The 143611-nt window shown below is 40.7% G+C and overlaps 4 protein-coding genes and 1 long non-coding RNA gene across 10 annotated transcripts in view; 2 read left to right on the forward strand and 3 right to left on the reverse strand.

The window, feature by feature from the left end:
* B4GALT7 (beta-1,4-galactosyltransferase 7) overlaps positions 1-8612 on the reverse strand; it is an 8671-nt gene extending 59 nt beyond the window's left edge. Inside the window, exons 1-7 of one of the 2 annotated variants that reach the window (XM_072840578.1) lie at positions 8460-8610; positions 6655-6816; positions 4769-5131; positions 1954-2179; positions 1051-1134; positions 738-842; positions 1-342 (exon numbers count right to left, since the gene is read on the reverse strand). The exon at positions 1-342 is cut by the window's left edge and continues 59 nt beyond it. In XM_072840578.1, coding sequence (XP_072696679.1) covers positions 187-342; positions 738-842; positions 1051-1134; positions 1954-2179; positions 4769-5131; positions 6655-6816; positions 8460-8509 — 1146 coding nt within the window. In that variant the 5' untranslated portion in view covers positions 8510-8610 and the 3' untranslated portion in view covers positions 1-186. Of the gene's footprint in view, positions 343-737; positions 843-1050; positions 1135-1953; positions 2180-4768; positions 5132-6654; positions 6817-8459 lie in introns of both variants that reach the window. The other variant, XM_072840580.1, reaches the window with a different exon arrangement.
* Positions 8613-11831: 3219 nt separating this feature from the next.
* TMED9 (transmembrane p24 trafficking protein 9) lies at positions 11832-15056 on the reverse strand. The gene is made up of 5 exons (XM_072840581.1): positions 14805-15056; positions 14573-14673; positions 13628-13753; positions 13123-13269; positions 11832-12705 (listed from the first exon to the last, which is right to left on the reverse strand). Exons 1-5 carry the CDS (start codon positions 14986-14988, stop codon positions 12556-12558), a joined length of 708 nt encoding a protein of 235 aa, XP_072696682.1. The 5' UTR covers positions 14989-15056; the 3' UTR covers positions 11832-12555.
* A 7646-nt stretch (positions 15057-22702) lies between these two features.
* On the forward strand, positions 22703-25241 carry LOC140641156 (transmembrane emp24 domain-containing protein 9-like). The gene is made up of 5 exons (XM_072840582.1): positions 22703-22973; positions 23365-23465; positions 23792-23917; positions 24461-24607; positions 24746-25241. The coding sequence occupies exons 1-5, from the start codon at positions 22844-22846 to the stop codon at positions 24893-24895; spliced, it is 654 nt and encodes a 217-aa protein (XP_072696683.1). The 5' UTR covers positions 22703-22843; the 3' UTR covers positions 24896-25241.
* Positions 25242-26855: 1614 nt separating this feature from the next.
* Positions 26856-28616, reverse strand: LOC140641157 (uncharacterized). The gene is made up of 2 exons (XR_012037666.1): positions 27554-28616; positions 26856-27422 (listed from the first exon to the last, which is right to left on the reverse strand). It is a non-coding gene; the product is annotated as an uncharacterized lncRNA (long non-coding RNA).
* A 10512-nt stretch (positions 28617-39128) lies between these two features.
* Positions 39129-116268, forward strand: YTHDC2 (YTH N6-methyladenosine RNA binding protein C2). 5 transcript variants are annotated; one of them, XR_012037667.1, is made up of 30 exons: positions 39129-39500; positions 40997-41087; positions 47046-47242; positions 48562-48761; positions 55571-55737; positions 56482-56584; positions 57901-58057; positions 61224-61331; positions 62887-63035; positions 64982-65117; positions 72525-72651; positions 72849-72914; positions 76668-76846; positions 77095-77191; positions 77272-77359; positions 77446-77526; positions 79524-79606; positions 82830-82935; positions 84266-84385; positions 84697-84969; positions 87861-87987; positions 89495-89700; positions 90047-90242; positions 95662-95771; positions 99042-99387; positions 107026-107203; positions 113252-113455; positions 114206-114388; positions 115599-115686; positions 115786-116268. XR_012037667.1 is itself a non-coding variant. In XM_072840583.1 (30 exons), exons 1-29 carry the CDS (start codon positions 39317-39319, stop codon positions 115677-115679), a joined length of 4290 nt encoding a protein of 1429 aa, XP_072696684.1. In that variant the 5' UTR covers positions 39129-39316; the 3' UTR covers positions 115680-115686; positions 115786-116268. The 5 variants fall into 5 exon arrangements, 3 of the variants coding, with proteins under 3 accessions (XP_072696684.1, XP_072696686.1, XP_072696685.1); XM_072840583.1 differs by having other exon boundaries at positions 99095-99387; XM_072840584.1 differs by having other exon boundaries at positions 39425-39483; positions 99095-99387.
* Positions 116269-143611: the final 27343 nt, after the last annotated feature.

The raw sequence follows: 143611 nt of genomic DNA on the forward strand, positions 1-143611 counted from the left end.
ATTGCTAGCAACTCATCTGGGTGCCCATGCGTGTCCTGTCCCGGCTCAGGCCTGCCTCAGGACATTGGGGGCGCTGGGCTGCTGCAAACCTTGGTTGTCCTCCTGGTGTGGGAACCTGGGTCTGATGTCCTGAGCCTGAGGAGCAGTGTGGCCTTGGGGCACAGGCTTCCTTCCTGTCAGGCTGGCTCAGCCAAAGGTGCACCAGGGGGTGGCAGCCTTGTCACAGTCCAACAGGATGTTAAGAACGGTGCAGGGGGCCCCGGCCACTGACAGGGCTGTGCGGGAATCCACGTGGTACTTCACGGTGCTCAGGCCTCCCTCCCGGTCTACCTTGAATTGCTCCTGGGAAGGAAAAGGGGGAGATGGCGCGGCTCAGAGCTTTGTGGCTGCTCTCTGGCCCCAACTGTACCCCCAAGTAAGCAGGAGAGAAGGACCAGTCTGGCTTCTAAAAGAGAAGCCCTTTGCAGGATGGTGGTTCCTGTGTCACAGGTCACCCACAGCGGGGTCCTGCCCCCGCCTGCCTGGACCCCAAAGTGTCTGCTGACCCATGGTGCCCAGAAGCATGTGGAAGCCACCAGAGCGGGGCACAGTGTCCCGGCAGAATGCTCAGGGCCTGACCTGGGCCAAGCGGGGTAGCCCAGGGCCAGCTGGGCCTGAGGACAGTGTGGTAAGAGGCTTGGCTCTGCTTCTTCCCCACATAACACCGATCTGTCCCCAGGCAGGGGACCAGTCAGCACCTGTTTTTGAGCTGCGATGCGTTTCTGGTCCCTCTTCCGCCAGGCGGGGTCATGCAGGTGGCGAAATGTCTTGTACCCGGTTGTGATTCCCGAAGGGCGGAAAAGCTAAGAAGGTCAAAGGAAGTTGGGTCAGGCCGCCCTCCTGGAGCCCTGGCCCTCACCACTAGTCTTCTGGGATCCCCGCTGGCCCCAGCACCAGGCTGCAGGCAGGGAGCAACCTCCAAGCCCAGGGAACTGCATCGGAGGGCAGAGAAGGGAACCTCAGGGCAGCCCCAAATGCTGAGGAGGTGGGGGGCCCTGCAGAGGGCATTACCTGCAGCCCGGCCCCTTTGATGCGCCGGTAGAACTCATCATCTTCACGGCCCCAGCCCCAGAAGCGGTTGGACATCCCGTTGCACTGACACAGAGACAGGGAACATCACTTGCCCCATCCTTGCTGGGGCGCTCTCCGGTCTCCTAGCACTTGGGAGTGGGCCAAAGCCTCCTGCTCGTCCTCTGCTGGAGGCCCTCATGGGCACCTGGGTGCCTTCGGTGCCTGCTGCTGTGGCACTGCAGAATGACCACCACAGCCCAGTCCCTCTGCCTGTTCTGATGGGGTCCTGAACTTGGGTGAGATTGCCGGTTTCTCAAAAATGTCTGACTGGCGGGAGGACACCTCTTGGGGGAGATGGTGACGGGCAGAAGCAGCACCTCTGGCGTGGCCTCTGCATGCCTCATACCCCCATTTCTCCCCGGGGAGGCTCTGCCTTGATGTCCTTCCATGGGGAGAGGGATGCTGGGGCTCTGTGGCAGACAGCTCTGTTTGCCACTAGATTTGGGGCTTTGTTTACATAAAGCTGGCTTCAGTCACAGCCTGGAGAGAGGGACAGGAGGCAGGGGTCTAAGTCATTTGATCACCTTGGATGTCTGGAAGTAAACCCCCTCTGGAGAAAGCCACATGGCAGTTGAAATGGCATCCCGGGGACACTGTCTGAGAGGCTGGGTCAGCCACACCTGAAGCCAGCCCCTGCCCCTGCCCAGACTGGTCCACTTTGAGAGCCTACGAATCCCAAGTCTTGTGAAGCCAGCTTGTACAGAATCCTCCCTGACGGACTCACTCGGCCCTGCTCCTGGGCTCCCGTGATGGGCCTGGGCAGGACTCCTCCATCTGCTGGGTCCCCAAGACTGCTGTGGCTCCTGCCAACGCCCCTGCCCCCCGAGCCGCGTGGGGCCTCACCAGCTGGTAGTGCTGCTTAGAAAGCAGCAGGATCCCGCCCACGTAGGTCTTGTAGTGGTAGAGTGGGTGCAGCTCCGGGGAAGCCACATGGAAGGGCCCGGCCTCAGGGAAGCCATAGTCCAGCTCCTCGTTGAGGGGGAGCAGGTCCACGTCGTGCATGGCGATGTAGTCCGTGCTGTTGCTGCTCTCCAGGAAGCCCACATTGATGAGGGCTGCCCGGTTGAACCTGCACAGGGAGGCCAGGGCTGAGCTGGGGCCGGGGGCAGTGAGCTCGTTCTCCCCACACTGAGTGAGATTCTGCCCTCTGTGGTACTCAGCCCCTGGCACCTGTCGGGCCCCCCTGCCTGATGCTGACTCCCCTGTGGGGCTGCCCTCCACTCGTCTCACAAATGTCTACCGAGCACCTGCTATGTGCCAGAAACCGTCTGGGTCACTGGAGTCACGGCACTGACAAATCAGAGCCCTGCCCTCCAGGAGCTGACATTCTAACGAGAAGAGACACAGATCAGTAAATATGTACCCAGCCAGGCCATTCCTCCATGGAGAAAAGAAGAGTAGGGCGAGGAGGGGAGAGCATGCTGGGGTTGGGGTGGGGCAGGGGGGGTGGTCAGCGAGGGCCTGGGGAATGGGGTAGCATGCGAAGGCCTGAGGGAATGAGCCAGAAGGGCGTAAGTAGAATGGGGCTCTGAGCAGAGGTGAGAGCAGCCACCAAGGTCCGAGGCAGGAACAGATGCCACGATGGTCAAAGCAGAGGGACCCAGGAGGGCTTAAGGGATGCAGTCGGCAGGGGCTGCAACCCAGATTAAGATGCAGGAGCCACTGCAGGCCTTCAAGCAGAGGCAGGACACGCTGTGACCTTGGGTGTCACAGGATTGCTGTAGCTGGGGTGTTGAGGTGGGAGAGTCAGGGGTGGAAGTGGGGAGTCGGGCTGGGAGGCTACCACACTAATATAGTCAGGAGATACTGGTAATTTAGCTCAGGGAGGTGGTGAGAAGTGGGCAGATTCTAGATGTATTCTGAGAGATGGGATGCGTTGTGTGAGGGAAGAGAGGAGCAGCCATCTCCTGAAACGGGGAAGGGGGTGGGTAGGAAATCAGAAATAGTTTTGATCACATGAAGCTTGGGATACCCAAGACCCCCAGATGGAGGTTGACACAGGTGGTTGGTTGCACGCACGGGTCTGGAGGTCAGGAGAGAGGTCTGGGCTGGGAACACAGACTCAGGGGTCAGCAGGGTATGGATGGGGTCTAATGCCAGGAGATGGGATGACATCCCCAGGGAGTGACTGGAGCCAGAGAAGAGGATGCCCAAGCACTGAGCCCCAAGAACACCAGGGCCGAGACGTCAGGGAGGTGAGGCAGAACCAGCAAAGGGCGTGGTGTAGGGCAGTGAGGAAGGACAAGCAGACTGCTCTCAGAAGCCAACCAGAGGTGTTTTAAGAAGGAAGAAGTAACCCAGTTGGCAAATGCAAATGCTGAGGGGGTGAGGAGAGGTGGGGAGATGTGGGGGGCGGTGAGTGGGATGAAGGCTGAGAACAGGGCTTGGGTTAATGCAGTGGGCTCACTGATGATGTGAGCCTTTTTAGTGTCACGATGGGGGTAAAGGTCTGGGTGGAACAGGTTCCGGAGAGACTGAGAGTGGGGAGTTCTGCTATAAAGGGGAGCAGAGAAAAGCAGGTGATGGGAGGTCATGGGGTCTTTTTTCTTTTTTTCTTTGGAAGGGAGCTATTTCAGTGCGTTTGCTAATGCGAATGCTCCAGGAGAGAAGAAAAATGGATTATGTGGGAGATAAAGGAGCCGGGGCTGGGGAGCCACAGTGAGAAGGGGGTCCAGGGCCCGAGCGGAAGAGCTGGCCCTGCAGGCGCTGGGACAGGGCATCCCCAGCATGGCGGGAGCCTCGTCCGCCTGCAAGGAGGCTGGTGGGCACTTGGGCATGCTCTCTTCCAAGCTGGTTGTTTTCTCAAACAGGAAGCAGTCACCAGCCGAGGCGGAGGAAAAGGCGATGCAGAGAAAGGGTGCAAAGCTGCCTCACAGAGGGGCAGGCAGCAGGCCAGGGGAACGCAAGGCTTCCCGGCAGGCCTGCGGGGCTTCCAGGCCAGGGCTCAGGGCTAGGGGGACGAGTGAGCAAAGTCTCCAACTACATCCAGCCACCCAGGTGCAGGTGTGGAGCTGTGCCCGGGGCCGATGCTAATGGTGGACCACGGAATCCAAGCTGGGGGAGGAGGAAGTGAGGACCAGGAGGGTGGGCCATGAAAACTGGGAGAACTGTGGCCTGAAGGGCTGGGGGTGAACCTGTCTCCCAGCAGAGCAAGGTGGAGGGAAAGGAGGTGGAGGTAGGGTGGGAGACATGTGGACGGGCTGGTGGGAGGGAGCAGTGCGGGAAAGGGCAGGGATCTCAGGGTAACACCAGACTGTGAACTACTTCCAGGCGGTGCTCTTGACCTGCTCTTGACCCTCCGTCTCCCTGGCCCTGCAGCCAATCTACTAGAAAGCTCTGTGTGCGCCCTCTCCCCATTACATCTCTCCACCCGTGGGGCCCCAGAGCCAAGACACCGGCCCCTCCCCCACCCAGCGGGTCTCCCCACCCCTTCTGTCTGGGTAAAAGGGATTCCTTTTTCAAAACAGATATCAGATCAGGATCCTCCTTAGCTCTAAACCCTGCTGTCAAATTAACGTCACACCGGTGAGAAGGGTTTACCGCTCCCCGCTCCTGCCACTGCCCAGGGATGGGGAGGGAAGCCCTTTGGGAGGCCAGAGGCCCACTGGGCACTGCCCCCCCGTGGGAAGGGGAGGAATCCGGCGGGGAGAGGCCCTACCGGAAGTGGTCCACCTGGTTGAGCACATAGATGTGGTGCGGGATCTTCTTCCTGCTCAGGAAGCGGTGCAGGTGTGGCACGAAGACCAGGAGCTCCTCGAAGCGCTCGCGGAAGGGCACCAGCACGGCCAGGCGGTGGGGACCCCAGGACGCGTCTTCGGCCCAGCGCTCGGGCGGCGGCTCCGGGGGGCAGGCCCGGGGTGGGCCCGGGGTCTCCTGCCCTTGTCCCCTGGCTACCCGGGTCACGTCCCCGGAGCAGCTGAGCTGCAGCCAGAGCAGGGAGAGGAAGCCCAGGGAGAGACAGGCCACGAAGAGGTGGAAGACGGAGCATTTCCGGGGGAGGCCGCCGGGGACCAGCCTGGACCTGGGACAAGAGCCGGGACAGGGTCAGAAGGGCGGGTGGAGCCGGGGCCCACTGATAGGCCCTCCTCCGGCCTCCCCGGGAGTGGGGCACACAGGACGGGTCTGCCCCAAGCGCCTGTGAGTTAGTGCAGAAGCCGCTCCAGTGATTTTGGTCATGCTGCTACCTACCACGCATCAGAGTCCTGCTCCCTGCTCCTCGCCTAGCCTGCGTCACCCCACTCCCAGGAAGCCATCCCACCCCAGGGAGGAGCTGCCCCAGTTCCTTCACACCCCCTTACTTTCTGTTTGTGGATGCAGGGCAGATGGAGAGCTGCTGGAGGACAGGGATGAGACTCGTCCTTGGCACCTGCCCGTTCCCAGGACAATGGCTGAAGGTCCAGAACCAGAGCCCGTGGCAGGAACAGGAGCCCCCTCCCCCCCTGCAGATCCCACCCACTGCCTTCCAACCCCCTTCCCCTGTCAGTTGGCCCCCAGCTGAAACCTTGGCTTCAGCCCGCTGCTCACGCCAGAAAGGTCCCCATGGCGGCCCCGTGCTGACATCAGTCCCAGGGAAAAGACCTACGTTGACTCTGGGAAGATTGAATCTGCCCTCTAAAACCCGCAAGGCCCAAACTGACAGTGGCAGTTCACTGAACGGGTCTCAAAAAGCTTTGGTCCAAGGTGCAGCCCATGTGATAAGTGATGAGAGCTGGGAGAGGGAAAGGACGAGGGCCGGGTATGGAGCCCAGGGCAGGTGTAGCTCGGACACAGGGAGTGCTGGCAGAGGCTGCCCTCCGGGTCAGGAGGTGGGATTCACCTGATTGCTTTGCAGAGGAGCGTGAAGGAGCCGAACAATCTCAGGAAAAGAAAGAGTTCTCTACCTACACTCCCTGAAATAACCTGCAGAACGCTTGGCTTTCTAGCCTCCAGTGAGGTATAGCAGGTGGTATTGATTCGTCCCCCACCTGCTCCCTACCACTCAGACGGCGTGTACGGGGTAACCCAGGGCTTCCGCCACTCACCATTTTCCCTCCTGTGCCAGCGCTCACTCGGCCTGCCACTTCTGCCTGCAGTGCTCTTCCTCAGCTCATCTTCCTGGAAGCCCCCCTCTCATCTCTCAGGGTCAAACTCCTATGTATGGCCAGCTCGGTCCCTCCGCCTCAACTCCAATGCCAGCACCAGCACTGCCCACCCCTCTGCATGCACACAAATGGATACACGTGCCCCCTCCGTGGCCTCTGGTCCTTTCCTCTTTGAAACACTTAGAGTTCTGAAGTCACTTGTGTCCCTGCTCATCTTCTCTGTGCGTAATCGGTTCCTGCCTGTGGCCCCAGTTTAGACAGCAGAGGGCTTGCTAAGTTGAGTTACAGGAAGGTTCAAGCAGTCAGGGGCATGCTTTGAGTCACACACCACAGCCACACCAACTCCTGACTTCCTCTAGAGCATAACTGCCAACCTGGAAGCCAGCACCCCGGAAGGAAGCCAGGGCCCCCACACAGCAGAGAGGTGGCCAGGTAAGGCACCCTGACAAGGCTGCTGACTTACCCCCCATTGTCCTGTGGTGGGGGTTTCCGCTGGGGAGGAGGGGAGCCCAATCCTGCCAGTGGCCTGGGAAGGCTGGAACCTCTACAGATTCTCTCTCGCCCTCGGGCCTCTTTCTGGGGGTGGGATGGAGACCCGGGATATGGACATGAGGAAACATCCCACCTTCAGGAAAAGAAGCAGTGACCGTTATCCAGGGGTGTGGCACGGACTGGGCATTCTGTGCAGTTTCACATGCTGTTCCTTCAGTCCAGCTTCTCTTTCAGGATCAGGTTCTCATGGGCAATCTTATCCTGGGCTCTAAGGGCCCAAATGGCTGAGCAACTAAATTTGGAGCCAAATCTCAAGTCCTCAGGATAGCAGACACTGAAAACACTCCTGGTGCCACCTGGTGGCAGACTCCAGACCTGCAGTCCCAGGTGCTCCCAGGCCAGGGCACCCTGCTATGATGGGGTAGACCAGATGAGGCTTTGTCTTCATCAACCTGTGCCTGAGGCTAGAGAAGGCAGATTCCAATCCAGGCAGGCTGGCCCCAGAGCCAGCACTCTTAATTGCCACACTGGCCCGTATCTGTTGCATGGACTTTTGCCCTGTGTCCAAAGCAGGAATTGACATGGGTAACTTTTTGGGGGGAACACATGTACATTCCAAAGGTTTATTATAGGAAGGGATCAAAGAATGGAAGTTCTCCTCCATCACCTTCCTTTTCCTCCCTTACACAAATCTTAGTGGTACAAGTTTGAATATCAGCCGCTCTGGTCACAGCACCTCCCAACTGCAAAGGGAACTAGAAGACACCTCCTTCTGTGCCAGGCACAGTGTCAAGAGTTTTACATTCGTGGTCTCTTTTACTCCTCACCCAGCCCTGCAGAGTACATATTATGATCCCTGTTTCAGAGGTGGAAAAGCTGAGGTCAGAAAGACTAAGTGATCTGTTTCTGGTCACATGGCCCATAAAGAGGACTCCCGCCCAGGGCTGACTCCACGGTCCAGGCTTTCCTTCTATTAGATTCCTGTCTTCCTCCTTCCACACTGTCGGAAAAATCCCTCCAAACCAAAGAGTGGTGCCCACTATATTCCAGAATCTTTGGCACCTGGTAAACCCAAGAGTCCTACAGGGAAATGTCATTCGCTGGATAGGTGGAGACCCGCTCTCCTGTTTGGGGTGAGAAGACTTGGGGGGGCACATCTGAAGATTGAAGTGTGGCTGTCCCCCCAAATCTAGGTGGGCAAAGAGCTCCCCTGCCCCCCCCACCCCCCGCCCCATTCTGCTTTGGTGGAAACATCATTGGCTAAGGTCTGGACCAAGCTCGCACCCAACACCGGGAGCGGGACCCGCTCGGGTCCAGCTGCACCGGAAATGAACCAGATTCCGCGTGCCGAGCGCCTAGTCCGTGGCCGCAGGGTTCGGCCGGGGAAGAGGCTGGGGCGGCGCGAGGCCCGCAGGGTCCCGGGTTCGCGCAGGCCAGGGCAAGGGGCCAGCGGCAGACGGAAGGGCAGACCCAGTGGGGAGGTCACTGCGGCCGGAGACCGCGCGGAGACAGACGCCGGTGCAGAAACACGGACACGGAGGCCTCCACCGAGGACAGGGGCTCGCAGGGGGCGGTCACCGGAGAGACGCGGAGACCCGCGCGGGGGGACGGCGCCCCGCAGACACAGACACACAGGGACCCCCGGAGAGAACCACAGACCCTCAGGAAGCCCCGCAGGCGGGGACGCGACGGCCTCGGGCTCCGGGCTCCCGCGGGGCGGCCCGGGAAGGATCGGCGCCCGGGAGGACGGGGCCCGGGCCGGCCGCCGCCGCTCACCTGCCGTCCTCCCAGGGCAAGGGCGCCGCTTTCCTCCGGGAGGGGAACATCGTGGGGGGAGGTGGCGGCGCATGGGACTCGAGCTCCCAGCCCGGCCGGCCGGGCCTCCCGGGCCTACGCGGCGCCTCCGCCTCCCGCCCCGCCCCGCCCCGGCCGGTCCGCCCCGCCCCCCGGTCCGCCGGGTCCGCCGCTCCAGCCGCGCCGTCCGCTCCCCGGAGCCGTCTCCGGAAAGGTTCCGCGTGCGAGGCCCGCCCCGGCGCCCCAGCGCCGCCCGCCAGCCCGAGAGCCCAGAGCGAGCGCAAGGCACCGGGCCGGCGTTGGACCGGCGACACTCCAGCCTTCCACACCAGCGCTCCGGGACGGTGCGCATCCTCCTCCTCCTCCTCTTCCCGGCCCCGCGGGGAGGCGCCTGCTTCCTCCGCTGCACGCGGGGCTGGGGCGAGGCCGGGCTCGGGGCTGAGCCTCCGCCCGGGCAGTGCCCAAGGACTCGCGAGGAGCCAGGCCGCAGAGACACCCTCGCCGCACGGGAAACCCCCCTCCGCCAGTTCAGCTGCGTGCGGGGCCAAGGCACCATCTCCCTGCATCTGCTTCCTCACTTGAGCGTATAAATAGTTTATCTACTTGGTTGCTGCGGTGCGAAAACCGCAAACACTTGGTAGGCTGCTGGGCACATAGCTCTCGGTCACTGGCGGCTGTTAGCCGCTTTGCTGGAGCTGAGGTAAGCACGGAAGAGGGAGTAAGATAAGTTTTTTAAAAAGATTTTATTTATTTATTCATGAGGGACATACAGGCAGAGACATAGGCAGAGGGAGAAGCGGGCTCCCTCCGGGGAGCCGGATGTGAGACTCGATCCCAGGACCCCAGGATCACGTCTGAGCCAAAGGCGTGGGCCACCCAGGTGCCCCTAAGATTTCGTATGTCTGCCCTGGCACAGTGGGAGCTTGCCTGGATGGCCCAGCCTCCCACCTAGGAAAAGACAGTAACAGAGTCCTTCCGCTTAATCTCCCCTGCTCTTCAGGCAAATGTAAAGTTCTCTAATAAATAGCTAACATCTATTGAGTTCTGACTATGTGCCAGTCATTGTTCTAAATTCTTTACTGCTATTTTGTCATTCAGTCCTTATGGGCAATGACCTTACTATGCCCACTTGAAAGACCGGGGCACAGAGACGCAGTTCAGGGTGTAAACCAAAACGCATTGGTTGCACAGTCTGTGGTCTCAACCACTGTGCTTGCAAAAGGACTTTCCTTAGGTGACAAATGTGATCATCCCCAGCAGCTCCCTTTCTCCCTTACACCTGGTGTACAACCCACCAGGGACCTTGCTGAACTCTGCCTCTGCCCTGCACTCTAGAACAGAACCATGGCAAATGCAGCCTAGCTTTGGCTGATGATAAAGGCAAGGCTGATTGACCCCTTGCAGAGACCAGCCAGGTCAGGCCAAAAATGGAAGCAGGAAGGGTGGCATTAGGACCTGAGAGTATAAGCCCATCTAAAGGGGACACCTACCATTTGGTCCAGTTCATTGTCCATCACAATGAAGCCCAACTGGCATCAGATCTGTCTCAAGAAATCAGATTTCAGGGGCGTCTGGGCGGCTCTGTCGGTTAAGTGTCTGTCTTCAGCTCAGGTTGTGATCTCTGAGTCCTGGGATAGAGCTCTCCCTCTCCTGCCCCTCCCTCAGCTCATGCTCAGTCTCTCAAATAAATAAAATCGTTTAAAAAAAAATAAGATTTTGGGCAGCCCGGGTGGCTCAGCGGTTTAGCGCCGCCTTAGGCCCAGGACCTGATCCTGGAGACTGGGGATCGAGTCCCGCGTCCGGCTCCCTGCATGGAGCCTGCTTATCCCTCTGCCTGTGTGCCTCTATCTCTCATGGACAAATAGATAAAAAAAATCTTTAAAAAAAATAAGATTTCACATAAAAATCCTATCTTAAACAGTGACACCCACAATCATGTTGATAAGCATCCTAGATAGGATGGGATGACAATGGCACATTTCTGATCTTTCAAAAAACTCAGGACTCCTGTCTAATCATGAGAAAAACCAACACATCCCAACTGAAGGAAATTCTACAAAAAACCTGAATAGTACTCCTAAAAATTGTCAAGGTAATAAAAAACAAGGAAAGTCTGAGAAAGTCACAGCCAAGAAGGGACTAAATGTGATGTGGTGCCCTGGATAGGATCCTGGAACAGAAAAAGGGCATTAGGTGATGGCTAAGGAAATTTGCATTTGGTATGGACTTTAAAAATAATGTATCGCTAGTGTTTAACAAATGTATCATGCTAATGCAAGGCATTAGTAATGGGGGGGAACTATTATTACAATTTTTCTGTAATTACAAAGCTGTTTTTAGAAAGCGTTTTTATTTATTTTTAATTTTTATTATTTATTTATTTATTTATTATTTATTTATTTATTTTATTTATGATAGTCACAGAGAGAGAGAGAGAGAGGCAGAGACACAGACAGAGGGAGAAGCAGGCTCCATGCACCGGGAGCCCGATGTGGGATTCGATCCTGGGTCTCCAGGATCGCGCCCTGGGCCAAAGGCAGGCGCCAAACCGCTGTGCCACCCAGGGATCCCTATTTTTAATTTTTAAAAAGATTTTATTCATTCATGAGAGACACACAAAGAGAGGGGCAGAGGCACAGGCAGAGGGAGAAGCAGGCTCCATGCAGGGAGCCCGATGTGGGACTCGATCCTGGGTCTCCAGGATCACACCCTGGGCTGAAGGCAGGGGCTCAACTGCTGAGCCACCCAGGCGTCCCCAAATGTCTTCTAATTCTGACCAACCTTCCCTAACATAAGCTTCCTTAAACCCCCTTCCGAAATTCATGGAAAAAATGCCTATTGACCTCCATCTGCTATTGCTTCCCATGCCCCCAGCTCTGCCTTCTTCCATCAGAATCTTTCCTCTCCAAGGTCCTTGCCAATATCCCGTGCTATTGGTTATGACCATCAGCATCCTCATGCCCACCAGCGCAGGGATTTCTGCCCTTCCCAAACCCGCAGCCCTTTTCTGTTCAACACACGCTACCTTCTTGAATGAGGTACTTCCTGGCAGCAGCATGACAGTGCTATCCATTTACTTTGGAAATGCAGGGAGGGCACTTGTGTCACAAGGGAGTGGACACAGAGGAAAATGCTATCAGTTTGAGCACCAAGCCCACAATTCACCTGTTTTATGGTCTTGGGCGAACCCACTATCCCCTGCGACAAGGTGGAGAGAGGACAGAAAGGATAAAGCCCACGCGTGGGTTTTCATCTTGGAATATGAAGTGCTTCACACAGTGGAAGAACTGATGACATTCCCTGAGCTCCTCCATGAGCCACTGACAGTACAGTAACTTTACGCTGGACAAGTCATCAATTTTCTTTTTTTATTGGGAAACCAATGTAACAAACCTAGACTTATTGAAAATGAAATCAGTAACTAAGACTCTGCAGGCCCCATCCCCAACCAGCACCAAGGCCTCTGCTTGGCCTGACCCCAGTTCCTCAAGCTCCCCAAAGGACAACTATGCTGAGAAGCTGAGGTCAACCTCAGAGCTACTTTCCCACACTGCAACCCCCTCCACCCCACCCTCCACTGACACACACACACCCTACCCTGGATCAGCAGTCTGGGCCCAAGGAGGGTATAGTGGTTCCCAGGGTGGCAGGGAATCACAGGCACATCCCAACCTGCTCAAAATCCCAAGTTAGCAAAGGAAGACAGAAAAAAAGACTGGCTTGCCCACCCACTCCCCTCCCCCCAGCCACCCCAGACAACAGTCTCACATCCCTGATCAGTAACACTATGATTCTGAGGTGCCAATGAGGCTCCCAGTGGCTTCACCAGCCCCTGGATGATTACTGCAAAGGGCTCAAAGCCCAGGGAAGGGGGCAGGCATGACCCCACCACCTGCTCAGTAGTAGCCAGCCAAGCAAGCTGCTGCTCTAAGCTTGTGCCTCGGGTGCCTGTAGCCCTGCCCCCTCCAATATATCCACGGGTTGGAACCAGTCCTCCTGCCAGAGAGAAATCAGTTCCAGGAGGCCCTTTCTCCCACAGCCTCGGAGGAGGAGGGATGGTCTGTGAGGCCTGGGATGGCTACACCAGCTTCTTCGCTTCAAAGAAACTTTTGAGGTGTCGCATCTGCCAGACACCAATGGCTACGAGGATGAGGGTCTGCAGAATGGACCACCACAGCACCCGCTGGTTGGTGCTCTCGCTGGTCTGCCGGAAGCGCTCCTCTCGCCACTGTGGGAGGAGAGAAGGGAAGAGGAGCCTAAGTTTGCTGGGCACCACCTGGTGCCACTCTAACTGCTAGATTCATTCATGGCAGCACCCTGGCTCCCAGACCAAAGTGAGTTTGAAATAGCTGGTCTTGGAAACACCTATAGCCATGGAAAAAACACCTAAGGCATTAGTATCAGTTCCTGCTCTTGTCACTGTGCATGTGTCACTGTGATTTAGAAGAATGACAGTCTCCTGAGAGCCTGTCTCCTTGGTTACAAACTGGAGTTAGTAGTACCCACCCCATCTTTTAGACTTGCAAAGCAGCACAGAAGGGTAAGTCCCCTGAGTTTCCTAATGAACCTTGCAGGCATGCAACTTCTGGCTGAGCCTGAAAGCTTCCGGGAAGAAGCCCACCTAGCAGCCCCCGGCCCGACATACCCGTTGGTAGTTCTGCTCTTTCTGGATCTGCTCCACCTGCTCCACCAGCTGTCTCACTCGGAGCTGCAACTCACTCAACTTGTCTTTGGCAGCAATTTCTGCATAGTCGTTGGCATGTTCTCCCACCTGGATGTCCAGGTGAACTCTCTGAGGACAGAGAAGGACGATAAGAAGAAATCAGGCAGCTCTGCTTCATCTTCCTGCCAGGAACTAACAGCTGGTCCCTCACTTTCCTTCATTTGTGCATTTAGCCAATGCTGACTGAGGCATCCTCAGTGTCTAGCCCTGTGGGGTTCTGGGAAAACAGGCAAGAATCAGCTTGGCTAATACTTGGTCCAAGGCATACATGAAGAGCTTGGCAACTGTGCTTGGCTCTTCACTGGAAACCCAGGTGTATTAGGAAACACAAAATCCAACATACCCTCTTACACCCAAAGCACCAAGTCTCCAGTCCTGACCAGGGTATGGAGTTGTAAGCTACAAATCCCACGTGGTTCCAACTCACCAGCATGCCTCCAGCAAAAAGGGAGAACTTAGTGGAATTGGAGTGAAGACAGATCTGGTGTTCACCCGGGGTATGGGAGGTGAAAGTGAACCTTCCTTCAGAGCCATACTGCCGGGCCAGGATGACCTGGAGAGAAAAGCCTTCAAGTGAGTGTTACTGCGGAGGGAGCTACTGGAAGGAAAGAGCTTCAGGCTCTCAGTGCCTCAAAAGTTGGCAAACAGAGCCTTAGGGACCTCACACTAAAAGGTCCAGAGCTGCTCAGTAGCAGTTGCCAAAAGCTTGTCTGAGAACTTTCTGGGGCATGGGTGAAGAGTCTGAGATGAAGCTGACACGTGACTGCTCCTGGGAAGGGCTTTTTATTTAGAGCGGCTACCTGCAGCTCTTTCTGCCCTCGGGTCCTGTCCCCATGCTTTATTCAGAGCTGCTACCATTTCCGCTCTTTTGATGTGGTTTATTTTTTTTTAATGAAAGGTGACAACTAAAGATTTATTTTGCTTTATTTTAATATCCCTATTTATCGAAATTCAAAGCTGCTCGTTCGTTTGGAAAGCACCCTGTTGAACGACCTCCTAAAGCCTATACGTCATAGGTCACAGCGTGAGAGTTACCACAATTCTTTGATGGCCAGCACCACAGTGAAGGTGTGCACCAAGCACACCTACAAGGCAGGTGAGTTTCCACTTCACAGAGCAGGAGAAAAGGCTCCGGGCAGGTAAGGGACTCGACCGAGTCCTGCAGCAGCCGGCAAGAAACCGAGAGGAGCCGCTAGCCCTGCAGCAGCCCAGGTGTGGCCTAGAGCGAAAACCCGGGATCTTCTCACCAACACCCCAAGTCTCTTCAGCAGTTTGGCGGCTGCCGCGAGGAGGAGCGGAAGTACCCGCGGCCGCCGGCTCTGGCGCTCAAGTGCGGAGCGCAGGGCTCGGCGGGGCTGAGGGGCCGGCTCACCTTGTCCTCCGGGTCCTTCACCTCCACGAACATGCCCAGCCCGGGGGTGGCCGGCTGGTACTCCTCCCGCTGCTTGTCATACAGCTGCGTCCGGTAGTTTCCTGGAGGGGAGTGGGGCGGACCCGGGTCAGACTAGCGCCAGGCGGGGTGGAGTCGGCTCCCGGCGGACGCCCCGCGCCCCCGCCCCACGACCGAGGAAGGTCTCGGTCCCGACTCCCCCTTCGGCCCGCACCTATAACCATGGTCTCGTCCGGAATCTCCTCAATAAAGCACTTCTTTTCGGTCTCCCCGATGTGGAAGTAAAGCGCGCCTCCGCGGGCCGCAAAACACAGCAGCAGCAAGAGGGCCCGAATCACCCGCCCCAGTCCAGCTCCAGGCCGGGGCCCGACGACCCTCATGCCCTGCTCCGCGGCCATCTTGCCCCACCTGCCGGCGCAACCGCAGCCGGCGGCGCCACGTAGCCCTGCCGCCGCCGCCGCGGGGTCTGCTGGGACAGCGAGTTCGACCAGCTGGACTACAAGTCCCGAGATGCCCCACGGCCACGGCGAGGCAGTATCTGATTGGAGAGCAGCTTCTGCCTGCAACCTAACTGAGACCTCAGAATTGAAACTTTCTTTTCATAGATCGCAGTGGCGGGCAGGTGACTACTAATGTTTATCAGCTTTTTACAGATGCTGCAAGTAACAGTTTGTTTACGGTCGCTGAATGAATTATGAGCAGATACAGGATTGAAGCCGAGGATCCCTGACTTGACATCTCTGCGTGCGAAACTCTGAGCTTTCTATTTTTAACAACTTGAACTTTGAAAAAGTGACACCAACAGTGCACCAGCTTATCTTCGAAAAAAAATTTTTTAAGGGCAGCCCAGGGCCTGATCTGGAGACCCCGGGATCGAGTCCCACATCAGGCTCCCTGTATGGAGCCTGCTTCTCCCTCTGCCTGTGTCTCTCATGAAAGAATAAATAAAATCTTTAAAAAAAAATTTTTTTTTTTTAAGCCTAGAGACTTCCTTTACTACTTCTTTGCCTTCCAAAACCCAGCCACTCCTACATCCAGTCTGATCTGGTCTGTATAATCCCAGGCATTCCCCTGTACCCTTCAGCATCAGACATCATCCACGTGGACTCTGCTGCCGGAGCTGCGCCCTGGTGGCTCCTCTCCAGAACGTGGTTCTGAGCCCGCAGGTAAAGGCATAATTGTGAAGGTCCTGGGGGCACAGTCGTCCGTGTCGGAGGGCTCGGCACTCAATGTGAGATCCAGAGGTCTGGGTCTGCCCTCCATACCTCTCCTGGATTTTACCCAAATTCCAGTGGATTTTGGCAGCTCTTCGGAGTTAGCAGTTTCTGATTGTGCCACCTTAAGGTTTCATAGAAGTTGGAGGTTTTCTAATTTGGGTTGTCTTTGTTCTTTCATTTGGCCCTGGAGAGGGAAGTTTAAGGATGGTGTTTTTTTTTTGTTTTTTTTTTTGTTTTTTTTTTAAATGATAGTCACAGAGAGAGAGAGAGGCAGAGACACAGGCAGAGGAAGAAGCAGGCTCCATGCACCGGGAGCCCGACGCGGGATTCGATCCCGGGTCTCCAGGATCGCGCCCTGGGCCAAAGGCAGGCGCCAAACCGCTGCGCCACCCAGGGATCCTGTGTTTTTGTTTTTTTAAGATTATATTTATTATTTTATTTATTCATTTATTCAGCCCACCCGGGCTGCCCTAAGGATGATGTTTTGACATTTCTCCCTCATTGGAAGTCTTTATCTCATTTTTCTTAACAGTAACAATATAACATAAGCTTGGTTCGTGCCTTACTTTTAACCATTCCTGTGATGAAAGTGGTTAAGATTTTCCTCTAATCATTTGCTCTTACATATATTGCTGCAATAAAAATTTGTGTTCAGGGGATCCCTGGGTGGCTCAGCGGTTCAGTGCCTGCCTTTGGCCCAGGGCGTGATTCTGGAGTCCTGGGATGGAGTCCCACTCGGGCTCCCAGCACAGAGCCTGCTACTCCCTCTGCCTCTCTCTCTCTCTATGTCTATCATAAATAAATAAAATCTTTAAAAAAATTCGTGTTCAGTTTCTTAAAAAGCATTACTGTAGGACATAGTTTTTTGATAATAGATCACAATTTCTTTTTCAAATTTCATACCAATTTACAGTCTCACCAGCAGTGTGTCCTGGTGCTTACTACCCCACACCCTGGTCAAATGTTCTCAATCTTTTTAATCGTGCAAAATAAGTAAATGAAAACTTGTATTTCGCTATCCTCTTAATTTTTATTTCCTTGGATACTGAGCATTTTTTGTTGGTCATTTGTGAATCACTGCTGATTTTTCTTAGCTATTATAACGACATGCTATGAGTGCTGATGTTACCACCATTCAGAATTAACAAATTACAGAATTAATAAATGATAAAATTTCATAATAAGTTTCTAGAATTTTTAAAATTAAACTTTTTATGTTGACATAATTTAACATGCAGTTGTAAGAAGCAATGCAGAGAGACCCAGTGTACCCAATTATCCAGGTTATCCCATGGTAACATCTTGTCCAAGTATAATGCAATACCACAACCAGGATATTGACATTGATATAGTCAAGACACAGAATATTTCCATTACCAAGATTCCTCGTGTTGTGTATTGGCCACATTTACTTCCCTCTTCTTAACCTCATACAACAAGTAATGTGTGTTCTCCATTTCTACAATTTTGTCATTTCAAGAATGTTATATAAATGGAATCACACAGTATGTAACCTTTTGAGATTGGCTTTTTTCACTCAGTTAATTATCTGGATATTTAATCAGTGTATTACTTATATCAACAATCATTGCAAAAAAGTAACCATTACATAGAATGTATAAAGATACAATTTGTTTGATATCAACCATAGAAATGGGTGAGAACAGAGCTGTTAAAGGAGCAGAGAGGGTTTTTTTTGTTGTTGTTATTTAAGGTAAACTGATAAATTCAAATTAGTGTGTTTTAACTTTATGATATTAAGTATAATCCCCATGATAATCACAAAGAAAATAGCTATAAAATATACACAAAAGGAAATGGGAAGGGAATTCAAATGTTTCACAACTAAAAAAAAAAAAAAGCTAAATACAAAAGAAAATAGTAAATGCAGGAATTGAGGGACCAAAAAGAAGCTATAGGGCAAATAGAAAACAAATAGCAGGGATGCCTGGGTGGCTCAGTGGTTGAGCATCTGCCTTTGGCTCAGGTAGTGATCCTGGGGTCCCGGGATCAAGTCTGGCATCAGGATCCCCACAGGGAGCCTGCTTCTCGCTCTGCCTATGTCTCTGCCTCTCTCTCTCTATGTGTCTCATGAATAAATAAATAAAATCTTTAAAGGAAAAAAAAAGTCGAGACTTCAGTGGGCCGATGTGTGTAGCCTTTGGCCACATTTCCCCTAGAAGTCTTCTGAGTCCTGGGATCAATGGTTTCTTGACTCTCAGTGACCGAGGCACAGCCCAACCACTTTCCTTGCCCTACATATGGGAACCCCCACAGTTTTGGGGGCTGGAGGACAGAAGTTCTTAGTTAGGATTCAGTCAGGCACAGACCTGGGGGACAGACTGCCCAGATCTCCAGGAGGAATGGACTGAAGACACGGTGAGACTTCTGAGAAAACTCACCAGAAGTGGAAGGATCCTGTTAGAGGGACCACTGTAAGCCTAAGGAAGATGGTGAAACACGTTCAGCAGAATATTGTTTGTGATATCCCTGAATTCAGCAGCACCACTCCCATGTCTAGGTGTTCTGGGATTGAGAGCACAAGGAAACAAACTGTCATAGGAATTATCTTTGTAGAGATGGTCACAAGGAATAGAAGTTGTTTTTCCACACACCAGGGGGGAAGATAAATGTAGAAGGACATGGTTCAGAGGAAGGGATAGTGTCATGGTGGGGCTCCAGGGATGGTATGAAAGTCAGCAGCAAACCAAAAGAAGCCACCCAACACTAGAGCAGAAGAATTGCACATGGAATCTCTGGTTTTATGTACAGAACATTCTATCCTTGATGTATGCCCAGGTCAAGATGTCTATGGAAATAATCAGGAGGAAACATTACAGCAAAACCAGGCATAGATTACGAGATTTTGCCTTTTTCCATAATTATGAATCACCATTACCCTTCTTCCTTCTTTCTCTCCTCTCTTTCATCCTTGCTTGCTTCCCTTTGTCTTCCTCCTTCCCTCTTTTTTTTTTAAGATTTTATTTATTTATTCATGAGAGACACAGATATAGAGGCAGAGACAGAGGCAGAGGGAGAAGCAGGCTCCCCACAGGGAGCCCAATGTGGGACTTCACCCCAACCCAAGGATCATGCCCCAAACCAAAGGCAAATCCTCAACCGCTGAGCCACCCAGGCGTCCCCTCTTTTCTCTTCTCTCTCTTTCACTGTCTCCTTCTTCTTCTGTCTTCTCTTTGATTTTCATCCCTCTCCCTCCTTTCTCCTCCATACTCTCTCCTTTTTTTTTCTTCCTCTCTCTTCCCTTTCTCCAAGCAAACATCAACTGCATAGGCATATTCTTGATGTTGCTGGTTTTTTGCTAGCAGACATAAATCGAAGGCAGAAGCCTGCATCTTTATCTCTTACAGCTATCAGCCCCAGGGGGCCTTGCTCATGAATTATCTATTGCAATACAATGGGGTTTACACTGCCATAGAGGTGTTGACAAAGTCCCTAGGAGGAGGGAAAGAAATAAAACAGTGCTTCTGGATTTGAGTCTTGAAAAGATGAATAGAAATTAGGCAAGTGGAGAAAGGGATGGGGATTGAGGCCCAGGGCATTTCCCAGAAAGGGCACAGCATGTAAGAGAGGCCTGGATTTGCCTGGGCTTTGTGATTCTGGATTTTTAAAGTCTTTTTTTTTATTATTATGGATTATATCAAATCTACCAGTGTATGAATAGAAATTAAGTCCTTATGCAGTGTTATATGCTGTAATATTTTTCCAAATAAATCTGTCCTTTAAAAAAAAAATCAGGGACACCTGAGTAGCTTAGTGAGTTAAGCATCTGCCTTCAGCTCAGGTCATGGTCCCAGGGTCCTGGGATGGGCGGCATGGGGGTGAGGTTCACGTTAAGCAGAGAGTCCCCTTGTCCCTTTCCCTCTGTCCCTCATTTCCCCTTGTGTGCTCTCTTTCTCTCTCAAATAAATAATAAATAAAACTTTAAAAAAAATCCATCAAAGTCTGAAATCTTGGGGAACCACAGGTGGAGCAAGTAGATGTAGCCTCTCAGTGTCTTCTTTGAATCTCACAAATGGCACCCAGGTTCAGTAATCTTGACAACCATTGTGGAATTAGATTTTTGCCATGTGGGACGATCCCAGACCGTGTGGGTTCGCTGGTCTTATGTTCCTAGCCTTGTCATAGGTCAGAAACAGGTTGTTTCTCTCTCTTTCTTTTTTTCAGGGAGGGAGAGAGACCATGAGCGGGGGGGGGGGGGGCAGAGGGAGAGGGAGAGGGAGAAGCAGACTCCCCGCTGAATGTAGACCCCACCCCCCATGCTGCCCATCCCAGGACCCTGAGGTCTGGACCTGAGCCAAAGTCAGATGCTTAACTGACTGAGCCACCCAGGCAGCCTCAGGTTGTTCTATTTTTAGCAAAACAGTTTTGCTACTTGGAGAGTTATATTCCCCCTTCAAAATGTCTGGGTTCTGGGCCTTGAAATCTCACCAGTGCACTATCTCCTTACATGTAGGTGGTTGCAAGCATTTTCCACTTTTGACCATTTGGGGGATTCCTGTGGGTAGTCTGGCCAATGGACCACTGCCACTCAAGAGTGGTACTCACAGTGTGGTGTGGGGGCTGGTACTGGTCCATGTTTGTTATAGGTCTGCAATTAGATAAGTACAAAAAATGAATGTTTAGGAGGTTTTACAGAAGTTTAATATTGATGTGATATTCAAGCACATGATTAGTTTATTTTTTTTTTCATTTTATAAGAGTACTGGCTTTAAAAAAAAAAGAATATTGGCTTGTGAGAGATTACAAATTTTATTAACAACAAAACAAAGCCAAAGCTTTACTACAGATGGTGGTGGTACTGGTCTAGAAAGCAACTATTCAGGACCACGGACAGCACCTCTGCTTCCCAAGCCTGAATCCTCACTTTTCTGCCTCTGCTCCCAACTCTGGCTAAATCAACTGATTGACTCCCAAACCCAACAGATGCTTTTCAGCTCTTGTCTTATTTGACCTTTCTAAAGCATGACTTTTGTTAATATATGAATTTGTCATGTTTGTTTAATGATCTTCCTCGTAAATAAAAAACACTCTCTTAGGATTTCCAATGAGCCACACCACTAAAATGAGGGGACAATTCTCATCTCAGTCTTAAAACACCGTATTGACATTGCTTTTTTGCTTTCAGTGGGTTCCTAGAGACCAGGAGATAGGTCTAATTAATTTTAATTAATTAATGTGTCAGATGCCTGGACGTCCAACTTGTGTCAGACGCCTGGACCAAAGTCTGTGTCAGCAAATGCCTGCCACTTATCAGCTGGATGATCTTGGGCAAGATCAACTTTGCCGCTTTTTCCTAGCTATTAAACTGGAATAGCATTACAGTCTACCTAATAATTTTTTTTTAATTTTTTATTTATTTATGATAGTTAGAGAGAGAGAGAGAGAGAGAGAGAGGCAGAGACACAGGCAGAGGGAGAAGCAGGCTCCATGCACCGGGAGCCCGACGTGGGATTCGATCCCGGGTCTCCAGGATCGCGCCCTGGGCCAAAGGCAGGCGCCAAACCGCTGCGCCACCCAGGGATCCCCTACCTAATAATTTTTAAAAGATTAATTCAGTTAGTGAGTTTAACAGTGATGAGAGCAGTGCTTGGCACAAAAGAATAAAAAGGATCATCACAGGGGCACCTGTCTGGCTCAATTGGAAGAGCATGCAACTCTCGATCTTGGGGTCATGAGTTAGAGCCCCATATTGGGTACAGACATTACTTAAATAAGTAAAATCTTATTTAAAAAGGACCATCATCGGGGATCCCTAGGTGGCTCAGCAGTTGAGCACCTGCCTTCAGCCCAGGACATGATCCTGGAGTCCCAGAATAGAGTCCCACATTGGGCTCCCCGCATGGAGCCTGCTTCTCCCTCTGCCTGTGTCTCCCATGAATAAATAAATAAAATCTTAAAAAAAAAAAAAAGGAGCATCATCACAGGTTGCTGAATAAACTGAGCATGTTTATCACCAGGCACTAGGAGGTGGAAGACTTCATCCCACTACTTGGGTTGGGCTACAGCTTTCTATTGATATGTTTAGGTCTACACTGTTCTACTCAGGGCACTGTGTGCTTTGGAATTCTAGAGATTTGCTTTTTCTGGGTCCCCATTTTGTCATGTTGGCTCCACTCTCCCACCCCTTTCAGTTGTGCATCCCTATCCTTTACCAGTGGCTTTCCTGCCATCTTCTCTCCCCTCCAGGCTCACCCACAACCTCTTTTTAGTCTTTAGTGCAGAGAAAAGTACACTAGATGATGTACTCCCCTGTTCAAGCAGGCCTGGCACCTCCTGTGCCCTCAGATTCAGCCCAATTACCTCCACCCTCTAAGTTCCTATAGCTTTTCTTCCCCTAGTTCCTTAACTCGCCTATTGGCTGTTAGGCAATCCTAGGTCCCCCTACCTAAATTATTCTCGTCCCTCACTGCGCAGGGAGATTTTAACCATCCTTCAAGGCTGGGGTCAAATCTACCTCTTCCATGAAAACCGCGACATTTCCCCCCTGCCCTTCCTGAATTACTGCTTCAGATTCAACCCCACGGGGCTTCCCATTCCATTTCTCCAGGTCTCCAGGTCCTCCCCAATCAATTCTAAGGTCTTCTATGTTCAAATCCAGGTCATACATTTCCCATTAATCGCGCATCCTTTCAGCACACATCTTGAGTGGCTGCCCTGCAAGTTGCAGAGGGCAAACCCTCTTCCCCCTCTGAGGCTGTGACCCCAATCAGGAAGATGGGCTTACAACACCTACGCTCCCCAAGTTCCTGCGCGGAATAAGAGCCACGGGCGGAGAGCGCTCTAGAACCTGGCGGCGATTGGGTGGAGGGCTCGCCTGGCCCCTCGGCGGCGAGGGTAGGCGGGAATGCGCCGTGGCTCCTGGGAGTTGTAGTCTACGCGCGAGCTCGCAGTCTCCGCAGCCTACGCGCGGAGACCGGTGGACTCGCCTGGGAAAGTGGCGGGGGCCTGCCGGGCTCGAGGAGCTGGGCCCAGGGCTCGCCCTGGGCGGGAATGGGGCAGAGCTCAGGCAACCGGTATGGCCCTGCCGCTGCTGCTGGGGCAGCTGCTGGCGCTCATGGGCCACGGGGGCGCGTTCTACCTCGAGGTCCGCGAGCTGGAAGAGAAGTGCTTCATCCAGGAGATCCCCGATGGTACCGTGGTCATAGGTGCGCGCACCGGCCACTCCCGGCCTTGCCCTCCCTGCACCCAGAGTCCTGAGAGGGGACGGAATGGGGCGCCGTGGCACCAGCTCAGGCCCGCGCCTTCCCTTCCCTGCTGGGGGGTGGGGAGTGGGCTGGGGCCGGGGAGAAATGAGTGGACAGCAGTCTCGCCAAGGCATCCTCTCTTTTGCGTGTGCCGGGGCTGGGGGAGGGGCGCCGAGGAGGCACGTCTGATTCAGACTCGATTGATGGCAGAGAAGTGGGGCTGGAGAGGGGAGGAGAAGGCAGAGGCCCTTGGTCAGGCCCCTCAGACTCGAGATCCTTCTGTTCCTCCCCCGACCACCACGACTCGGTCATGGGAATGGATGCGAATACACCTCCGTTGCCTCTCCATTAGGTAATTACAAGACGGAGCTTTACGACCCTGCTATGGAAAAGTATCAGCCCTCCCCACAGTGGATCAATTTGTTCGTGTTTGTGAAGGACCCCGAGAACAAGGTGAGGCAGGCCTTTACCCCTTGCAGCCCCCCCCCCCCCAAAGGCCACGGGTCAAAGCATAGCCCTCTCTAATCCTTCATTTCTCACGGAAAGATCAGTCTCCTCACAGGCAGGTAGCTCAAGGAGGGCCATGCTCTTTGCAATCTGTATTCTGTATTCTGTACTGGCAATGCTGGCATTTGAGACTTTATGGCCAAACCCATGCCATTTCCCTCATACTGACCCCTCTAGCCTGTGGGGGTCTGCACCTGGGATACTCTCAGAATTCTCCCAGAAGCAGGTACATGGCTAACTTCTCTGTGCTCACTGGAGGTTGCTTCCTCTAGAATCTTCTGGCCCGGCAGTATGGCCCTCAGGGCAGCTTCACCTTCACCTCCCAGTCTCCAGGAGAGCACCAGATCTGTCTCCACCTTGAGTCCATCCGATTCGCCCTCTTCTATGATGGCAAGCTGGTGAGTGTGGCAGGGGGGTGCTCCACCATCCCCAGGGGCTCAATTTCACAGCCTCTAGAATAAGAAGGGTGCAGGGCATGCTGCCTATTGAGTTGGGCTGGGACTTTACCTGAAGTGAGCATACCAAGAACAGCTCCTGAGGACGAAAGGGGATCTTGGGAGGGAGTCACTTGGACTTAAAGCCCTCCCTTGGCTCCCAGCCATCCCTAGGATAAAGACCAAACTTCATAATGTGAAGTTCAGAGCTATTCTGCATCTGAGTCCTTCAGGGCTCTCCATTGTCACCTTCCAATATAGAACTTCTAGTAAACTGCCTGTTTCAGAGTCATACCTCTATTTCTCTGCACATGTCCCATCCTTTGTGTTTGAATATAGAACTTCACACAAGTAGAGTCCTGATCATCTAGAGCAGGGCCAGTCACTAAGTCGGGGTGTGAGGAATGGAACTGCCAGTGTCAGGCCCAGAGTGGGATGGAGGACTAGATTTCAGGCAGGTTCATGGAGCTAAGCTCTCTGACCCCCATCCTGATTCCCCTGTTCCAGGCCATTCATTTGGATATGCAGTTAGGTGAACACACCAATGATTATGTGGAATTTGCAGCCAAGGACAAGCTGACCCAGCTGCATCTGCGTGTACAGCAGCTTGTGGAGCAGGTGGAATTGATCCAGAAGGAGCAGGAGTACCAGAGGGTGAGGGGCTGGGTTGGGACAGTTGGGACAGGGGATGTGTAATCTCCTGGGAGGTGGCTCTTCCAGCTCTTCCCCCAGAGAGGGTGGGGGTAAAATTCAGTTCTAGACAGGAGTATTCTTCCTTCTCTCCTTCCACAGTGGCGAGAGGAGCGCTTCCGGCAGACCAGCGAGAGCACCAATCAGCGGGTGCTATGGTGGTCCATTCTGCAGACCCTCATCCTTGTAGCCACAGGTGTCTGGCAGATGCAGCACCTCAAGAGTTTCTTTAAAGCCAAGAAGCTGGTGTAGGTGGGCCCTGAAACCTAGCCCCAACTCATTCTCCTTCTCTTAACTGATGGAAAGTGGCCTGCCCTGGTCTGTTTCCTGGCTCCCAGTCCCCCAACCCTGCAGGGGTTCCTGGTACTCTCAGGGGGACAGAGGACTGCTTTGAACTGGTTTCTCAGCCAGCACTTGGGACAGGAGGGGTTTTCCATACACACTTGGTTGGGGAGCTGCAGGATTCTTTGTGGCTCTGTGCTTCGGAGGAGAGTGAGGGTACCCCAACCCTCCCCCGCCCCCACCAAAACTGGATAGATGAACTAACCCAAGATGGAGAATTAAGAGTGAATATAAACTGCAAACTTTCTGACCTAAACATTTATTGCCTCCTGCTCTGCAATTCATTCTGGTGTTTTGTTTCTAACCAGATATTAACATGCTCCTCATGCATTGGGGGGGACTGATCCCAAAATGAATGATGTGAAGAGTTTATACTCTGAAAGCCTTAGCAACCTGTGGAGCCCTTTCCAGAAAAGTCCAATTTGGGCCCACCCTATGGGTAGCCTGAGTGCTGGTGGTGATCCTGTGCCTCTTTCTGGGCTCGGGTTCCTGTGCTATTTTACTCCAGTTACGTGGACTGCTGGGTTCTTCCAGGAAGTCAGATGGGCACCTCTGTCTTCCTAGTATTTTTCAGGCAATCTGTCTCTCTCTTTGTGATGTCATAGGTTAATTTTTCCAGGAGATGCTTCTTTTTCTCTTTTTGAAAATAGGATTCCAAGTAACTGTTTCCATTATAGTCAGCATCTCCTCCTTCACAAGTGCACACAAGTGATGGCCAGACATCCATGTACCTACTGCATCTGCCTGATCTAGCCCACATTTTACTTCTGCTGGTTGCCCTGTTGGAATAGTCATTTCTCACGTGAATCTGACATTTTCTGTTATAAGGAAATTCACTGGTTGGTACCCTCGACAAAATTAAGTCCAAATCACCAAGGCCCAAGATGTCAATAAAGGGAGACTCCCCATGAGGAGAGGGATGTCAGGACAGCTCCAGCACTTGGCCCTGGAGACAGATAGACCCTACCCTAAGATATGCTGGAGGAACACGGCCAAGTCTTGGAGGTTTGCTCATTTGTGGGTGTGGTCATGACTGGCCTCTGGAAAGTATAAATAGACTGACCCGAAGGTTGGGGAGGGGCGGGGGGAACCACTGGAGAGTAACCTCAGACCAGAGTGTGTGATCTTAGCGCCCATTACCCTTACCTGAAGGGGTGTGTGTGGGAGGGTGCTCTGCTCTCTGCCACAGGAGAAGTAGAGTGACCCAGACAGGCACATTCTTGCACATGGAGCCTATGGTCTGATACTAAATGAGGCAGGGCTAGAACAACAGATAAAGGTGAAGCATGCCTCTGAGAAGGGTATGCACTAAGAATGACATGATAAGAGCTCTGGCCTAGTCTAGATGGTCAGAGAAGGCTGCTTTTTAGAACTGCATTCATGATTAGTCGGAATTAGCTGGGGGAAGTGTGTTCTGGCCAGAGGGAGTAGCACATGCAGGACTCCTGAGGCAAAAAAGAATATGGCAATTTGGAGAAGCAAAAGAAGACTACAGTATCATGATCCTGACTCGAAGACCACAGAACAGATCCGGTGTTCGCTGGGAGTATGGGAGGTGAAAGCAAACCTGCCTTCAGAGCCACACTGCCCACCCAGCATGACCTACAGAGAAGGGGCTTCAGCAAGTGTTGGGGGGAGGGGGCGCTGGAAGGAAACAAATTCGGGCTCTCAGTGCCTCAAAAGTTGGCAAACAGAGCCTTAGGCATCTCGCAATACTAAAAGGTCCAGAGCCTGTCTGAGAACTTTCTGGGGCAGGAGTGAAGAGTCAGATGAAGCTGACATGTGACTGCTCTTGGGAGGGCTCTATTCAGAGCTCCTGCCATGTCAATTCTTCTGGTGTGATTTATTTTTTTTAATGAAAGGTGACAACTAAAGATTTATTTTGCTTTATTTTAATATCCCTATTTATCGAAATTCAAAGCTGCTCGTTCGTTTGGAAAGCACCCTGTTGAACGACCTCCTAAAGCCTATACGTCATAGGTCACAGCGTGAGAGTTACCACAATTCTTTGATGGCCAGCACCACAGTGAAGGTGTGCACCAAGCACACCTACAAGGCAGGTGAGTTTCCACTTCACAGAGCAGGAGAAAAGGCTCCGGGCAGGTAAGGGACTCGACCGAGTCCTGCAGCAGCCGGCAAGAAACCGAGAGGAGCCGCTAGCCCTGCAGCAGCCCAGGTGTGGCCTAGAGCGAAAACCCGGGATCTTCTCACCAACACCCCAAGTCTCTTCAGCAGTTTGGCGGCTGCCGCGAGGAGGAGCGGAAGTACCCGCGGCCGCCGGCTCTGGCGCTCAAGTGCGGAGCGCAGGGCTCGGCGGGGCTGAGGGGCCGGCTCACCTTGTCCTCCGGGTCCTTCACCTCCACGAACATGCCCAGCCCGGGGGTGGCCGGCTGGTACTCCTCCCGCTGCTTGTCATACAGCTGCGTCCGGTAGTTTCCTGGAGGGGAGTGGGGCGGACCCGGGTCAGACTAGCGCCAGGCGGGGTGGAGTCGGCTCCCGGCGGACGCCCCGCGCCCCCGCCCCACGACCGAGGAAGGTCTCGGTCCCGACTCCCCCTTCGGCCCGCACCTATAACCATGGTCTCGTCCGGAATCTCCTCAATAAAGCACTTCTTTTCGGTCTCCCCGATGTGGAAGTAAAGCGCGCCTCCGCGGGCCGCAAGCACGTCCTCCCACGCTCGCTCCGCGTCCGCTCGGCTCCGGTCCCCGGGGCTGCGGGCGGCGGCACCACGTCAGGCGGACGCAGCCGCACGGCCTGCTGGGGCGGCGAGTCCCACCGCCCGGACTACGCGGCCGGGGTGCGGCAGCCCAGCGGTCCTGGGTACCGGAGCCGCTTTTGCTCGCAAGGGAGCCGGAACTCCGGAATTAAGACCTTGCTTCTGTTGACTGTCGTGGTGGCCGGAGAATGGTAGTGATGATCAGCTTTTCACAGATGCTGCAAGTAACGCCGTTTGTTTGTGGTCGCAGAGTGAATCACGAACAGATGTAGGATTGAAATAGAGGCTCCCTGACTTCCTCTGCATCTATGCGTCCACGCTCCGGGCTTGCTTCCGTTTTTAAAATTTAGCTTTGAGGGGGCCTGGGTGGCTCCGTGGTTAAGCGCCTGATCTTGATTTCGGCTCCCTCTTGATCTCTGAGGTCCTGAATTTGAGCCCCATGTTGGGCTCTAGTTGGATGTGGAGCCTAATTTAAAAAGCAAAAAATAGGGGTGCCTAGGCGGCTCAGTGGATTAATTAAGCATCCGACTCCTGATTTCTGCTCAGATCATGATCTCAGGGTCCTGGGATTGAGTCCTGCTCCTGCTAGTGGTTCCTAGTGGGGTCGGCTTTAGATTCCATTTGCCACTCCCCTTACCCCTCTCCACCCTCCTCCCCCATTTCTCTCTGGCACACTCTCTCACTCTCTAGGATAAACAAATAATTTTTTTTTTAAGATTTCATTTATTTATTTGAGAGAGAGCGCGCGCGAGAGCATAAGCAGGGGGAACAGCAGGCAGAGGGAGAGGGAGAAGCAGGCTCCTGCTCAGCAGAGAGCCTAAGGAGTCGCTGGAAACCAGGACCTGAGCAGAAGGCAACTACTTAACTGACTGAGCTACCCAGGTACCCCAACAAATAAAAAAAAATTTTAAGCAGATAACAACACCCCCCCCCCACTTGAACTTCAAAAAAATGACACAAATAGTGCACCAACTAATTTTGGAAAACATTTTGAAAAAAAGCCTAGGAGACTCCCTTTACCACTTCTTTGCCTTCCAAAACCCAGCCACTCCTAAATCGGGTCATAGAAGTTGGAGGTTTTCTAATTTGGGTTCTCTTTGTTGTTTTGTTTGGCCCTGGGGAGGGAATGAGGGAATTTAATGAGGATGTTTTGACATTTCCCCCTCATTGGAAGTCTTTATCTCATTTTTCTTAACAGTAGCAATATAATATCAGTTTGGTTCATACAGTACCTTATTTTAAAATTTTTATTTAAGGGACGCCGGGTGGCTCAGGGTGTGATCCCGGGGTCTGGGATTGGGTCCCCGCATCCGGCTCCCTGCAGGGAGCCTGCTTCTCCGTCTGCTTATATCTCTGCCTCTCTCTCTCTCTGTGTCTCATGAATAAATAAATAAAATCTTTAAAATAAAATAAAATTTTTATTTAAATTCAATTAATTAACATATAATGTATTATTGTTTTCAGAGGTGGATGTCAGTGATTCATCATTCTTACATAATAGCCAGTGCTCATTACATCACGTGACCTCCTTAATGCCCATCGCCCAGTTACCCCATCTCTCCACCTAACTCCCCTCCACCAATCCTCAGTTTGTTTCCTATGGTTAAGAGTCTCTTGGGATGCCTTAAATGGCTCAGTGGTTTAGCCCCTGCCTTCCGCCCAGGGCATGATTCTGGAGCCCTGAGATCGAGTCCCGCGTCAGGCTCCTTGCACGGAACCTGCTTCTTCCTCTGCCTGTGTCTCTATGTCTCTCCTGAATATATAGAAATAAAATAAAATTAAAAGAGTCTCTTAATGGTTTGTCTCTGATTTCGTCTTGTTTTATTTTTTCCTCTCTTCCTCTATGATCCCCTTAAATTCCACACGAGTGAGCTCATATGATAGTAGTCTTTCTCTGAGTGACTTATTTTGCTTAGCATAATACCCTCTAGTTCCATCCATGCCATTGCAAATGGCGAGGTTTCGTTTTTTTGATGGCTGAGTACTAGTCTGTTGTATACACATATCACATCTTCTTTATCTATTCATCTGTTGCTGGACCTCTGGGCTCTTTCCATGGTTTGGCTGTTGTGGACATTGCTGCTATGAATGCTGGGGTGCGGGTACCCCTTTGGATCACTACATTTGTATCTCTGGGGTAAATACCCAGTAGTCCAATTGCTGGGTTGTAGGGTAGCTGTATTTTCAACATTTTGAGGAACCTTCATACAGTTTTCCGGAGTGGCTGTACCAGCTTGCATTCTTACCAACAGTGTATGAGGGTTCCCCTTTCTCCATATCCTTGCCAGCATCTGTCGTTTCTTGACTTGTTCATTCTAGCCTTTCTGACTGTGGTTTTGATTTGTGTTTCCCTGGTGCTAAGTGGTGTAGAGCATTTTTTGTGTGTGTGTGTTGGCCATTTGTTTTTTTTTTTTTTTTTTTTGTGTGTGTGTGTGTGTGTGTGTTGGCCATTTGTATGTCTTCTTTGGAGAAATGTCTATTCATGTCTTCCACTCATTTATTGATTGGATTATTTGTTTGTTGGGTATTGAGTTTGATAAGTTCTCTCTTAAAAAAATTATTTGTTTATTTATTCATGAGAGATACATGTAGAGAGAGAGGCAGAGACACAGGCAAAGGGAGAAGCAGGTTCCATGCAGGGAGCCTGACACAGGACTTAATCCTCGGACTCCAGAATCATGCCCTGGGCCGAAGGCAGGTGCCAAACTGCTAAGCCATCTGGGCATCCCTATAGTTTGATAAGTTCTTTATGGATTTTGGATACTAACCCTTTATCAAATATGTCATTTGCAAGTATCTTCTCCTATTCTGTAGGTTGCCTTTTGGTCATATAGTACCTTATTTTTTAATCATTCCTCTGATGAAAGTGGTTAAGATTTTTTTCCACAATTTTTTTTTTTTAGTGATTCATCAGTTTATTTTATTTTTAAATTTTTTTAAAGATTTAAAAAATTTATTTATTCATAAGAGACAGAGAGAGAGAGAGAGAGAGAGAGAGAGGCAGAGACACAGGCAGAGGAAGAAGCAGGCTCCATGCAGGGAGCCTGACATGGGATTCGATCCCCTGTCTCCAGGATCACACCCTGGGTGGAAGGCAGTGCTAAACCGCTGAGCCACCTGGACTGCCCTCCTCAGTTTATTTTAGAGAGAAAGAGCAGTTACATATGAGCACATGAGCGGGAGAAGGGCAGAGGAAGAAGAGAATCTCGGGCAGAGGAAGAAAAGAATCTCAAGCCGACTGTGCTGAGAGCAGAGCTGGTCACGGGGCTCAATTCCCCTATTCTGAGATTACAACCTGAGCCAGTGGTTTAACTGACTACACTACCCAGGCGCCCCCCGCCCCCCAATTATTTGCACTTACATATATTGCTGCGATAAAAATTTGTGTTCATTTTATAAAAAAGCAGTACTGCAGGACATAGTTTTTTGATAAAAGATCATGAAATTGCCCTTTCAAATTTTGTACCAAGTACAGTTTTAGCAACATGTGTCATAGTGCTTAATTTCATGCTCTGGTCAAACACTAAACCTTTTTAATCTTTGCAAAACTAGTGGGTGAAAAGTTGTATTTCCTTTTGTTTTCTGTTTAGTTCCTTTCTTTCTTATCCTTTTAATTTATATTTCCTCAGATACTAAGTGTTTCTTCTTGGTCATTTGATTTCTTCTGTGAATTGATGGTTGTATTTTTCTTAGTGCTATTATAACAACATGCTATGAATGCTGATGTAATTAGCAAATGATTGCATAATTAATGAACGATAATATTTTATAATAATAGTTTGTAGTATTTTTAAAATTAAACTTTTTATGTTGGAGATAAATTATAGGTTCACATCCATTTGTAAGAAACAATGCATAGGGATCCAGTGTACCCATTACTCAGGTAACCCCATGATAACATCTTGCCGAAGTATAATGCAATATCACAACCAGGATACTGACATTGATACAGTCAAGACACAAAACATTTCCATCACCACAGGTTCCTCATGTTGCATATTGAAGCCACACCCACTTCCCCTCTTCCTTCACCCTCTCCTTAACCTCATACAAGTAATCTGTATCCTCCATTTTTGCAATTTTGTCATTTCAGGAATGTTATGTAAGTAGAATTGGACAGTGTGCAACCTTTTGAGATTGGCTTTTTCATTGAATATAATCTTCTGGACATTTATTCAGCTTATTGCATGTTTCGACCACTTTTTTTTTTTAAGATTTTATTTATTTACTCATGAGAGACACACACACAGAGAGGCAGAGACAGACAGAGAGAGAAGAAGGCCCCATGCAGGGAGCCTGACGTGGGATTCAATCCTGGGTCTCCAGGATCACGCCCCGGGCCAAAGGCAGTGCCAAACCGCTGAGCCACAGGGCTGCCCCAACTGCTTCTTTTGATGGTAAAGGGTGACCATTACACATAATGTACAAAGATATAATTCTGTGATATCCATAAATGAAAGGGTAAGAACAGAGCTTTTAAAGGAGCAAAGTTTCTTGTTTTAAAGATTTTATTTATTTATCTATGAGAGACACGCGCACACAAAGAGGCAGAGACACAGGCAGAGGGAGAAGCAGGCTCCATGCAGGGAGCCCGATGTGGGATTCGATCCCCGGACCCCAGGTTCACACCCTGGGCCAAAGGCAGGCGCTAAACCGCTGAGCCACTCAGGGATCCCCAGGAACAAAGTTTTTGAGTGTTGCTGGAGGTAAACTCGGTTAAATTCAAATTAGAATGATAGAGCTGCGATACAAATGCCATTCCCATGGTAACCACAAAGAAAATAGTGAGAGAATATACAAAAGGAAATGAGAAAGCAATTTAAATGTTTCATTACTACTAAAAAAATTAAACACGAAGAAGACATAAAATGCAAGACATGAGGGACCAAAAAAAAAAAAAAAAAAGCTGTAGAGCAAATAGAAAACAAAATAGCAAAATGACAAAAATAAATCCCTCCTTATCAGTAATTGCTTTAAACATTAGTGGATGAATCTCTCCAATGAAAAGATAAAGACTGGTGAAGTGGATGAAAACCAGAACCCAAGTATATATGTTGTCTATAGTAGCTTCCTTTAGATCCAGAGACACAAGGAGGTCTGAAAGTGAAAGAACGGAAAAGGATCTTCCACAAAAACAGTAACGAGAAAAGAACAGGGAGACTCTACTAGGATCAGACAAAACAGACTTTAAATCAGAAAGGATTACAAGCTATGGTAATTACACAAAGAGAGTCACATAGATCTATTGGTCAGGATGGAGATCCCAGAAAGAAACTCACACTTTTTTTTTTTTTTTAAACCCACACTTATATGGTCAACTAATCTGCAGCAAAGGAGGCAAAAATATATGATGGAGAAAAGACAGTCTTTTCAATAAATAATGTTGGGAAAACTGGACAGAGACATGTAAAACAATGAAACTGGACCACTTTCTTATACCATACACAAAATAAACTCCAAATGGATTAAAGACCTAAATATAAGCTCTAAAATCATAAAACATCTAAAGGATAACATAGGCAGTAATCTCTTGGGCATTGGTGTCAGAAACATGTTTATGGAGGGGAAAGGAAGGCAAGACAAGACAAGGGAAACAAAAGCAAAAATAAACTATTGGGACTATGTCAAACTAAAAAGTTTTTTGCACATCAAAGGAGATCATCAACAAAATGCACAGGCAACCTACTGAATGGGAAAAGACATTTGCAAATGTCTTTAATCTGATAAGGGGTTAATATCTAAAATATATGAACTCATACAATTCAACACCAAAAAAAAAAAAAAAAAAAAAGCACAAAAACAAACCAGAACCCCCTAAACAATCTCATTAAAAAATAGATAACCTGAATAGACATTTTTCCAAAGAAGACATATAGACAACAGACACATGAAAAAATGTTCAATGTCACTTAAGATCAGGGAAATGTAAAACAAGATCACCATGAGGTAATCACCTCACAGTAGTCAGAATGGCTAGAATCAAAAAGACCAGAAAAAACAAGTGTTGGTAAGGATGTGGACCAATGTAAGGAGAATTGATATCTTAACATTATTAAGTTTTCTGGTCCCTGAATATCTTTTTGTTTATGTAGATCTTTAACTTTTCTGAGCATGTTCTTTTGTAGTTTTTGGTTATTTGCATCAATCATATTGAATCAAATAATTCAGTTTCTTTCTTGTGCGTGTTTTGCTAGTTATTTGTGGTTAGTTACAGTGAAAAGTGGGGCCAACGTAAAAGTGACATATACCATTCCAACTCACTACCCTTTTGCCAGAGCTAATAATATGTTCCCACCCAACTGTAAGGGGGCCAGGAAATACAATTCTACTACACACCTGTAAAGGAAGAAAATGAGAAATATTTGGTGACAATCACTGATGACTATCATAACACCCTCAGTTGCCTACCCAACAGTCATTTCCCATCCCTTACTACTTGCAAAAAGAGCCCCAATTCTGTTTTCTCTCTTCTGGGTGACATCTACTTTAGGAAAAACTGCATCATTCATGGTAATCCCATTCATTCCTATTTGGTGGTTAATGCATTAACCATGTTCTGGCTAAGAGTCATAAGGATGTCTATTTCTGGCACTTCTGGGAAGATTTCTCTCTCTCTCTCTTAAAAGAGGACATCAGACAGTGGGCAATTATCTTTCTTGCCTTTATCTGGTGGTGTGTTATGATGTGAGTCCTTAGAGCTACAACCAAGAGGGGAGTGGTGGACACTCTAAGGATGGCAGAGCGGTAAACTGGACTGATACTGGATTACTGAGGGCATTGGTGCACCCTGTGGAAATAATCAGCCCTGGAACCACCTACTCCTAGACTTTTTGTTATATAAGGTAAGAAATGTCCTTACTTGGTCCTTTTTTGCTTGGGTTTTCTGTCAGTTAAAGTAAAAAGCATCTAACTATATCAGATTGCTAAGGCTGAGTCAGGAGCCAAGAATTGTGATAAGCACTTCATCTTCAAAAAGATAGTATAATCTAATTTCATCCCCATAATAACACTGTGATATAGGTGTTATCAAATCCATGTTATGAGTAGGCAGGTTAAATCATTGCATGAGGCGACACAACCCTAATTGGTAAAAACAAGGATGACAACTTTAGGTCTCTTCTATGCAAAGGATAACTTTAAATCACTTGTGAATATTCTATACTTTCTCTAATTTCTTGGAAGCATCTGTAAAAGTAGGATTGCAATGTTTCACGCTCAGTACCCGGAAATTTCCAAGGGTATGGAAAAATACCAAAGACTATAGAGCTGATTAACCTTATGATTTACTGCTATGTAACTTTATGCAAGTATTCTTTTTTTATTTGAGTGAACATGTTCCTTACTCTTCACCAGGCACCAGGAATATAAGCATTTAGGCATTCATTTAAAAAGAAAGGAAGGAATGATGGGATGCCTAGCTGACTCAGTCAGTAGATATGACTTTTTTTTAAAGATTTTATTTATTTATTTATTTATTTATTTATTTATTTATTTATTTATTTATGAGATACAAAGAGAGAGAGAGGCAGAGATATAGGCAGAGAGAGAAGCAGGCTCCGTGCAGGGAGCCCAATGTGGGACTTGATCTCCAGACCCCAGGATCACGTCCTGGGCCGAAGGCAGACGCTCAACTGCTGAGCCACCCAGGTGTCCTGATGTGACTCTTGATCTTGGGCTTGTGAGTTCAAGCCCCACGTTGGGAGTAGAGATTACTAATAAAAATACATAAACTTAAAAAAAAAGCTGGGCCTGCTTTCTATCTTAACCTCATTAATTACTAATCATAAAAAATTTACTAATCATAGCCTTGAGCCAGTTATTTTAACTTCATCCAGGCTGCTTCCTTATCCGTATTATTTGTATCATGGGGTAATATTACTTTGTATGGTTTTGTGAGGCTTGGGAAAATAAAGGCAGTGCCCCTGGGCACTGCAAAAATGGCAGGTATTATGGCACAGCTAAGGAACTTAGCATACACAGAGATCAAGGTAGTAGTTCAGTGATATCTATGCCAGGGCCAGAATATAGGACCTATTTTTGCAATGGGCAGAAAATATGATCACACATTTCTCCAAAGAAGACATCCAGGTGGCTAACAGACACATGAAAAGATACTCAAATCATTCATCATTAGGGAACTATAAGTCAAAACCATGATGAGGGGCACCTGCGTGGCTCAGTCGGTTGAGTGTCTGACTCTTGATTTTGACTCAGGTCATGATCTCAGGGTTGTGGGATCAAGCCCTGATTCTGGCTCTGCTCTGGGCATGGAGCCTGCTTGGGACTCCCTTTCTTCTTCTGTCTCCTACCCTCACCCCCTGCACCAGCTCTGGAGTGCATGCTTTCTTTCACAAAAGAGAACAAAATAAAACAAACATAGTGAGATACCACTTCATGCCTGTCAGAATGGCTACAGTTAACAACATAGGAAACAACAGATGTCGGCAAGGATGTGAAGGAAGCAGAGCTCTCTTACACTATTGGTGGGAATGCAAACTGGTGCAGCCACTTTAGAAAACAGTATGGAGGTTCCTTAAAAATTTAAAAGTAGAACTACCATACAACTCCGCTATTGCACTATCAGGTATTTACCCAAAGGATACAAAGATACTGATTTGAAGCTGCACATGTATCCTGATGTTTATAGCAGCATTATGAACAGTGGCCAAATTATGGAAACAGTCCAAATGTATATCAACTGATGAAGGGATAAATAAGATCTATATCTATATCCATATTTATCTATAACTATTGCCACACAATGGAATATTAATCAGCCATCAAAAAGAACAAAATCTTGCCATTTGCAATCATGTGGAAGGAGCTAGAGTGTATTATGCTAAGCAAAATACGTCAGAGGAAAAAAAAATACGTCAGAGGAAGACAAATACCATATGATCTCACTCACATGTGAAATTTAAGAAACAAAACAGATGAACATAGGGGAAAAGAAAAAAAAGAAGAGAGAGGGAAGTAAACAATGAGAGTCTTAACTGTAGAGAACAAACTGAGGGTTAATGGAAGGAGGTGGGTGGGGGATGGGCTTAAAGGGTGACGGGTATTAAGGAGGGCACTTGTTATGATGAACACTGGGTATTATATGCAAGTGATGAATCACTAAATTCTACACCTGAAACAACTTTTATCTAGTTAGCTAACATAGTAACTAGAATTTATTTATTTTAATGATTATTTATTTATTTATTCATGAGAGACACACAGAGAGAGGCAGAGACACAGGCAGAGGGAGAAGCAGGCTCCTCACAGGGAGCCCGATGCGGAATTCTATCCCTGGACCCCAGGATCACACCCTGAGCCAAAGGCAGACGCTCAACCGCTGAGCCACCCAGGCATCCCACTAACTAGAATTTGTTTATTTATTTTTTCCACTAACTAGATTTTAAATAAAAAATTGAAAAAAGGAGAACCTATTTCTGCTTTTTTACAACTCTTTCTAGTAGCCAACCAAATAGATTAGGAGCTCAAGAATTACTAAGCAAGTTTTCATAGGGTAGGGATGATCAATCCTGAGTCCAGATTCTAAAATATGGCCAACCAGGGGATCCCTGTGTGGCTCAGCGGTTTAGCGCCTGCCTTTGGCCCAGGGCGCAATCCTGGAGTCCCGGGATCGAGTCCCGGCATAGAGTCTCACGTCGGGCTCCTGGCATGGAGCCTGCTTCTCCCTCTGCCTGTGTTGGGTCTCTGCCTCTCTATGTCTATCATAAATAAATCTTTAAAAAAATAAAATAAAATATGGCCAACCAAAGAACATTTATTATACATCTTTCAGTTTTAGTTGCTGATGAAGTTCACAAACAAGATAAACAAGGTTCCTGCTCTTGAGCTTATATTCTAGTGAAAAGAGCAAATTATAAATAAATAAACAAAAATAATTTCAAGCAGTGGTAAATGATGTGGGTGAGCCTGTCTAGGTAAGGGATAGAGTCCTGCCTTAAATGATGAGAAAGTACTGGTAGGAAGATTGTCTTGTGCAGGAGGAAACTATGTAAATGTAAAGTTCCTCTGATGGTAATGAACTTGATGTGTTCAAGTGACAGAAAGTAGTGCATTTGAGCCCTGAAAATGAGGATGAGATGGTGAGAGATGAGATTCACGGAAATAGGGCAGAGGCCATTTCAGGCAAGTTTTTTTTTTTTTTTAAAGATATTTTATTTATTTATTCATAGAGACACACAGAGAGAGAGAGAGGCAGAGACAGAAGCAGGCTCCAAGCAGAGAGCCTGACGTGGGACTCGATTTAGGGTCTCCAGGGTCTCCGGGATCACGCCCTGGGCTGCAGGCGGCGCTAAACCGCTGTGCCACCGGGGCTGCCCTCAGGCAGGGTTTTGAGTCATGGTAAAAAATTGTGGGCTTGTAGTAGTTGCAATGGGGGAGCTACAGGAGCGCTTCATGTAGGAGTGTCATCCTACCTGGTTTATATTTTAAATATAAAATTTATATTTTCTTTATAATATAAAATATAAGCCAGGTTCACTCTGGCTGCTCTCTGCAGAATGGACCATGGGAAAACCAGAGTGGAAGCAGTTAGGGTGGCTGGGATCAGGTTTCTCTTAGTGGCGTTGTGTGCAAGCAATTGCACATTCTCACAACCTCCTTTGACCTTCAAAACAGGAGTTCCATTTTCCTTCTTCATCATCTCCTATAGCACTTACGACTATCATTTAAAACAATATTATATATATTCATGAGATAGGCAGAGACACAGGCAGAGGGAGAAGCCGGCCCCCTGCAGGGAGCTCGATGTGGGATTCTATCCCAGGGCCCCAGGATCAAGACCTGAGCCACCAGGTGCCCCTTATAATCATCATTTGACATCATTTAAGCACAATTGTTTATTGTTTGTCATTCTCCTTTAGGGCGGCCACCTAAAACACAGGCGCTCTGTTAAAATTGCATTTCGGGTAGAATAACTTTTTTTTTTTTTTTTAAACTATATGTGTTCCGGAATATTGCATGGGAAATACTAAAAAACGACTCCTCTTTTGAAATTCAAAGAAACGGGGCATCCTGCATTTCTGTGTGCTAAACCTAGCAACTCTACCCCGGCTAGAATGTGAGCTCGGTGAGGGCAGGAGGCACGTCTGTCTGTCCGGTCCCCTCCTGTACCCGGGGTGCAGCCCAGCGCCTGCCGGGCACAGAGCGGAAGCCCGCACCGGCTCACGGCGTGAAGTAACGAAGGATTTAAGGAAAGAATGAGTGACTGAATAAAAGGACGCACGGGATCCCCTCCGTGCGGCGGGGTGTGGGCGGAGGACGCGGAGACCGGAGAGGACCGACAGAATTGGCCCGGCGCGGGGTGAGGGAAGCACGGCAGGGGCCGGCTTCGGCCGGGCGGCGAGGGGCCGCCGACGCGCTGAGGTCACCGGCGCCCGCGGCCCCCGTGACGTCATCACGCCCGCGCTCTCCGCTCCGCCGGGACGAGTGGCGCCGCCGCCTCCTCGGCTGCTGTGACGGGGGCTCTCTGGTGACCCTGGCCCAGAGCAGGCTGCCTGCGGAGCGGAGCGGGCCGGGCCCGGCAGCGGCCCTCTGTCCCTGTCATTGACCGCCAGCGCGCAGGCCTGGCCGCTCCGCCGCGGGGAGAACTCCTCAGGGCCATGTCCAGGCCGAGCAGCGTCTCCCCGCGGCCGCCGGCTCCTGGTGGCGGCGGGGGCGGCCCAGCTCCGTGCGGCCCGGGGGGCGGGGGCCGGGCTAAGGGGCTGAAGGACATTCGTATAGACGAGGAGGTGAAGATCGCGGTCAATATCGCTCTGGAGCGCTTCCGGTACGGGGACCAGAGAGGTGAGGTTCCCGACCGGGCCCGCCGGCTGCTCCGCCTCCCGCGAAGCCGCGACCCGGCGTGTGAAGGGGCTGCCTCAGGGGGTGGGGGAGGGAAGACCTGGGCGCCCCCTGCCCCCCGGCCCACTGCAGCCGGCCTCCGCGGCGGGTGGGCGGGAGGCGCTACGCGGGGGAGCGCTCCCTGGGATGCGCGGCGTCAGGCGGCTCCGCAGGCTTGAGGCGCTTGCCGGGCACTCCTGAGAAGGTGGGAAGCGTCGGGCTGCCCCCTTGCAGGAGGCGGTTCTTTCCCTAGAGAGGGCTGGAGGCAGCTTGGGGCGTCTAAGCCACAGTTTTTAGATATTGGTAAAAACTGGTTTTGGTAGATTAAACGTCTTTCACGCCTCTTAAGGGTCGGCTCCTTGTCTTGCGTCGTGCCGTGCAGAACCCTCAGCCAACCCGCGGGGACCAGTGCCCATTCATTTTCTTGCCTAAGTAGGGGACTCTTCTAGCCCAGAACAGGCAGTGACTTGGACGGAGTGAACTTAGATTAAACAGAGCCTCACTAATATGTAACAACAAATCCAGTCTAAGATAGTGAAATATGAATTCTGTGCAGTTTTGCAAGCAAAGACAGTGTGATGTTGAGCATTCATAATGCTTGAGCATACCTCAGCACGGGAGGAGATGAACCGTTTGTTAATGATGCAAGTTAAGGACTGAATTAAAATAGTAAAACACATTCATCAGTCTGTCATCATACCAAAAGAAGATTTCAGCACAAATAAGAGGAGTAATCTTTGGTGAACATTAGAATCCTCTATCACGTTTAGATTTAATTTTTATTAATATGGTAACTCTGGCAGACATTCAATTTTATTGAAATAATATCTGCTTTTCATACAAAATATAAATTTGATTATATGCTTATATGATTTTCTTTTTTTTAGAGCTTTTTAAAATTTTTATTTAAATTTATTTTTTTTAAAGATTTTATTTATTCATAAGAGACACAGATAGAGAGGCAGAGGCTTAGGCAGAGGGAGAAAGCCTCAGGCTCGGCACAGGAACCCTGATGTGGGACTTGATCCCAGGACCCCAGGATCAGGGCCTGAGCCAAAGGCAGATGCTCAACCACTGAGCCACCCAGGTACCCCATATTTTATTTAAATGTAATTTGCCAACATATAGTATAACACCCAGTGCTCATCCCATCAAGTGCCCTCTTTAGTGCCCTCACCCAGTTACCTATCCCCCAACACCCTCCCCTTCTGCAACCCATTTTTCCCAGAGTGGAGTTTCTCAGGTGGGGGGGAGGGGTAGACAGGGAGAGAGGGAGAGAATCTTAAGCAGGCTCTATGCCCATCAAGAAACCCTACTTGGGGCTGGATCTCACAACCCTAAGATCATGAGGGGAGCAGAAATCAAGATTTTTTTTCATTTTTTATATCTATGTTTGTATATTGAGGCACCTTGAAAGATAATTGTATATTCCCATTTTTTTTTTTTTTTTTTTAATGTAGAAATGGAATTTCCTTCTTCTTTGACCAGCACTGAAAGAGCCTTTATTCATCGATTGAGTCAGTCTCTTGGTTTGGTCTCTAAAAGCAAAGGGTAAGCTGATAGCTTTTCTTATTTAAAAAGAATTATTTACCAAAAAAAGAGAGAAATGTTTCTCACTCCATTTAAGGAGTTATTGTTTTAGATTCATGTCCTTAATTATATTGTTTGTAGATAAATTGATTAGTATCTATACCAAACTCAGCTCTTTCCTTTTCCTGGTATCCTGCCCTTTTTTGTTTTTCCTTAGGGGTAAAAAAAATTTTTAAATGCAAGGAAATAGTTTAAAAGTTGAAATTGCTTGCTTGAGGAAATGTTTTCTTTTTTCATAGAAACTAAATCTCCTTTTTTAAAAAGGATAGATAGACTAAAGATAATAAGTATGATTATCTACAGAAGTATTTCTTTTAATGTTACTGTACTATAGTGGTAACTGTAGAATACATAATCATTGTTTTCTTTCTTACCAGCTCAAGAATCTGATAATTAGAAATGGCTAAATACAATGGACCAGGAAGAAACAGCATATGTTTTTTTGAGGGCCACTGACCCCTAACGGAAAAAAGTCATTTGAACCATCCAAATTGAAGAACTCTAAAATTATGTGGAACAATTTCATTTTGGGAATAAGGGTGCTAGGATTGATACATAGCAAGGTTTCTTAATATTGGCACTATTAACATTTTGAACTGGATAATTATTGTGGAGGGCTGTCTTGTGTATTGTAGCATATCTGACCTTACCCAGTAGTACCTCCACCTGCAAAACCAAAAATGTCTTTAGACATTGCCAAAATGTTCTGTGGGGAGCAGAATTTCCAGTGAGGAGGGAAAGAAAGATAAAATTTCAGCTTAGCAGGGTTTAGGTTAAGAAGAGAGATAATAGGGCAGCCCGGATGGTTCAGAGGTTTAGTGCCGCCTTCAGCCCAGGGCCTGATCCTGGAGACCTGGGATCGAGTCCCGCGTCGGGCTCTCTGTGTGGAATCTGCTTCTCCCTCTGCCGGTGTCTCTGTCCCTCTCTCTGTGTGTGTCCTAAGATGAAAGTATCTGATGTAGGATTGTCTGGCATTTGAATGCCTACAGGGATACATAACTAAGATGAGGTTTAGCTTAGGTGAATGTGGATTTTGAACATCACTAAGGCCAGTGCTGGAAGCAGTGGTAGGTTTTGAGCATGCACATATCATGGTCTTCAGGGTAAGTTAAATACTGTCCTTGCAGATGAAGAGTACAGTGCCATAATCCTTTATCCAAAAACACCTGGAACAAGTACACTTCGAGATTCAGATTTTAGAAAAATTTTAGAGTATATTTTATATAATACCCCTCATAAGGTAGACCTCACCTTTGATTACAATATTTCTGCTGGAAAATGTGAATATTCACAGTAAGAACTGAATACTGGAAATAGTCTCATGTCAATGTAATCAGGCTTTCTTGCCAAATAAAGTTGCTGCCTTTAACCTTAAAAATAAAACTGGCAGTTATTTTACCAGCAAGAGATGGATTTCTTTGGAAATAGTTATAGTCTGCAACAAGTGAGCTACTACAAAACCATTTGCAAGTCCATCACACAAAAGAGAAGAATATTCTTTTTTGAAGAAGGAGGAGGAAGTTGGAGGGGTTGTTTTGAACAAAAGTGCATTGGAGAAAAGCAAGAAGGATGATAATGGTTTCTCATTGACTAGGTTGCTGAAGTGGTTGATTTCTTGTAAAAAATGCAACGTACATCTTTCCTGTTGGGGCCTGTAATTGAAGCTCTTTTCCTTTTCTTTTTTTTTTTTTTAGAGTGAGAGAGTGGGGCTCTCTTGGGGCCAAGGGAGAGGGAGATAGAGAATCTTTTTTTTTTTTTTTTTCTTAAAGATTTTATTTATTTACTCATGAGAGACACAAAGAGAGAGGCAGAGACAGAAGCAGGCTCCATGCAGGGAGCCCGATGTAGGACTTAATCCCGGAACTGCAGGATCACGACCCGAGCTAAAGGCAGAGCTCATCCTCTGAGCCACTGACGCATCCTGGGAGATAGAGAATTTTAAGCAGTCTCCACACTCAGCGTGAAGCCCAACACAGGGCTCTTAGGGCTTGATCTCACAACCCTGAGATCACGACCTGAGCTGAAATCAAGAGTCGGACACTTAACAGAATGAACCACCCAGATGCCCCCAAGCTTCTCTCCTCTTGAGGAGTCTCCAGTTGGGTCTGTAATTGATGTGAGTAGTTTGGCTTTCCATACCAGCCTCCCTTTTTGGCATCCCTGGTCCACTTGAGTGAGGTTTCCCCTTATTAATTTTCACATTCCAAACTGAAAAAATTGTGCAGTTTTCATTGACATTTGGGGTTAAGAGTTACAGATAACAAGTTGTAGGTCCTTGTTAGAAAGCATCTGTTGTAAAGGCCCAGTTCTGTAGCTACATAGTTTCATTTTATTTTGTTTTGTTGTATTTATTTGTTTATTTATTTAAAAAATTTTATTTATTCATGAGAGACACAGAGAGGGAGAGGCAGAGAGACATAGGCAGAGGGAGAAGCAGGCTCCCCTTGGGGAGCCTGTTGTGGGACTCAATCCCAGGACCCCTGTATCACGACCTGAGCCCAAGGTAGACGCTCAACCACTGAGCCGCCCAGGCAGCCCTTTTTTTTTTTTTTTTTTTAAAGATTTTGTTTTGTTTTATTTAAATTCAATTTGCTAACATATAACACCCAGTGCTCATCCCATCAAGTGCCCTCCTTAGTGTCCATCACCCAGTCATCTCATGTAACTACATCATTTCTATGGTTAAATGGATTTTGAATTCTGAAGTGTTAACTTGGAAATGACCATTAGAAATTACCTTAGTGGGGCAGCCTGGGTGGCTCAGCGGGTTAGCGCCACCTTCGGCCCAGGGCGTGATCCTGGAAACTCGGGATCGAGTCCCACATCCGGCTTCGTGCATGGAGCCTGCTTCTCTCTCTTGCCTGTGTCTCTGCCCACCGCCCCCCCCCCCCCCCCCGTGTCTCATGAATAAATAAATAAAATCTTTAAAAAAAAGAAATTACCCTTAGAAAAGCAGTCCATTAGAATGGACTACCTCTTCTTCTGTCCAGTAGCATGATTGTTTCTCCAGAACTTGAAACCTGGGGAAGGAGAGAGGGCAAGATAGAAGTTATCAGGACAAAATAAGGTGGGCAAGGAAACACTGAAGAGACAGAGAAGAATAAATATGTTAAGGAAAGTCCAGGCAACCTTGCATTCTCATCTAGTCCCTAGTACCTATTTCTCATGCTCTACAAACCTTCTTAGGAAATGTCTTAGCACTTTCCCTCTCCTCTTTATCTTTTATTAGAGATAGCACGTTGTTTATCTAGTGGTCTTTGTGATTTTTCAAATCCCTTTCCTTCTTTTCACGTAATTGAAGAACTTGGCTATAGTTGTCACATCCTTTCTTTTCACTTATATGAGAATTTTTACCTGACTTACATTTTCATGGGTTTTTCTGTTCACCATGAATAAAGGATTTTTTTTTCACTGCCTACCATAAATTCATTAACTTAGTGAGTTAGTTATCCTGCTTTTTTCTTTTGTACCTAATATCATGGTTCCTTAATATGTATTTGGGAGAGAGCCTGGTGTGGAGGAAGAGGCAGGAAACTTGGATTTGACTCTCAGTGTCTCCTTGCCTCATTATCTAGCTTTGGTCATGGCCCTTAACTTTTCCACATCATGCAGCTAGTTTCTAGTTAATTTTGCTTTGAAAAGGAGTTTCTTAACATTTTTCTTCAAAGAATAGTTACACTTTGGAAGGAAAATGTAATGAGATCTCAATGTGTTAGTGGCACACATGTCTGCGTATTGGATATTTTTCATGCTCACAACAAGACAAAAATTTTACCAATCCTTTCACTAATCTTTTTATCATTTACCAGTGTCACTGTGGTGCTGAATGTGGTAGGAATGAGCTCTAAGAGGCACAATTAGGATCTTTTACTAAAATGTAAAAACTATCAAGTTTATTATATCTTTCTGCCCCACCATCTGTGTTCAAAATGAATTCAGTAAATTTTAAATGGTAATGGCTAAGTACTCACACATGCTTACTATGAGTTATTTTTGTACATAAATGCTATGTTATTAGTAGGCAGCTTATGTTAGGAAAATTTGAATCTGATCCATTTTAGTTGTGAGCTTGTTTTACTGCTTTGTTATCCCAGCTTCTAGCGTAATGCCTAGCATACAATAGGTGCTTAATATATGATGAATGATTGAATGAATGAGTGAATGAAATAAAATGAGTTAAAGGTGAAATACAGCAAAACTTTCCCAAGATAATTTTCAAGAAAATTAAAGCTTCTTGGAACTGACAGAAATAGTAGAGATTTTTAAATCAACTTGTATACAGTGTCAGAGAAATAAAATGATTCTTGATTACATAGCTGCTTAGTTGAACACAAGCCTCCCGGCTCTTAGCTTTAGTGCTCATTTCAGCACTTCTTGCCTTCTGTAGTTAAGTTTTATGAAGTAAATGGTATAGAAGGGGAGTGAATGATGGAGTCCATAAAGACTGTGCTGAATTTTCAGAAAGATTCATGGGAAAAGAACCTATTGCAGAGATCATGTTTAGAATCCAGTAATTCTTACTTCATGGAAATAACTGAAATTCCTCAGATCAGGATAAATATAGTTATTTCATCTTTATCCCATAAGTTGAAGATCACTAAATACTTGTTAAGGGCTAGATGACAGTACTGAACGCTTATGATCCATTAAAGCATTCCATAAAAAGTTTCCAGAAATTAAAAATCTTGGTAAATCAAAAGCCTCACCACTTAGGAAGGCTCAGCTAAAACTGTATAGGTTAATCTCCAGTTTTACATTGTTTTTACAGTGAAAATATTGTTGAAAAAATTTAAATCTAATGAAAATTAAGAAAAGCGTACATGTACTTTTAATTCTATTTGTGGTTTTGTTCCTCATTTCTGTAATATGATAGTGACATTAACCAATGATAAAATATTTTATGAACTGCTTTAGGTAGCTGTTTAAAAATGAGTGATTTTTTTTCCAGACTGTATAATAATAGCTTTTATTAATACTTACTTTGTAACAGATGTTCCTTATAGGAATAATTCTTTGAGGCAGGTATTATGATTATCTTAGGCTCAGAACTAATAAATACTTTGCTTATAGTCCCAGAGCAAATATGTGATAGAGCTAGGATTCAAACCCAGGTTGGTATGCTTTTAGAGCCTGAGCACTTTGCCAGTAATGTATCGTACTAGATTATAGACGTGCATTATTAAATTAGTCAAAGCACGTTTGAGGACTTTCTGTATGTATAAAATTGTACCTAGTACTCTTAGAGCTACAAAAGTCAGAAAAGACCTTGTCAATCCTGAGCCATTGGAGAAACAAGTATACCTACATCAAATGATTTGAGAACAGTTATAAATCCTTACTACCTTATAACTAAAAGCTAGAGTCCAAAACCTTGAAAATTTTTTTTCCCCAAGATGCATGTGACAATAGTTATCAGTAATGTGGATTTATGCTTTTTTGGTCCAGCCACTAAGCTTGGTTCTCTTAACAGGTTTTCATGGGATGTACATTACTAGCATACTGTGGAAACGTTCAGTGGGTTGTATTAGTGTGGACAGTGAACCAAAGTTTTTTTGTTATGATTTTTAGATTCTGTTATTCAGATTAGTTTTCTCCCTCTGTATGCTTCCATCTGGTGATGTTTCATCCAGCATGAAGTCTGCTAAGACAAACTTTAAGATTTGGTGGGTAAGTAAGCCATTTTTGAGGTTTAAAAACTGGGTTTACAGCATTTTGAAATTTTAATTGCAAATGATCTTGTGGCCACTTCGGCACCAAACCCCTCTTTATTGATCTTTTTTTTGGATTTTCAGCATCTTCTCCCAAAGCATTTTGAATTTTTTCAATGTTTTGCTTGAGACATGTTTTCTAAGTAGGCATACATCATATGTGAACAAATTGACTGTATATAGTAAATAAATGATTTTTATTAATATTCAGAAAGGGAGCAAATAGATACCTAACTGTGAAGAAGAAAGATGGATCAGAAACAGCTCATGCAATGATGACCTGTAATTTGACTCATAATACAAAACATGCTGTTAGGAGCCTAATTCAAAGATTTCCTGTCACCAATAAAGAGCGTACTGAACTTCTGCCTAAAACAGAAAGAGGAAATGTGTTTGCAGTTGAAGCTGGTATGTATTTTCTGGGGAGCTTCCTTGTCTATCTTATTATTTGATGACTGTTCTTTTACCATTTTAAATTTGTTTAAAAAAACTAAGATGCAATAAGATTTCTCATTTTGAATAACCTGTCAGAAATGAGAAAGAACTATGAAAACTTTGGAATGAAATGCAGTGTTTAGGCATGTGATGAAGTTAGACAAGTCTTTCAGTGTCATCAGTGGTATCTTATCATTTATTGAGTACCTATTGTGTGCTAGACGGTATGTTAACCTCATTAAATAGGGCCCCATAGCAGCCCTCCTAAGGTAAGAATTTCCTCTATTTCAGGGGTGAATAAACAGGTTCAGAGCAGTTAAATAATTTGTTCAAGGTGCTCCACCAGCCACTAAGCCTCAGAGCTGGGATTTGACTCCAGGGTTTGGACTTTCCTATATTATTGCTCTAATGAGTGAGCTTTTGAATTGGAGCTTTAGCTTCTGGTAAAGGACAGAAGTACACTAACTTGCTGAAAGGTAGATACATAATATATTTAGGTCATAAAATGAACTTGTAATTTTATTATTTGGAAAAATAACTTCTTAGAAAATTATTAATTCTCTAAAGCGGCAGATATGCATAATTTCCATTGGAGAATATAGAAAATACATGGCCATAGATGGCAGGGAATTTAAGTTTTAAATACATGTATGCAAAAATGTTTTTTTTTTTTTTAAATGTTTTGAGTTATGTGAAGAATATAAAACACATCATGCCTCTTTTTTATTCCATTCTGCTTGTTAATTAAATGTAGATGCTTGCTAAAGCAGGACCTTATTTTTACACATATTATTCTATTTGATCACATAATCTTATGTATTTAACTTTAAACATATAGAATATTTTTTTCACAATGTGTTTTCATATTGTACCTAGCAGACTTTATAATTCATTGTTTCCTTCTTACAAAATTTTAATTTTCTGTGTTATTGGTAGAAGCAAGCATGAAACTGTTTCTTTTTTTTTTTTTTGAAAACTGTTTCAAGATATTAGAATCACATTTTATTTTAGTAGTTACAAAGGTATTGATTTTTGTTCATTTGTAAGCATTGTGCACCAGAAATATTTTTAGAAATTTGCTTTCTAGTTGATGCCAAAATTTATAACTTGTTTTTTAAAGAGTAGTAAGCATAGGAGTACAGCAGTCGCGTATTGCTTGCTAACTTTATGTAAACTGAGTAGAGAAGAAACACTTCAATGGAATTACGTTGGAAATTACTTATCTTTGTTTTTTCACACTTTTTAAACAATGTTGACCATAATTTTTTTTGTTCTTTTATTCATCTTCAAAGAAAACCGAGAAATGAGCAAAACAAGTGGGCGACTCAACAATGGCATACCTCAGATTCCAGTGAAAAGAGGAGAATCTGAATTTGATTCTTTCAGGCAGTCTCTCCCTGTGTTTGAGAAACAAGAAGAAATTGTTAAAATAATTAAAGAAAATAAAGTAGTTTTGATTGTAGGAGAGACTGGGTCTGGAAAGACTACACAGGTTTGTTTCTTCTTTGTTGTTTATGGAAGAAAAATATTTTGTTGCACAAGATAGTTTTCTATAAAATAGTACATGTATTTTAACAAAGAAAAAACCCTTTTGGTTACTTTAATGGCTACTTTAGAAGTATTACTGGGAGTGCATTTTGAGAATTTGTAGAAAGGAAATGTTTTAAAATATTTATTTTTAAGCTAGCATATTGGGTCTTCATTTAAATAGAAGTAGGGAAGCAGTCCGGGTGGCTCAGGGGTTTAGCACAGCCTTCAGCCTAGGGCCTGATCCTGGGGACCTGGGATCGAGTCCTACGTCAGGACCTGTGTCTCTACCTCTCTCTCTCATGAATAAATAAGTAAAATCTTAAAAAAAAAAAGATTTTACTTATTTATTCATGAGAGACACAGAGTGAGAGAGAGAGAGAGAGAGAGAGGCGGAGACACAGGCAGAGGGAGAAGCAGGCTCCATGCAGGGAGCCGGACGTGGGACTTTTTTTTTTTTTTTTTTTTTTTTTTAATTTTTATTTATTTATGATAGTCACAGAGAGAGAAAGAGAGGCAGAGACACAGGCAGAGGGAGAAGCAGGCTCCATGCACCAGGAGCCCGATGTGGGATTCGATCCCGGGTCTCCAGGATCACGCCCTGAGCCAAAGGCAGGCGCCAAACCGCTGCGCCACCCAGGGATCCCTGGACGTGGGACTTGATCCCAGATCCCAGGACCACGCCCCGGACCAAAGACAGGCACTAAACCGCTAAGCCACCCAGGGGTTCCCTTAAAAAAAAAAAAATAGAAGTGGGGCTGTGATTTGGCATCTTATTTTTTTATTTTTTATTTTTTTTTTGATTTGGCATCTTAAAGGAACACGGTAGTCCTAGTGGTTAGTCTTGTAGCCTCCATGAGCCAGAGCCCTTTTTTTAAAAATGGAGCTAGTAATAGCTCCCATTCTCGGTAAAGTTTAGAGATGTCTATAACGTGCCTATTTGTGTTGTATGTAGCAGCTAAATTAACAACAATATTAATAATAACAAATGTTAATATAAAGTCAACTGTAGACATTGAGGCCTGCGCAGGTCCCAACCTGTCTGTGGTTTGGGGATGCTATCCGTCTCATAAAGCAAAGTAGAGGGTTTGTCTTCTGGGAAGACAAAGTCGTCTTCTTCTCTGAGAAAGCCTCCTACATAATTGACTTTGGCATCTTCTGGGAATAGAGAGGCAGGGATTGAGGCCTCCTGAGTCTGGGTTGTCAGCTGAGATAGAGAAGGCAGTGCTTTATAACCAGAAAGTCCAGAGTTGGGTGTAGTTACCTCCAGGACTCATTACTGTTAACCCAGCCAGGGCTTCATGACAGTTGTAAAAGTGGATTCCTTAATATTAAAATAATAATAATACAGTTTCAAAAAAAATAAAGTTGACTGTAGAATGGAATTAATATGACAGGTTTGACTTGGATGTTTAGTATCAAAGTACTTCATTATGAAGTTTCCTTCATTGGGTTTCAGATTGGAAGTAAGTATTGGTAGAGTGATTTGACCTTATTTTTGTTCTTTACATGGTCACATGTTAAAATAGTAAAATTACTTTGATTTTGATAGAGGTTCAGATACAATAGTCGATATGATTTTACATTTTTTCTTTTATGGACACATGAATTTGCTTTTGATGATTGCTTAATATTTCCTATGGTTATATTGGTTGGTGTAATAAACCTAGTCCATACGTAAGGCCTTTGAAGGACTTAGCCAGATTTACAGAAGTAAAACTATCCCTAAAACTTGAAGCTTTAAAATTAAATAATTAAAAACCGAATGAAATTTTTATCTGAGCACAATATGTAAGATTTTTCTTTATTTTTTCATTTGTTTTTAAACATTTTATTCATTTATTCATGAGAGACACAGAAAGAGAGAGAGACAGAGACACAGGCAGAGGGAGAAGCAGGCTCCATGCAGAGAGCCTGACGTGGGACTGGGATCACGCCCTGAGCCGAAGGCAGCGCTAAACCGCTTAGCCACCTGGGCTTCCCTAAGATTTTTCTTTAGTGTGAGTCCTTTTATGATTGAAATTCCATAGAGTCATCCTAGAGAATCTGTTCAGTTGTTGTTTTAGTATTAGAGGAAGTTTTCCTTTTTTTTTTTTTAATTTTTAATTAATTAATTAATTAATTAATTAATTAATGATAGTCACAGAGAGAGAGAGAGGCAGAGACATAGGCAGAGGGAGAAGCAGGCTCCATGCACCAGGAACCCGATGTGGGATTCGATCCCGGGTCTCCAGGATTGCGCCCTGGGCCAAAGGCAGGCGCCAAACCGCTGCGCCATCCAGGGATCCCAAGAGGAAGTTTTGCCAGTAGGTTTTAATTGTATGAGTTTTAATTATATTTATTTATTTTTATTTTAAAATTTATTTTTAAAAAGATTTTATTTATTTATTCATGAGAGACACAGAAAGAGAGAGAGGCAGAGATGGAGGCAGAGGGAGAAGCAGGCTCTCTGGATTCGATCCCGGGTCTCCAGGATCACGACCTGAGCCAAAGGCAGATGCTTTAACCGCTGAGCCACCCAGGCATCCCATATATTTAAGAGATTATAAGCACTTTCTTTGGCGGCATATATGCTGAACAGAGATTATGAAAGTTTTGATAAATATTTTCACAGTTATGTTTATTGTTTTATTAGATATGAAGATATTTGAGAATTTAATTAGAAATGAATTATTTGCTTTTCAAGAAGTAACTATTAATCTAATGGATTTACACTTAAATGATTGCATCTTTTTGAGGAGTTAAAGTACTGATGTGTCTGTTTTATGAAATATAAATGTAACAGAATTTAAAGTTCATATCATTAGCCAGTTTCATCTTGCCCTTAGTAGCATTAGGAAGTTAATTACCTTTTGCATTTTCATGTTCATTGTTTATGTTCATGTAAAGTTCAAACATTATGGAAAATGGTACATAGAGAGTGAAAGATTTCTAATTCTCTCGCTGCTCTTCATGCATTTTTTTTTAGAAACTTGGTAGTATATATTTCTGTTATACAAAAAATTTTTTTTGCACCTTTGTTTTTCGTTCTCTTTAGAGGATTGATACTGTTTTTTTTTTTTTTTAAACAAACATGAAATAATACTGTACATTTTGCATCTTTTTTCGCTTAATAGATACTGGATATTTTTCAGTAGCTAGAGATATAACTCATTTTTAAACAACTTTATAGTATTCCTGAAGATTTTCCAACAACAATAATAAAAAATGACAGTTTACTATGTGCTCAATTTTTGAGTTCTCTTTTTAAACCTCAATGACCTCAAGGCATGTGGGCTTTTTATTATCTTTTTGCAGTTAAGGAATAAAAACTGGAATTTACAGATGTTAATCTGTCCAAATTCTCATAGCTAGGAAATGGCAGAGCAAGGATCTTATTCTTGTATTGTACTTTTTAATATATTTAAAAATATTTTATTTATTTATTCATGAGAGACACAGAGAGAGAGGCAGAGATACAGGGAGAGGGAGAGGCAGGCTCCCCACAGGGGCCCTGATGTGGGACTCGTTCCCAGGACCCCAGGATCACACCCTGCGCTCAACCACTGAGCCACCGAGGTGTTCCTGTACTTTATAACATTGTATTCTACTATTTCTTTGCTAATTTATGGGAGTGTTTTAATTAATTAATTAATTAATTTATTTATTTTACTTTATTTATGATAGGCACACAGTGAGGAAGAGAGAGAGAGAGAGAGAGGCAGAGACACAGACAGAGGGAGAAGCAGGCTCCATGCAGGGAGCCTGACGTGGGACTCGATCCCGGGTGTCCAGGATCGCGCCCTGGGCCAAAGGCAGGCGCTAAACCGCTGCGCCACCCAGGGATCCCTATGGGAGTGTTTTAATAGGATAAATTCCTAGGAGTGGAAATGCTTGGTTAAGAATATGGCAGTTAAATTTTAGCTAGATTAACTAGTTATTGTCTATTAACTCAAAAAAGAGTTGTATTAAAATGGGATTGAAAGTATTAAAAGTGGGATCCCTGGGTGGCGCAGCGGTTTGGCGCCTGCCTTTGGCCCAGGGCGCGATCCTGGAGACCCGGGATCGAATCCCACATCGGGCTCCCGGTGCATGGAGCCTGCTTCTCCCTCTGCCTGTGTCTCTGCCTCTCTCTCTCACTGTGTGCCTATCATTAAAAAAAAAAAAAAAAAAAAGTATTAAAAGTTCCCGTTTCTCTGAAGCTTAGGCAGTAGTGATTTACCTTTACTAATCTGATAAATAATGTTTTAATTTGCATTTCTTTGCTTCTTAGAGAGTTGAAGATCTTTTCATTTTTGTTTATTCTCTATATTCTGTGAGTTGCTTGTTTATATCTCATTTTTCATTTAGCTTAAGCATTTTGGATTTTTTTTCACAGCGCTTTATATATTATAAATGCCTGTTGACTGTTAGATATCCTAAAAATCATTTGTCTTTTGTTTGATTTTTAAAGTTTTGCTTATGATGACTTGTGTATTAGTTTTACATTTTTATTTAGACAAATCTGTCAGTCTTCTTTTCAGGGCTTTGAGCCATGCTACCCCAAGAGTAAGAGCATTTTCCTCTAAATATTTTATTTAGTATTTTTGTATTAAAGTTTTAAAAATCCATCTGGAATTCTAAGATACCATATCAAGTAGGAATTTTACTGTTTCCTCATGTTACTATCTGGTTGTTCCAATGTAATTTTTATTTAATTATCCTTTCCCCCTTCAGTTAGGGTACTGCTTTTGATCAAGTACTAAGTTTCTATAATACCTGGGTCTATTTCTGGAATTTTTGTTATATCTTTACTTACCTATTTTTGCGTCAAGATTCCTCTTTTTGCTTTTTGTAGTTTTACAACGTGTAGCATAGTATTCCTCTTTATTATCTTCTCTTTTTAATTATTTCTTAATTTGTGTTCATGTACACTTCCGGATAAACTAGTTGAGTTAAAAAAAAATCCTAGAGGCTAAGACATACATGAAATGGTGTTCACTCTCACTCATAGTTAAAGAAATGAAATCAAAAAGAACAATTACACTGTTTAGCTATCAGATTGGTAGGAATTAAAAAATTGATGATATCCAGTGTTTGTGTAAGTGTTTGGCAAACAGCATCTTTTTTTTTTTTTTTTTTCCAACATCTTCTTCATTGGTAGAAGTATAAATTGTTTTGGAGGGCAGTTTGATAATATTTCTGTCCAAATTAAATTTATATACTCTTTGATCTGATGTATATATATGATACATATATATATATGTCATATATATTTTTTTTGCAAAAATCTGTGAAGATAGGTATTCATTGTAGCACTTTTAAAAAAAAAGATTTTATTTATTTATTCATGAGAGACAGAGAGAGAGAGGAAGAGACATAGGCAGAGAGAGAAGCAGGCTTCATGCAGGGAGCCCCATGCGAGACTCCAGGATCACGCCCTGGGCTGAGGGAAGCACTCAATCCCTGAGCCACCCAGGCATCCCTTTTGTAGAACTTTTTTTTTGCTAATATAACAACCTTTTTTTCTTAAAAAAAAAGTTTTTTTTATTGGAGTTCAAATTGCCAACATATAGCATAACACCCAGTGCTCATCCCACATGTAGCACTTTTTAAAATAGCAAACAGTAGCATCAAGAATAACCGGAAAAGCTGGAGATTACTTATTTAATGTGATATTTGTTAAATTATAGCACATCTATAGGATGGAATATGCAGCAGAATGGATTAGGTAGATCTGAGTGTTAAGTGAACTCTGCAAATTATCAAAATTAAGTACAGTAATCACTTCATGTGAATAAAAACTGTTTATATATCAAATATTCTAGATTGTGTAAACACTTTTTCCCTGAAAGAGTTAATAAGAAATAGTAGTTACTTTTTTGAAAAGTATTGGTAGTCATAGAGTGGGAAAGATTTACTTTTTCTTTTAAGTCCTCCTGACCTGTTTGAATTGAATATAGAAAGTTTTCTACAGTCCTAATATTAGGCTTTTTGTTTTCTTTATGTTTTTCACTATTTCAAAAATTCCAGTGGAGTTATCATTGTTGTTTCATTGGTTTTATAGACTAATTTGGGAAGAATTGACATTTTTGCATTGTTGATTATTTCCACTCAAGATTTCTTTGTTCAGTTTATATTTTTTAGTTGTAATTTATAGTCTTCTTTGTGTAAGCCTTAACTATTTCTTTTTTTCTTTTTTTTTTAATTTTTATTTATGATAGTCACACAGAGAGAGAGAGAGAGGCAGAGACATAGGCAGAGGGAGAAGCAGGCTCCATGCACCAGGAGCCTGACGTGGGATTCGATCCCGGGTCTCCAGGATCGCGCCCTGGGCCAAAGGCAGGCGCCAAACCACTGTGCCACCCAGGGATCCCGCCTTAACTATTTCTATATGAATTTTTTCCCCTTATTTTATCTTAGAGTAAGAGGGTGGGGGAGGGGCAGAGAGGGAGAGAATTTAAGCAGGTTCCACCCTCACAGTGGAGCCAGACAATGGTGCTTGATCTCATAACCCTGTGATCATGACCTGAGCCAAAATCAAGAGTTGAATGCTTAGCCAACTGAGCCACCCAGGTGCCCTGTATATGAATTTGTTTTTAATATTTTAGTTTCTTTTGTGAATGAGATCTTTTAAAATTGCATTTCCTTGTTGACTGTTAGAAGTTACGTGAAAGTTGTTGATTTTATGATTATTTTGTGGTAGAACATGTCTCAGAACTTTTTTAGTTCCCATAGTTTTTCCATTGTGGTTGACTTGGACCTTCTGGGTGTATAATCATCTCATCTGACAAGACTTTAAAACTTCCATTTCAGATTCCTCAGTTCCTTTTAGATGATTGCTTTAAAAATGGTATCCCCTGCCGTATATTTTGTACCCAGCCAAGACGGTTAGCGGCAATTGCCGTGGCTGAAAGAGTTGCTGCAGAGAGAAGGGAAAGAATTGGTCAAACAATTGGATATCAGATCCGATTAGAAAGCAGGTAATGCTGGTTCTCCTGTAGCCTATCTTTGATTGTTCTTTGAAAAGACTGATGTTTATATTGCACTAAATACGGAGAATATTAGTTGAAAATTTGATGATTATTTTACTCTAGGTAAGTCTTTGATAAGATATTGAGGTCATGATTGAACTTAGTACAGTTTTTGAATACATAGTAGAAAGAGTTGGGCCATAGATAGAAATCCTATTTCATAGTTTTTGATCAAATACAAGTTATTTCACCTTGTTGAACCTCGGTTTTCTCATCTATAAAATGGGGCCAATAAAAGCAGCTAGAGCCCAGGTTTGATGTGATGTTTATAGTAAATAAATGGTAATAACTGAATTGATTATTAGTGGTGGTACTAGTAGTACTTTCTTAATAGTAGTACTGTTTCTTTGCTCTCTATAATTTGCATGTAGTAATTCAAAAAGCTGTTCATTTATGATACACTTTTTTCAAGCAAAAGGTGTTCAGGGTTTTTTAAAAAAAATCTATTTATGATTTCTTAACAAAATAATGACTTAATTATTAAAGGGCTGTTAGTAATAAAAATCTTTTACAAGGTTGTCAGGTATGAAATATATATTTCACATGACTTGGGTCATAAAGCATACATACCAGTTCACCACTATATTAGTAACTTTAACCTTTATTAAAGTATGTATGAGACTAACATTTAATGTGATCATGTTTTCATTACATATAAGAGTTGTAATTGTGTTCTTTAATTTTTTTAAAAAGGGTTTCTCCAAAGACACTTCTGACATTTTGCACTAACGGGGTTTTACTTCGTACATTGATGGCAGGAGATAGTACATTGTCTACTGTGACACATGTTATTGTGGTAAGAATATTGCTGAGTTTACCATATACAATTCAGATTGCTTAAAACTTTGAATATGTAATGAGATTTTTGGGATAGGATGTGCATGAGAACCAATTTTTTTGAACAGCTATTATAATTAAGTTACTTTTTATTGCCTATAATTATTATAAATACTTGTGTTAAGTAGAGATATTTTTACTATGAGGTTTTATAACGGCAAATAAAGAAAGTAAGTAAGTTTTCTAAAAGTGATTTTTATATGGGAAAATGATACATGTACTTAGTGTTCCCCAGAACGGTGAAAGTTTTCTTTTTCCTCTGTGCTTAGTCATCTGATTCCTCCTTTAGCTAATATGTATTTCCCAGTCTTAGGGGTACACTTTATAGTCATTTTTAAATTTTATTTTTATTTTTAGTTTTTTTTTTTTTTTAAGATTTTATTTATTTGAGAGAGAGAGAGAGAGAGAGAGAAAGAGCAGGGGTAGGAAGAGAAGTAGACTCCTTGCTGAGCATGGAACACAGTGTTGGGGCTGGAGCCCGATATGGGGCTGGATCCCAGAACCCTGGGATTATCACCTGAGCCGAAGGCTGACACTGAACCAACTGAGCCACCCAGGCACCTAATATAGTCATTTAACTTCATAGTTACGCTGCTCAATTAGGTAGCTGCTGATGAAGTAGATGAATTACCACCTCATTAAAAAATTCTAAGGTTTTATCCAGTTAGTGTCAGAAAAGAATTAGATTAAGTTGTATAAGCTTGCAATAAGCGGCTTTTGGAAACGTACTACTTCTGTGCATTCAAACCAAAGGGTGCACCTGTACTCTGATGTTAACTGAAACATATGTGTTTTTAAGGATTTTATTTATTTGACAGAGAGAGTGAGTACACAAGCAGGGGGTGCAGCAGGCAGAAGGAGAGGGAGAGGCACAGGCTGATCAAGAAGCCTGATGTGTGGCTCAATTCCAAGACCCTGGGATCATGACCTGAGCTGAAGGCAGACACTTAACTGACTGAGACACCCAGGCGCCCCTAACTGAAGCATATTTAAATAAATTTTATATTTATTAAAAGTACATTAAATTAGACTCCATTAATTCAGAATTGGTTGTAGTTTGTGTGTCTTTTATCTTGTCTAAGAAGCAGTGTTCTGTTACCCACAGTGAGTTGTTAATGTCTGATAGTTTCTGAATTGTCCATAATACAAAATTTTCATGAGTCCTGACTGGCCTTGTTCACATTTAATTAGTAGAAAACCTAGCAGCTCCATAATTTTAAAGACTTAGTCATCCATGTTTTAACCATTCCATCATTTTATTTTTGTTCACTACAGGATGAAGTACATGAAAGGGATCGATTTAGTGACTTTTTACTTACAAAGTTGAGAGATCTGTTGCAAAAGCACCCAACTTTGAAACTTATTCTTTCTAGTGCTGCCTTGGATGTGAATCTTTTTATAAGATATTTTGGAAGTTGTCCAGTGATATATAGTAAGTTAAATGATCAGATTTCTTTTAGGATTTTTATGAAAGTATACTTTTTGGCATGATTATATTTACTGTAATTGGAATTGGGGAATGTTCTGAAGTAGAATGTCTGAAAACTTTGTTTTCTGTGTGGTATGCCTCATCATTCATTTCTCTGTATTTTCATCTTTTCCTTTTCCATCCATACTTTTTGGTATTATGTTGTGAGGACAGTTCTTCAGTTGTAAAAGAAAATGTGCTTTATTTTCATTTCCATAGCCTCCTTTATTTTATTATTTATTTATATATTTTTTAATAGACATGCTGCAATTTTATTTTTAAGATACTACTTATTTTAAAGAGCGAACGAGAGAGAGCACAAGCAGGGCAGAGAGAGGGAAGAAGCAGACTCCCCCCTGAGCAGGGAGCCCCACGGGTTTGATCCCAGGGCTCCGAGATTATGACCTGAGCCAAAGGCAGATGCTTAACCAACTGAGCCACCCAGGTGTCCCTCATGTCTTCCTTTTTTTTTTTTTTTTAAATTTTTTTATTTTTTATTTTTATTTATTTATGATAGTCACACACAGAGAGAAAGAGAGAGGCAGAGACATAGGCAGAGGGAGAAGCAGGCTCCATGCACCGGGAGCCCGACGTGGGATTCGATCCCGAATCTCCAGGATCGCGCCCTGGGCCAAAGGCAGGCGCCGAACCGCTGCGCCACCCAGGGATCCCCATGTCTTCCTTTAATTCTGTCTTACAGCTTCCTTTTTTTTTTTTTTTTTTTAAAGATTTTTAAAATTTATTCATGAGAGACATAGAGAGAGACGCAGAGACATAGGTGGAGGGGGAAGCGGGCTCCCTGCAGGGAACCGGATATAGGATTCCATCCTGGAACTCTGGGATCATGTCCTGAGCCAAAGGCAGACAGACTCTCAACTGCTGAGCCACTCAGGCGTCCCTACAGCTTCCCCTTTGTTGCTAGACTCCTTGAAACAGTAGTCTACACGCCTATGTTTAACTTCCTGTGTACTTTTGAATAGACTGCCACTTAACTTTTGTCCTGACCTTTAATCCAAACTGGTTTTGCCACCAGTGTTTAAAAAAAAATTATTACATTTCTCTTTAAAAATTGAAAAAGTTGTATATGTTTAGCTCAATGATAGAGTATAAATATATATGGAGAGAGGTTCAAAATTGCCCCATCCTCTTTACATTTTATGTTCTACTTTCCTGATAGGATTACTTGATTTTAAAGCCACTTGCATATTCTTTCTCACACCGTCCATGTTCATACTACATATGAAAACACATACTTATACATGAGGTGTACAGAAATTGGTTTTACGGTAATGAGCACATGCCTTATACATTATTTTGCAATTTGCTTTATTTATATAACAGTACATCATGGAAAATTCTGTAGTGTATTAGCTGTAACTATAGTTCATCATCATCATTTTTTTTGATGTAGTTCATTATTTTAGGCAGCTGTTTTAATATTTCATAATATGAATGTACCAAGATTTATTTAACCATTTATATCTTTGGACACTCAGATTGGTTCCAGACTTTCCTTTTCCACCACCATAAACAGTGTTGTAATAAACATCCTTGTGTATATATCCTTATATACTGGCACTCTTATTTCTAGAAAGAGATTTCTGAAAGTAAAATTATTGAGGAAAAAGAGTGTATCTGTTTTTAATTTTTTTTTTTATTTATTTATTTATTTATTTATTTATTTATTTATTTATTTATTTATTTATTTATTTATGATAGTCACAGAGAGAGAGAGAGAGAGAGAGGCAGAGACACAGGCAGAGGGAGAAGCAGGCTCCATGCACCGAGAGCCCGATGTGGGATTCGATCCCGGGTCTCCAGGATCGCGCCCTGGGCCAAAGGCAGGCGCCAAACCGCTGCGCCACCCAGGGATCCCTGTTTTTAATTTTAACAGATTTTGCCACTGTACTTTTTCAAAGAGCTGAAATGATTTATATATATTTCTATAGTGTATGGGGCTGTTCATTTGTGTATTCTTACCAGTATTGTTTGAAGCTGATTTAATTGCCAAGCCTACTATTTAAATTTTACACAAAAATCTGAAATTTTCTCTATATTTCATGGTTGGCCCCCTTTTTGGGTGTGTATGAAATGCTTGCATCCCATAATTTGACAACACTGCCTCCTACTTTTTATGTTCTGCATTAGAGCCTATATTTTAATGGTCTCTTTTATATATATGGCTTATATATTGGTGTTTTATGGTCTTCTCTTGATCCATTTTTTTCCCTCTTCCTTTCTTTCCCTTCTTTTTTTTTTTTCCTCTTTGTTCCTTCTCTGTGTTGTACTCTACTAGGTACTGGAGAGGCACATGTAGTTTCCCTGAAAGCTCTCATTTATGTCCTTGGCTTCTGCTTTCTTTTTTATACTCATGACTCCTGAATCTTTATTTCCAATTCAAACTGTTCTCCAGAGCTTTGGGCTTAGATGTCATATAAGCAGCTCATTTCTGATATGTCCCAAGCTAAATATTTAATCTCTTCTACAAAATCTACTCATGTGTTGCCCATTTTAATTAATCATACCATCAACCTAGTCACCTAAGTCACAAACCTATCTTTCTTTTTATAATGTTCTTGGATGATAAGATACATAAGGCAGCTGTGCTTCTGCTTATGATTCATATTTCTGGTGCCTAGCCTGATGGCAAACACATGATAAGTAAGTACACACTGGAAAAAACAAGCAAATGAACAGTCTGTAACATAAGAGTTGGAATCATATTTATTTATTTATTTATTTATTTATTTATTTATTTATTTATTTATTTTTAATTTTTATTTATTTATGATAGTCACACAGAGAGAGAGAGAGAGAGAGGCAGAGACATAGGCAGAGGGAGAAACAGGCTCCATGCACCGGGAGCCCGACATGGGATTCGATCCTGGGTCTCCAGGATCACACCCTGGGCCAAAGGCAGGCGCTAAACCACTGCGCCACCCAGGGATCCCGAGTTGGAATCATATTTAAAGGACAATATGATGAGGATAATTTGCCTTCTGGAATTGCTTTTGGATTTTATACTCAGGTTCATTAACTCATTCAGATCCATTACGTCATGGTATTTGTTTTATTTTTTTATGTGCATTGTCTCTAAGATGCAAATTGACTCTTTATTCCTATTATTTAGTACAGGGAAGACCATTTGAAGTAAAAGAAATGTTTCTGGAAGACATCTTAAGAACTACTGGGTACACAAACAAAGAAATGTTAAAATACAAAAAGGAAAAACAACGAGGTAAGCTTTTTATCAAACAAATATAAAAGATAACTGAGTTTTTGGAGTCTTATACTATGGAGGTACAAGGACACTTGAAAGTGTTTTTCCTTTGTATATAATTGTATAATATTATATTAGAATTCTGTCTTAAGCATACTCTTTACATTGTGGTTTATGCCCATAAATTATAATCTGTAGCGAGGAATTGAAAGTGGATGCCAGAGTTGAGGAGGAGTGTGTCTGTCTCCAAAGATGCAACAACCACTGTTATAAGGAGGCAGAAGAGTATGTGCTGCTGCATATATAATATGCCACATGTGATAACAGTGTGGTATGCCCCAGCATAGCCCCAGAGTGGGGAGTGAGTGGGGAGAATTGAAAAGGGTAGCATGTAATAACAGGCTCATCTTTGATACAAATGTCAAGTCTTCGGATCTTGATTTTTTTTTTTTTTTTTTTTTTAGAGAGAGTGAAAAGAGTGAATGCAAGTGGTGGGGAGGGGCAGAGGAAGAGGCAGAGAGAGAATCCCAAGCAGTCTCCATGCTAGGTGTGGGGCTAGATCTTGTGACCCTGAGATCATGACCTGAGCCCATAGCAAGAGTTGGACACTTAAACAATTGAACCACCCATGGACCCCTCAAATCTTGATTTGTTAATGACTTATATCTGTACTTAGAATTTAGCATTATTTGCCCATTAATACATCCCTTATCATGACTTACACTATATCTCAGCTTTTGAGTTAGGATGAGATTCTGTTTTGCTGACTTTTCACTACATTATTCATGGTAGAAGATTTGGTGGCTTCAAGCTTTGATTCCTTTGTTTAGTCTGTGTGACCTTGGACGAATATCTTAAGTTCTTTGGATTCTCTACTTGAAGAAAAGCAGTTAGCAATGCCTATTTCACAGTGCAGTGCTGAAGTACAAATAGTATGCACATCGTAAAACTAGTAGATCTCTAAACTTCTGAAGGTGAAAATGGTATATAACTTTTATCTCCAACAACTGGCATGGTGGCAGAAGTTCAATACATGGTTCTCTACAAAGTGCTCTATAAAAATTAGTCATTGATTTAAACATTGTTTATTGTATGGCTAAAATACTATTCTTTGAATTTGGACTTAGAAGAAACTTCTCACTAATAACAAGAAATAGATGACGTTTTTAAGCAGTTTCATGTGTCCTTAAGGTTCAACACAATACATTTTACTGAATGTTTCTCATTAATGTGTTTTGAAAAAGTAACTTCACAATAAGGCCAACTTTTTTTTTTTTTTAAGATTTTATTTATTTATTCATGAGAGACGCAGGGAGAGAGAGAGGCAGAGACAGGCAGAGGGAGAAGCAGGCTCCACTCAGGGAGCCAGTCACGGGACTCGATCCTGGGAACGAGTCCTGAGTCCCCAGGATCATGCCCCAGGTTGAAGGCAGAGGTAAACTGCTGAGCCACCTGGGCTGACAATAAGGCCAACTTTTAAATATTTTCAGATTCACTTAATTTTCTTAAAGGAATATATTCCCTAAAGTGAAGGATTTTCTTACTTTTTTTTTTTTTTTTGTTATTAATTTAGAAGAGAAACAACAAAGCACCCTTACGGAATGGTATTCAGCTCAAGAGAATACTTTCAAGCCTGAATCTCAGAGGCAGAGAACTGTTCCAAATGTGACTGAAGAGTATGATTTATTGGATGATGGCGGTGATGCTGTCTTCAGTCAGTTGGTAAGACCTCATTGGTTTCACAATGATATTTTGAGTGAAAAACGTACTTTTAAAGAACATGTTATGAGATTATAATTGTTACTGTATTATTTACAGTGTAATTCTCTTAGTTTATCTTAGGCTACAACATATTTTTCAGAACAACTTTGTAATGTACCTTTTTTGGGATAGATAATGCAGCATCTTTTACTGTTTTCTTCTCAGTTTAAATTATTTCAATATTTTCTCTAAATTTTTTGGAGAGGATAGTTTATAGATCTTATGCATATTTATTATTATTGCCTGATATTTTCTCATCTCAAAAGTTTAAGAACCTGTGAGCTAAACAATGTAAGATAAACTCAAAGGAAATCAAGAAAATACTGTTGATATTAGAGCACATAACCATGGGATGCCTGGGTGGCTCAGCGGTTGAGCGCCTGCCTTTGGCCCAGGGTGTGATCCTGGAGTCCCGGGATCGAGTTCCATGTCAGGCTCCCCGCATGGAGCCTGCTTCTCCCTCTGCCTATGTCTCTGCCTCTCTCTGTGTCTCTCATGAATAAATAAATAAAATAAAAAAAAATAGAGCACATAATCAATACTGGTGTCATTTCTACCACTAACCAGCTGTGTGACTTGATAAAGTCAGTTCACCATACACCTCAGTCTCTTCTTTGCTCCTTTTCTTTTTTTCTATTTTGTCAGAGAATCTTTTACAAATGAAATGTGCCGTAGAAGCCATGCTTGTTCATCCTCAGTGTCCACCTCCATCCCTAGTTGGGGCCTCTGCTACCTTGGGTTTCATGGAACCCGTTTGAAAAGTGGAACTAGCTGGTTGCCTAGGTTCCTTCTGGTCTTTAATTCTGGTTTATAATTTTTTTTAAAAGATTTTATTTATTTATTCATGAGAGACCAGAGAGAGAGGCAGAGACATAGGCAGAGGGAGAAGCAGGCTCCATGCAGGAAGCCTGATACAGGATTCGATCCTGGGACTCCAGGATCATGCCCTGAGCCAAAGGCAGATGCTCAACTACTGAGCCACCCAGGTATCTCTGGTCTAGAATTCTTTAAAAGGCATCAGTGATTAGTCTGATGCAAAATATTGCTGCGCTTGTGCACTTTTTAGAAAATTTAACAGTTTTGAGCATGAAAAAGTACATAAACAGATATGGTTAGAGTTCTAATGCATCCAAATAAACTATACATGTTTTCAAAAATGCTTTTGAAGAATATTTAAAAGTTGTTTTATAGTATGGGGAACATCATTTGGTTCATTGAACAGCATTTTGACTGTTAGTGTTTCTTATGCCTGGCTGTACATGAGCATCACCTCAGGAACTTTTAAGGCCCTATGGAATCTGGTCTCCATCAGTAGAGGTTCTTTTTTTTTTTTTTTTTTTTTTTTTTAAGATTTTATTTATTTAATCATGAGAGACCCAGAGAGAGAGACATAGGCAGAGGGAGAAGGAGGCTCTCTTGCAAGGAGCTTGATGTGGGACTCGATCCCAGACCCTGGGATCATGCCCTGAGCCGAAGGCAGACATTCAATCACTGAGCCACCTAGGCGTCCCAATCAGCAGAAATTCTAATGAATTTGCTCTGGGGTGGGACCTGGCATAAGTGTTGAAAAACACAAGTGATGGTCCCTCTGATGTGCAGCTAGGAGTGAGAACTACTGCTGTACAGGTATATTTAGCAGCCTTCTGCCAGAGCACATTTGGTTAATATTTTGACCGAATCATACTCCTTTGTTTATAAACGCATTTTCAGATAAGAGATAGATATAACAAGATACCATATTGTAAGTGGAGTGTTCATGTTGAGATGAGAGACTTTTATGTCAAAGCCTGTGCTATAAAATATGGTTAGTAGTTTTTGTGGTTATTATGGTTATCTCACATTCTTTGCACATAAAGGTTAAGCTGTCATGTAATTTATACTCTTTGCTTTTTTTTTTTTTTTTAAAGACAGAAAAAGATGTGAATTGTCTTGAGCCATGGTTAATAAAGGAAATGGATGCTTGTCTCTCTGACATATGGCTGCATAAAGATGTTGATGCCTTTGCTCAGGTCTTTCATCTTATTTTAACTGAAAATGTTAGTGGTACGTGTAATTTCTTAGAACATATTTTTATTACACTTATGGTTATTTATGGGGGAAGTATAGTTTAATTCAAAGTATATTTACATTTTTTGTTCATAACCAATAATTTGTTCTTTTGGAGTATTTATTTCAAATGGATAAATTAGGATCTTATTAGTATAGTAGAATAAGTAAATATTGTGTTAAATTGGGGATTTTTTTTTTTAAGTAAGTTCTACACTCAACATGGGGCTTGAACTCATGACCCTGAGGTCGAGTTCTGTGCTCTACTGACTAAGTCAGCTAGGTGCCCCTAAATCTAGTGATTCTTAATCCAGTTGTCTCCAGAGGGTTATATGGGGTCTGTGAATATATGACAGTTATGTGCAAAAGTATTTTTATGTATATGTCTTGTGCATATAAATATATTCCCCTTTCCTCCCAAGGGAATATCTTGGAGTTTGAAGAAATTTGTGATTTTAAAAAAGGAAGGAAAAGAAAGGTTGATAACTTTGCTCTAGATTTTATATTTAGTATGTGGAGAATTTCAGCGTAACTTTAGTTATGTAATAAGCTCAAGTACTAATTCACGTGCATATGCTTTATGTCATGTGATATGTTTTCACTAATGACATACTCTAATTTTATTAGTTGATTATAGTGGATTTTGGTAACCAAAGGTCAGTTTCAGATCCCTGAGGCTTGTAGGCAGAAGACAGAATGAAAGACCACAGAAGGTCAGTACTGAAAAGGATTTGTACTGAAAAGGATTTAGATGTCAGCTAGTTTATCCCCTCACTTAAATTTCTCAGCATTATTATTATAATTATTATTGACCATTCCTTTCTTGAAACATTTTCTTTAATTAACCTCTCATATTCCACGCTTGAATTATTTTCTTCTTTCTCATCTCCCCAGTTGGAACTTCTTGGATTCTTTGGCACAATTTTCCCCTTTTTTTCTTGACCTCTAAATATGGAATAGCCCAGGCCTCAATTGCTACGTGTGTTGCTTTTCTTTACACTTACTCCTTACGTGGATCTCATCTAGTCATAGTTTTCAATACTTGTTTAAAACGACTCCTAATTTTACTGTTCTAGTCCTGACCTCCCTGCTGACTTGAGTCACCTGCCTGATCACTTTGACATCTCCCACTGGATATATATTAGGGGAATAAAACTAGATATGCCCCAAACAAACCTTCTCACTTCCCTCCCAACCTGCCTTTTTCTTAGTGTTTCCTTAGCGTTCATAATCAGTAGTAAACTTCTTTAAAAATGATGTGCTTGACCATCACAGGTCTCCTGAAACTGAATTTTCACCTAGTTACTGAGGCAACAAAATATAAAGTCATTTTTAAAAAGATTTTATTTATTTAGTTAAGAGAGAGAGAGAGTGCAAGAGCACAAGCAGAGGGGAGGAGCAGAGGGAGAGGGAGGAGCCGAGGGAGAAGGAGAAGCTGGCTCCTCGCTGAGCAGCAAGGCTGGCGAGGGGTTCAATCCCAGGACCCCAGGATCATGACCTGAGCCAAAGGCAGACACTAAACTGACTAAAGCCACCCAGGCACCCCATAAAGTCATTCTTTTTTTTTTTTTTTTTTAAAGATTTTATTTATTTATTCATGAAAGACACAGAGAGAGGTAGAATCATAGGCAGAGGGAGGAAAAGCAGGCTCCATGCAGGAGGATCCTGATGTGGCACTTGATTGCGGAACTCCGGAATCATGTCCTGAGCCAAAGGCAGACGCTCAACTACTGAGCCACCCAGGTATCCCGTCATAAAGTCATTCTTTTTTTTTCTTTTTTTTTTTTAAATTTTTATTTATTTATGATAGTCACACAGAGAGAGAGAGAGAGAGAGGCAGAGACACAGGCAGAGGGAGAGAAGCAGGCTCCATGCACTGGGAGCCCGACATGGGATTCGATCCCGGGTCTCCAGGATCGCACCCTGGGCCAAAGGCAGGCGCCAAACCGCTGCGCCACCCAGGGATCCCATAAAGTCATTCTTGATTTTGTTTTCATACTCCACATATAATCCATTTGCAAGTCTGATAGTTTTACCTTCTAAATAAATCCCAAGTCAGACCCAGTCTCCCTTCCTTACTGCTGCCACTCCAGTCCGGGCCAACAGTTTTTTCCCGGGGATGATTGCAGTAGCCTATTAACTACATTTATTCTTATGTTCTCATAGTGTATTCTCCAGGGAACGATCAGATTGGTCCTTTAAAAGAAACAAACAAACAAACAACTGGATAATGTTGCTTCCCCTCTTTCCACTCTCTGATGGCTTTCACTTACACTTTGAATAAAAATCAGAGTTCTTTCCCTGTGGGGTCTCTAACTGCCTTTTTGATCTCATCTTCTACTACTCTGTACCATTTGCCACCATTACCTTCTTGCTCTTCACATATCAGCACATTCCGATCTTGGAGTCTTTGCTTTTGTTGTTTCCTGTGCCTGGAATGCCGTCCCCACAAAATGATCCTCTGGCCCAACATCTACTTCATGTAGGTTTCTGCCTAGATCTTGTCTTCTCAGGAAGGCCTCTTTGGGGTCATTTTACTGAAGTTGTGCCCTTTACTCACTCTTTCTCCATACCCCACTGTATTATTCACTATTGTACTTTCATTACTTGACAGCATATCTTTAAAATTTGTTTTACTCTGTTTCATTCACTAGGATGTAAATGGCATGAGGGAGAAACCTCATTTGTTTTACTCCTCCCCATCCTCAGAATTTTTGTAGCAAGTGCCCAATAAATATTTGTTGAAAAATGATACAGATTTTAAGCATCTTACCAAACGATAATCTTTTTGAACATGGTTAGTGATAGGCAGCTCACTACCTTTCTTCAGGATATTTTTTTCAAATTTGGTTTAATTGTTAATTTTTTATAAAAAGATTTTATTTAATTATTCATGAGAGACAGAGAGAGAGAGAAAGGGGCAGAGACACAGGCAGAAGGAGAAGCAGGCCCCATGTAGGGAGCCTGATGCGGGACTCGATCCTGGGTCTCCAGGATCAGGCCCTGGGCTGAAGGTGGTGCTAAACCGCTGAGCCATCCAGGCTGCCCTAATTGTTAATTTTTAAAGAGATTTTTAAAAACTTAGTTATTTGAGAGAGAGAGAGAGAGAGAGAGAGAGAGAGAAAGCACCAGCAGAGGGAGCAGCAGGCAGATGGAGAGGGAGAAGGCAGGCTCCATGCTGGGCAGGGAGCCCGATGTGGGGCTTGAACCCAAGACCCTGGGATCATGACCTGAGCTGAAGGCACTTAACTGACTGAGCCACCCAGGTGCCCTCTAATTGTTAATTTATTTTATATGTTATGAGGAGTGAAGTGAAATCTGTCTATATAGCTTCTACCATTTTCTACCTTTGCGGTGATAATGAGAGATTTAGTATCTGTTTATACCTGACAGACCTTCAAGTATAAAGATAGTTGTTTCTGCTTTCTTTGTTTTCTGGGCTGACCAGACCTGACTTCAGCTGTTTGTAATGTAAGATGCTATTTTGTCCTTCTGCCCTTGTCTGCCTTCTCTGATTATGTTGAGTTTGTCCCTTTTACAAAGCATCTGTCCAATCCTGAATGTTAGCTACTAGCTTCAGGTACAGTAGGTCAATCAGCCTAAAAAACCTCTACTCTTTATCTACATTAATTCAGCTTATGGTCAGTATAGCTCTTTGCCAATCATATTGTCTTATTGAGTCATATTGCCTTTGAAACTTCTAGTTTTTTTTTTAATATGTGATTTTATTAAATGAATCCCCCCTATCATTTACTTGTTCTGATTTTTTTTTGATTTTAAGATTTTCTATTTATTCCTTTTAAATCTCATAATTAGATTTGTCCCTTTGCTTTTTCTTTTTCTTTTTTTTTTTAATAGGGAGAAGCATCACTTATATAGCATGTAGACAACCTCTCATTTAACTTATCCTGAAACTGACATTGTAAGTGGACAAGTTTGATTGAGATTATCTTGTCCATTTTTTATGATAGTCACAGAGAGAAACAGAGACACAGGCAGAGGGAGAAGCAGGCCCCATGCACCGGGAGCCCGACGTGGGACTCGATCCCGGGTCTCCAGGATCACGCTCTGGGCCAAAGGCAGGCGCCAAACCGCTGCGCCACCCAGGGATCCCCTGCTTTTTCTTAATAACTTTTTTTTTTTCAGTTTTAATTGTTACCTAATATATTAATAAACTTTCTCAGTTTATGAACTCAAGAGGCCTGAGTCAATGACCAAGTGCTATGTACCCTAGAGGATGCTTTAGGTCAGTATTTGGGTGTGGTTGTTCAGGTGGTTCATACATCTACTTTTTTTTTTTGTTTTTTTTTTAATTTATTTATGATAGTCACAGAGAGAGACAGAGAGAGAGAGAAGCAGAGACATAGGCAGAGGGAGAAGCAGGCTCCATGCACCGGGAGCCCGATGTGGGATTCGATCCTGGGTCTCCAGGATCGCGCCCTGGGCCAAAGGCAGGCGCCAAACCGCTGCGCCATCCAGGGATCCCGGTTCATACATCTACTAATATAACAAACCTCTTAAGGAAACAAGCAAAGCTCTTTTGGCATCATGTTCTTTGCAAATGTATTTTTGTTTCTGTTGATTTACTTCTTATTTCAGCATATCAGTCATTGAAAAATTATCTGTATTTTAAAAAGTAATTTTTTGTATTTTGGAAATGTGGACATTTGTTCATCTGCAGTTTTCTAGCAGTTTTTTTTTTCTTCCCAAAGAAAAAAAACTTAGCAATCTTAACTGAAAGTTAGGAAAATTTGAACTCTGAAGCATGTTGGTTGCTTTAAAATATTTATGAAACATTAATGTATTATTCTTGACCTTCCTAGATATTTCTTTAGTGTAATGCTAGGCTATTACTTTGATGTCATCATCCTATGGATCCAGGCCCCTCATCTTTTTTTTTAATTTTTAAAAATATTTTATAATTTCTGCACCCAGTATGGGGCTCAAACTCACAACCCATGATCAGGATCACGTACTCCACCGACTGAGCCAGCCAGGTGCCCCTGGGTCCCTCATCTTTATAAAAGTTTCACTGGACATTTTCTAGAGTGCAGTCTTCTAATGTCTTAAGCTATGTGAAGTAAACGAAAATGTTGTGGTAGCTCTTTGAACAGTTACTGACTTCCTGTCTTTTTGTTTCTCTTCTAACCTCTCAACTCTTTTTTTTTAAATTAAAAAAAAAAAATTTATTTATGATAGTCACACACACACAGAGAGAGAGAGGCAGAGACACAGGCAGAGGGAGAAGCAGGCTCCATGCACCGGGAGCCCGACGTGGGATTCGATCCCGGGTCTCTAGGATCGCGCCCTGGGCCAAAGGCAGGCGCCAAACCGCTGCGCCACCCAGGGATCCCCTAACCTCTCAACTCTTAATTGGCACCAGAGTTGAAAATACTTCATGTAATCTAGGTTACCTTTGGCTTAGTAGGTTTCTTTTTAATGCCATCAGTTTCTCCATATGATCCTGTGGAAGCAGCTGGTAATTAGTGAGACTTAGTCATTTTTTGTCATGCTTACTGTCCTGCCATCTATTCCTGCATAACAAATGATTCCCAAACTTAGCAACCTAAAATATTTATTACCTCATGTTGTTTCTGAGAAGCAAGAATCTGAGAGTGGCATAACTCAGTGGTTCTGGCATCTAGTGACTTATAAAGTAGTAATGAAGCTGTTGTCAGGACCTTTCATCATCTGAAGGTTCACTGGAGCTGGGAGATCTGCTTTCACGAAGGCTCACTCGTGTGGCTGTTGGCAAGAGGCATCCCTGCTTTTGGCTGAAGGCCTCACTTCTTGCCCTCTGGACCTCTTCATATGAAGGGCTGGCTGTCTTCTTCCCAGGATGTGGCAGCTGGCTTCTTTTAGAGTGAGTGATTCAAAAGAGAAGGAGAAGAAGCAAGCAGGAGGCTGTAGGTACCTTTTAGAGTGAGTTACTTAGTGTAGCTCATACTCAAAGAGAAGGGAATTAGACTCCACTTCTTGAAGGGAGGAGTAGTAAAGAATTACTGGATTAAAAAAAGATTTATTTACTTGTTTTTTTATTTTATTTTGTATATATTTTATATATATATTTATATATATTATATATATTTATGTATATATATTCCTATATATATATATATTTGTTTTTTTAGAGGGAGAGAGAGCTATGCAAGCAAATACAAGTAGGGGGAGCGACAGGCAGAGGGAGAGGAGCTCCTCTCCATGGAGCAGGGAGCCTGATTTGGGTCTCCGTCCCAGGACCCCGGGATCATGACCTGAACCAAAGGCTGATGAACCAAACTACTGAGGCATCCAAATTATTGGATGTTTTAAAACACCCACATGTAGTCATACCCACCACATGTAGCTCAAAATATACATACACATTTTGGTTCTGTTCTCCAAGGTCATCAACTGAATATTCAGTTGAAGCAGTAATTCTCATGTAGTGAGTACAGGTCATAATCTTTTCAGACCTTTTTAAAAATATGTGTGCTTGGCCATCCCAGACCTTCTGACCCTGAATCTAGGAGTGAGTCATGGCTCTCTGTGCTTTCAGAAATAAGCCTGAGATAATCCTAAGTCCTCCTCTCCCCTGTAAGGACCATTGACTTATATTAATAATGGTTACTGTGTTTTAAACAATGAGGATAATTGAGTATCTATGGAAAACTGCAATTTCCCATTTGTAATTATCTTAAATTTTACTGCAGAGGTTTTTATTTTAGTGATGATTTCTTTTTGAAATCACCAATTTTGTAATTTAAGCAAACTAGTGCTAAGCAATTATATTTCATTTCTTGAGAAATATATTTTAGGAAGGAAATTAAATTCAATGCAACTTTAATTATTTTTCTCATGGAGGGCTTTTATGGGAAGTAAACTTTCTGCCAATATTATTTCTGTTAAGCATCTCAGAAAGTAACAGTCTGGAATGATGGGGGAATAAAAGCAAAACAAAAGAACAAAAAAAGTGGTCTTGAACTTTGCATTTGTACTTTTAAGCATTCATTACCAGTTACTGATGAACATTAACTTTTTAATTCTTTAATTATATCTTGTCATTCATTTATCAAGACAATATCTAGGCTTAGGAAGATTATTTAAGGGTTCTGCAAGTTACTAGCTTTCTTCTTCTGTTTTAATTGTCGTGGTGAGCTTAAGACAGCTGAAAAACTATCTTTCCTTCTCCTGTCTTCCAAATGATAGCTCCTATTCCATTCTGTTTATGCTAAAAGCATATTAATAACAGATCTCCTGGGATGGTCTGAGGCAAGGATTATGTAATACTATTATCATATAGTTGGGTGAAGGAGCAAATCTTAGGTTAATTCTTTACACTCAGTTTTTCATTTAAATTAAAAAATTAAAATGGATGAAAACATTTTGGAAATATGACCTATCTTTATCTTTTCCTTGCTTTAGTTGATTACAGGCATAGTGAAACCAGTGCAACAGCTCTGATGGTTGCTGCAGGACGAGGTTTTTCAAGTCAAGTAGAGCAGTTAATTAGTATGGGAGCCAACGTTCATAGTAAAGCATCAAATGGCTGGTAATTTAAAACTACATCTGTTCTTTGTGTATCTTTGTATACCTACACATATCATTTTTTCTTATGTTTGTCTTTATATTAAAAGCTATTCTGTGATAATTGCTGGGTTATTTTTAATGGGTGAATGAATAATTTGACTAGTTTTATGATTTTGAGAACATAATTTCTTTAAATTTGATCTCTTTGAATTTTGGCAGGATGGCTTTAGATTGGGCTAAACACTTTGGACAGACTGAAATTGTGGATCTTCTAGAATCTTACAGGTAAAACTTTATACTGTGCTAATTAACCCTAACTTCTTTTTTAAAAGCTTATAGCCATGTAAATTATAGAATATAACAAGGTAGTCTCTAGTTTCTTATCCAGAGGTTTTCTTTTTCCTTTTTTTGAATTCTAAGAGATTTTTGTCTGAAAAAAAAAATTTTTTTTTTTTTTGGTAGGGTGCCAATAAGATCCACTGTGCTATAATACTTTATTGCGAAAAACAGGAGGGGGTTTTCAGTTAAACACGGTAGATGCATCACGTAATTTATTTTTGCATTTTCCCAAAACCTCATTAAATTGGTAAGGAAGAAATAGAAACTGTGCAAGCTAACCAAGTCAAAGAGATTGGAAGAGGACATAGCAACTGATAGAAGATAACGAATAAATTTTGGGTAATAGAAGGCTAATGGATCAGTAGTGTTTGACTTAGCCGAGCTAAGAAAACAGTGCCTATGGAGGGAATGCCAATGAGAAACAAACTCATTTTAGGTTCTTAGAGGCTCATTTAACTACTTCTGAAGGACAGTGAAAGAGCCAAAAAAGAAAAAAAACCCAAAAAACCAAAAACCCCAAACTCACCCAGCATTTTTTTTTTTTTTTTAAGATTTTTAAAATTTATTCATGAGAGACATGGAGAGAAGGCAGAGATATAGGCAGAAAGAGAAGCAGGCTTCCTCGCAGGGAGCCCGATGTGGGACTCAATCCCGGAACTCTGGGATCACACCCTGAGTTGAAGGCAGACGCTCAACGGCTGAGCCATCCAGGCGTCCCCCAACCCAGCATTGATTGAAATTCCCTTTGAGGAACATTTAGTTCTAGATTCCCACCTCCCCTGCCATCAGATGATATCTTTTCCCCACCTTGGCAGGAAGTGGGAAATTTATTAAATAATTAAGCCCTGGAAGCTTTGGACTTGGGGTTACCAGGCACGGTGGGAGAGTAGGAGTGGGGCATCAAACAGAAAAGTCTTCTTACAGACTGAAGGTTGAGATATCATCCACTCCCTTCTGTTGCTGTCCCTGTCATCTTTTCCTGTTTGAAGCTTTTGTTCTTCTGCAGAAAATGTGAGAATTCTTTTTTGGGAAAATAGACCAAGCCTAGGGAAAAGAATTAGTTATAGAAGATTTGGTATTCCTTCTGTGAAATGACCATCTTTTTAAGCCAGATAGCCCAACAGTCCTCACCTGTGCACATGGAAATTTTTTGTGCATTCTCTTTAAAGATGAACAGACTGCTCAGGATTGGCCACCAGGCATCTTTTTTTTTTTTTTTTTTAATTTTTATTTATTTATGATAGTCACACAGAGAGAGAGAGAGAGAGTCAGAGACATAGGCAGAGGGAGAAGCAGGCTCCATGCACCGGGAGCCCGACGTGGGATTCGATCCCGAGTCTCCAGGATCACGCCCTGGGCCAAAGGCAGGCGCCAAACCGCTGCGCCACCCAGGATCCCACCACCAGGCATCTTTGAGGGGAAAAAGCACCTACAATCAAACAAACAACAATAGCAACAAAAAACCTAGAATTTGGATAGACTAAGCATCGATAACTAGAAGAGAACTTAAAAAACTAATAGAAAATATTCATAAAACAGAAACAATGTGTTATAAAACAGGAACAAAACACTTCTCTTTGTTCAAATTTTATCTTCAATGAGGGCTACCTAAATTTATCTTGGGGGTGTAGTGTACCTCCTTTTGCTATTGATCTATTATATTTTTTCTTTTGTCTGTAGGACCTGCCACCCTCTGAATAATTATATACTTTTTTACTATATTCATTGGTTTAGTATCTCTCTCTTTGCTCCACCCGAAGCTCCTTGTTGCTTTTGTTCAGAGGAAGTGCCTGGATGTAGTAGATATTCAGTGAATATTTTTTGAGAGACTGAATAAATAAGAAAAAGCTCTTACAAATAAAGATATGATAGCAAAAAAAAATTCAGGAAAGTGTCAAGATAAAGTTGAGAAATTTGCTCACAAAGTAGAAAAAAGGGCAAGAGATGGAAAATTGTAGAAAAAAAGACATTTATTTCCTATATATAGTTTACCAGGAGGCTTTAGAGAATGTGTTCCACAAAATTGAGGAAGTAAATTAAAACAGGAAAACAGCAACCCTGCATAGGAGGTCGTGAAAGAAATGCTCAGTGTGCCAGCCCAGAGCAATGTGACTCTGATAGCTGCCCGCTAGGCCATGTGTCCTAAGAGAGCTCTAGGCGGGGGAGGGCCCTGAGCCCCAGATGGGGATGGGGGTAGGGGGAGGATCACCTGATGTTTCTGACCATAGTAAATAGGATTTATGAATCTGTTGGAGACTTTGGGAAGAATTAGCGGTAAGTACATGGAAAACTAAGCAAATCAAAATTAGATAGTAATTACTTGAGGAAAACCAAAAAGAAGAAAAAAGGAAGGGAGGTGTAATCATAGTTTGCTCTTGGGCTTTGGCTCAGTGGTAAGTAATGTTTATGTAGTGATAAATAATAAAGGTCAAATGAAGATATAATAAAAATTGTATGGACCTGTGTGGGTGGAAAGTATCCGGGAGTGGAGGTGGTAACCAAAGTTTTCATTAATAGAGTTTCACAGAGAATGACGAAGTTGTTAAATCAGTAAATGGCAGTAGATGCATGTTGCTTGGAAATATGGCCACAAATACCAAAGGAAATGGCTAAAAGGATTGGAAAAGTTCCTAGGCAGTGTGGCTGGGTATGGAGAGAGGTTTTTGTTGTAACTTCTATAAAACCATTTGTGTATTAACACTACTTACATATATTATTTTGATTAACCATTCTTTAGTTGATAAACATTTGGGTGGTTTCTACTTTTTGGCTGTTAGGAATAATGGTATGAACATTTGTGTACATCAGTTTATATATCTAGGAGTGGAATTCCTGGGGCACCTTGTAACACTGTTTAACATTTTGAGGAACTGTCACATTGTTTTTCAAAGTGGCTTCACCATTTTATGTTCTCACTAACAGTGTATGATGGTTAGAATTTTTCCACACCCTCTTTAACACACTATCCTCTGTCTTTTGATTATAGTCATCTAATGGGTGTGAAGTCTTTCTCATTTTTTTCTAAGATTTTATTTATTTATTCATGAGAGACAGAGAGAGAGAGAGGCAGAGACATAGGCAAAGGGAGAAGCAGGCTCCATGCAGGGAGCCCAACACGGGACTCGATCCCCGGACTCCAGGATCATGCCCTGAGCCGAAGGCAGATGCCCAACCGCTGAGCCACCCAGACACCCCTCTCATTGTGGTTTTGATTTTCATTTCTCTGATGAGTAATGATGTTGAACATCTTTTCAATGTGCTTATTGGCCATTTGTATATTTTCTTTGGAGAAATGTCTTTGGATTGTGTTTTCAAAAAGCACTTATTGACAGGTTTTACTTTGAATATAGTACTGTAAACCAAAATCTGAATTGTAGCTAAGGCATTAAGTGCCACTTACCCTCCTTAGGGCATATTCTAAATTTGAAGGACATCATGGGAATCATTGACCTTAAAGGATTACTCTTTTTTTTTCTTTTATAAGATTTTATTTTTTCTTGAGAAACACAGAGAGAGGAAAGACATAAGCAGAAGGAGAAGCAGGCTCCTCACAAGGAGCCCAATGCAGCACTCGATCCCCAGACCCAGGATCACACCCTCAGCTGAAGGCAGACACTCAACCACTGAGCCACCCAGGCGTCCCTAAAGGATTACTCTTTTTGATGAAAATTGAATTGATCTTTTCTTTTCTTTTTTAAGTGCTTCACTGGAATTTGGAAATCTAGATGAAAGTTCTCTGGTTCACACAAACGGAAGTGACCTCAGTGCAGAAGACAGAGAGCTCCTGAAAGCTTATCATCATAGTTTTGATGATGAAAAAGTAGACTTGGATTTGATCATGCACCTTCTATACAATATCTGCCATGGTTGCGATGCTGGTAAGTAAGTACTGTCTGAAACAACTGGAACAACAGTGTATATTTCAATTTCAAAATTAATATTTTACGTGTACAGATTTTTCAGAATTCCATTGGCAATATTGAATAAATCATCTCTTATGTGTCATAAATATTAGTTTACTAGTATTTGAAAGCACATGATAGAGTTCAGTATAGCTAGTTCTGTTGATTGGTTCTGATTTGTAAAACCAGAGACTTAATATTAAAAAAAATCCTTCTTCTCCAAGGTGCAATATTAATTTTCCTACCTGGATATGATGAAATTGTTGGATTGAGGGATCGCATCCTGTTTGATGATAAACGATTTGCTGACAACACACATAGGTAACGGGTAAAGCCCTATATTTGTTATTTTAAGTAACAGATAGGTACCATAGTGTATTTTCCCTTTCAATTGTCAACAGATACCAAGTCTTTATGCTTCATTCAAATATGCAAACATCTGATCAAAAGAAAGTATTAAAAAACCCACCTGCCGGTGTTCGAAAAATAGTAAGCTTCATAAAATCTTCTTTTGTCCATTTCATTAGTCATTGGTTCTGTTTTCATATTAACTGTAATGTAACATCCCCTTGCAGATCCTTTCCACCAATATTGCTGAAACCAGCATCACAGTCAATGATGTTGTCTTTGTTATTGATTCTGGTAAAGTGAAAGAGGTATGTATGGATAAGTTATATTTTGTTTAAATGAAGAAGGTTAAGGTACATTCTAATAAGTGCTTTTATAAGCAGAATTCACTTCAGTGGGAAAATTTCTGATTCTGCATGAATATAATAGTAATTGTTGATTTCTCTAAAGTGAATATTTTAGCTTAAGCAGTTCAGAATATAGGATCTAATTGTAATTAATTATACAAATTAAATATTAGGAAGAAAGTAAAGGATTGGCTAGTTAAACTGTGAACATTTTATGCACAGTGTGGGAATTTGATTACATGTTTTATATGCTTTCCTTCTTTCCTTCTACACGTGGGCATGGACCATGACGTTTTGTTCAGTGTTAATCTCCAGTGCTCCAGGTGTAGTAGGTATTCAAAAGATATTTCTTCCAAGAGAACCGTACTGAGACAGCATTAACAATCAAAACCAGAGATCATCAAATTACGGTTAGCAGCCACATACATGGCCCAGTACCTGCTTTTATAAACATAAATTTCAGTGGAACAGTATTATGTTCACTCTTTCCTATTGTGTATGGCTGCTTTCACATGGCAGTGGCAGATTGGAATATTTGCAACAGAGACCCTCTACAAAGGCTAAAATATTTACTGCCAACCCCGATATAAATAAAAGCATTTATTTTCCTTTAGAATTGGAATGCTCAGCAATTCTCGATACCCTTCACTTTGGCAGATCCTTTCACTGAAAGAGTTGATAGTGATAGAGGTGGTCGATTTTCAAGGAAAGATACTATTTATGTTGTGGAAAGCAAATGATGTCGGTTCTAGTGGATGCAAATGATCATGTTTTAATGTGAAAAAAATTGTTAATTGCTTTATGATGTTTTCAATGTAATTTTTAGTAAATCATGGTTTAGAAAATGATGGTAGAGTCAGAAGTTATTTTACATACAAAATTAACAAATGTGACACTTAAAACTACATAAGTAGCATCTTTTCTAAAAATCCCATAATTAAACTATAATGAGAACACATTTGTATTTGCTCTAAATAGTTGTTTTATGAAAGGGAAAGTATAAGTCACTGAATGATTAAGTATATATTCTGGTTAGGAATGCATCCTTTAAAAAAAATAAAAAAATAAAAAAAAAAGGAATGCATCCTTTTATATTATTATTTTTTTAAAGATTTTATTTATTCATGAGAGACACACACACACACACACAGAGAGAGAGAGAGAGAGCAGCAGAGACCCAAGCAGGGGGAGAAGCAGGCTCCACGCAGGGAGCCTGATGTGGGACTTGATCCCGGGTCTCTAGGATCAGGCCCTGGGCTGAAGGTGGCGCTAAACCGCTGAGCCACCCAGACCGCCCAGAATGCATCCTTTTAAAAGATTTCTCTAATTTTGGCTTTAGATTGTTTTGGCTTTAGATTGTTTGAGGAGATATGTGGATAATTATGGTTCTTTCTTACTTTCTCTTTTATAACATTCTGGATAGGCTAACTGCATTAGCAGCTCAGGGGGTAGATGGAAAGGATTAAAAAATTTTCACTTTGGGAATAGGATTGGTTCAGTGATTACTGTTATCCTTATTCCTCCAGGTCAGCTCCCTGGCACACTTTTAGAACCTGTCTCCCTGATCACTCCCATTCCTTGTGGTGATAGAAATTTGATAGGAAATGACCTCAGGAGAATGGATCAGATTTCTTTAGTCTTGATGTCTATGAGTACTGACTACTATTATCCAAGTGTAGCAGAGAGAAACAAATAGCAGGACATGGAACAAGGAAGTTTTTGCAGCTCTTCTGAGTTTATTTTTCATTCTTTTTTCTCAGAATGTTTGTAACCAGAGATCTGGTTTTTTTTTTTTTTAAATCAGTACCTAGTCCTAATTAGTACCTGTGCTAATTATCTGATTGGGAGAGGCTTAAATTAAACTTGGAATGTCAAAATATATTCATAATATTTCTTGCTATTTCTTATTAAGCACCTTTTATAAAAGTCTTACCATGTTGATAACTTAAATGTTACAGAAATCCTTTGATGCACTGAATTTTGTTACAATGTTAAAAATGGTGTGGATTTCCAAAGCTAGTGCTGTACAACGAAAAGGCAGGTAATGTATATTTAATGTACATTTATTCACTCAATTGCTTGTAAGATGGAATCATTTTGAAATGTATTACATATTTAACATATATTCCATATTCTGTAAGATGTTAAAATTTTCATATTAGTCTTAATTCTTATACCATTTTTACAAGTCGAGCCATTTTAATACTTTTTTTGAAAGTTGAATTCAGTTTATGTTAAACATTTTTGACTACTATAGTGTAACTTCAGAAGATGTAAGAAACTTAAAAATCAAAATGAAAATGAAAATCTTTTAAACATTTGCAATATAGGACAAAAGGCTAATTTCTGTTTTATGTAAAAAACTCTTTATTTATTTTTTTTAAATTTTATTTATTTTTGATAGAGAGAGAGAGAGAGAGAGAGGCAGAGACATAGGCAGAGGGAGAAGCAGGCTCCATGCAGGGAGCCCGACGTGGGATTCGATCCTGGGTCTCCAGGATCGCGCCCTGGGCCAAAGGCAGGCGCTAAACCGCTGTGCCACCCAGGGATCCCTAAAAAACTCTTTAAAGTCAGTTCATAAAGACCAATACATTAACCTCACATATACCACCTCATATATGCCAAAATAAGTGCAAATTAATGAGGTAATATTTTTTGCTTATCACCAGATTGGCATTGATGAAAATGTTTAATAGTACTAGAATAGAGTTGACAAAAGTTGGGCCAGTAAGCTTTCATAGTTTGCTGATGGGAGTGTAAATTGCTGTGACTTTTTCAGAGGATAGTTTGAAACTGTCCAAGATCTACCCTTTGCAAGTGGATTCCACTTCTCATAATTTATCCTGAGTATACTTGTGCATGTGTGCAGAGATGTGTTTAAGAATGTTTTCTGCAGCACTCACTGTTTGTAATAGTGAAAAGTCTGGAAGTATTGCAGTTAAATAAATTATGCTATAGCCACACAGTGGTATACTAGATAACTGTTACCAAGGAAAGACGTATATATGTGTATTTTAAGTGGAATTGGTTTTCAGAATATATTGTTAACTGAAAAAAGTAAGGTGTAGAGCATGCAGCTATAGTATTTCTGCTAACTATGTATGGATATGTATGTTTATATTTAGGGCAGAAATGCATTGTCAGATTTGAGAGAAACATTGAAAAACAATTGTTGACTCTGAAAAGGAGGATTTTTGGGGCTCTTTAAAGGAAGGAGATTTCATTTTCTTTTTCTTTTATTTTTTTGTAGTTTGGTTATTTTAGTACCTGCATGCATTACTTTTTCTTCTTTTTAAAAAAAGGGAAGATTAGAAAGTATATTTTTCAGTAATTATTTGACTGATTTTTTTGCATTTTAACTAATAGGAAAATGTCAGATACTGACCATAAAACTGTGCCTTATATGCTGAAGATTGTGGATGCATTATTTCTGTAATTTATAATTTCATAGAATGTTCCGGAGGGCTTGCTGTCACTGTACCAGTTGTTTTCTTATGACAGGGTGTGCCTTGATACACTAGGTAGATTTATAAATCTACTGTTAATAGTATATTATTATCAGGGATTAAAATCGGAAATTGTAGAAGTTTTCCTTGTCATCTTTTCAACATATTTTTTGACAGCAATCACTGTGCAAGTGTTAGGAATGCAGTGATAAATAAGCTGTAATCTCATGAGTAAAGTTTGAGGTGAGAAGAATGGTGCAGTCTGTCTTGGAATCCAGTAAAGTAAGCAGTTTTAATAGCATGTGATTTGTTGTATAATGCTTCTAGAGGAGTGAGGGTAAAATCTGAGATCAATACGAGTAAACAGGTGTCGTGGAAAGGTTTTTATGGCAGAGGCAGGGCATACACAAAAGCCTACAGGCAAGAGTGAGCAACAGAGTTATTTGGATGGGATTTAGTTTAGGGGAGAACAGTGAAAAATGAGCAGAAAGAAGTAAGTTGCGGTCAGGTCCTTAAGGACCATTTTATGTTCTCTCTTTCTCTCTTCTTTTAATAAAACAAGGATGGCATGATGATTGTATTCTTTCAGCTCTTTGAAGAATGAATTGGTAGAGACAAAATGAATGGGAAGAAGACCCAGGAGAAGGCTCTTTCTTTAACAGTTGTGTTTACAATAAGGGAGAGATGACAGTATGGATTATTATAGTGGTGGTAGAAATAAAGTGAATCATTCATTCAGGAGATATTAAAGGGAGCAGTATTGGTGATGATATGGCCAGAGGTAAGGAATAGTGCAGAGTCAAGAATGTCATATAGTTCTATCTTAGAAACTTTTGTGGATGGAGGTGCCATCATCAGGGAAAACGGGAATAGTGGTTATGTTGGGGAGAAGAATGAAATTTTGATTGTGTTGAGTTTGTGTTGGCTGGAAAATCCAAGTGGAGCTAAGAAGCTTCTGAAGTAGAGGTGTAGGGCTAGGATGAAGAGATCTCAGTGGATGGAAATTGAAGTCAGGAGGATAATTATGATCCCTTTAGGAGAGAAGATAGAGTAGGGAGCAGAGGGCCAGGTTCCAGCCTCACAGGCACATCAACATTTAAGGATTGGCGAAGTATAGAAAGGTCTCAGAGGACTGGATAGGAGGGAAAGGTGATGGGTTGATAGTGAGGAAAGTACTGATGAAGGAAGCAGTGGTCCAGCGTCTAATTTTGTAACTTGTATCACAGTGTGTTGTAGTTATATTTGCCAGTCTGATTTGTGAAGGTAGGGATATTTCTGAATCTCCATCACTTAGCATATTCATCCTTGCCGTTAGTTGATACAGTGACTATGGGGGAAATAAGAAGCTGCTTTTCTTCATTATATTTTTCTGCTACTTCCCAGAAAATGATACAAGTCTCTGGTGATGGGAAATGCCACTCTGTTGGAGTTGTGTAATGCTTACTTTGCACAGCTCTGAACAGCGGGCCTGAGTGCAGTGCTGTGTCAGCTTAGTAAAGCTGATGAAATATAAATAACTATGCATTTTTTCATTATTTTGACTCACTTTCAAACGTATGTCACTGTAAAAATTTGCTTTTATTATTACCCTAGAAGGTATATCAGGTCGATATCATTAATGAGTTTTTATAAATCATTATAAATGATGAATGAAGTGCCTTCTGGGATGATTCAGGACACACATCACAGTAGGGATTCACACACAAATGTCCTGACACTGGTCTATATTATTCTGTCTCTGAAAGCACACTGTTTTCAGAGTTGCCTTGGTCTAATCTTTATCCTTCTTTGAGTCTTAATTTTTTATTTCACTTTTAGGGCAGGGAGATGCAGACCTGGAATTTGTTTTCGGCTGTTCAGTAGACTCCGATTCCAGAATATGTTGGAATTTCAGACTCCAGAACTTTTGAGAATGCCATTGCAGGTAGAAATTTACTAAACTCTAAAAGACTATTTTTAAGGGTAAGGGAGGAGAGGGACCATTTCAAGATAATACCAGTTGGACTTTTAAATTATCAGTTCATAAAACAAAATTATAAAATGTATATGATGGGAGGTGGTTATGTGTTTAATTTTTTTCTAGATAAGAAAGTTTAATCCATTAGCCTCCAAAATTTTATTTTTAAATTATTAATTAATTAATTAATGAAAATATTTTATTTATTTATTCATGAGAGACACACAGAGAGAGAGGCAGAAACATAGGCAGAGGGAGAAGCAGGCTCCATGCAGGGAACCCAGTGCAGGACTTGATCCTGGGACTCTAGGATCACTCCCTGTGCCAAAGGCAGATGCTCAGTTGTTGAGCCACCCAGGCGTCCCAGCCTCCAAAATTTTAAAGAATGACTTGAGTGCATTTAAATTATGGTACAGTTTATAGATATGTTGTTTTTTTAAAGAATGCAACATTTTAGAAATCTGACAACCACATAGTGTTCACCTTTCACATTCTTACTGAGGATTAGAAAACAAATTCTTTAAGGTCCAAAAGATAATACCAAAATCTCAGTTTAAGATGCTGAGATTTAACCTTGGTAGTTTGGAACTGAGTCCACTGAGATTTCCTGTCTTTTTTTTTTTTTTTAAGATTTTAATTTATTTATTCATGAGCAACACAGAAAAAGGTAGAGACACAGGCAGAGGGAGAAGCAGGCTCTTGGAAGGGAGCCCGATGTGGGACTCGATACCAAGACTTGGGGACCATGCTCTGAGCCAAAGGCAGACGCTCAACCACTAAGCTACCCAGGCGTCCCTCCTGGTCTTTATTGTTTTGCTTTACGTTTTCTGACTTCATGGAATAGCCAGACATTGTAGTTTCTAGTAAAAACTACTGGGAATACATTAATTTGATTCTCTGGTGTACTGAGCTAAATGCTGGCTTCCAAACCTTTAAAGATTTTATTACTTTATTTGAGAGAGAGAAAGAGAGAGAGAGAAAAACTCTAAGTAGACTGTGTGCTGAGTGCAGATCTGATGCGGGACTCAATCTTGTGATCCTAAGATCAGGGCCTAAGCTGAAATCCAGAGTCAGATGCTTAACCGACTGAGCCACCCAGATATCCCTCTATAGTTCATTTTATTTTTTTTTGAAAACAATTTTTTTTTGTTTTTTGTTTTTTGTTTTTTGTTTTTTGTACATTCATTTTAGTCAGAGACTCTGCTAGTCTGTTTGGGGACTCTGTTTCCCGTGATTGCTTTGAAAGTCAAAACATAAATTTCAACATTTCAAAATTATTTGCTCTTCTTCTTTACAGGAACTTTGTTTACATACTAAGCTGTTAGCCCCAGTGAATTGTCCTATTGCTGACTTCCTAATGAAAGCTCCTGAACCCCCACCAGCTTTAATTGTAAGAAATGCTGTACAAATGCTTAAGGTTGGTGTCTTCATAGTTTTATTTTACCTATTTTACTTGAAATTTAAACAAAGTGAAAATACATCTTAACTAATTTTGTACTTAAAAGGATTATCTTAAATAATCATGGGCTTTGAATAATACCCTCATGGTAATTATAGTAAAACAGATATAGTTCTTTTTTACAAAAAATATTTGAAGCAAAATATGTTTTTTATAAGGTGTGACAAAAGAAAATTTACATTTTTATTTCTTAATGTTTTTTAGGTATGTGATTTGATTAAACATAGTTTTTGGTAATGTCAAATTCTGTTTTGTGTTCTTTTATTTAGACAATAGATGCAATGGATGCATGGGAAGATCTCACTGAGCTGGGGTATCATTTGGCTGACTTGCCCGTAGAACCACATCTTGGTAAAATGGTCCTGTGCGCTGTTGTTTTAAAGTGTCTGGACCCCATCCTCACAATTGCCTGCACGTTAGCCTATCGAGATCCTTTTGTCCTGCCAACCCAGGCCTCTCAAAAACGGGCAGCTATGCTGTGTAGGAAACGCTTCACTGCAGGAACTTTCAGTGACCACATGGCACTTCTCAGAGCATTCCAGGTACTGTTTATTACTATCATTTTATTTCTGAACATGTCTCTGGGGCAAAAGTAACAAATTAAAAAAAAGAGATATGATAGAGATCCCTGGGTGGCTCAGTGGTTTAGCACCTGCCTTCGGCCCAGGGTATCGGCCTGGTATTCGGCCTGGAATCCTGGGATTGAATCCCGCATCGGGCTCCCTGCATGGAGCCTGCTTCTTCCTCTGCCTGCGTCTCTGCCTCTCTGTGTCTCTTATGAATAAATAGAATCTTAAAAAAAAAAAAAAGAGCTATGATTCATTAGTTTTGTTTAATTATAAAGTCACACTTTATTAATAGCTCAGAAAAATACCTTCCTATTGTTAATATGTTGGAATTATCACTGTTTGTCTCTACTTTTTATTCTTTCATTTTCTGTTTTCTCCATGTAGGAATATGTGTATGCATATATTTATGTTTACTTACTTGTATTCATTTTCTAATACCCAAGTTCCTTATTTTTTAATCATATCTTGGGCAGGGAACGTTCTAAAATTTTAGTTAAGAAGCAGTGTATATCATTCAAAGTGTAGAACAAACCTTGGAAGAAAATCATCTTGAATTTAGTATCTATTGATTCTTTTTAGAGAATATCTTTTTCTTGTGTGCTTAAGACACTGTGCCTATGAACTAAATTTTATAAAGTAAACTCCAAATACTGCTTAAAACTTTTTTTTTTAAAGATTTTCTTTATTTATTCATGAGTGACACAGAGAGAGAGAGAGAAGCAGAGACACAGGCAGAGGGAGAAGCAGGCTCCACGTAGGGAGCCTGACATGGGACTCGATCCCGGGTCTCCAGGATCACACCCTGGGTTGCAGGCAGCACTAAACCGCTATGCCACTGGGGCTGCCCTACTTAAAACTTTTTAAGATAACAGTAGTGAGAAATTGAGGAATATGATACATGGGAAAGAAAAGATAAAGAAAGTGGGTTTCTGAGGAAAAGAAATGATACATAATTTAGAATTTCAGATATGTGGACAAGATGATGTTATTTCTTGAAAAGGTAGGCATGTTATTTATCCTTAAATTCTCTTGAATGTAGGCTGTGACTATACATTTTTTAAAAATTTCATGTTGTTTTTGCAGAAAGTACTCTTCCAGGTTTACAGGATTTTTCCAATGTATAGAGTTTGAAATAAATAATGACAAGCTGTTTTGTAAGCATTGTTGAACAATAGATAATGCAGCGCTATTGAGTCTGTTAGCTACCATATGTTATAGTAGATTAGTTGAGTGGATAATAGAGGGAAATTTGGAGTAGGATTCCTATGTATTCTTAGCTTTTTCCCTAGCTCCTTCAAAAGCAGAGAGGATAAATTACTGCCTTGGTCTTTTGGTTATATTCCAAAGCAAGAAAAGTCATTTTCAAAGGGGACCTTTCTTATACTTCATATAGATGGTTTCTAGAAATCCCATTTCCCATTCTTAGATAAATTAAGAGGGTTGATATAGAGGTGATTTTCAGAGGACTGGAGTGGCAGAGTTCTTACATATAAATGGTGTTATGATGGCTTAGTTAAAAACCTCCGACACTTCAGTGGAAGAAAATTAGCAAACATCTGAAAAGGTAGATATTTTTACATAGCTGGTCATTTAGGTTAATGGATACTTAGTTTTTAATGGAATTTTAGAAATTCAGTGGCTTTCATAGCATTTGAGTATAAATCAATGATAAATTTTGTTTAATCATAAAGTCTTAGGTTTTATTTTTTTATATTTAATTTTTAAATTTATACTTAAAAATTGAGCTGTTATTGACATATAACATTAATTTCAGGTATAAAACATGAAGATACTATAATTGTATATACTGGGAAATGATCTGCACAGTGAGTCTAATTAACATCCATCACTGCCCATAGTTACAGATTTTTTTCTGTTATGCTAAGAACTCTTAAGATTTACTTTGTGGTATGTTAACTAGATTTATTGTGATGATCATTTCATAATATATATATTGAATCACTGTTTTGTATACCTGAAATGAATATAATGTTAAATGTTAGTGATATCATAATTAAAAGAAAAAGTTTACCCCCCCAAAAATCTACTCTTGGGGTGCCTAGGTGGCTCAGTCAGTTGAGCATCCAACCCCTGGTTTCTGCTCAGGTTGGGGTCTTAGGCTTGTGAGACTGAGCCCCGAGTTGGGCTCTGCACTCAGAGTCTGCTTGAGCTTCTCTCACCTTCTCCCTTTACCCTCCCCTCTTTGTGCTATCTTTCTCTCTAAAATGAATAAATAAAATTAAAAAAATCTACACTCTTAGCAAATTAAAAAAAAACATTTTATATATTTGACAGAGAGTGTGTTTGTGCTAGGGAAGAGGCAGAGAGAGAGGCAGAGGTTTTTTCTGTTTTTTGTTTTTTCATTTTTTTGAGAGGGAGAGTCTTTGTTTTTGTTTTTGTTTCATTTTTTTGAGAGAGAGAGCAGACTCTGCAATGAATGTGGAAACTGACACAGGGTTTGATCTTACAACCCTGAGATTGTGATCTGAGCTGAAACTAAAAGTCAGATGTTTAACTGACCACCCAGGTGCTCTAACAACTTTCAAATATACAATACAGTATTAATAATTATGGTCACCATGCTGCAAGTTATCTCCCCAGGACTTAACTTATTTTATACCTGGAAATTTGTATTATCTTTTGACCCTCCTCACTCATCTCACCTCCCTCTCTTCCCCTGCCTCTGGCAACTACCAATTTGTTCTCTGTATTTTTTGAGTTTTTTTTTTTTTAATGAAGTTCTAGATTTTATCAAATAATTAGAGAATTGACCTTGAGTAGCTAATGTAGTGGTTTTCAGTTATTTTGCTGCCTAACTAAGGTGTTTAGTAAATGTATCTTGTTATATAATTATATTTTTGTAGGCATGGCAGAAAGCACGAAGTGATGGGTGGGAGCGAGCCTTTTGTGAAAAGAATTTTCTTTCACAAGCCACCATGGAAATAATCATTGGCATGAGAACTCAGTTGCTTGGTCAACTTAGAGCATCAGGTAAAGTTTTCCCTAAAGAACTTACTTAGACCACTGAAAGTACCTTACCTATATCTCATAGTATTTTTAGTGTTAACTGATGCCATTGTATATTATTTTTATGACATTTTCACATTGTTGTAAATCTTGTATATGAGAACTTCTTTGTAGACTACTATGTGATCTCAGCTTTTGTTTGTTGGTTAAAAAAATGATATTGTAGAAGCTGAAGCTGAGAAATATACGAATACCTTTTGATACCGTAGAGAGCAATTTATAGTATATTTGTTGGCAAAAATCAATTTGGATATTGTAGTTCTGTATTATCACTATTAATAAATAATTAACTCTGTGAAATAGATTTAAATATTTAAGTAGATTGATAAAAATGCTGGTCTTCATAATTTTGGACATAAAACAGCCAGTAATCTTTGAGGTGCCTTTTTTTTTTTTAAAGAGAATGCCAGTATTGTTATTTTAGAGTTGTTTCTTTAAATTTCCTTTTGATTAGCATAGTACATTGAGAAAATAGTCAAAGAAGTGTACTAGAGCCTGGATGCATGGATGGATAAGCTAACGTGACAAAGTAATAATATAAAGAGCAAACCAAAGGGATTTAGAGTTGTCTCAAATATTGGGAAATCCCAAGGACTTTGGAAATTCAAGCAAGAATTTTTTACTTGTCTTTACTCCAGAATTCATGTCTGTCATAACCAAAATGTTATTAATACCAGTAAGAAGAAAGGTTTAGCTTTTCAGCTCTGATTTCAATACATTTCTTTTTTTTTTAAATTATAGTACATTTCTTTTTTTCTTTTTTTAAAAAATATTTTATTTATTTATGAGAGATACAGAGAGAGAGAGAGAGGCAGAGACACAGGCAGAGGGAGAAGCAGGCTCCATGTAGGGAGCCCAACTTGGGACTTGATCGTGGGTCTCTAGGATCATGCCCTGGGCCGAAGGCAGCGCTAAACCTCTGAGCCACCTGGGCTGTCCCTTGTAGTACATTCTGATAGCAGCTTATAAAGAACTTTATAGCAAGAATATATATATATTTAAGAGTCCTTAGGTCCCCAATAAATCTCCTATTTACTTTAGCCTGAGCAAACCTAAACCTTCTTAGAACATTGATTCTGTATTATAAACTTTATAGAGGAGACTTTATTTTATTTTTTTAAAATAAATTTATTTTTATCGGTGTTCAGTTTGTCAACATACAGAATAACACCCAGTGCTCATCCCGTCAAGTGCCCACCTCAGTGCCCACCACCCAGTCACCCCACCCCCTGCCCACCTCCCCCTCCACCACCCCTAGTTCGTTTCCCAGAGTTAGGAGTCTTTCATGTTCTGTCTCCCTTTCTGATATTTCCCACTTATTTTTTCTAGAGGAGACTTTATTAATTATTATGGAATTTGAATATTATTAAACTTATCTGGGTTATACAGCTTTGTAAAAAATGCATGCACTTCAAAATATATTTTGCACAATAGAAAAAGTTTTTTGTTTTTTTTTTTCCCCTCCTCTAAGGTTTTGTTAGAGCTCGAGGTGGTGGTGACATTCGAGATGTTAACACAAATTCTGAGAATTGGGCTGTTGTTAAAGCTGCATTGGTGGCAGGCATGTATCCTAATTTAGTCCATGTGGACAGAGAGAATGTAGTGTTGACAGGGCCAAAGGAGAAAAAAGTTCGGTTTCATCCCACTTCGGTTCTCAGTCAGCCTCAGTATAAAAAGGTAAAACATTTTTAATGCTTTTAGGCCTTGAGGTGAAACTAATCTAATTTACATAGTTGAAAATCAACAAAAAATGCTCGAAATACCAATCTGCTTTAAGAAATTAATTGGTTATATATGTATAATTCAACATTGGAACAAAATTTTGATGAAATCTTAGAATTGGAAGAGGTAATGTAAGACTTGTGTTCCAGCTGCATGAGCAGTGACTTGCTTTAATTTTTGTGTGACTACTAATATTCACTATCTGTTGCATTGGGGGACTTCTTACAGTTTAAAAGTATTACCAGTAAACTAGGTGGTTGATAAATAGAGTTAACAATTTTTTGATTTATATTTTTAATAGATTCCTCCAGCCAATGGTCAGGCTGCAGCAATTCAGGCACTGCCTACAGATTGGCTTATTTATGATGAAATGACCAGAGCCCATAGAATAGCTAATATTAGATGTTGTTCAGCAGTGACACCTGTTACTATATTGGTATTCTGTGGACCAGCTAGGTTGGCAAGTAATGCTCTTCAAGAACCTTCATCATTTCGAGGTAATTGTATTATAAGGAAATAAAAATCTGTTTGAAATGAAATATGTTTTTACTAGATCAAATGAAAATTGAAATTCAAAAAATTTATGCAGTAGTAATTCTGTTTTGATATATTAAGACTGATTAGAAAATACTAAAGTGTACCTCAGTTTTAAAAATTGATTTCTAAGGTAACTTGTTATTGATTTGTGTATTTTTGATTAATCTTACTGAGAGGAAGTTCACTTTTCTCTTCCACTTGAAATTAAATGTTAAATTAATTAATTAACATAAAGGTAATTGTTTAAGGGAAATAATAGTAACCCATGATCCCATTCCCCTTATGCAAACATTTTTTAATACTATTTTGAGAATATTATGTAATATTTTAAAAGTTTTATGTATTTTAATTTATTTTGCATTTTGCTATTTTCATTGGATGGAATATACATTTTCAAAAATACTTTATATTAAGGGCTGCAGAATATTCTATCACTTAACAGTGGCATAATGCATTTAAAATGTTCCTTTACACTTAACCATCTTGCTTATTTTCAATTTTTTGCTATTCAGTGATTCAGCAAACATATAGGTCAACTCCTCTATGTCAGCTGTTGTGTTAGGCATTGATGATGTAATAGAAAACAGTATAGACAAGGTGTTTCTGTCTTAGGAGTTTACATTGTAGTTGGGGTAAACAGCAAAAAGGTAAATAATCTTCATTGTACTATGAAGGAATTAAAGAGGATTGCCTTAGTGGTGACCTACTTTAGAAAGAGACGTTGGAACTAATTTCTCTGAGGTGATGTGATTTGAGTATGAGTTCCTAAAGTATGAGAAGCTCCTAGTCATGTGAAGATATAGAAATAGGAGAAGATGGCAAAAGGCCATGATCCTCCACTAGGAAATGTTCTAGGAACTGACAAAGGTTATGGGATTGGGAGCATAATGATCAAGGGGAGAGTGGGGATAAGATAATGTTGAAAGAAAGGCATGAACTTGTAAGCCATGGTAAATGCAAGGGAAGACATTGAAGGATTTTAAGTAAGGGAGTGACATGATGTAATTTATATTCAAAAAGATCATTCTAGCTGTGAGAATGGATTGTTGAAGATGTAAGAATGGAAGGAAGGAGGCAGGTTGGAGGCTTTTGCAGTGAGTGGTCTTAATGATAGATAAGGATGATTCAGAACTACAATGGTGTCAGCTGATAGGAAGAGAAGTAGATTCAAAATTATTTTGGAGTTACTAGTAACTGCTGGATTGAATGGGTGGTTAAATGAAAGGGAGGGGTCATTAACTTTCAGGATTTTGGTTGTGGTAGTTTTCTGAATGATTTTTAAAAATTAAACAGCTATAGTTGATATGCAATATTATGTTAGCTTCAGGTTTAGAAGATAGTGGTGCAACATTTATGTATGTTATGAAATGCTCACTATGATAAGTGTAATTACTATCTGAATCTTAAGGGTTTTCTATGTCATCTGCAAATAGTGACAGTTTTAATTCTTCCTTAATTTGGATGCCTTTTTTTTTTTTCTTTGTCTGATTGCTGTGTCTAGGACTTCTAAGACTATATTGAATAAAAGTGTGAGAGTGGGCATCCTTGTCTTGTTCTTGATCTTACTGGAAAGGCTTTCAGCTTTTGACTGCTGAGTGTGATGTTAGCTGTGGGTTTATCATATATGACCTTTATTATGTTGAGGTATGTTCTCACTTTGTTGAGAGTTTTTATCATAAATGGAAGTTAAATTTTGTGAAATGTTTTTTCTGCATTTCTTGAGATGGTTATAAAATTTTTATCTTTCATTTTGTTAATGTGGTAAATTACATTGATTTGCAGATGTTGAAACATCCTTGCATCCCTAGAATAAATCCCTCTTGATGGTGGTGTATAATCCTTTTAATGTGTTGTTGAATTCAGTTTGCTAATATTTTATTGAGGAATTTTGCATCTGTGTTCATCAGGGATATTCACCTGTAATTTTCTTTTTTGTGTGTCATCTTTGTCTGGTTTTGATAATCAGGGTAATATTGGCATTGTTGAATGAGTTAGGAATCATTCCTTCCTCTCAGTTTTTTTGAAATAGTTTGAGAAGGATAGGTATTAACTCTTCTTAAATGTTTGGTAGAATTCACTTGTGAAGCCTAGACTTTTGTTGGTTGGGAGTTTCTTGATTACTGATTCAATTTCATTACTAGTAATTGGTCTGTTCACATTTTCTATTTCTACCTGATCCCATCTTGGAAGATTCTATGCTTCTAGGAATTTATCCATTTCTTCCAGGTTGTCCAATGTTTTGGTGTATAATTTTTTTTGTAGTACTGTCTTACAATCCTTTTGTATTTCTGTGGTGTTGGTTGTAACTTCACTTTCATTTCTGATTTTATTTGTTTGGGCCTTCTCTCTTTTTCTTGATAAGTTTGTGTAAAGGTTAATCATTTTGTTTATCTTTTGAAAGAACCGGCTCTTAGTTTCATTGATCTTTTCTGTTGTGTTTTATTCCCTTATTTATTTTTGCTTTGATCTTTGTTATTTCCTTCTACTAACTGGGGGCTTTGTTCTCTTTCTAGTTCCTTTAGTTATAAAATTAGATTGTTAGAAATTTTTGTTCCTTCTTGAGGTAGGCCTATATCACATAAACTTCCCTCTTGGAACAACTTCTGCTGCATCCCATAGATTTCAGAGTGTTGAGTTTCCATTTTTATTTGTCTCCAGGTATTTTTCGATTTCTTCTTCGATTTCTTCATTAGCCCATTGTTTGTTTAGTAGCCTGTTGTTTAGGCTTTATGTGTTTGTGTTTTTTCAGTTTATCTTTTTTTTTTCTTTTTTTCAGTTTATCTTATAATTGATTTCTAGTTTCATACTATTGTGGTTAGAAAGGAGCTTGATACAATTTCAGTCTTCTTAAAATATTGAAACTTGTTTTGTGGCTTAATACATGGTATATCCTGGAGAATATTTCATGTGGACTTGAAAAGATTGTGTATTTTGGTGTGTTTGGATGGAATATTCTGTATATATCTGTTAAGTATATCTGGCCTAATGTTTGTTTGTTTGTTTGTTTGTTTGTTTTTGGCCTAATGTGTTAAGCCCTTACTGATTTTCTGCCTGGATGATCTATCCATTGCTATAAGTGGGTGCTGTGTTTCTTTACTGTTATTGTGTGACTGTTAATTTCTCCCTTATGTCTGCCTTTTGATTTATATGTTTATTTTTTTATTTTTATTTTTATTATTATTATTATTATTATTTTTGATTTATATGTTTAGATGCTTTATATGTTGGGTGCATAGATTTTTATAGATTTTTTGATTGTGGTTACCTTGGGATTTATATATAACAACCTGTGTATACAGCAGTCTATTTTAAGTTGGTATTTGCATAAGTTTGGACACATTCTAAAAGTGATATTTTTATTCCCTCACCCCACATTTTATGTTTTTGGCATCATATTTTTATCTTCTTATTTTATATATCCCTTAAGTAATTAGGTAAAGATTATTTTAGTAATCTTGGCTTTAATTTTCATACCAGCTTTATAAGTCATTGATCTACTACCTTCACTATATGTTTATTTTCACCAGTGATATTTTTTTCTTTCATAATTCTCTTTTAATTATGGCCTTTACTTTTCTGATTAAAGAAATCCCTTTAACATTTCTTGTAAGGCCAGACTAGTGGTCATGAACTCCTTTAGGTTTTATTTGGGAAGCTTTGTCTATGCTTCAATTCTGAATGATAATCTTGCAGGGTAGAATATGCTTGGTTGTAACTTTTTTCTTTCAGCACTTTGAATATATATCATGCCCGTTTCCTCTGGTCTGCAAAGTTTCTGCTGAAAAATCAGCTGATAGCCTTAAAGAGTTTCCATTGTATGTAACTAATTGTTTTTCTCTTGCTGCTTTTACAGTTTTCCTTTCTCCTTATCTTTACTTTTTGACCTTTTAATTATGTGTTCGGTGGACCTCTTTGGGTTTATCTTGTTTGGAGCTCTTTGTGCTTATTGGACCTGAATGTATATTTCTTTTCCCAGGTTAGGGAAGTTTTTGGCTCTAGTTTCTTCACATAAAGCTTCTGCCCTTCCCTACTTTCTCTTCTTCTGAGACCCATCTAATACAAATATTAGTATACTTGATATTATCTTAGAGATCCCTTTAATCTATTCTAATTTTTAAAAGTTTTTTCTTTTTGCTGTTTATCTTAAGTGATTTCTACTACCCTCTTCCAGATCACTGATCTGTTCTACATCATCTAATCTGATGTTGATTCTCTTTAGTTTATATTTCATTTCATTTTTTTTTAAGATTTTATTTATTCATGAGAGAGACACACACACACAGAGGCAGGGCAGAGACACAGTCAGAGAGAGAAGCAGGCTCCATGCAGGGAGTCCAGCATGGGACTCGATCCCAGGACTCCGGGATCATGTCCTGGGCCGAAGGCAGACGCTCAACTCCTGAGCCACCTGGGCGTCCCTATATTTCATTTCAGTTATTGTATTTCTCACCTTTCCCCTCCATTTATTAAATTATCTTTATTTCCTTTTAGGAAGCTACATGATAAGCATATTATATTTGGCATCTTTATCTTTTTAAAAAAATGTTTATTTAAAGAATCTCTGCATCCACCATGGGGCCCAAACTCATGACTCCAAGATCAAGACCTGAGATGAGATCAAGAGTTGGCCACTTAACCAAGTGAGCCACCTAGGCACCACATCTCCTTTTCTTCTTTTAAATTGAAACCTGTGAATTTACATGAGTATTTCTTGATTTATAGTATTTTCATTCCCTTCTTTATTCTTAGTTTTCTTCATCCAGTTATTATTTAAATATTGTGTTTTGATATTTAAGTACTTTTTTTAAATTTTGTTTTTTGGTTTTTTAGATTTTAAATTTTTATTTATTCATGAGATACACAGAGAGAGAGAGAGGCAGAGACACAGGCAGAGGGAGAAGCAGGCTCCTGGGCTGAAGGCAGCATTAAACTGCTGAGCCACCCAGGCTGCTCATTTTGTTGCATTTTGATTAGAGGTTATAGTCTTTATTATTATTTTTTATTTTTTTAAAGATTTTATTTATTTATTCATGAGAGACAGAGGGAGAGAGGCAGAGACACAGGCAGAGGGAGAAGCAGGCTCCACGCAGGGAGCCCAACATGGGACTCGATCCTGGGTCTCCAGGATCACACCCTGGACTGCAGGTGGCGCCAAACCACTGCGCCACCAGGGCTGCCCGAGATTATAGTCTTTAAAATGTCTTTTCCCCCTTTTTATAAATATTGAGACTTAATTTGTAAACTCTCGGATTTGGAGAACTCCCACCCAAACTGTTAGCATGTCAGGAGGGTTTATGTAAATATGGAATGTCTGTGTCTACTTCTTTTGCTATGAGATGGTAAAAGTGAAATTTTTCCTTTCAATATGTGTTTGAACAGTGGATGGTATTCCTAATGACAGTAGTGATAGTGAAATGGAAGATAGAACTACTGCTAATTTGGCAGCTTTGAAACTTGATGAGTGGCTCAATTTCAAACTAGACCCTGAGGTAAGTTGCTTTTCAGTAGTGTGGTAAGTTTCTTTTATTCAGTGAGTATGATTTAACATATCAGTATGATGAAAATGATGCCTTTACTATTGAGCTCTTAGTATTAGAGAATAAAGTTTCAGTTTTCACAGGGCCCCTGTGCATTCTGACATACTGGGGTTTATTTAAATAAAGGATTTGAAAAGCCTCAGGGTGGCTCATATTTAAGCACAGCAATATTTGAGTATTTCTATATATATAAGAAAATACTGAGTGTTGGTTGGTATACAAGAACTCCCTATATTTCATATAACTCTGTAAGAGAAAGATATGAGTTCATTCTGTTTTCTCTTTTTGTGTATCTCCAAATTGGGAAAATTGAATGTCTTTTTTCAAATTAAAGACGTTCTTTTTTTTTTTTTTAAGGTTTTATTTATTTATTCATGAGACACACACACACACACACACACACACACACAGAGGCAGAGACATAGGCAGAGGGAGAAGCAGGCTCCATGCAGGGAGCCCAATGTGGGACTCAGTCCCTGGACTCCAGGATCACGCCCTGGGCTAAAGGCAGATGCTAAACCACTGAGCCACAAGTGTCCCCAAATTAAAGACGTTCTTGACAAAGCCTTCCCTTCATTCCATCTCTCTCTCTCTCTCTCTCTCTTTATTTATTTCAAGATATTCAAATCTATATTGTTACCTTAATCTATCTACATAGTTTTCTCCTGTTGGAGTAGTAATGAAAGAACATTATTATTTAACTATGCCATCAAATCAGTTAATGCAGATGCTTGATACATTTAATGATTCAAAATCAGTTTGTTTCAAGTTACAAAATTGATGTTGTTATACAATTAATGAAAAAAATAAGGTATTAGATAACTAAGAATAGCCAGATATATGCTATATTCCCATTTATGTGGATCTGATCCATGAAATATCAACACATTCACTTAGATTATGATTTAATCGATGGATCAAGGTGTATTTTCAAAGTATTTTAGGGATGCCAGGACCCTGCAAGAGCTGGAGGAAAGAGATGAGGAGCAGTGTATGCTTGCTAAACAAGAACTCTGTGTATTTGGCTAGTGAATACCCAGAGTAATAAATTTTTACTTCCTGATAGCAGTCACACCTGTGAATACACAGAAATAGGAATTAACTTTTTTTTTTTTTTTTTTTAAGATTAAGGAAGGAAAAGAATGCACATTAGCAGGGGAAAGACAAAGGGGAAGGGAGAGAATCTCAAGCAGACACCCCGCTGAGGTCAGAGCCTGATGCGGGGCTCTATCTCATGACCCTGAGATCACAATCTCAGCCAAAATCAAGAGTCAGACACCTAACTGACTGAGCCACTCAGGTGCCTCAGGAATTAAGGTTTTTTTTTTAAGTATTAATACTTTATTTATTTAAAGGTTTTATTTATTCATGATAGACATAGAGAGAGAGAGAGAGGCAGAGACACAAGCAGAGGGAGAAGCAGGCTCCATGCAAGGAGCCTGATGCGAGACTCGATCTCGGGACTCCAGGATCATGCTCTGGGCCAAAGGCAGGCGCCAAACCGCTGAGCCACCGAGGGATCCCCAGGAATTAAGGGTTTTAAGTGTAGTTATAAAAAATCCGATTAGACTGAGGTACATTTACTCAAAATTTTTAGATTCGTTAAATGGTAGCAAACAAAATAATTCCTTAGAGAAACGCACATTTTCTGGTATGCATATTATTGGGGGAAGGAAAGGAGAAGAATGTGCATTAAGTGGTGAAATCCACCAAGCTGTATATCAATATTCTGTTACACCAAATAGTTTGAAGACAAGGAAAGTGTTCTATTATAATTTCAGATTCCATTTCATCATTTCATTTGGCTAAAATAGAGCTTAAGGTTTCTTTGTTGTTGTTGTTTTTTTTTTAAGATTTTATTTATTTATTGATGAGAGACACAGAGAGAGAGAGGCAGAGACACAGGCAGAGGGAGAAGCAGGTTCCATGTAGGGAGCCCAGTGTGGGACTTGATCCTGTATGCCCTGGGCTGAAGGCAGGTGCTCAACTGCTGAGCCACCCAGGCATCCCAAAGTTTCTTTGTTATTTTAAAAGTTTACTACAATAATTTTTCACATCAACATTTAGTCTTGAACTCCAGGACTAAATAATGGCATGATTATTTTGCTTTGAATCTGTCAGATAGCTAAAAGTCAACAATTTTAGAAACTACAACAGGGAAAAAGTTGATGCGATGTGACTCTTAGGTCATTGAACCACTTGTAGTGGTCAACTGTTAGTATTTAACAAATTCAGAGAGTTAATGAATCCTTGCTTTCTTTCAGACTTTTGTGCCTTAACTATGATACATAATTACAAAAGATAGATTCTGGTAAAAGCTCCAGCTGTATTTTTAAAAGATCATTCTATATCCTTTTTCTTTTGCTGGGTAGGGGGGAGGGTGGTCAGTTAAGCTGTCAGTAGTTGACAACTGGCTAGGCTTATGTTTTTACAAATTTTTTATGGTCACTCATCACTTCAGCCTACTGGAATCCCACTTCCATTTGCATCAGCCCTTCCCTTCACTGAAACTGCCCTGGCCAAGGTCAGCATGTCTCCCACGTGGTCAAGGCCAGCCTGCTGTCTTTGAGTTCATCCTTCCCCTCATGTTAGGAGCTGTTGTCCCTACTCTTCCTTGTGTCATTCTGCCCTTCCCCACTTATTCCTCACTCCTGTCCCAACTTTGTCACAAGTTACTGTGACATTAATCTTTTTGATTCTTCTTCCTCAAAAAGTCATTTCTTTTTAGGTTCTTTCACGGACTCTTCTGTATATATTTGTGCCTTAAATGTTAGATACTCTCCAGTACTCTGGGCTTTCCTCTGCTGTTTTCATGTCTCTGCACCATCTCTGGGGACCTTACTGACACGTGTAGATTTAGTAACCATTTATGCACTGATGACTCCCGAGTCTGTCTATATATCTAGCTTGGGTCTTTCTCTGGACTGTAGAACATTTGGATGTTCTACAGGCACTAAAACTATAAATGGAACTAAATGTATTTTTCTTTATTTACTCTGCTGCTACCTTTCCAGTTTTACTCACACTCTACCACACATTATTTGCTATCTCTTCAGTTGAACTATTTCATGTGATTTTGTGTCTAGTGCCTTAAATTAGATAAATAAAAAACTTTATCTCATTTGTGCAACAAAAAGAATGGAATACGTTACTTCCTGACAAGTGGCAAAGTATCCTTTGGAAATAGTTGCAGACCTTCACTAATAAATGGATGTTTTGCAGGGAGGGTATACATTTTTGGATCTACTTGAACTGAAGAAACTGTTGTATTACAGGCAGCCAGTTTATTGCTGCAACTCAGACAGAAGTGGCACAGCTTATTTTTACGCCGAATGAGAGCTCCGTCTAAACCTTGGTCTCAAGTTGATGAAGCTACCATAAGAGCCATTATAGCTGTTCTGAGCACTGAAGAACAGTCTGCAGGTTTACAACAGCCATCTGGAATAGGTCAGAGGCCAAGGCCTATGTCTTCAGAAGAACTTCCCCTGGCATCTTCTTGGAGGTCAAATAACAGTAGGAAAACTTCAGCAGATACTGAATTTTCTGATGAGTCTGCTACTGCAGAAAGGTAAACATTTGGTGACATTTTATCAAAATGGGAGATATTTTCTCTAGAAAAATGAGTTATTTATCATAGAATCATGTGCTTTTATATTATTTAAAAATTACTTTAAAACTACACAAATAGGGCAGCCCAGGTGGTTCAGCGGTTTAGCACCGCCTTCAGCCCAGGGCGTGATCCTGGAGACCCGGAATCGAGTCCTATGTCAGGCTCCCTGAATGGATCCTGCTTCTCTAGAGAGACCTGTTTCTCTGCCTCTCTCTCTCTCTCTCTTTGTGTCTCTCATGAAAAAATAAAATCTTAAAAAAAAATACACAAAAAGGTTACGGTAAAAATGGGAAGAACTTTTTACTTGTTTTTTTTTTTTTTTTTTTTAATTTTTATTTATTTATGATAGTCACAGAGAGAGAGAGGCAGAGACACAGGCAGAGGGAGAAGCAGGCTCCATGCACCAGGAGCCCGACGTGGGATTCGATCCCGGGTCTCCAGGATCGCGCCCTGGGCCAAAGGCAGGCGCCAAACCGCTGCGCCACCCAGGGATCCCTTTTTTTTTTTTTTTTTAAATGGGTTTATTTATTTATTTGAGCAGGGGCAGAGGAAGAGAGGATCTTAAGCAGACTGCACTGAGTGCAGAGCCATACTCGGGGCTTGATCTGATGTCCCTGAGATCACAAGCTGAGCCAAAACCAGGAATTGAACACTTAAACTTAACTGACTGCACCACCCAGCAACCTCACGTTTTATACTTTTAAAACATATTCTTATAAATATTAAGATAATATGAAAGATTTTAAGCTACTCGTATCTTAGGAGTCATTTAATTAGGAATTTTTTTTTTAATAAATTAATTTTTTATTGGTGTTCAATTTACCAACATACAGAATAACACTCATCCCGTCAATGTCCCCCTCAGTGCCCGTCACCCACTCACCCCCACCCCCCGCCCTCCTTCCCTTCCACCACCCCTAGTTCGTTTCCCAGAGTTAGGAGTCTTTATGTTCTGTCTCCCTTTCTGATATTTCCGGCACATTTCTTCTCCCTTCCCTTATATTCCCTTTCACTATTATTTATATTCCCCAAATGAATGAGAACATACACTGTTTGTCCTTCTCCGATTGACTTACTTCACTCAGCATAATACCCTCCAGTTCCATCCACGTTGAAGCAAATGGTGGGTATTTGTCGTTTAGGAAATTCTTTTATCAAGGAAAAGTAAAAATGTGTAATTTCAAGAGTTCACAAGTTTAGGGTCTGTTAAAAAAATTACCAATAGTTTAAAATTATGTATTTTTGTTGATATATGTCAGGTAATATCTTTCCCAGATATCCTACAGCAAGAAGTACGGGCTGTGGCCATTTAAAAGAACAACCTCCTCACAAGTCTTACCTAGGTGTCAAAATATTGCTGACAGTATTCTTACAAAAGATCAGTTATTCATGCATTTATTGAGTGATGCATTAAACGTGTGTGCTTGATGTAAGAGATACAGTAGTGTACCAGACAAGATCTCTTCCTTCAGAGAGTTTATCTTCTGAGGAAGGCATATAATAAATAAATTTACTGTAGTGACAAAATCTGTTACACTTTAGCCAAATTCTTTTCTTTCCAGCATTTAGCAATTAAATGTGATATTTTTATTTATTGTATGATTATTAACAATAATAGAGCTCTTAAATTGAATTATTTATCTAAAAGTATATTTTGATTATATAATAGTTGTAATGAATCACTGGTCATGATTCAGAAATACGTTGTGTCAAAACATGTTAGAATCAAAGTTTCTTTATATCAGTTAAAACATTTTACCCTGCTAGAATTCATCACAAAGACAATATTCTTGTCTGTGATGCTAGTTTTGGCAATATTGGTAGAAAGTCTGTGTGGTAAGAGTATTTCATTGTTAAAAACATTGAAAATAGGGACACCTAGGTGGCTCAGCGGTTTGGCACCTGCCTTCAGCCCAGGGCATGATCCTGGGGTTCCAGGATCGAGTCCCATATAGGGCTCTCTGCATGGAACCTGCTTCTCTCTCTGTCGGTGTCTCTGCCTCTTTCTCTCTCTGTGTCTCTCCTGAATAAATAAACAAAATCTTAAAAAAACCCCACTGAAAATAGAAACAGTGAAAACATAAAAGATATGTGATGTTTACTGTTTTTTAAGTATCTGATAGGGCTGTTAGTATCTTCTTTTGGTCAGATTTGCATAATTGAATGAAGCATAAGTCTTCATCAGGTCAGATTTCAGTGAAAGGGGAGTAGTACATACTGGTTTCCAGGTTCTTCAACAGTTGAGGAAAAATTCAGTCATTTGCCAGGGAAACTGTGTGTGTTCCTGAATGTTTCTCTCTGATGTAGATAGGCCCTACTGGACAATAGAAAAGTAAAAGGCACATTTCCTTTTTAGACTCTACCCACTTTTTGAAAAGATTGTTTTAAAAGCTTACTTGAACAATGGTTTAGAATGTGAGAATAGATTTCCATAGAAATTGTTATGTGATAATATTATTCATAGGCCCATCTATAAAAATCTGTTAGGTTCATAGAGACTGTGTGTTGTGTGTATGTGTCTGTGTTTATAAATGCAAATGTATATGTGTGTGTGTGCATATATTCACGTACATGAACACTTTTTTCTAATTTAAAAAATTTAAATTTATTTTTATTTAAATTCATTAATTAAAAATTTTAATATTTTATTTGACATATGGTGTATTATTAGTTTCAGAGGTAGAATTAGTGCTTCATCAGTTGCATATAACACCCAGTGCTCATTACATTAAGTGCTCCCCGTAATGCTCATCACCTAGTTACCCAATCCCTCCACTCCCCTACCCTCCAGCAACTTTCAGTTTGTTTCCTATAGTGAGGAGTCTCTTATGGTTTGTCTCCCTCTCTATTTCATCTTATGTTATTTTTCCTTTCCTTTTCCTATGTTTGTCTGTTTTGTTTCTTAAATTCCACATATGAGTGAGATCATATGATCTCTGACTTATTTTGCTTAGCATTATACCCTCTAGTTCTATCCAAGTCATTGCAAATTGTAAGATTTCTTTTTCTGATGACCAAGTAATACTCTATTGTATATATACACCACCTCTTCTTTATCCATTTATCTGCCGATGGACATCTGGGCTCTTCCCATAGTTTGACTACTGTGAGCACGGCTGCTGTGGACATTGGGGTGCAGGTGCCCATTCAAATCACTGTTTGTATCCTTTGGATATACCTAGTAGTGCAGTTGCTGAGTCGTAGAGTAGCTCTGTTTTTAACTTTTTGAGAAACCTCCATACTGTTTTCTAGAGTTTCTGCACCAGTTTGCATTCCCATCAACACTGTAGGAGGGTTCCTCTTTCTCCACATCCTTGCCAACATCTGTTGTTTCCTGAGTTGTTAATTTTAGCCATTCCAACAGCTGCAAGGTGGTATCTCATTGTGGTTTTGATTTGTATTTCCCTGATGCCAAGTGATGTGGAGCATTTTTCCATGTGTCTGGTGCTTTTTGTATGTCTTCTTTGGAGAAATGTCTGTTCATGTCTTCTGCCCATTTCTTGACTGGATTATTGTTTTTGTGGGGAGTTTTGAGTTTGATAAGTTCTTTATAGACTTTGGATACTAGTCCTTTGCAGATATCTTCCCTATTCTTTTTTTTTTTTAATTTTTATTTATTTATGATAGTAACACAGAGAGAGAGAGAGAGAGAGAGGCAGAGACATAGGCAGAGGGAGAAGCAGGCTCCATGCACGGGGAGCCTGATGTGGGATTCGATCCCGGGTCTCCAGGATCGCGCCCTGGGCCAAAGGCAGGCGCTAAACTGCTGCGCCACCCAGGGATCCCTATCTTCCCTATTCTGTAGGTTGCCTTTTAGTTTTGTTGTTTGTTTCCTTTGTGGAAAGGAAACAGTCAACAAAACTAAAACAAAAAAAGAAACTCTATCTTGACGAAGTCCCAATAGTTAATTTTTGCCTTTGTTTCCCTTGCCTTTGAAGACACACACACACAGTTTTAGAAAAAATAGTTTCCTTTTTTCTTAAAGTAGTACATGCTCATTTAGTAAAAGTTAGAAATTTAATAAAATTAATAAAATTAAAATTCTTAAATGTAATATAATTCAGATATTGGCTTATAAATTCCATTTTCCCCTATGATATACCAAGACCAAGCAGTTTCATTTCCTTACAAGTTGTAGCCTGACATTCTTCATTCTTTTTTTTTTTTTTTTTAATATTTTTATTTATTCAGGAGAGACACACACACAGAGGCAGAGACACAGGCAGAGGGAGAGGCAGGCTCCATGCAGGGAGCCCGATATGGGACTCAATCCCGGGACTCTAGGATCACACTCTGGGCTGAAGGCAGGCGCTAAACCACTGAGCCACCCAGGGATCCCCCAATCTTCATTCTCTTACCTGTTGATCAGTGAGATCTGGAATCTCATCTACCTTCAGACTTTTGGTAGTATTAGTTAAGGCCTGGAGTTGATGGATTTTGTGGGGAATAGAATGAGGACTCTTAGGATTTATTTTTGAAGGGAGAAATTAACAGTTTTTGTGAGATTACTTCTTGGAGAGAAAGTATTTATAGTTAATGTTTCACTCTACGGTGGTAAGATATAGATTTCATAACTGCTTTTAATAAAAGCATTTTTTGAAAGTATTTTAAATGGTTTTAGAAACTATTTAAATAATAGAAATTGCCCATGTTCCATCCTAAAATCAAACCAATGTGTTTTTTGCCTTCATTTTCTAAATAATAATTTGATGGCAGAGGACAAGTGCATCTCTTCTGTAAGAGAAATGAGATAAATGAATTCCATGTCAGAACTACTTAAATGAAAATTCAGGTGGAGAGGTTCACAGAATGCTTTGTTTCTACCTGAATGAAATTTTCCAGGGAAGCCAAATATGAGAGAGGGAAGCTAGAATGGAGCTCAGACTTAAAGATCAATTTGAAAACCAAAAGGTAGACTGGAAAATACATTTTCATTGTAATAAGATTTTACCCTCATTAAGTTCTGTTGCCTAATTTTCAGGTCACCAAGGTGCCAAGGTAAGAACAATAGGATTGTGGTTTGAATTTGAGAAAAAAGCCCTTGAAAGGTTGTTTTTTTACATTCTTAGGAGGTTGTTAATGACTCAGATGTGCGTTCATTATATAGTCTTTTGTTAATATCTTTAGGCTTTTGGTATTTTATTTCATTTGTGAAAGGAAAAATCCTGGATCTAAGATAGTTACTGAAAGAGAAGTGACTCATGGAGATAAGCTGTTTGAACTTATTTTGAAGGAAGAATAATTATAATTGCAAGAGTCTATGGACATGTATGAATTATTGAACACATCCTTTTTTGTTTTAAACTTATTTATTATAAATATTGTTAAACACAGCAAACTAAACGATAAGCTATAATGAACTCCATATTCCACATTTAGCAGTTACCAAGATTTTCACCTGTTTGCAGTATCTAACCAAATTTTCTTTTGTTCACTTTTGGCTTTCTTTTTTGATTTATATATTTCAAAATATATCCCACACATCATGTCATTTTACCCTTCCATGTTTAAATATGCATGTCTTAAAAATAGAGTAATTTTGGGGTGCCCGGATGGCTCAGTCAGTTAAGCATCTAACTCTTGATCTTGGTTCAGGTCTTGATCTCAGGGTTGTGAGTTCAAGCCCCATGTTGGGCTCCATACTGTGTGCATGGAGCCTACTTAAAAAAAATAGAGGAAGTTTTCTATATAATCAAAATCCAATTATCAGTCCCAGTAAAATCATCATTTCCCCAGTTCTCATACTATACATTTATTTGAATTAACTTCCAGGGAGATCTCATGCATTGTATCAGGGTGTCATGTTTCTTGAGTCTTGTGATCTAGAACGGTTCCTCTGTTAACTTTTTAAATTTTATTTGAGAGAGCGAGAGAGAGAACATGAGTGGGCTGGGGGAGGAGCAGAGGGAAAGGGACAAGCAGACTCCCCGCCAAGCAGGGAGTCCAACACAGATTTGATCCTAAGACCTTGGGATCGTCACCTGAGCCCAAGGCAGACACTTAACCGACTGGGTCACCCAGGCGCCCTCTCTGTTGAATTTTTTTTTTTTTAATAATAAATTTATTTTTTATTGGTGTTCAATTTCCCAACATACAGAATAACACCCAGTTCTCATCCCGTCAAGTGCCCCCCTCTGTGCCCATCACCCATTCACCCCCACCTCCCGCCCTCCTCCCTTTCCACCACCCCTAGTTCGTTTCCCAGAGTTAGGAGTCTTTCTGTTGATTTTTTTGAAGAAAATACGTTGGTGGTGTTGTGAGGTATACCACATTCTGAGTTTGTCTGTTTCTTCTTGGCCTTATTTGTTGCCATACTACATGTATTTTATGTAAACTCTGGTAGATAGCTCTTGGGGTTTGATTAGAGCCACTATTTTGGCAAGTGTATTTTATAGGTGGTGCTGTGAACTTTGTGTATTGCATGACTTCAGGAAGTAGGAAGTATTCAAATGTCTTTTTTTTTTTAAAAGATTTTATTTATTTATTCATGATAGTCACACAGAGAGAGAGAGAGAGAGAGGCAGAGACATAGGCAGAGGGAGAAGCAGGCTCCATGCAGGGAGCCCGATGTGGGATTCGATCCCGGGTCTCCAGGATCGCGCCCTGGGCCAAAGGCAGGCGCCAAACCGCTGCGCCACCCAGGGATCCCCCCCCCCTTTTTTTTTTTTTAATGTCTGGTTGTTCCACAAAGACCTATACTTTTAGGAAAATTGTAAAATTCCTGACTGCCAGCTTTGCTGCACTTATTCATAGAATTTTAGAATAGAAGAACCATACGGTTTATTTAGTATAATCCTTTTATTTAACACATAAATTAAAGCTCAGATAAGAGACTTGCCCAGGATCACATACCTTAGTTAGTTGTGAATTTAGTACTGTCCTAGAAATCTTCTCTCCTGACTCTAGTCCAACAGTATTTTAATACTTTATCATACTATAACTTTTTAGTATACTTTAAAAATATATTTTACTTGGCTTTAAGATATTCTATGAATGTGGGAGAGAAGTGGAGTGGGTGATATTCTATTAAGGGCCATTAGCATAGCTGTATTTAAATAATTATATACTATTAAAGACTTCTTTCTATAGCATCTTATAGGAGGTTAGGAATTTTGTAAAGGAAATAATACTTTGAGTATTTGTTAACATTAACTTAAAGATTTCTATAGATTGTTAAAATTATATTTTTACCTATTATTTGTATAAGTGAACCCTAATATCTTAGATGTTTTTTAACTTCTAAATGTGAGAGAAGAACAAAATTCCCTTTTTATTTTTTAATTTATTTTATTTAAAAAAATTTTTTATTTATTTCTTCATGAGAGACAACAGAGAGAGAGAGAGGCAGAGACATAAGCAGAGGGAGAAGCAGGCTCCTCGTAGGGAGCCAGATGTGGGACTCGATCCTGAGACCAGGATCACGCCCTGAGCCAAAGGCAGATGCTCAACTGCTGAGCCACCCAGGCATCCTGAAAATTCCCTTTTTAAATACTACTTCATATATCATAACGCCACTGGAACTTTGGTTTGAAACAGCATCTGCTTTGTAGTGTGAACTTGTGTGTCATTGATCCTGTTTTTTTCTTCCCACTCAAGAGTGTTGATGAAATCTCCATCTCCAGCACTGCACCCACCTCAGAAGTACAAAGATAGAGGGATTTTACATCCTAAACGAAGCACTGATGACCGATCAGATCAATCTTCTGTGAAATCTACAGACAGCAGTAGCTACCCAAGTCCTTGTGCTAGTCCTTCTCCTCCATCCTCAGGAAAGGTAGAGTATCCACAAATTGATGTAGCAAGGAACAGATTGCTAGCACGTTTCACGTTACGTATTGAAGCAAAATGACAAAACAATTCTACTTTGGCTTACTACTAATTGTGGTCTTTGTTCTAGATGTAAATTGAATCTGGCAAAACTTGAGACATCTTGCATAAATGCTTTAGTTCTTCCTGCTTGCCAAAGATTTCTAGTTATCACCATTTTGGGATGTTTTAAAACTAAAAGATCATTTACTGATGGCACGTAACTCAGCTGTCTGCCATTTCCTTTTTATATTGTTAGAATCATTTTTTGTTAAATAACAAGATGATCTCAAATTAGTTTTGGTTTGTAACTATATTAAAAAGTACAAGATAGGGTGGGGTTAGGAAGATAAGAAATGTAGGGAATTGAGAATTATGTATCTCTTAAAAAATTTGTAATATGAATGAGTTCAAATGTTTAGGGTACATTTACTTTTTTTTTTCCTGTGTTGTTGGTACTGAGTAAGATTTCGAGTAGGATTATTTAGCTATATGTTGTGTTCTGGGGAAAATGTCTGCTGAAACACTCTTATTAAATAAGAGGGAAATAAATGTTTTTTGTGGATTTGCATTCTTTGGTTTTAGGGCGTTTTATTTTTAAATATCTTTATTTAGGTATATACACAATAAAATTCACCAGTTTAAACTACAATTTTCTATGTCCCAAAATAGAAACCATATATATGCACAATGACTTGTCCTGGAATATTATAGCAGTCTTATTAATAATAGCCAAAAAGTGGAAATAATCAAGATGTCCATCAACCAAACATTCTTTGGTATTAGCCATACTATTCAGCAATAAAAAATAATGAATTAATAATACACTGAATAATTTGGATGAATTTCAAAAGTGAAATGAGCCAGTCACAAAAAAACTACATACACATGATTCCATTTATAGCAAATTGCAAAAACAGCAAAAATCTAGGGACAGAGAGCAGTTCGGTGGTCATCACAATCAGGGTGGTGGGAATGTCCTGAACATGGCTGTGATACGGTAACATAATTATATACATTTATTAAAATTCACTGAATTGTACAGTTTAAACTGATGAGTTTTATCGTGGGTTGTATGGTTAAGCGTATGTATAACTTGACAAGAAACTATCCTGCTATTTTGCAAGATGGTTGTACTCTTTTCCATTCCCTTCAGTCATCTAGGAGAATCTCATTTGCTCCGTATTCTTGAAAATACTTGACATTATTAATTTCCTTAATGTTAGCCATTCTAGTGGGTATATAGTGATATCCCATTTTAATTTTAATTTGCATTTCTCCAGTGACTAATGATGTTGAACATTTTTTCATGTGCTTATTTGCTCATCCTGAATTTTCTTTGGTGAGAAGTGTCTGTTCAAATTTTTGTTCAACTTTTTTTGGTTATCTTTTTTATTTAATAGTAAGATTTTAAAAAATATATTCTAGAGGGCACCTGAGTGGCTCTGTCAGTTAAGCATCTGCCTTCAGCTCAGGTCATGATCCTGGACTCCTGGGATCAAGTCCCATGTCAAGCTCCCTGCTCAGTGGGGAGTCTGCTTCTCTCTCTCTCCCTTTGTCCCTACCCCCTGCTTGTGCGCACTCTTTCTTGCTTTCTCTCTTTCAAATAAATAAATAAAATTTTTAAAAAACAGGGACGCTTGGGTGGCTCAGTGATTGAGCATCTGCCTTTGGCTCAGGGCATGATCCTAGAGTCCCAAGATTGAGTCCCATGTTGGGCTCTCCGCATGGAGCCTGCTTTTCCTCCTCCTATTTTTTTTTTTTTAAAGATTTTATTTATTTATTCATGAGAGACACAGAGAAAGAGAGAGAGAGAGAGAGAGAGAGAGAGAGAGGCAGAGATACAGGCAGAGGGAGAAGCAGGCTCCACACAAGGAGCCCAACATGGGACTCTATCCTGGGTCTCCAGGATCACGCCCTGGACTGAAGGCGGGGTAAACCGCTGAGCCAACCCGGCCTGCCCTCCTCCCTCTGCCTATGTCTCTGCCTCTCTCTCTCTGTGTGTCTTTCATGAATAAATGAATAAGATCTTTAAAAAACAAAAAATAAAAATAAAAATATATTCTAGTTACAAATCTTAATTATATGTACTTTGCAACTTTTTCTAACAGTCTGTGCCTGCGAATTCATTTTCTTAACAATGTCTTTGAAGAACAGTGTTTTTAATTTTGATGAAGTCCATTCTTCATGTCTGTTTTCTTCTATTTTAGTTTCACCTATTTTTCTATTATGGTTCATATTTTTTGTGTCCTAAAAAGTCTTTGTTTAACTCTGGAGTGCCTGGGTGGCTTAGTCAGTTGAGCATCTGATGCTTCCTTTCAGCTCAGGTCATGATCTCATGGTCTTGAGATCAAGACCCCTATGGGGCTCCACTCTCAGAGGGGATCAGCTTGAAGTTTCTTTCCCTCTGCCCTTCTCCCCACCAACACACGCATATGTACTCGCTCTCTTTCAAATAAATAACTAAATATTTAAAAAAGAGAAATCTTTAACTCAACATTACAAACATTTTCTCCTATGTTTTCTTCTAGAATTGTTATAGTGAGAGCTCTTACATCTAGCTATATAAAAAAAAGGTTACCTTTTCCATTGAATTATTTTGGCACCTTTGTCAAAAATCAATTCACCTTAAATAATGTGATCTATTTATTGGATTCTGTTCTGTTGCATTGATTGGTCTGTATACCTGTCTGTTTTGTCTCTGTTGCAGTGAGTTGATTATAGTAGCTTTATACTAAGTCTTGACGCCAGTTAATTTTTTTCTTCCGGCTCTGTTTCTTATTATTTATTTATTTTTAAGATTTTATTTATTTATTCATGAGAGACACAGAGAGACAGGCAGAGACACAGGCAGAGGGAGAAACAGGCTCCTTGTGGGGAGCCTGATGCGGAAGTCGATCCCAGGACTCCAGGACCACAGCCTGGGCCGAAGGCAGGTGCTAAACTGCTGAGCCACCCAGGGATCCCCTGTTTCTTCTTTTTTAAAGTTGTTTTGGTATTCGAGGTGTTCTAGTATTCTTTCAGATAAACTTTAGAAAATGCTTGTCAATTTCTCAGAAGCATTCTTTTGGTATTGAGTAGAATTGCACTGAATCTGTAGGTCAGTTTGAAAAAAACCGACAACTGTTTTTAGTTTTCTAATTCATAAGCATGGCATATATCTGCATTTCTTTTGATATTCTTTAATTTTTCACAACAGTGTCTTGTAAATTTCAAAGTTCAGGTGTTACACATTTTTTTAAGTTGATCCCTAAGTATTTTATATTTTTGCTTCTGTTCTTTAAAATTTTACTTTCCAGTCGTTCATTGCTAACATATAGAAATACAATTGACTTTATGATCTTATTTCATTTATTAATTCTATTAGCTTTTTATGTAGATTTCTCAGAATTTTCTACGTGGATAATCATTTCATCTGTTAATAAAGGTAGTTTTTGCTTTTTTCCTCTCCAGGATTGTTTATTACTTTTCTTGCCTGATCTGATTAGAACCTCCAATAAAATGTTTAATAAAAAGTATTGAGAATAGGCATCTTTACCTTGACCTTAGAGGGAAAACTAGCCACTAGTTAAATCTGTCACCATTTATGATAACTGTGAGACGTTTCCTTTGCTGAGAGAGTTTATTAGAAATAAATATTGAATTATGTCCAGTATTTTTTTTTACATCTATTGAACTGATAAAAATTCTTTTTTAAATCTATTAATAAAGTACATTTCACTGATTTTCTAATTCTTCACTTGGTCATGATTGTTTTAAATATTATTGGATTTGATTTTGCTTTATCAAAACTTCTATTAAATTTGGGATCTTTGTTCATGAGGGATATTCTATAGTTCTCTTTTTTTTTTCATGTTATTTTATATAGTTTTGGTATCAGGGAATGCTGGCCTCATAAGATTAGTTGGGAAGTCTTTCCACTTCAAGTTTCTGGAAGAAATGCATAGCATCGATAGGATTTCTTTCCTTAAATGCTTTGTAGCATTCACTACTGAGGCTATTTTTACCTCTCCCTAGTGTACCAGTAATTATGCCATTTCAGGTATAGTTTGAGAACCTTGCAATAGTGTATTTTTATTTTACCCTCTCAGTCCTTTGTGTTACTGATCTCTTGCATTTTATTTCGACATATATTTAAGTGCCACAATGGAGTATTGTTTACTTTGCAGTAAATTATCTTCCCTAAAGTCAGAAAAATATTTTTTATATTTATTCAGTATTTACTGTATCTTGTGCTCTTTATTCTTTATCCTTTTATAATTTCTGCTTTGGATCATACACTTTGGTCTGGAAACCTTTGAACATTTCTTTTGGTACAGATATTCTGGAAATGAATTCTTTAAGCTTTTGTCTAGAAAACCATTTTTGCTTTTATTTTTGGAAGATATTTTTACTGTGTATGTAATTCTGGGTTGCCATTGGTTTTAATTGCTGCAAAGATGTCATTCCATTATCTTCTTATTTACAGTTTTTGAGGGAGGTTTACTGTCATTCTTATTTCCCTGTATATAGTGTATTTTTTTTTCTCTCTAGCTGCTTTTAAGATTTTCTTTTTATCACTGGTTTCCAGCAATTTGGTTTTGATAGGTTTCTATTTGTAGTTTTTGTTTAATCTGTGTATTTACAGTTTGCATCGGTTTTGGAAAGTTTAAGACCATTATTCTTCATATACATTTTTTATCTCACCGCTTCCCCCTCCTTTTTGGGACTTTGGATATGCAAGTATAAGACCACTTGATACAGTTCCCCAGGTCACTGAAGCTTTCTTCATTTTTTTGCAATTTTTGTCTGTTTCATTTGAGATGGTTTCTCTGGCTATGTCTGTAAGTTCATTGATGTTTTTATTTGTGGTGTCTGATCTGCTGTGCATTCTTTCCTAGTGTATTTTTCACTGCAAATATTCTGTTTTCATCTCCCGAGTGCCCTTAAAAAAATACCTTCCATATCTCCTTTCAGGCATGTTCATGTTCACTTTACCTTCTTGTATTTATAATAGCTGCTCTGACATTCTTTTCTAATTCCATCCTCTGTCAGATCTGAATCTTTCCCTATTCGTTCACTTTTTTCCTGGTTATGGGTCACATTCGCCTGTTCCTGTGCCTTCTTTATAGTTTTGTTTAGCTGTTAGATTTTTGTTGTATTCCTTTAAGTGGTGTCAGGCATCCTTCTGGTACATAGCTAAGTTAGTTGCAATCAGTTTCATCTTTTTGAGATTTACTTTTAAGCAATGGTACAACAGTTCCAGAGCAGTTTTTATTCTGGTACTAATTTAGTTTCAGTACTAAGGTGTGAGCCTACTGCGGGCTAATGCCCTCTGTATTAGCAGTCCTTTCCATTCTGGCTAGGGATAACGTGAAATACTCCCAATCTGGTGTGGGAGCCATTTAGCTCTGGGAATGGTTTAGCCGACTAAACCATTCCTCTGAATCTTTCCCTGGCTTTAAGTAATGTTTTCTCACTCACATGCAGGTCAGTATATAGTCAGAAACTTGTGGGGGCCCCTCTGCAGTTCTTCAGGATCTCTTTTTTCTGCGCAACTCATTTATATCCAGCATGCTGCTGTGCAAACTCTGACTACCTTGGCCTCTCAACTCCCAGCTCTGTCTTTAGTTCAGTAAGATTGCTGGATTCTGTTTGTTTCCCTTCCCTTCACTGTTGCCTAGAAACTGTATCCAGGCAGTAAGCTAGAGCAATTTTTGTTTTGTTTTCAGCCTTTGAAAGTTTATTAAAATATTTTCTGAAAGTACATTTGGAGTATAAATCAAAGTTTGTAATCCAGAATCCTTTCTTGATAAGGGATTTTGAATGCTCTTGAAAATGAGTACTTGGTTTTGGCTCTTTAAACCTCATTTTGATTGAGCCTCATGTAGCTTTTCAGGCAGGATGGAGCTATTTGCATTTGCTGAATATTTAGTAAAATATTTTGGTTTATGTGTTTATGAAGATGTTATTTAATGGAGCCTATTGATTTCGAAAGGTCAAATTACCTTTCAAGAACTTATGCATTCTTTTATAGGGCTCAAAATCTCCTTCACCAAGACCAAACATGCCTATTCGATACTTCATAATGAAGAGTAGCAATTTGAGAAACCTTGAAATTTCTCAACAGAAGGGTATCTGGTCTACAACCCCTAGTAATGAGCGGAAGCTAAATCGAGCCTTTTGGGAAAGCAGCATGGTTTACTTGGTATTTTCTGTTCAAGGATCTGGACATTTCCAGGTGAGCCATCCTGAACCAGTAAAATGTGGTTGTTCTGGCTGCAGGTTAGACCACACAGATGAAAACAAAAACCCCAAAACACCCTGGCTTTTTATTGTATCGGAATACAAGAATGAATTTTGCTTGACTGAGCATGAGGAATGTAGCATACCTCTTCAGGGGAATGATTCTAGAGATCGCTTTGTTTTCCTTGTCTTACCAGAACCTCTCTAGATAAGCCATTTCTCCTTCTGAAGACAGCTTAAAATTTACTATTTCTCAGGCAGATTAAGAGTAATGAGAAGCTTGTTTTTTTGGTAAAATATTTATTTAAATAGGCAAGGAAGTTAGAATGACAGTCCAAAAACTGAGTGTGTTTCTTAACTCATTGTGACTTGATGTATATTTGAATTTAGGAAATAAGGAATTATTATTTGATATTATTCTAATTTTTGGAAGTAAAAACAGGTTAGATTATATGTTTATCATGGAATAAATGTGGCTTTAGGGCTGTTAATACATTATTTAGAAAGTATCTGTTCATACTGAAGTTATGTTAGAAGGCTGGAATTGGTCTTCCCTATAAAATTTGCTAATGCATCTTTTTATAAAAAACAATAAGTAACTTATATTTGTTTTTGTGAGCTATTATTTTTATATTATATTTTTTCCTTATAATTTAAAAAAACCTCAGAGCTTTCTCAGATAAATTGAATGCAGATGTTTTTAATATCATCCTCACCTTTCCCCTTGCCCTCATTTTACCCACAGGGATTCTCTAGGATGTCTTCTGAGATAGGAAGGGAGAAGAGCCAGGACTGGGGCTCAGCTGGACTGGGAGGAGTATTTAAAGTGGAGTGGGTCCGGAAGGAGAGTCTTCCCTTTCAGTTTGCACATCACTTGCTCAATCCTTGGAACGATAACAAGAAAGTCCAGATCAGCAGAGATGGGCAGGTATACAGTGGCATTTAATATTTGCCTTCTCCTTTTCTTTTTGTTTTGTTTTGCTGTTATTTGGTGATTTGAGGAGGAAATGTAAAAGTACAAATTATATATTCCATATGCACAAGGAAGATCATGGTTCAGATTTGTAAAAGCTAGTAAAAACCTGCTTGTACATATGTTTGACAGAACTCATTGCTTTTTTAACATTTTGTAAATTGGACTTCTCTCTGTTGTTATGTACATATAAAATCTTTTATAAGGTACCTCATGGAGGTTCCTGTTGTCTTACTAATGGAAGATAGAATCAAAACCGAGTGTGATTCTGAAGTAATCTTACCAAAGTCTAAGAATAACAACAGTATCTGACTTCTTTGCACCTTTAACTAATTATGTAGCATAAATAACAGCCTTTTTGTATTTTGTAGCTTGTTTTATTTCTGTTGTATTTACTTTTCCTTTATCAGGCTGCTGACATACTTTTTAAATTAGTTAAGGGGATGGGCATTACCATATACATGGACCACTGTGCTAGCTGCTTTATATGGGGTAATTTAATTTACTGCATATTGAGTTATTAGCCCAATTTTAGGTAGAAGAAATAGGAGAAATTATTCTATGGTCACAGAGCTAATAATTTATTTAAACCAATGTGACTCACTTTAAATCACCATATGAGAAGTGTTCGGGTTCTTTTTAAATGCACATCATGTCATAAGAGGATGATAAATGACTTTCTTTTCAACTACATCAGAATATTTTAATTTTTCTTCTATAATAAGGATTTTGAAATAGGTCTAATTCCTAAGATAAGAATATTATATAATCATGATAATTTCTTAAAAGCCCCTCAACCATCTGATATGCTAGGTTTCATGTAAACCTTTGAAAGCTAAAGCTGAGTGCTTTTAGTAAATCTCATTAAAAACAAAATTCATTGTTTCTGGATAGAAGTTCTGGAAAAACTCCATGGAAATCTCTTACCATTTTGTCACAAATAGTTGTGATATTTGCAAGTTAACTATAATCGTGAAGTCTGGAAGTGAACTTCACAAACCCAAATGCAGAGAAGTAGAACAATGCCTATCATATGATTTTATCATGTTCTGGTAAAGAAATGAAATTTCAAGTACTTTTCTTACATTTTAATCAGTGTACATTGGTGATTAAAAAAATTCAATCCAGTTCCTTTTGTGTTTATTCTGACCTTTGATTTATCTAGGAACTAGAACCTCAGGTTGGTGAACAGTTGCTCCAGTTATGGGAACGCCTTCCATTGGGAGACAAAACCACAGCTGATTGACACTCAGGTTATACTCTACTTGACTTTGAGTACTGGTAGTATTTATGATCACTAATGACATTTTTCAAATTATTTATCTTTTTTTTTTTTTTTTTTCCTTTTTCAGAGCTCTTACCTACAGAAGAACATCGTACCTATTTATAGCCACTGAATGCACGGACTTCTAAAAACTAAGGTGGAGATATGTGTTATGAATGAATGGGCTTTTCTGGTTTAGAGTGTTCCTTTAGAACCACCATCTTCACGTAAAAGGGAAAAGAATAAATTTTTATAGCGATCCTAAAGGATGATTATGTAATGTTTGTTAATTATATGTTTATAATTGAATAAAATAGTAGTAGTTTCATTATTTGATACAACAGCAGTTATTTGAAACATACTTAATTTGAAGTTAAACATTTCATTTGTTGAAAACACTGACTTATAATTCTTATTGACGATTTTTTTTAATGCAAACTAAATTGTTTCAAGAAAGGCCTGAATGTTTCAGTACATCTGAGCACCATTTTAGCAGAGTCAGCTCTTAAAATTTGTTGTTAAAAAAAAAAAAAAGCAAACAACCCAATTCTAAAGATGTCCCTTTTGAAAATAGTGTGTGCTGATTAAGGACTATTCATTTTGCCATTTTAAACCTGAAGTACATTAAGAAAAAAAGGAGAGATGTTCTTTTTCTTTGATGATGAAGTGCATGCAGTAAAATCTGAAGAAAATCAGGGTTTTCTCTCCCTGTTGTTGGTCAGATCAGATTTAGTCCTTGGTTTTATTACTGGTTCTGCCTTTTAACCTGATGTGTACCTCTCCCTTCCTCCCATGATACAATCTTCACACCTCTTATGCGAGCACAATAATTACTTCCTCTTTGTTTTGGCTAGAGAAACTTTATTGAGACAAGTTAAAAAGGAAAACAAACATGTTAAAAAGTGCCCAACAGTCAGTGGGAGCTTAATTGGTATATGTCTTTGAAATTAAAGCCCATAGCACCACAATTCTAAATGCCTTCTATTTATTTTCTAGTACTTTCCATCGTACTTAACGTTTTTGGCTTTCCTATTTTCTTGCATTTATGGTTAGTAAATGCGAAGTAATTTTTTGTAAACCTGTGTTAGTGCCAACTCTTCTATTTCTTTGTCGTCTTGGGATGATTTGATATCTTTACCATCAGTCTATAAAGTTTCCCTAGAGGCCTTTTGAAGGGAAATAGAGGAACAGGGAAAAAATGAAAGAAATGTCTTGGTAATTGAGCTCTAAATAGAGCAGTTTTGATAGCACTTCTATCAAATATTTGGGTTATTGCTGTGTGAAGAAAAACTATCCTGAATCTAATTTAAAGGCAGGAACACAACTCTTAAGTTTTTTGCTTCTGCATTTGAGAACAAAGAGGTGAAAAGTCATGGGGCAGCATAAGATCTTGAGAACCTTTTTTCTCTTGGAAAGCATAGTATGTTGTCACAGTAGTTTAGAATGGCAGCTGTGATTTTTACCTATATTTGTACTGCTGGTTTTTTGTTTGTTTGTTTTATACTTTGAGATATATACCTGTAAATTGAGCCTATGTGATTATGTTCTGCTGTATGTGTATTACAGTTATCCTCCTATTAGAGCAATTTGTGTTTTTTTCTGATAATGTATATACATCTTGTTTAAGTATATACTTAGCAGTTTACAGTGTTCTAAATTTGGAAGTGAGGACTTTTTAAAAAAATAAAACTTGTTTTAATTTCCTTCTGTTTTCTAATATTTAGCTCTATGTAAATGATGAGTTTGTTGCTATTTAAAATGAAACACAATTTGAATGGAATTAAAATGCTGTTTTTAGAAGAGATGAACTTTAAATATACTTATTAAATGAAATTCTGTTGTTATTTCTGATATGCTATAACAGGGCTAAGGGAACAATGATCAACAATATCCCTTGAGATATAGCAGTGAATTTCAAACATCCTGAAGAATATTAAATTGATAGAGAAGGTGATGATTTCATATAAGTATCAGTATCTCCTCCTTGAAAAACTGCCTTATTTTACCATAAGTGGTTGGGAAAAAAGTTCAAGACGTCTTCCATAAAATTCTTTCAAATATGATAAAAGGTGCAGCCTTGTGTTCTCCATCAGGACCCTGCATCTTGTAACATGCCCTTGTATCCACTGAACACCTGGCCTCACTCTACCAGTTACAGCAGAGCTTGGCAGCAAGGAAAAGCATCATTTCAAATGCATACTTCAAGAAGAGACTGATTCATTTAAGACTTTGTCCTCGGAGACTCCTTCTTCAACATATAGTCTTACTTCCTATGACAGGGAAAGTCTGGAGGATGAAGTCAAATGAGCTTCATCCCTGAAGCAACACACCAGGGCACAAATTCTGCACCTGACCATGTCACTAAGAAGTGATAACACCTTCCCATCTGCGTGAGCTGCCCACAGTGCACTTGCTCGCTGTGCTCCAGAAGTCTCCACAACTCCTCTTCACTCAGAGGACCACCATGCAGCGCACTCAGTTACCACTGGGCATGCCCTGGGCTTTGCAGTCATGGGTGAAATTTCTACTTGGCTGTCTCATAAAATCACAGACTCTCCATATTGGAAATGGAACTACTGTTCTTTCCTACAGCCTGTTCCTGCCTAAAGCTGTTCTCTCTCCAGCTGCTGTCAGGTCCATCCTTGTGGTGATTCAGGCCAGAAAACTTGCAATCTTCCTTGACATCTTTATTTCCCTCAACCTCATCCACCAGCACATTTGTTTGGGTCTACCTTCAAAATAGATCTAATCCCCAACTCTTTTCTCCCCATCTGTCAGAGGTGCTCTGGACTGAACCATGGTCCTTCTTACCTGGGTTACTGAAATTGCTTCCTAAGATGCCTTCCCTCATCCATCGACCAGGCGGGCATCAACCTGGTGCCACCACTCTATTTTCCACACAGAAACTAGTGATCCTTTAAAACAGTTTGCATTACTTGGCTGCTCAAAACCCTGACTCCCCATTTCTCTCACAAGCCAAAGTTCTTAAAATGGCACAAACACTACATGATCAAACACTCTTATATCTCTGGCCATCATTCCTCTACTTAACTCCATTTCAGCCCCACTGGCCCCCTCACTGTTCCTTGACTATACTAGGCCTGTTGTAGCCCAGAAATGTGTGTGAGCTGTTGACTCTGCCTGGAATGCTCTTCCCAGAATATCTGTTTGGCCAGCTGGTTGCCACCATGTAGTGTTAGGTTTACTGTAAAATTTTCTGTAAAGCTTATTTCACTTTTAGAAGTAACATACAGGAAAAGTCAACGTTCATAGTTGTGCAGCTCTGAAATTTGACACAGAGTTATGGAACTATCACCTCAATTAGGATACAATTCCATCACCTCCAAAACTCCTTTATGCCATCCCTTTGTAGTTTCAGCTTCCTCTCACAACTCATGCCATCCAGCCATAGATCTGTTTTTGACATTGTAATTTTCTTCTTTTGAGAACATGATACAGATAGAATCTTATAGTATGTAACCTTGTGGGACTGGCTGGCTTCTTTCACTCAGCATAATGCCTTTGAGATGGATCCAAGTTGTGGATATCAAAGTTCATTTCCTATTATTGCTGAGTAGTATTCCATTGTACAGAATGTGCCACATTTTTGAAAGCCATTTACCTGTCGATCATACACGTGTGATTATATATAGAATAGCTAAACATTTGTGCACAAGTTTTTGGATGGAAATATGTTTCTGTTAGTTGAGCAAGTACCTAGGACTGGGGTTGCTGAATCATATGGTAAGTGTCTGTTTTATGAGAAAGTGCCAAACTATTTTCCAGAGTGGCTCTACCATTTTGCAGTCCTACCAGCAGTGGTTTAGAGTTCCAGTTGCTCCACATACTTGACAGCATTTACTATTGTCAGTATCTTTTTTTCTCTTGAATTTGAAAATATACATCAATTTTATTAAATTGTTGCTAAATTCCACAGAAGAACAATATAGCTATTATTATAAAATGCCTGTTCTACATGTTATTTTGTCATATTTGGTGCAGTAACTTCATAAATATAAATATACTGTAATTCAATTTAAACGGAGGCACCAGGCAGCCCGGGTGGCTCAGCGGTTTAGCACCGCCTTCAGCCCAGGGCGGGATCCTGGAGACCCGGAATCGAGTCCCACGTCGGGCTCCCTGCATGGAGCCTGCTTCTCCCTCTGCCTGTGTCTCTGTCTCTCTCTCTCTTTCTATGTCTCTCATGAATAGATAAATAAAAAATAAATAAATGGGGATCCCTGGGTGGTGCAGTGGTTTAGCGCCTGCCTTTGGCCCAGGGCGCGATCCTGGAGACCCAGAATTGAATCCCATGTTGGGCTCCCGGTGCATGGAGCTTGCTTCTCCCTCTGCCTATGTCTATGCCTCTCTCTCTCTCTCTGTGATTATCATAAATAAAAAAAAAAAAAAAGGAAAGAAAATAAATGGAGGCACCTGCTAGAGACAGTCCATCATATCTAAGAAGGATATGTTCATAACCTCTCTTCATTTTTTATTTTTTTCATCGTAAGTGTATTCCTTAATCCCTATCACCTATTTTCCCCATCTCCCACCACTTCCCTTTTGGTAACTATTTGTTTTGTTAAGGGTCTACTTCTTGATCTCTCTCTTTTTCCTTTATTTGTTTATCTCTTAAATTCCATATATGAATGAGGTCATACAGTATTTGTCTTTCTCTGACCAGCTTATTTTGCTAAGCATTACTCTTTAGCTCTATCCATGTTGTTGGAAGTGGCAGGATTTCATTCTTTTTTATGTCTGAAATATATTCGATTATATATATATACACTACTTCATCTTTACCCATTCATCAGTGGATGGACACTTGGGCTGCTTCCATAATTTGGCTCTTGTAAACAATGCTGCAATAAACATAGGGGTGATGTATTCTTTTGGATTAGTATATTTTTGTACTTTTTTTGGTTAAATACCTAGTAGTGCAATTACTAGATCATAGGGTAGTTCTGTTTTTAATTTTTTGAGAAACCTCTATACTGTTCTACAAAGTGGCTGCACCAGTTTGCATTCCCACCAACAGTACAAGAGGGTTCCTTTTTCTTCACATCCTCACCAACATTTGTTGTTTCTTGTGTTTTTGACAATAGGTCAATATTTTGGTTTCATCATTCTTTTAGATGTGCAATAGTATCTGATCATTGTTTTAGGTTGTATCTTTCTAATGGCTCCTAATGTTGAATATCTTCTCATGTGACTTTTTATGTCACTCAGTCTATTCAGGCTGCTGAAACAAAATACCACTGACTGTGTGGCTTACAAACCACAGAAATTTATTTCACATAGTTCTGGAGTCTGGAAGTCCAAGATCAGGGTGTTGGCATGGTCAGGTTCTGGTAGAAGCCCTCTTCCCAGTTGCAGACTGCTGACTTCTCGTGTCCTCATGGTGGGAAGAAACGCAAATATTCAACATAAAGCAGTCACTCATTCATTTTCTTTTGTGAAGTGTCCCTCCAAGTGATTTGACCATTTTTAAATTAAATCCATTGTTTTCTTACTGTTGAGTTTTGAGAGTTCATCATAAACAGTACTTCCCCTTTATGTACAGGGCTACATGAACCAGATTTACTTTCTTGCCTGAAATAACATATATAAACACATGAAATAACGGTTTTCAAGACACTGGACATTAGGCAGTGAAGGACAGTAATCCCTGAGAGATGAGAAACACAGACCTGCCTGAGCCTACTACCTTAGATTTCCAGGCCATGGCACAGGGAGGGGGAGTTGAAGCAGAACTTGACTGAGTCCTGAGTTGAGGCAACAGAGTTGAGAGTGGGGAAACCAAACAGCTAGAGTTCATAGAACAGAATAACAGAGGGAGAACTGCATACAGAGAGAACTCCAGAGATGTATAGACAGTCTCCCTGGAATATTCAGCAGAGTGCTGGCCCATGCATGTGTGTGCAGAAATGGTCAGCAAAAGAACCACTTGAAAAGATTAAAGGGAATAGTACTGTTTCCACCAGCCAGATTTGTAAAAATTCGAAAGTGGTCAGAAAAGAGGGAAAAAAAAAGAAACAACAAATGGAAATAACAAATAGAAACAAAAATAGTGAACAAAAATAAGCAGCACGATGATAGACTCACAAAATCAATAATCATATCAAATGTATAAAAACCTCAACTAGGGCACCTAGCTGACTCAGTGTGCAATCTCTAGGTCATAGGTTCGAGTTTCACATTGGGTGTAGAGATTTCTTAAACTATAAAAAAATTAAAAATCCCAATAAAAAGAACTTATTAGGATAAAAAAATCAAGACACAAATACATGATGCCTATAAGGAATATATTTAAATATCAAAACACACAAGTTTTAAAAAAATGGAATAGTTCTCCCTTGCTAGCATTAATTGAAGAAAAAAGCTAGTATGGCTATATTAATATCAGGCAAAAGAATTCAGAGCAAAGAATATAATCAGGGATAAAAACAGTCATTTAGTCATGATAAAATGGTCAAGGCATATAACAATCCTACACACTTAGGTACCTGTAAAAAAGCTTCAAAATAAGTAAAATTTGATAGAACTGAAAGGAAAAATATACATAAGTTCACAATTATTGTCAGAGATTTCAATACTCCCTTCTCAATAATTGATAGAAAAAGTAGGCAGTACATCAGAAAAGATACTTTGGGCTTGAAGAACACTATCAACCAACTTGATCTAATTAACATTTACAGAACATACCACCCAACAGCAGCAGAATACACATCCTTTAAGTGCACACAGAATACTTATGATAGACCATTTTTGTAGGTCATAGAACAAATTTCAGTAAATTTACTTTTTATTATGTAGGAGCACTTAACATAAAATCTACCCTCTTCAGTTCATAAATGCACAATTATATTAACTATAGGCACAACGTTGTATAGCAGATCTCTGAATGTATTAATATTGTATAACTAAACGTGCCCTTTGAACAGCAATGCTTTGTTTTCTTTTCCCCCTACTTCCTGGCAACTGCTATTCTCTGTATGATTTTGACTATTTTTAGATACTTCATGTAAGTGGCATGATTCAGTATTTGTTCCCCTTGTGACTGGCTTATTTCAATTCACATAATGTTTTCCAACTTTATTCATGTTGTGTGTGGCAGGGTTTCTTTCTTTAAATTTTTAAAAAAATTTTATTTATTTATTCATGAGAGACACAGAGAGAAAGAGAGAGAGAGGCAGAGACACAAGCAGAGGGAGAAGCAGGCTCCATGCAGGGAGCCCTACATGGGACTCGATCCCAGGTCTCCAGGACCACACCCTGGGCTGAAGGTGGCTCTAAACCGCTGAGCCACCTGGGCTGCCCTCTTTTTTTTTTTTTTCTTAAGACTGCATAATATTCCAATGTATGTATGTACCACTTTAAAAAAATTTCAGAACATTTTAATCACTTTAAAAAGACATATTATATCCACCCCCCCAACCACCCAGTTGTTTTATACTTCTATCATGATGGGGTCCCTGTCTGAGTATTTCACATAAATGGCATCACACAATATATAGCCTTCTGTGTCTGGATTCTTTCACTTAGGATAATGTTGTCAGGGCTTATCTGTGTTGTACTGTGTGTCAGCATTCCCCCTCATTACAGAATAACAATCTACTGTATGGATATATCACATTTTATTTATCCACTCAAATGATGAATATCAAGATTCCTTTTACATTTTGGGCTATTCACATACTAAATATTTATCTATATACATTCACATTTAACCTTTTGCATGGGTCTGTATTTTCATGTCCCTTATTTGCAGGTCAGATAATGAGGAAGTGCCTACCTACTTTTGTGAAGCAGTTCCACATTCTGTGTCCCTGTCAGCAATGTGTGAGGGTGCCAGTTTCTGTTCATGCTCACTAACACTTGTGATTACCTGGTGCTTTATTTTAGATGGACTGGTGATTGCGAGAAGTATCTCATTGTTGTACCACATTTTCTTGACCATTCATTTGTTGATAGGCATTTAGGTTGTTTCCATGTCTTGGCTGTTTTGAATAATGCTGCAACAAACATGGAATGCATGTATCTTTCTGAGATCTTTATTTCAATTTTTTTGGATATATACTCTGAAGTAGGATTGCTGAATCAATATGCAATTTTGTTTTTAAAAATCTCAATAAATTTGGGGCTCCTGGGTGGCTCTGTCCGTTAAGCGTCTGATTCTTGATTTCCACTCATGTCATGGTCTGAGGGTCATGGGATCCCCAGGTCAGGCTCTACACTCAGCGTGAAGTGTACTTAAAATTCTCTCTCTTTCCCTTCCTTTGCCCCTCCCCTGACTTGTGGGTGCTCTTTTTCCCTCAAAATAAAATCTTTAAAAAAAAAAAATCACAATATAAATTTAAAAAGATTCAAGTTCTACAAAGTGTGTTCTCTGACCACAACGGTCTTAAATTAGAAATGAGTAATGTCTGACTTCAAACTAGCTAGAAAAAGCAGTGTTTTCCCATAAGTTCCAGGATTGATTCCTATTGGTCATGTGCTTATCTCCACACCATTCTACAGTCACTATGATAATTGGCTAAATGTAGAGTGAATGCTCATCCCAAACACATGGGCCAAGAACAGGAGAGAAATGATTCTCTAAAGGAAAATCAAAGTAAATTACCAGAATGAAAATTATGGGGCAGGCAAAATTATTAGCTATCCAATACCAAAGCTAGAATATTTTTCTATTTTTTTTTTTTAGATTTTATTTATTCATGAGAGACATGCAGAGAGAGGCAAAGACATAGGCAGAGGGAGAAGCAGGCTCCCTATGGGGAGCCTGATGTGAGACTTGATCCCAGGACCCCGGAATCATGACCTGAGCCAAAGGCAGATGCTCAACCTCTGAGCCACCCAGCTGACCCTAGATTTTTTTTTCTAGAAAACTTCAAGATTGCAGTATACAGTGAATATACCCCAAATATTGTAAAATTTCTATATAATTGCAAAAAACAATTGGAAGTTAAAATAACACCATTTATAATAAAATATATCAAATACCTAGGAATGATAACTGACAAAAGATGTAAAAGGCTTATAGGCTGAAAAATGCAAAATACTGCTGAGAGAAATTAAAGAAGACCTAAAAAATGAATACAAATTTACCTTGTCCATGGGTTGGAAGACTCAATATTGTTAAGATGTAAATTCTTTCCAAAATGTATAGATTTAACACAATCCCAATCAAGATCCCAGCAGTTTGTAGACACCAACAAACTGATTCCAAAATTTATATGGAAATGCAAAGGATCTAGAAGAGTGAAAACAACTCTGAAAAAGAACCACTTTGGAGGGCTCACACACTACCTGATTTCAAGGCTTATAAAGGTATACTACACAAAACAACTTGATAATGGCATAAAGATAGGAAAATAGCCCAATGGAACATAATGGAAAGTCCAGAAATGAAGCCAACATCTATGGACAATTGATTTTTTTTAAAACAAAAATATAAAGGCAATATGATGGAGAAAGCATAGTCCTTCCAACAGATGGAACAGTTGGCTATCCATATTCAAGATAATGAACTTGGATCTCTATCTCATATAATATACAAAAACTAACTCCTGAGGGTCCCTGGGTGGCTCAGCAGTTTAATCCCTGCCTTCGGCCCAGGGCCTGATCTTGGAGTCCCGGGATGGAGTCCCACATTAGGCTCCCTGCATGGAGCCTGCTTCTCCCTCTGCCTGTGTCTCTGCCTCCCTGTCTCTCATGAATAAATAAATTAAAAAAAAATCTTAAAAAAAAATTAACTCCGAATACATCATAGGCTTAACTGTGAGAGCTACAACTATAGACCTTCTAGGAGGAAGCAAGAGAAAAATCTTATCTTGGTTTGTGCAGAGATTTCTTATTTCTTTTTTTTTTTTTTTTTGTGCAGAGATTTCTAAGATCCACTATCTCTTAAAAGAGCAAAAAGATAAATTTGGCTTCATCAAAATTTATAACTTCTGTTCTTCAAAAGACACTGTTAAGAGAGTGAAAACACAAGCCATACACTGCAGGAGAATATTTAGAAGACATATATTTAATAAAAGACTTGCATCCAGAATACCTAAAGGAAGTTCTCAAAACTCTACAATAAGGAGAAAAACAACCCAACTAGAGAATTGGGCCATTTGAACAGATACTTCACCAAAGAAGATATACAGAAGACAAATAAATACATAAAATAATGCTCAGCACCATTAGTCATTTGGAAAATGCAAGCTAAAACCCACCATGACATATCATTGTGATCTATTAGAGCAGCTATCATGAAAAAAGACTCCCCATGCCAAGTGTTGACAACTATGTGGAGGAAGTGGACTTCTCATCTACGATGGTGGGAATGTAAAATGATAGAACCACTTTAGAAAGTAGTTGGATATTTTCTGAAAAAATTAAACATATACTTAACCACATTCCACTCTTAGGTACTGATTTAGTTTTCCCTGATTTGCATATTTTCATTATAGTAATCATATTGCTTGTGTTCATGTCCTGCCCCCTTCTTCACAGACTATCCACTCCCTGGAGTTGGAGAATCTTTCAATTTTATAGACTTTCTTGCACAATGTCTAGTAGGCATTTAATACATAATTGCTTAAGAAGTTACTTAGAGGAATAAAGAAAATAACAATGAGAAAAATTCATTTTTGAATATGAATTTTACCTAGTCTCTTTTTAGTATAGTGTAATATTTTATTCCATTTATTTTCTTTTTTTATTCTATTTATTTTCATTTAAAATTATAGGATAATGTTTACCCCATGCTATTGCAGACTTCTGATTCATTCATAGTAATGAGTATATGATATTTAATAAATTTCATTATAATAAGATAAGTCATTTTTTCCCATTCTAAATAGTATAGTATTATTCCTATTATAATAAATAGTATAAATGTTTCCATTGTAAACATTTTCTTATGTCAAATAATTTCTTTTTTTTTTTTTTTTTTCAAATAGTTTCATTAGGACAGATACCCAGGAAGGGTATCACTAGATGAAAGGGTATGAATGATTATATTACATTATTTTAAAATATACTTAGCTACCAGTGGAGCATATGGTTCCTTAAGCAGGATGATTTGGGTATAGAAATGGTTGTAGCTATACCTGGGTAAATTTTAAAAAATTTATTTTTATTTATTTTGTTAAACTTTCTTTTAGCTTTATTAATTTTAATTTTATTTTTAAGAGACAGAGAGAGTGTGTGTGTGCAGGAGATGGAGAAAGAGCAGAGGGAGAGGGAGAGAGAGAATCCCAAGCAAGCTCCATGCTCAGCATGAGCCCAGAGCCGGGCTCGATCTCATGATTCTGAGATCTTGACCTGAGCCGAAATCAAGAGTCAGGTGCTTAATGGACTCTGAGTCACCCAGGCACTTCCAAATTTATTTTGTGGAGGCCGAGAAAATTAAGGCCATTCCACTTTAAGTTCAACGTTAGCACAAGTACAGCCATCCCAGGCCCCTGTGAAGAAGAGCTGAACTTTACCTTACTTCAGTTACAGGAAGAAAACAGCTTACAGCTTAACGTCCTAGAAAGCCCCATATTAGAATGAGAACAGAGCCCAAGCCAGTGGCAGGAAGCCCCATATTAGAATGAGAACAGAGCTCAATGCCCTTGAAAGCCCCATATCAAAATGTAAACAGAACTTGAGGAATTGCTCCAGCCCTTCTAGAGGTCCCCGAGACCAGCCCTTAAAACTAAGCTGGAACCCACCTCAGGGTCCAAGTCCCTGCTCCGCTGTGTCAGGTACACTTGGACCCAAGCTCGAGCTTGTTAATAAACCGTCGTGTGTTTGCATCGGTGTCGGCTCCTTGGTGGTTTCTCAGATACATAATCTTGGACACAACAATTTTTGAATCAGGAAAATAGTCTTTATTTTCTTAAATTTTAAAATTTTTATTATTATTTTTAAGTAGGCTCTACATACCATGTGGAGCCCATCACAGGGCTCAAACTCATGACCCTGAGTTCAGGATCTGATCTGAGATCAAGAGTCAGGTAGTCAAAAAAACTGAGCTACCCAGGTGCTTTTGGAAAACAATCTTTTAAAAAAAATTGGGCCTATAGTCTTTGGGTTTAAAAAGCAAACACCTGTTTTTACTGTTGATTCTTTCTCTTCCATGTGGCAATAATTTTTTAAAAAACAATTCCATAGTTAAAATTTATTTTTCCTAAGAACATGTTTCATCCACTCTTAATTTACCCTGGCTAACTATCAGAAACCCTTATGTGAGTATGTAAATATGTAAAATACTCTGTCTTGTTTCAAAAAGGATTTGAGACTGTATTAATTTCTGGTGTGGAATGTTGGGAGAAATAACACAACAAATGATTTCTTGGAGGGTCATCTGGTGAGGAAGGGCACCTATAATGTGCCAATACTTGGATCATCTTTAGAGATGTGGCTCCTGAAAAAAACATGTATATATGTATGTGTTTATCTTTTGAGAGAGTGTGTGTGTGTGAGCAGTGAGGGGCAGAGAGACAATCTTCTGCAGGCTCCATGCTCAGTACTGAGGCCAATATGGGGCTTGTCTCACAACCCCAAGATCATGACCTAAGCCAAAATCAAGAGTGGGTCACTTAACCAATTGAGCCACCCATGTGCCTCATCTTCTGGAAATTTTAGCTTTTGGTCTTTTTTTTTTTTTTTTTTTTTTTGTGGTCTTTTGATTTAAGTAAAAGTGCTATTATAAATACATAATAAAATATGTTGGACTGAGGAAGAGTTACTTTTCTGGTCACCCTTAGGAATTTGGGGTGTGCATCAATCACAAACTTTGGGGTTACTTAATTGTAAGTAACACATTCTGACTTAAAGTGGTAAGGGGATTTATTGGAAGAGTATCAGACAGTCCCAGAATTAGTGCGATTGAAGAATCAGGTATGGACATGGGCAGAGGGAGATGGAATTAGACCTAGGAAAAGGCTGCGGTCAGGATCTCACCCCAGGCTTGGATACTACTGGACACTGCCACTGGTAGATTCTCATTTCTCCAGCCTCCCCTGTATCTTTGTCACACTCTGAAGAATCAAGGTTGATGGAAGCAAATGACTGGCCAAGCAGGTACCCTTCCCGCGAAGCAGTAGGAAACAGAAGTTTCCAGGGGCAAGGAGTGGAGTGTGTCCCTGGCTGGCTCAGATGATAGAGCATGTGACTCTTGACCTCCATGTTGTGAGTTCAAGCCCCATGTTGGGTGTGTAGCCTACAGAAAAAAAAAAAAAAAAAAAAAAAAAAGGGAGGTTCTATTCTCTTCTGCCTCCTGCTGGTTGTAAGTAGAAAGGAAGTTTGGGTTATGGTTATGTGAAAAAAGTCATAGATTTGTTACATTTATTGATTTCTGATGATTATAGGATCATTTTTCATTTTCCCAATAACGTGTACAGTGAAGGATCTTCAACTGTGACCCATGCATGATGGGGAGGGCTGGGGAAGGCCACATATTCCTTGAAATTATAAATTATAGAATTTTGGTATGTGTGCCTTTTGCATTGTTGGGTGTTAGGAGAGTCCATAATTTTTGTTAGCTTCTCCAGGAGACCCACAATCTACAAAAAAGTTAAAAGAGCCTAACTGGAATGTTCTACATAATTACTTTCTCGTTGTGAAATTTCAGTTCATTCATATTAATTGTCGCGAGTACTACTACCTTCTTTCCGCTAGGTGGTGCTGCTACATGCATTTTCAAACATCAATCACAAGGTTCATTGATTTATGGAGTGAAAAAGCGCCCAGGTTTAAATGGCAAATCCTCAAGTTCATTTTAGGTTGGAAGGAATTTTTGAAATCAAGTAGTACAGTCGCATTGTTTTACAGATAGACCGCCAGATGCCCAAAAGGTGAAGGAAGAGCTCTGACGGAGACCAGACCTTTTGAAAAGTCGAAAGGATGCGCTGAGTGGAAGAACCCACAGAGCTGGAGCTCTCCTCCTACCAAACTACTTTGAAGGCTGCGCCTTTGGCCGCCCAAGGACTGGGGGTGGTACTGGTTGTGGACTTTAGATTTTTTTGGTTCTGAGGCATTTGTATTTTTCAGTCACAGTCATGACGGAATTTGGTGCTTCTACCCTGCCGGATGGTGGTATTGCTGAGAAGGGATTTTATTCAGTTAAGGAGGGAAGTTGCACAGTCTTCCTCTACCCCATTCCCTGGTTGGCTTTAGACATCTTACAATTACGTGCATTGCATTCTTTCCAGAGCCAACGGTGACCCTATAAATGTATGTATAAGCAGTATTGGTGACACATGAGGGACATGCTAGGTTGAATTGAGGGTTTTATATTATAGTTGATGGTTTTTAGGCATTTACATAGTAATTGAACACTGACATTTTTATTGTGTATGTACATGTGTTTTAAAACACTCTCTTAAGAATCCATTATTTACTGCTAGTCATAGCTTCTGTGATAAACACCACGGTCAGTTACTCAGGCATCCCATTGGGAAGGAAGGACTTACTCCTCCAGTACTGGGTGGGCTGCCAACAGAAGTCCTCAGATGTCAGACCCTCACAGAGGTTGCTCCACTTGAAGAGAACTGCCTTGCCCGAGTTGTGTCCCCTTCCCTAGAGTGGCCCATCTCCAGGGACTGATTGGCCTTTGGGGTGTTAAGACTCAACTCTGAAGAGTCATCCCAGCCTCAAGACTTCCTCTGGGAAGGTCAGAGACCACCAGTGAGACTGTATGGAGGCTTATCTTCTCCTTGGGGCCAACTCTGATCCTTGCTTCCCCCTTTCAGGTGTCTCTCACTAGAACACTCCTGCGTGTCATTCTCCTCAGGGTCGGCCCCAACCTGTGACATTTGGTTTCAGAAGTAACCCCAAAATGCAGATGCTGGGATTAGAATTTGGATCTGGATTATGCACGAACTGCTTGACAGGATTCCTATCGGCAGTGGTGAGTGGGGCGCAGACAGCCTCTGGGACAAGGTAGCAATGCAGTTGTTGAAACTTGATCCTGCTTGGATCAAGTCCACATGACCGCCTCCTCACAGTGGACTATATGAGAAGAGGCTGGACCTACTCATATACATTGCAGCCAGGAATCAGGTCATCGTGATGGAGATTCAGCAGAACCACACAGGGGAAGGTGGGAGTTCACCAAAGAGAAGGAAGATGAGGTATCCAGCAACAGTTGCTGAGGTCCTTATTATGGCCTCCAAGGCTCTACTCAATGTGTCCTTCCACTCTGATGCCTCCCGCCCCACCCCAGGCAATGCTAGCCTTCTAACTTCTCTTTAGATAAGTTGTGCATTGAATTCCTGCCTTGAGGCCTTTGCAAGACCTTTCTCTTTGCCTGGGAAGCTCTCCTCTTACCTTCCAAGATCACTCTCTCAGTCTGTTTGCATCTCTGCCCAAATGTCACTTACTCAGAGAGGTCTTCCTTGACCCTTCCGGGTTGTTCTCTTCATCTTACCCTTTACCTAGCTTAACTTTTCTTCACAGCATCAAACTGCTCTTGAAGTGAAATTATTTTTGATTGTTGCTTTGTATTGTCTACTTGAAGGTGAGCTCCTAGAGCAAGAATTGTGCCTTTTTCAGCACGGAAAAGTATGAAAAAGTATGGCTATCATACTCCTTAGACAGGGCTTGGCCTATAGTATGTGCTGAGTAATAATTACCAAATGGATGGAGATATAGAGATGTAGAGTAGGGAAAGGTTAATTTTGATTGGAGAAAGCGATGATAAAGACTTCCTGGAGGAGAAAGCATTTGAGTTAGTTGTGGAAGGATGGATAACATCAATAGGCAGAAATGGAAAAGATCAGATAGAAGGATGGATATTTGTGGGCCATATAGAGGAGTGAGTAGCCCATTGTGTCAAGGGTCATGGTATAATCTGGTGACCCAGGCCATGTGGTTTTGGGGCTGATTCATACTGTAGTCCAAGTTTAGTTGATAAACAGTGTCTAACTTTGGAATTCATGCTCTGAAATTCATTGCTGCTGCTCATCAAGTAATTCTTTACTAGATGGCATGCAAACCACTCATTTGTGGTTCCTGCTCACACTTCAAACTAATTTACCTACTTGTTCACCATAACAGTTGTTGTTACTGGTGTATGTGCATTTTGAATAGTTACCCTCATGTCTGTGTTCCTGCAGGATCCTAGCAAAATACAGAGACCAGTACTCCCGGCAAGCCGGTGGTTAAGAGGGAGTGAGTGACATGATTTCTCAAGCTTGTGTCAGAGGTTCACACTTGAACAAAGCTTAGGTAAGTACCTCAACAATGACCGTCAGAGGATGTTTTAGGTGTTTGCATTTTTGGTGTCTTTTCTTGATATTCAAAAGTTCTGCCTTTTAAAATAGACAATATTTAATCAATATTTTGATGAATATTCAATTATTTTATCAGGTATTTAAATATTCAAGTGAGAGAAATTTCTAGAAAGATGATAAAATAAAAGTAGGTTTACCTTATTCCTCTCTCTGGAAAACTATAGTCATAAATAAAAAGAATCAAATATCAGAGGAAAATATCTATAATGAAAATAGGAAACTGCTAAATGCCTCACCACAGGTTAAAGAATATCTTCTAGATACAACATCATTTGAATCCAGTTGAGGGATACTCAAAGCTGACTCCTGTATTCTGATATTGGGAAGGGATTAATCTTGTGGTTGGATAGGGACACCTGGGTGGCTCAGCTGGTGAAGCATCTGCCTTCAGTTCAGGTCATGATCCCAGGGTTCTGGGTTCGAGCCCCGCATTAGGCTCCTGCTGAGTGGGGAGTCTGCTTCTCCCTCTCCCTGTGCATGCTCTCTCTCTCAAATAAATAAATAAAATCTTTAAAAAAGTCTTGTGGTTGAATCAGGGAGAAATAGGGAGAACCTTGGGCACATTTCTATTCCAGAAGGTGTCCAGGGAGATGATGTTGGAAGGGGTCTTGTGGCCACTCCATCTGATCTGTGACCTGCCCCAGAATAAAATAACTTTCAGAGTGGCCAGGACCTGAGAGAGCACCCTCACAGAACCAGTATGTTTACATAACAGAGGATTCTTCAGTTTTGTAAGAAAAGATTGTATATGAAGCCAAGGTTTCAATGGAAAGGCAAATAAAATAAAATAAAATAAAATAAAAATAAAAAAAATTTAAAAATCCAAAAAAATGAGGGGGAAAATGAAAGTTGTAGCAGAGATACTTTAAAGCAATGGTTTTGACGATAAAATGATCAAGAAAAAAAGTCATTATGAAAATGTGGTACTATTCAATGCTCTTCTGTCTTGAGGAAACGTCTAATTCCTGGTTTGGACATAGAGAAAGAGGGAGATTGGAATAATTTTGAAGTCATTTGCTTACATGCACCATTGACTCCAATTTTATTTGACTATGATCTCCCTGTAACTCAAGTTAATGTTAGATCTTTGTGCATTAGTTCTTTGCAACCTAATCTAACCTCTTTTACGCCAAATAAGAAAAGGAATTGGTAAAGCAAATTTGGAAGTTTTCCTAAGATTTCTTGGTCTTAGGTTTAGGTCTTTTCTGATTTCTGTCTCCTGAGATGATTAAGAATTGACTGGAGATGAAAAACAATTGAATGTTTTTGTCATTGGATGATTTCTTTTTCTCCCTCTAAGACTTCTAATATATGCAGGTTACTAGTTGTTCCTTATCATTATTTCCTGTAGTATTTCTGTAGTCCAAAGACGGGCATTCTTTAATTTATAGCTCTGCTCTTTACTTATCTTCTTGACTTGGGGCAAGTTTCATAACGTGTTCAGTATTTGCCTTTGTAAAATGCAAGTCATATGCACCTCATAAGTTGTGAGAATTAAGCAAAATGTTATGGGAAAAACCTGGTTCAGAGTCTGGGATGGAGAGGGCATACAATATAGCACTTCTATTTCTTATTTGATAATAAGAGTTCATAACTCATGAAATATGATAATGCCAAAAAGAATGCTTCCTTCACTGAAGGATTTTGTTCCTCCTAGGTAGTAGCCCACCCAAGACATCTGTTACATTACTCTCTATTTTTAAAATTAGCATAGCATGGCATTCTGCTGGACATTTTATGGATGGAAATAATTAGAAATTTTATTTTTGGTTCAGATAATGGCCTCTGAACATATGGACACTTCCTAATTCATTGGCAATGAGTTCATAAACTTTGTTGGATCTGCAGCTGTGAACCTACAGGACCTGTCCTCTGGGCATTTTTAACAGATTTTTACTTGTTGATAATTAATAAATTAATAATTGGTGCTAAGAGATTTTAATGTATTATGCAAGGAGAAGCAGAAACAGCAAGTGAGAAATGCATGTTTCTATTAGAGACATGCTATTAGAACAAAAGGAAAGCTTGAAGGGTGGCTTGACCTTGGCTAACGTGCTGACATGGTAGATTGCTTACCCCCCATCCCATTGTGATGGTAAAATGAATGTCCATCTTTCAAGCATGGATCTCTCATGCTATGGAAGTCATCAAACTTTGTTAGAATAATGGTATGATTAGAACTCTTGAATTATTAATGATTAGTGCATATTATATTCATATAGAATACATCTGCAGCCTTTTAAGGAAAAGTGATGCACCTGTTTTTGAGGTAGAAAGTCATATTCTTCTACATAATTGGTCTCTTTTAGTAAGAACAGTCTCATCACCATTCTAAGTATTCATGTTCAATACAATTATGGGCAGCCAATAATAAGAACTCAGAATCTATACAATGCTCTTTAAAGAGCTCCCCCCAATTGTTTTGAATTAAATTTATTATTTTTTAAATTAGTAGTATTATATTTAGTATTATTTATTTATTTTTTTTTAAATTTTTTTTTTTTACATTTTTAAAAAATTTTTTTATTTATTTTTATTTATGATAGTCACAGAGAGAGAGAGAGAGGGGCAGAGACACAGGCAGAGGGAGAAGCAGGCTCCATGCACCGGGAGCCCGTTGTGGGATTCGATCCCAGGTCTCCAGGATCGTGCCCTGGGCCAAAGGCAGGCGCCGAACCGCTGCGCCACCCAGGGATCCCTAGTATTATTTAATGTCCAGGGATTGGTAATATTTATTTACCAGAGATTATAGACTGCAGTGCTCTTCAGATAGAGTCATGGCCTAGGAATGGGACTGTCCTAGTAAGAATAGTGCTAGTGGCTTCATTAATTTTCTTAGAAACTGGAGATAGGAGTAAAAAGGTGCACGAGGAGAATGTTGTTTTTGTGCCTTTTCTTTTGTTCAAAATGATAAACTCCCAAGTGTGATTAGAAGCCATGTGAGAGACTTACGGTCCACGCTGCCTGCTCAACATCTCCATCAGATGTCTTGAAGGAAAGCTAAATTACCACGTCTAGAACTGTACCAAGCTCACCACTGGGACTCCCCCTACACATTCTCCCTTTTGGATTTCTCAGTTCAGTGGATGGCACCACAATCCCCCAGATGCATAAGTCAGGAATTGGGCATTGTTCTTAATCCGGATATATTTTAGCCTTCAATCTCCACAACCACAACTGACCATTCTATTTCTCAGTATCATCCAAATTGATCTATTTCTCTCCACCTTCATTGCCACTGCCTAGACAAGCCATGAGCATATCTCATCTGGAGTACTGAAATATCCATGTAATGGGTCTCTCCCTCTCTGTTTCCCAGCCGGTGTACTCTCTGCAACTCAAATAACCATTTAAAACCTAATTGGATCACGTCACTGACCTATCTTAAATCTTTGCAGCTGGGATAAACCCTGTCTGATTTGGACCCTGTTTATCTCTCTGGGTTCATCTGATTGCTACATGCTGTCTTCTTAGAATCCTTTAGCTATGATGTGCTCCTTCCAAAAGCAGGGATCTTACCTTAGTTAACTCCTCAGACCTCAGAGTAAAAATTATTCCTGGGAAGATCTCAGGTAGTTCAAGCTTGGTCAAATCCCCATTATATGCTTTTGTTGCAACAGGTACCTTTTCCTTGAACATTTATCACACACATTCATTGTGTTATTGCTTGCTCAAAATTGCCTGTGCAGGTACCCTATTAGGTGCAATACAGTGACATGCTGCTTGAGATATTATAGCTTGTCCCTTTCTTTTTACACTAATTCCTTAGCTCCATTCATGGGTTTCTTCTTTTCTTTTTAAATATTTTATTTATTTATTCATGAGAGAGAGAGAAAGAGAGAGAGAGAGAGAAAAAGAGAGAGAGGCAGAGACCTAGGCAGAGGGAGAAACAGGTTCCCTGAAGGGAGCCTGATGCGGGGCTCCATCCCCGGACCCCGGAATCATGACCTGAGTCAAAGGCAGATGCTCAACCACTGAGCCACCCAGGTGCCCCTCATGGCTCTTTTCTATATGTCATCTTCAGACTTGTTTTGGGGGAGGAAGCAGGACCTATGATAATTAGCCATCTTGTCAGGATTTCCATTCCCTATAATTTTTACAAATAATATTTTGGTGGCTTCTGTAATCATAATGATGTGTCAGAATATGAGGTGTTCAGTAAGGCAGGGAAAACTAAACTGTAGTGTTGAGTATTTACTACCTATGTACCATACACAGGTAGTAAAGTTATAAGAAGAGCAATGAAGTGATTACCATAAAAGTCAGGATAGATTTATCTTCATGGGATGAAAAGGATTATAACTGGGAAGGGAAAGGCTGGGGGCTTCTGAAGTATGGCAATTGTTTGTTCGTTTGTTTATGAGAGACACAGAAAGGGAAGCAGAGAAAGAGGGAGAAGCAGGCTACCAAAGGAGCAGGGAGCCCAATCCAGGACTCGATCCTAGGACTCTGGGATCACAACCTGACCTGAAGGCAGATACTTAACCAACTTAGCCACCAGGCATCTGGCAATTGTTTATTTCTTGACATGGACAGTTGTCAGGATGGGCTACATGAATTGCAGAGTCGATACAACATGGAGATATGGGACTACTTGTTTTTAAAACTATTAGGACTATCAAGACAATGACGGCAGGTCATCAGGCCAAGCATGGTGCCCTTCTAAACCTGTGTGGTTGCACAGGTTACATGCCAATGAAGTCAATCTTGGGGGTGATTATATGAGTATTCACTCTGTAATAATTTGTTAAGCTATATATTTATGTTTTATGTATTTTCCTCTATGTTTGCTGTGTTTCACAATGAAAGAGATGAAAATAATTGAATACAATGAGAACTCAAAAATATAAAGATAAAAAAATATAAAAATAAATTAGAACCCTATATGATGGGATGCCTGGGTGCTCAGTGGTTGAGTCTGTCTTTGGCTCAGGGCATGATCCTGGGTCCAGAGATAGAGTCCCACTTTGGGCTCCCTGCATGGAGCCTGCTTCTCCTTTTGCCCATGTCTCTGCCTCTCTCTATGTGTCTCTCATGAATAAATAAAATCTTTAAAAAAAATGAACCCTATATGATTATTTTAGGAATGCCCATTGATTAGGAAAATATAAAAGGGTAGAAAATATGAACAAAAAGTCAAGAGATATGAATAGTAAAAGGAACTGTGTTAACATTTGGATAAAAATAGGAAGCCTCGGGGGATCCCTGGGCTCAGCAGATTGGTGCCTGCTTTCGGCCCAGGGTGTGATCCTGGGGATCCGGGATCGAGTCCTGCATTGGGCTTCCTGCATGAAGCCTGCTTCTCTCTCTGCCTGTGTCTCTACTTCTCTCTCTCTCTCTCTGTATCTCTCATGAATAAAATCTTTAAAAAAAATATAGGAAGCCTCAAAGGAGAAGATTAAAATAAGCAGATAAGTAAATATTTTTTTTTGATAAGTAAATATTTTAAGGAATAATCACTAAGAACTTTTTAGAATGAGTGAAAGTAGAAAGAATTCATAGAGTACAAAATAGGGTAGATAAGAATAAGAAGTCTTTACCTATGTGTATTGTCGTAAAATTTAAGAACTAAAAACCACTTAAAATTATAAAAGTTTTGAAGAAGAAAGAAGAGGTAACTTATAAAGGAACAAGAATAAAACTGATGCTCACTTCTCTTCAATGACATGGAATATAAGAAGTGTGGAAGTGTTTTTGAAGTTTTGAGGAAAAATCCTTTAAACTTAGAATCTTTCAGCTAAACTGATAGTGTTAAAACTTTTTGATATCAGAACTCCTTAACATTCTTAAAAATCATTGAGGACCCAAAAGAAATGTTTATGTTGATTATGTCTATCAATCTATCAATATTTAATATATTCAATATTTATTTCATTTAAAAATCACTAGTGACATTTTAACATAAAGAGCATATTTTTATTTATTCATTTATTTTTAAAGATTTTATTTATTTATTCATGAGAAACAGAGAGAGAGAGAGAGAGAGAGAGAGGTAGAGACACAGGCAGAGGGAGAAGCAGGCTCCATGCAGGGATCCCAAAGTGGGACTCGATCCCAGGTCTCCAGGATCATGCCCTGGGCCGAAGGTGGTGCCAAACTGCTGAGCCACCCAGGCTGCCCAAGAATATATTTTTAATGAAAACTAATTATATATTTTGAAACAAAATACAATTAGTGAGAGAAATGATATTGTAATTACATGATCTGACCTGAAACTGTGAGAAAAGCTCTAACTCCAAGGTGTTTGTCAAGAACAATAAACAGCAATTGTTTGACATCACAGCTGCCTAAAGCTTTGATGCCAGTTGGGGTGAACAAACCTGGCCAGAAACTTAAGAGGAAACTCTGGGAAATAAGATATACACAGGGGGTTTGAAAAGTTCTGACTTATTCCTGAGAATCTAAAAGGCCATGTGCATCTGTAGGGCTGTGAGCACACCCAGAAAAGACTTGGGAAGGTCTTAGTCTCACCTTTCATTGACATTGTGGCCTTCGGCAAGCAGGAGATGGAGGTTGAGTAGGATTATAAGTTCTTAAGTGTTGAGGATATGCTACAGCCCAAGCCCAGAGCCTCTCATTGAAGCTTTTAATCTCTTCTTAAAGTGGTTCTGAGAAGGGGAGACATAGCTGTGGGTTAGGGAAAGATGGCTTACACCTAGAAAATTAGTGTTCTTTTGGTGATCAAGAGAGAAGATCTGAACATATTCAGACATTTCTGTCTTCTGTACAGATCGTGCACAAGTTATGGTTTCATTGCAGTGTATTTCTTCTCTGGATGCAGATTCTCTTAAGGTCATTCTAGAGGCTTCTGAAACATGCCATAGGACACTGGCATACGCTAACATGAGGCTTCATTTCCACTAAACATAAAAGTCAGGAAACAAAAACAAACAAAGGAAAGAAATTACCTAATCGGTTTTAAAGTGTAAAAATGGGCTCCAGGGTGGAGTAGAATCTAGGGCAACAGTGTTTAGAAAATAAGATCAAGAAAAAGAAGTAATGTTGAAAACATCCAAGAAACAAAGCCTGGGCTACTGCTCAAAGTCAAATGGCTACATCAAAAGTAAAAACTTTCAGGTGGCCCAGGTGACATAAGAAGCAGGCCATTAAGCTGAGCAAATTATGAATAAGGAGGAATTCAACATCCACTGGGCAAGCTTCTTTCATTTAGGCTTATAAAACTAAGCCCTGTCATGTAAAGTTTCATGAGAAAACAAGCCTTCATCAATACAGTTGTCTTGGTCCAGCAATTCTCTTTCACTCTTGAGAGTCCAGATGATGTGCAAGGAAGCTATAGTTCTTTCCCTAAATCCATAAGATAAGTTGGTCATGTTTCCAGAGGGTCTACTGTACCCTTAAGTTGTTTAATCCTATTATGCAAGGACTGGGGAGGAGGAAGAATGGATTCATCTGATTTTTTTCATCCTGTTGCTCAATCTTAGACTTGTCCCATTCCTGAACCATTACCATTTCTGGAGGTTAGGAGAGAGAGTTGAGTCGAGCCCTCTAGGTTTACTTCCTGTTAAGTGATAGGGTGTAGGTGCTCTGTGCATACCTTCCCTCACACACCCAGGGGCACATGTGTTTGAGATGGAAGCAACCAACAGACAAATTAACATCCCCATTCAAAACTGCTATTAAGTGTTGATAGAAAAATGTTTTATAACTGGTTAAATGAAATAAATTATTACTGTTTTTCAAAATCAATCAGGTGCTGACATCATACCAGGCCCTGAGCTAGGTGCTTACACATCTATTATTTCATTTTACTCTTAGCATCATTATTTTCTCCTAAGTTCCAAAGGGAAATTAAGTGATACTGTAAGCCATTTGTGGGTGGAAATTGCTGCCAAATGCTTAGAGGAAATTCAGAGCTTTAATGAACGTTTTAATTCAAGCCTGAGCTGAACCAGTCCCAAGTGCTTTCCTGTTCCTGTTCAGATTGTGTTGTTTTTGCCTCTTTCCTTGAATCTCCCACAAAAGGTCTCAGGTCCCAGACCTTGTCACTGTGAGCCCTGGAACACGCAGACAGATTTGAAATGAACAAGCTCTGCAAGGATACCAGGACTGACCTACTCTTGTCAGAAGGTCCACTTATTTAAAAAAAAAAATGCCCATTACAGTGATCTAGCTAAGAAGTTTGCATCCGATACTTGGTGTCCCCCTCTCAGATGAGATGTTGACAGAGGGGCCAGGATGAAGACAGGCAAGTGGGGCTGTCTGGATGGCAAGACCTCAATATATGTTTCTAGTTATATTCCAATTCCAGATAGAAGGCGTTTAATAAAGGCCACAAATGGATTTACTGCCTCAGTTCGTAACCCTTACTCCAACTCATTATGTTGTAGGGATTTGAATGCAGAGGTAATATGGTGCTACCAAGCAGGGCAGGGTCCAAGCCAGAGTACATTCACGTGGTCTTGGGCAAGGTCCAGAGGAAGAGGAACTAGAAGATTCCCTGACTTCCCCATCAGGACCCTTTACCTCCCTACGGTAGGTTAGCTAGGATGAGAGCTGGGAGGTCCTGGCTGTCCTCTCTCCCTGCTTCACTCTATAAAGTTTCAACCTGTTCTGAATCTTTAATGCATGTTCAGAGTGATACCTGTCACTGTCAGGCTGTTTTCTGAGCAAAGAGCCCTTTGAATTCAGCTGTCACCAAGAGTGGTAGCTGTCACCTGGGTGAGTCAGGGAGGTGGCACAGGTGGGGCATGATGCTTTAGCCTGAGAGACTGAAGTCCTGGGGTCCTCCTCCACCTCCTCTGGTCCAATGTGCAGGCTGAGAAGCATGCCCGTGAGGCAGAGGAAGTGGGTTTACAACTGGTGAAAGTGTGCTTTCCAGGACTGGGACCTTTTTTTTTTTTTAATTTTTAAATTGGAGTTCAATTTGCCAACATATGGCATAACAGGACTGGGACCTTAAAAAGAAAATCAAATCCTCAGTCTTACATAAGCAAGTATAAGAGCATGGCTGAGGAACATTTTGTATTCAGCACAAGGACACAGCTTTGGAATGTATGTGTGTATGCTGTGGTAAAACATATTGTGGAGGCCGAGAAATTTTTTTTTTTTTTTTTTTTAGGCCAAGAAAAATTAAGGCCATTCCACCTCAAGTTTAGCATTAGCACAAGTACAGCCATCTTAGGCCCCTGGGAATAAGAGCTGAACTTTACAGGAAAAACTGCAGCGTGTCCTTGGCAGAGAATCCCATATCAGAAAGACAACAGAGCTCAGAACGCCCTCAGCAGAGAAACCCGTATCAGATCTTAAGAACCTCCCCCACCCTTTCCCCTATATTGGAATGAAAAAAATTCCTTCACCCCTTCTGAAAATCCCCTAGACCAGCCCATAAAAACCCCAGCTGTAACCCACTTCAGGATCCAAGCCCCTGCTCTGCTGTGTGGAGTATACTTGGACCCAAGCTTGAGCTTGTAAATAAACCCTCATTGGTGTCGGCTTCGTGGTGGTTTCTCGGATTCACAATCTTGGGCACAACAATATAATATATATGATATATATTATATTATATATATCATATATATTATATATATGATATTTATTATATATATATTATATGATATATATTATAAAAATTTCCCTTTTAACAGTTTTTAAGTGGACAGCTCAATGGCACTAAATACATTCACACTGCTGTGCGACCATCACTAACCATCCAACCCCAAAACTTTTTCCTCACCCCAAACTGAAACTCCCTACCTACTGAACTCTATTCTTCTCTCTCCCCAGCTTCTGGCAACCTCAGTTCCTTGTTTCTGTGAATTTGAATATTTAGGTACCTCAGGTAAGTAGAATCATATAATATTTGTCCCTTTGTGAACTGGTTTATGTAACTTACCATGTCATCAAATTTCATATCATGTTTAGCATGCATCACAATCTCCTTTCTTCTTAAGGCTGAATAATGTTCTATTGTATGGATGGCCTACTTTGTTTATCCATACACATTTGGGTTGTTTCCATTGTTAGGCAGTTGTGAATAATGACTCCTGAACCTGAGTGAACAGCTGTTTAGGAGCTTAGTGATTTTTACCTTGAAAAAATAGCATGATATCTACAGTTTGTATGGAGTTGGTGCATTATTCTTATCTGGGTTAATGTTTTCATCCTTGAAGAGTGTCCTAGCATAAGAGCAAGGAGGGTCTTCTCAAGCACTAGGACATAGCCTGGTAGTCTGAAGCATAAAACTTGTAAAAAATTTTTTTTAACGATTTTATTTATTCATGAGACACACACACACACACACACACACACAGAGGCAAAGACACAGGCAGAGGGAGAAGCAGGCTCCATACAGGGAGCCTGATATGGGACTCAATCTTGGGTCTCCAGGATCACACCCTGGGCTGAAGGTAGCGCTAAACCTCTAAGCCACCCAGGATGCTCAATTCGTAAATGAACGCTAGTGGAAAAATGTTTTTCTGATGACATCTTTCTCAGATTGGTCTGTGCTGATTGACTTTAGAGAGTGTTGGTCACTTTGACTTCCCAAATCCTAACTTTCTTCTTGGCTTTAGCTTCCAATGTTTCAGAAGGCAACTCAGATGTCTGTGCTCAGATATGGGTACCCAGTGGTTCCCAACTCGGATCTGCCCCTAGCCAGTGTTGGGAAGGGAGAACTGTGTATTTTACTCCCTCTCCTCCCATAGGCACACTTTGCTGGGCTTTTCATTGGAATGAGCATTTCCCTGTGTCTCAGCTAGGCTCTTCTCACCACACACAGAAGCCACCATCATTTCTGTTGTTGTGCCCAAGATTACATATCCGAGAAACCACCAAGGAGCCGACACCGATGCAAACACACGATGGTTTATTAACAAGCTCGAGCTTGGGTCCAAGTGTACCCGACACAGCAGAGCAGGGACTTGGACCCCGAGGTGGGTTTCAGCTTAGTTTTAAGGGCTGGTCTCTGGGACCTCCAGAAGGGCTGGAGCAATTCCTCAAGTTCTGTTCACATTCTGATATGGGGCTTTCAAGGGCATTGAGCTCTGTTCTCATTCTAATATGGGGCTTCCTGCCACTGGCTTGGGCTCTGTTCTCATTCTAATATGAGGCTTTCTAGGACTTTAAGCTGTAAGCTGTTTTTTTTCCTGTAGCTGAAGTAATGTAAATGTCAGCTCTTATTCACAGGGGCCCGGGATGGCTGTACCTGTGCTAACGCTGAACTCAAGGTGGAATGGCCTTAATTTTCTCGGCCTCCACATCTGTGTATTCTCTACATGTTCTTAGAGCAACTCATGCTGCTGCTCTTTGATGCATTGTATTCACCTCACTGTCTTCAGAAGAGTTAAGCTCTTAGATATTTGCTTCTGCCTTGTATTATTGTTGATACCAAGAAAAACTATGGAGGTCAGTTTCTCACCCATGAAAATCCACACCCACTGGATATACTGTGAATCAGGCCATCAGAAACACAGTAACTGGAGTCAAAATAGCTCAGAAATGAAATAATACCTAAAGCAAAGTGTTGCTAAAAGATGAGAAGAAGATGAAGAACACTTTTTAAAAAAGGCTTTATTTATTTATTCATGAGACACACACACAGAGAGAGAGAGAGAGAGAGAGAGGCAGAGACACAGGCAGAGGGAGAAGCAGGCTCCACTCAGGGAGCCCGATGTGGGACTT

The sequence above is a fragment of the Canis lupus genome, chromosome 10 (genome assembly GCF_048164855.1).
Source record: "Canis lupus baileyi chromosome 10, mCanLup2.hap1, whole genome shotgun sequence".
Taxonomy (NCBI): Eukaryota; Metazoa; Chordata; class Mammalia; order Carnivora; family Canidae; genus Canis; species Canis lupus.

What these genes read in the sequence shown, in the direction of transcription:
- TMED9 (XM_072840581.1), bottom strand. Translation starts at nt 14,988, where the DNA reads ATGGCCGCGGAGCAGGGCATGAGGGTCGTCGGGCCCCGGCCTGGAGCT. An exon ending in GGACGAGACCATGGTTATAG is followed by an intron (nt 14,674 to 14,804) that starts GTGCGGGCCGAA and finishes ACTCCCCTCCAG; the next exon opens with GAAACTACCGGACGCAGCTG. An exon ending in TTTTTGCTGGAGGCATGCTG is followed by an intron (nt 13,270 to 13,627) that starts GTGAGTTGGAAC and finishes CTCTGTCCTCAG; the next exon opens with AGAGTTCACCTGGACATCCA.
- LOC140641156 (XM_072840582.1), top strand. Translation starts at nt 22,844, where the DNA reads ATGGCCCTGCCGCTGCTGCTGGGGCAGCTGCTGGCGCTCATGGGCCAC. An exon ending in TGAAGGACCCCGAGAACAAG is followed by an intron (nt 23,466 to 23,791) that starts GTGAGGCAGGCC and finishes TGCTTCCTCTAG; the next exon opens with AATCTTCTGGCCCGGCAGTA. An exon ending in AGGAGCAGGAGTACCAGAGG is followed by an intron (nt 24,608 to 24,745) that starts GTGAGGGGCTGG and finishes CTCCTTCCACAG; the next exon opens with TGGCGAGAGGAGCGCTTCCG.
- YTHDC2 (XM_072840583.1), top strand. Translation starts at nt 39,317, where the DNA reads ATGTCCAGGCCGAGCAGCGTCTCCCCGCGGCCGCCGGCTCCTGGTGGC. An exon ending in TTTAACTGAAAATGTTAGTG is followed by an intron (nt 65,118 to 72,524) that starts GTACGTGTAATT and finishes TCCTTGCTTTAG; the next exon opens with TTGATTACAGGCATAGTGAA. An exon ending in TTTGCTGACAACACACATAG is followed by an intron (nt 77,192 to 77,271) that starts GTAACGGGTAAA and finishes AATTGTCAACAG; the next exon opens with ATACCAAGTCTTTATGCTTC.